Consider the following 121,896-nt stretch of genomic DNA (forward strand, 5'->3'; position numbering starts at 1 on the left):
ACCTCTGGCTCCTATTTCCTCCTGACCACAAAGTCACTTAGGTCCAGCTCCCTCTATCAACAGCCTTTGCCCATACTTGGTCTCTCAGGAAAGCATTCTGCTGCTTCTCCAGCCCTCCTGGGTTTGGGGGACCATGGGAGCTGACTCAGGCTCCTCTGTGCAGAGACCCCTCCCCCATACCTACTCTGTTGCTTCCCCACCACGATGCTGACAGGGGACCCATAAGGCTTGCTGACTTTCCTGGCTCCGCGAGAAGTAGCCCAGCAGTGGGGACCAAGGCACAGGCTATCTCTCCAGAAAACAACAGGGTCTAAGTGTGCTCTGGTTCTTCTTTCTTATGGATACGGTAGTTGAAAGGATGGGAAAAATTGTCTTGAACTGAGAACGTTTTCTTTATTATTCTGTTCTGAAGTCTTCAGAATCCAAGCTCTTGCAACTGGAAACACCTTTCATTTCAAGACAGTTATTTTTGCTATCATTCCAAAGGTCTATTTTAATACTCAAGCGCAGAGAATCGCCTACTTGTGCTCCTTTCTCTTGTATCATCTTGTCCAAGAAGCCGTCCCAGCGTCGGGGAGGAGAGTCACAAGAGGCAAAGGAGGATGGTGGGGGCGTGGTGGTGGTGGTGGTGGGGAGACATACGCTTCAGTTAATAGCTCAGTGTCCTCTCTTTCTACACACGCATAAAGGGGAAATGTTGATCAGGTTTTGTCAATTTCTCGACCTCCCTTCAACGCTCATCACTGTTTCATCGTTTTCCCCTGGCTACGTGTATTCTCTAGTGTCTAGCAATAGGAATTCATAATATAGATTACAAGAAGTTCCATCTGATAGACAACTATGCAGTCATTTATAATCATATTAAATTGATATTAGAGGACATGAATAATGATTCTGGAGATTGGAAATGTTAGCCTGCCCGCCTGACCACCCTGGGTTGTAAGGGAAACAGCCCCAGCAGCTCCTCTCGCTGCAGGGGGGCGGGGGCGGAGGCTTGTTTGACCACGTGGTCCTCCCTCCACGGTCGCTGATTGGCTAAGGAGTGAGTAACAGATGGAAGAGTAACCCAACAGTAGACTTACCAACAACCCATTATCTGTATGGGCTTGATGGAAAAATGAGCAGGGCAAAATTTGAAATTTGTACGAAAAATTCAGAAATCATGAGACAGTAAGGTTGACAGCTCAGTTAAAAGGTCATAAGGTAAAACTGACATTGGAGCAGGTGCTGTGAGAAGTAGGAAGCTGAAAGTGTGGGGGCACCAAAGTTAAGAACAACTAGGAGAGCGGTTGAAGGCAGAGTGAGAAGACAGATGGAGGGCAGCCCCTGGAGGTTCTTGGCAGCTGCCTCGGATGCAGGCCCACACTGCAGTCATTTTCACAGGGGGCTTGCCCTAAGCCGACCCCGGCTTTTAGTTTTCCAAGACAATTTCCTTGCCATTCTTTGTAAATCCTGTCATTAAGCCCTTTGCACTGTAGGGCCTCAGTGGCTCCCCAGATTGCAACTGTTACAAGAGTATATAGACTTGAGCCCAATTTTATATTTTTAATGTGTGCTTACATATATGTATGCATATGAAGTAGAGTCACAAACTTACTAACAATATTCTTAGGTGTACCAAGATTATATGGCTTCTTTATTTCTTCATTAACTGATTTGATCACCCAAAAGTTACTAATCACTGAGTGCCTGGGACCATTAAACTTGGCAATGTTCCAGCATGCTGTGGCATAATCCCGTTTATATATTCATTTAAAGTTCAACCCCTTAGGTTTTTGTTAAAGATATATCTCATGTAGACAAAAATAACACATTTATAAAGTCATTCATTGTACCACTGTTTGTAATGGCAAAACGTTATCTATGTCCATCAATAAGGAAAGAGTTGAATAAATCAGGAAGCATCCTTACAATGAAATAGTCTCCCAAAAAACAATGAATACATTATATACTATACAGATATGGAAATCCCAATAACGTATTTTAAATGAAAAAAAAGTGATGCCACCTTTGATTTAAGAAAATGAAAAATCAGATTAAGAATATGTATTTGCATTTGCTAGTAATAGCATAAACTCTGGAGAGATACATCAGAAGCCAACTAAAATAATGTCCTTTGGGGGGAGTGCTCTTGGGGGAGTAGGAATGGGATGGAGGGAGACAGGATTCTTTCCTGTAAATCTCTGTACATTTTTCAGTTTATGGATTATGTGACTATATTGTTATAAAAATGAAGCCTATTTTAAAAAGCAATTAACATTCAACCTATGAAAGCAATTTAAATAGTATCTTTTGTGTGACTCTGGGTAAAAAGACTGGTCCCTTCAGACTTACCCTAATTCTCTGGTTAGGGATAGATGGAGTCATCCCATGGTGGTGGAGTGAGGGGAACTGGGATCTTAGCTGGTGATCTCTCTTTTCTGCCTGGTCATGCTTACCTTCCTGGCATCTGCAGCTGAAGTTGGCAACTGCTGTCCTCTACTCTCGGGTCTTTCTGAATGGGTCTGGTTGAGTGGTGCGACCAGGCTGAATTGGTCTTAGCGCTTGCTGGTACTCAAGACCTCCTGGGTCTCTCCCATATCTCCTATCTGGCTCTACTTTGAGTCTGATCCCACAGCCTCTGCTATAAGACCATCCTGCTCAGGCCTGCTGATTTCTACAGAGCAATCTTCATATTGGACCCTTATCCCCTACCTCATTTCCCACCTCCTCTTTCAGGAGACCCTGGGACCAATTGGTGACACCCAGGAATTAGAAGAGTTCCTGGAAAGCTATACTTCTATCTTCCCTGTATCTATCATGGAGAGAACTTCCCAATTCACACTGGTGTGGTCAACTCCCAGGTTGGTATGTGGAAAACTCGCAAGGCTATCTCCCCCAGAGACCCAAATGTGAATCTGAGCAAAAACTCCTGCCCTTAGCATTCCCTTCCACTTTTCTTACATAATTGGCTTTGGCCCGGAGAGAGGAAAAATTATAATTTTTACTTTTAAAAGAAACAATTTTTTTTAAGATCTTATTTACTTGTTTGACAGAGAGAGAGAGAGAACACAAGCAGGGGGAGTGCAGAGGCAGAGGTAGAAGCTGGCTTCCTGCTGAGCAGGGAGCCCTATGCGGGGCTCGATCCCAGGACCCTGGGATCATCACCTGAGCAGAAGGCAGATGCTTAACCAACTGAGCCACCCAGGCCTCCGAGTAAATTTTTTTAAATGTTAATTTTGTTTTGACTGGAGAGGACACGGGAGTTTGATGTATTATCCTTTGTACTCTCCTGAATTTGTTTCCTTCTTGTTTTTTTGTTTTTTTCTTTTAATTTGAAGAAAAAAAATCATTTGGGCCCAGATTTAATGATGTTTTGGGGCCATTTTTAGAGCTATTTTTGGGGGGACAAACTGGAATTTGATTCAGCATTCATGATTAGTTTGTGAACTGCACAGGTGAGATGGGAGGGATTTATAAAATTAAAAATGGAAGATAAACCCCAATACGTACACACACACACACACACACACACACACACACACACACACTTCGTCCGTCATTGGTTGTTGTTTCCTTCCACTATCCAGATAATTGTTTCAAATCCCTAGTTTATTTGGCTAGTTCAAATCCAGCCTAGGAAACAGACATGGTAAGATGGTTTACATGGCTCTTCCATAACTATTTTTGCTCAGGTGTCAAAATTTGGATTTTGAACTTCATTCATTTGGTCAAGAGAATGCTGACCTTCTTCCTTAGTAATGGCTTTTTTTTTAAGGTAAAAATGTACTCACAAAAATAGTACCTCCTTGGAAATCTTGGCAAGTCTGCCTTCAGATTTCTTTTATGTAGAAAATAACTCTTGTGTTTTCAAACCACTGTAGTTGGGTTTCTTTTAATACCAAACTGATTTAATTCCTACCTGACACAATCATGGGTAGGAATTTGTTCATTCATTTATTCATTTAATCAACAAACTATTACTGGGCTTCCAGATTCCAGATGCTGCACTAAATATTGAGTATTCTGGGACCAGATATTGGAATAATGGAAATTTTAAAAGAATAATAATAATGAAGAATATTATGCTGAGTCCCTTTTCCACTTGCCCCTCTAAATCCACTCTTCATGCATCCTGCTTTGTGCCCCCGGGAGGCTGACCCAGTTGGCTGTTATCAGTGAACTCCTCAACTCTTTGGCTCTAGTTGGATTATTTTTTCCCCCAGCTCCTTCCCTGTAGGATTTTCATAAACTGGCTTTATCCCTCTACTGAAAGTCACAGCTCCTGTCAGGCAGCCCTCTCCAGCTATTCTCTCCGTCTTCAGGTTCTCACAACTGCCCCCTTTTCTTACTAGTTCAGGCCTCCAGGGGTCATACTGCCCAGTTGTACTAAGCTTGGGGTCTCATTGCCGTCTTCCCAGGCCTTTATAAAGAGTTCCTTTCCAAAACTCTTCTCAAATTAATCCAACTGGAATGTACTATCTGTTTCTTTTTGGGAACCTGATGGTACAGCTCTCATTTATCAAGAACTTCTTTTGTGCTACACACTGCTAGGTATGCCATTTCATTGAATCTTGTCCACATTTTACCAAGTTAGGCTGATGAATAGAAGTTAACTATAACGAAGTTGTTAACTAGATTCTTTTATTTTCCTAGCCAGGAATCTTACACAGAGAGGCTTGACCTTATACAAAACAGCATTTAGCAGGGGTGTACCCCTCCATCTTGCTCCCCATCCCAGCTTTTCTTTCTGTGCCTCTTGCTCAAAGTACCATGTGCTCCCTCTTGGGGTTCAAGGCTCCTGTCTGTGGTGCCTCTCTCTGGCCTGTCATACCAGCAGTGCTCCTTGCCCCAGCCATAGTTACCTTCCCTGTGGAAGGAGGGGAAAGGTATCAAGATAGTCATACCACATACCACATACCACTTGCTGGTAAGTATTAATTATTACCTTTCTGGGGGGTAGCAAGAACTCTAGATGACCTGTTACCTTAATTCAAACAAAGGGCTTAACCTGTACCGGTAGTTTTAGAGACTGCTGTGATGATTTAAAGACATATTCTGGTGGTTATGTTCTTATTGACCACAGACCCAATGGTACAAAGTGGTCTTATGCAAGGCACTAGAAAAACGCTAATATTTGGTTTTATGAAAAAATTCTGTGGCAATTCTCCACCAAAGTAATTTGATTCCTGAAATCATTTTCCCTTATGTGTCTTTACAAATTCTGAGTTACATATTCCACATGAGGAGAGCAATTCTCCAGGCAACATGTGGAATTAACAGAGGTAAAAAAGAAAATCATTTCTGCTGGTGGAACAATACTCCCTGTTACCTTTCATTTGAGTAAAAAAAGCCCAGCCAAGTCCATTTATCATTATCAAGGACAATAAGTAATTTTGCTTCATAAACACTTTTACATTCTCTTCCCACATTATAATACAATTTTTAAAAAGCGCTGTGTCCAAAAGTGCATTCAGTATGTTTCCCCAGACAACATATATTCTATAGTTTCAACTTATTTGTTTCTGGTATTGTTGGGAGGCAGGGGAAAAAAATCCAAATGGTTTGAATTGTATAACAAAACCTACATGCCGGGAACTCTTTGAGTCACAATTCCAAAAGCAGCCCTCCAAATATGCATGTCCTGTTTCCATTATCCAAACAATTTTGGAGTGGCTTAGTGTATCCTAAATACAGAAGGCTTGTTTATACAGAATGATAATGATGGCAAAGAATTCTGCCAAAAACATTCTGTAGCACAGGTGTGAAGCTTGACTGAACCAGAGAACTCAGGAAACCCAGTAGTCATTTGGTTTAGCTTGGTACATTTAATCCTAATATAAAATTTTCAAGACAATGTGGAATCCCTTGCAATATTCTCTCTCCATGATGGTGGAGAGAAATGTACTACTCACACCTATGAATTTTCCTTGACTATTGCAGTAATAAGACAGAAGACTAGAATAACTCTGGCAGTTTTAAAACATGGCTGCAAATTCTTTGACACTCCTCCCCTTGAGAGATAGGGGCTCAGCCCTTCTTTTTGAATTTGAAAAGCTAGTGACAATTTTGACCAAGAGAGTATGGCAGAAGGCTGTGTATGTATGGCTGTGTGATTTAGAAGTCTGGGTCATAAAAGGTCATGCCGGTAAGCCTTGTTTGCTGGAACATTCTTCTTAGAGCCTTGAGCCACCATGTAAGAGTCTTGACTGCCTTGAGTCTGCCATGCTGGGAAAGCCTAGAATAGGCATTCCAGCTGAGGGTCCCAGTTGAGTCCAGGCTCCCGGCCATCCATCCCTACTAAGGACACATGAATGAAGATGACTTGGACCCTCCAGACAAGCCCAAATTTTCCAACTGAATACCAATAAGCAAACAGAAAATCCTCTAGGCAACCTCTGCCTGAAATCCTAAACCACGAAGTTGTGAGATGTTATTTTAACTACCAAAATTTGGGGAAGTTTGTTTTATAGGAACAGATAGCCCGAATCATTACCTCCTAAGTTATCTAATCACTGATGGGCATGCCACTATTCAGCAACATAGTTCTATCTGATAGACAAGAATCTGAACCACAAAGTCACACAGTAATGCAGGGCTGGAGCTTGATTTCAGTGATTACTGAGAACTCTGTGTTCTTTCTTCACTATGACATCTTTTCATGTTGGTCACAAAATTTTCAAACTAGAATATTAAAAACAACTAAGTCCATTGGCTCTCAAATTGTGTTCTCTGGAGCCTTAGGGTTCCAAAAAAAAAAGGTGACTCAAGGATAGAATTGCCAAGCAAGGGAGGTTCTGGCTCTGTTTCAAACCACATTTGTTTTGCTTTTAGTAGCTGCATAAAACATATTAATATTCCACTTAAGAGATCTTTTAAAAAATGTTTCATTACCAAAACAAAACTGTCAAACAAAAAAGTTTTCAAAAGTAGTGATCTCATCTGAAATTTTCATTTTACAATTAAAAAGCCAAGTCCTGTGACTACACTTATCATGGTGAGCACTGAGTCATGTATGAAATTGTTGAATCAATATGTTGTACCCCTGAAACTAATATAGCATTGTATGTTAATTATACTTCAATAAAAGGAAGCCCACATCCTGAGAAACAAAGCATCAGTATTATATCTAGTTATGGGCCAGTCAAATTCTGATTCCTAGCACAGTGATTTTACCATGATTAGACAATTAGTGTGTCATGAATATTAGCAAGACCAAAGACTGAGATGAGTTAATTTATCCAATCAGTATTTACCGAACACTTGTCAGGTACCAGTTCCCATACCAGGTGGAGATGTGGTGTTGACCATGATGCGCGTGGTCATTGTTCCCATTGGTGTTACCACTTGACAGGAAATAATTATTAACCAGTAATCCACAAGCTTCCTTTCTGAAAATGGCTTTGGTGTCTGTCACCATCTTATTCATAACAAGTGCAATCAAAAGGGAAATGTTAAAAGTCATATAATTTAGTCTCTTGGTGAGGACAGATGTCACTCAAGAGAAAGAAAAGGAAGGATGCAGGAACTATAATAATCCAGAAACAGTAATAATTAGGTCCCAATTAAGCAGAGAGGGCCATGGACATAAGAGTACAAGGCAATCTGGAATTTTTAAGTTGTTATAAAATTACCAAAATGAATTTTCAAGAAGTTTTATCCACTTCTTTGAGTTGTTTGTTCAATTTTGTTTGAGAACATCTCCTTAACTGTTCCAAGAATTTTTTTAAGTACTACATGACTCAGGTAGCATTTATATAATATGCTTTATAAAGATTAAACTAAACTTAAGTAGGAATGTGAGACAGTTTTGAAAAAGAAATAGGCCACTTGAGAGGGTAAATGGACGTGGGTAATTTCTAAGCATCTACAGGCATAAAGATAACATATCAAAACACCTCATCAGTTGAGTCATAAAAGTTCAGTCTCTTCAGGCAAACCAGTTGTAGAACTTGTGAACCAAATGAGTCTTTATGACTGAGTTAACACCTGGACTCTTCACTTTTAAAGGTGCAAAGAGATATTTTAAACTTTTTATTTTAATTTAAATTTAAATAAGCAAAGGCTCTGCTTGAACTCTTGATAAAGTCTGGCTGTAGAACAATCTTTCCAACACATTTCCTTCTTTAAAAGACTCCAGTTTTGGCAAAATCACCTGCAATTCATCCACAAATCTTTTACTTTGCATAGTCCACAATTTAAACTGAAGGTATTTATCTGGCATTGTCATCATGAGATATTATGCTACTGCAAACTAAAATTCCAGAAAGTGATCATATTTAGTTTGTATAAATTATTGGTTTTCACATCCATAAAATATAAACAAAAATATCTCACACAAATTTATTTTTTCTTTTTAAAAATTGGTATTTTATTTAACTTATTTTTATTGAGGTGTAATTGACATATAACATGACATTAGTTTCAGGTATACAACATAATGATTTGATATTTATAAACATTATGAAATGATCACTACAAGAACTTTAGTTAACATCTATCTGTCACCATACCTTGTTACAAAAATTTTGTCTTTTTCTTCTTATGACAAGGACTTTTAAGATCTACTCTCTTAGCAGCTTTCAAATATACAATACAGTATTATTAACTATAGTCATATGTAGAACATTACATCATCATGAACTAAATTATTTTATAGCTGGAAGTTGTACCTTTTGACCACCTTCACCCATTTTGCCCCTCCCCTCCCTCACCCTGGCAATCACCAAACTGTTCTTTGTATCTATAAGCTTGATTTTTTTATTTGTTTGTTTTGTTTTTTAGATTCTAGATATAAGTGAGCTAATACAGTATCTGTTTTTCTTTGTCTGACTTATTTCACTTAGCATAATGCCCTCAAGTTCTATCCATGTTGTTGAAAATGGCAACATTGCGTTATTTTTTATGGCTGAATAGTATTGCGTTATGTAGGAAAAATAGTATTCCTTTATATATAAATATCACTTTATCCATTTATCCATTTATGGACACTTAGGTTGTTTTCATATCTTAGCTATTGAAGATAATGTTGTAATGAACACAGGTGTCCATATATCTTTTTGAATTATTATTTTCTTTTTCTTTGAATAAATATCCAAGAGTGAAATTGCTGGATATGGTAGTTCTATTTTTAATTTTTCAAGGAACTTCCATACTGTTTTCCATAGTGGCTACACCAATTTATAATCCTAACCAACAGTGCACAAGGGTTCCCTTTCCTCCATATCCTTGTCAACACTTGCTATTTCTTGTCTTTTTTGATAACAGCCATCATAATAAGTGTGAAGTGATAACCCACTGTGGTTTTGATTTGCATTTCCCTGAATAGGGATGTTGAGCATCTCTTCCTCTGTCTGTTGGCCACCTGTATGTCCTCTTTGGAAAAATGTCTATTCAGATCCTCTGCCCATTTTTAAATTGAATTGCTTGGGTTTTTTGCTATTGAGTTGTGTAAGTTCTTTATATGCTTTGAATATTAACCTTTTATTAGATATATGATTTGCAAATATTTTCTTTTGTTCAGTGGATTGTCTTTTTATTTTGTTGATGGTTTCCTTTGTTGTGAAGAAGCCTTTTAGTTTGATATAGTCCCATTTGTTTATTTTTGCTTTTTGAGTCAGATCAAAAAAATCGTCAGCAAGACTCACGTCAAGGACCTTGTGCCTGTGTTTTCTTCTAAGAGTTTTATGGCTTCAGGTCTTACATTCAAGCCTTTGATCCAGTTTGAGTTAATTTTTGTGTACGGTGTAAAATAATAGTCTAGTTAGATTCTTTTGCATGTGCTGTTCAGTTTTCCCAACACCATTTATTGAAGAAGCTGTCCTTTCCCCTTTGCACATTTTTGACTTCTTCATCGTAAATTAATTGGCTATATATGCATGGGTTTCTCACGCAAATTTATGCTGATGATTATTTAATCTTTGGTGATTCAAATGGCCCAACAAAGATGGAGTCTCAGAATCACATTTTAAACATTTATTCTTGTTCACGACAGTACAAATGATGACAAATATAGGGTTGGGTCTCTAGTAATGCAGGAGCAAAACTTTGAAAACACTTTTAAAATCAATCATTTATGTGAGCTTTTTACCTCCATTTGTTTAAAAAGCATCCTTAAAAATAAAAAAAATAAACTTCATGCACATACACAAACACACACAGTTAGTTACATATATTTATCTATCCCCCCAAATCAGAGATTTTTGTGACTACAGCTTTTTTTCTTGAAGCTTTATATATCATGCTGTTAGTACAGAAGCCCATCCCACAGACAGTACTCAATAAATGTTTGTTGACAGAGTAGATAATAAATAGTACTTCATAGCATCTTACCTACATTGATTAATTTCTTCTTGTTTTTCACAGCAATCTTATGACAAAAGAAGGTCAACTAAAAAAAATGAGGCTTAGAATACTTGCCACGTTTTCAGTCATGGTGTTATTCTGTGGTGGAAACAGAACTGGACTTTTTTGACAGAATCCTATCTCCTTTCCATTCATGGACCTAGTTCCCCTTGTAGAAGGAGGAAATAAAGGCTTTCAGGTTTTTTATTGTTATCATTGTTATTCCAGCAAAATAAATCTGTGTTCTATTTATTCTCTAGCACTGTGCTTTTCTCATCTGTTTCACAATACTTACACAATCTGTAATTCCTTATGTATGTGTGTATTTGCTTGTTTATTGTCTGTCTCTCCTACTAAACTCTAAGTTCTACAAGAGCAGGGAGCCAGTGGCTTTCATGACGCAGACCTCAGCCCAGTGCCTTTGGCGCAGTAGGCATTCAGGAAACAGGTACGCATTCAAAAAACACGTGTTGACTGTTGCAAGTTACAGAATTGTTTCAATTCCGTCTTCAGTCCCTAACTACAATAATGTTAGGAAGCATGCTGACCGTGGGCGGCAGGGAACACTAGGAAATGCGGTGTTACAGGCAGCACCAGCACCAGGCGCCTCAGATCCTATCTTTGTGAACTGACCACACTCTGAGTCGGGTAACTGACATTTATTCTCAAATATTAGCTTTCCATCTCATTCAGATGTTGTTTCCAATAGAATCTGACATTTTTGTCTGTGATTGATTTCCTACATTGGAAAAATAAAAATTGAGACTCCTTATAACTTGGCAAGTACTTCCTTTCATGGTTGTAAGCTTTTTTTTTTTTTTAATTTTGAAAATAAAACACACACCCGATACAAAACTCAAACAAATAATATATTAAAAATAACTCCTTCACAAATCTGGTCCCATTTCCAGAGAAAATCTCTTGTTTAGTTCCTTGTAAATCCTTTCCCAAAGGTTTAATTAATTTACTCCTCTATGTGGATACATGCACATATGTGTATGTGTGATCTTATAATTTATTATCCTAATCAAGACACTTTTGAGGGTGAAAGAAGGTGCTATTAATAATTATGTAGGGAGAGCAAGCATAAACCAAGACTGTCCTTAGCAAACCTTGACACATAGTCACCCAATGTTGAAGTTTTATGCAAACCCTGGTAGTGTGCGTCAAGATCATGACCTTTAAGGGCTTGGTTTGCTGAGCTGTCCAGCTGTTCTGTCCTTTTGCCTTAGAGCTTAGTCTGTGATGAAGATTTTACTGGTCCTTAGGGAAAAAAGAATTAAAATCCAATCATGAGATTTGTTATAAAGCTAAGCTGATTCAATTTAAAAATGTATATTATATTCTGAGATTATGCTCTTCCCACTCTTTTTGGTACTTAAATGTCATTTCAAGTGCGTAATCGTTGTCATTTTCTTTTTTCGTTTTTTCATTGTCAGTTCCAGTTTGGAATTCAATTACAAGGAATGATAACCCATTAAAATAAGTCTAACAAAAGTTTGGAAGTAGGTAGTCATGAGCCACTAGGAAGGTTCAGTGGTGTCTCCGAAGACCCAGGCTCTTTCTGTACCTCTCTGCTCCACCATCCTTAGCATGATTCCTCCTCAACTCATGGTAGTAAGACAGTCACTGCGATTCTAGGCATCACATTCAAGTTCCAGGCAGAAAAAGTACAGAGAAGGGCCTTCTACTCATACTGCTTAGTCTGTTAAAAATTTGGCAGTCGAAGCCCTCTCTAGTAGATGTCCTTTTATATTTCATTAGACAGAAGTGGGCCGTGTAACAACTTTCAGACCACTCACTGACCAGGGTACATCAAGACAGCTAGAGAGCTTTAAAAAAAACAAATCCCAGATCATGTGATGCTTCTGCGCAAACCTCCAATGGATTTCCCATTGTGCTCAGGGTAAAAGCCAAGGTCTCCCTGGCTCTACACCATCTGAACTTCACCACTGTATTCCCTCTCTGATCTTTTCCTTACTTATTCTCTCCCTCACTCATTCTGGTCCAAACACCCTGGCTTCTTTGCTGTTCTTTGAACACACCCAGCATGCCTCCTCCTAAAGGCCCCCATGCTTGCAGCGTCCTCTGCCTCCAGATGCCAGTATGACTCACTCACCTTTCACTGAGGCTGTCTCTAACCACTGTATGTAAAGTAACCATCATTCTCCACCATGGCCTATCATTTCCTACCTCATCTTGCTCAGTTTTTCTCCCTAGCTCACCACCTGGCATACTGTATTTGCTTATGTAGATAGTAACTGTTTGTCTCCTCCCACTAGAATATAAGCTTCTTGAAGGCAGGAGCTTTGTCTGTTTTGTTCACTGCTGTATCCCTAATGCTTAGGACGGTGCCTGGCTCATAGGTGTTTGATGATACATCGAATCAAGGGAAGAATGACCATAGTGGTCTCTGGAGTCTCATGATTCACCCCTAGGCCTGAAGTAAAGGCCTACCTTTCCTAAGGTCAAGAGATCTCCCCTCTCTAACTGAACAGGTCTGACTCAGCAGGTAGGAAAAGGCTGACAAGTAGGTAATAGGCAGTATCTGATACAAGGCTCTTACTCAGGAAATTGAACTATTGAAAACCAAATTTCGTTCCACCCAATTTAAAAACAAACAAACAAACAAACATCAAAACTATAGTATCTAGAAACCTTCCTGGGCACTGGGATGATTGCCTCCCTAGCTCGCCTTTGCCCTGCCCCATCTATAGTGCTGGTGACCCTGAACCTCTGCCCTGCTGAGTTGGATGACCCTCCTGGGATCCTTCTTAGCTGTCTGCCTTCAACCCTGACAATCTCCACTTCCCAGGGCTGCCCTGTGGGTAGCTCCTTCTCTACCCTCTAATCCCCCCAGCTGTTGAAAATGGGACCCAAACAAATAAACCACTCTTCTTTTTCTCTTAACCATAAATTCCTAAGAAGCAAAGGAAAAATAAACCCTAATAACTACATCAGTCAAAATTGAAACAAAATCTATCGGATACTTCAAAACAAAATGTCTTAGAAGGCACATGCAAGGGCGCCTGGGTGGCTCAGATGGTTGGGCATCTGCCTTCGGCTCGGGTCACGATCCCAGGGTCCTGGGATCGAGTCCAGCATCGGGCTCCCTGCTCAGCGGGGAGCCTGCTTCTCCCTCTGCTCCTCTCTCTGTCTCTCATGAATAAATAAATAAAATCTTAAAAAAAAGGCACATGCAATAAAACATTTAGTAGCAAAATAATTTCAAAATTACTTAAGTTGCATTTCTTAAAGATAAATTCTCACTCTATTTGTTACTAATTTGAATCAAGATTTTAGTCTTTGGTCATTGATCACCATTGGAAATGTAATTAGATTCAAAATAACATGTTCCAAACTGTTGTTTTAACTCTCACAAATTGTTTTCTGCCTCTAAATCTTACCCCTCCGCCTCCACTCGCCCCCCGCCCCCACCCCGGGGCTGTTACAAACTTGTGTGAGGAGTTTGCCTCTATTATTAGTCTAAAATTGTTTTTTTTAGCAAAATGATGATCAAATGTCAGGAAATTCGTAGCATTCTGCCTAATTCTGTGTTGCACAATTTGGAGAGTGGATATATCTACCATGTGGAGAACAGCCAGTGGGGTTGCGGGTGGGAGACAAGGGAAAGGGGGACAGATTTCCCCCCATCCCTGGCATGCACGGAACATCTGTTCCTTTATATTAAATGTAAAATCAGGCTCACCACAGCACGATAAACCAACTTCTGAGGTATAATTGGGTATTTAATATTCAAAAGAAATAGAATGCTCTGTAAAAACAAATTTCTCTTGGCAAGCGGGACTTTCCTTTTGAAATTTTGTACAAGATTAAATAACCTTTTATCACCATTTTGACATTAGATTTCAAAACAAACTTAAAGTGTTTTATACTCATTTGGTCTTAAGATGATAAGCAGATTGATGGCCCCGCTGAGGAGAAATGATGTGTATATTTTCATAGAATAAATTGATGTCACCACCATTGAATGGAATGTCTCCAATCCCTTGCTCCATTCCCTGTAAGTATGTGTGAACATGTGTGGTGAACATACATTCCATTTGGTTAAATATCCATATATTTAAACAATGGTGAAAAACCGATTGGAGCAATACTATCTGGGGTTTATGGAATGACATTTTTCTTTCTTTCTTTCTTTCTTTTTTTTTTTTTTTTTAAGTAGGCTCCACTGGGTGTGGAGCCCAATGTGAGGATCAAGACCTGAGCAAGATCAAGAGCTGGACACTTAACCAACTGAGTCACCCAGGCGCCCCATGGAGTGAAAAATCTTAACAGGACTTCCCTTAATGGTATGGAATTCAGAGGAGAGGAGATCTCTTTTGTTGAGAGTAGTAAGTTAAGGGGAGTTCTTTTATCCCAAAATATATTAAATTGTAGTAATTTTTTTTCCTCTGTGCTTTTTTCCTCTTCCACTGCACTGACTGCAGCAAGTTGAATATTCAGTTAACTCAGTACAACCTAAGAACACTCTGTCTTCTAGAATAATTACTTGGGTTCATCTACAAAAGGTTGAAACTCTTCAATAAAAGCAAATACAAAGACATACTTTAAATAAGCTGCATGTGCTCTCCCAAAGTTTCCTATGTCAGACTCCCAGAGAAAGCCCATTATTCCTCCAAATGAGTTTTCTGATCACTTAAACAAATAGAGCGTTCTGTTCCTCTCCTTACTTGTCATAATGAATATTCTCAAATTAATGTACTACACAGTTAATATGTATGACATTGTTGTTTTCTTACAGATTTGCTGTCAAACTTTGAAATAAACAGGTCCACAGTTAGAGAATAGATCTATGTGGTTTCAAATATTTTCAAAGCTCATTTCTATTCCTTCCATTCTAATTTCTGAAAGAAAAACAGAAGCATAATAAGTGCTTCCTTTCTTGAATATAACTTCCTGAATCTAGTGAGAAATATAGGACACTAAAAATGCTAAGCCTCAAAACTGAAATCTTCCAATATTTATCAACAAATATTAGCTTCTCTCTGATGTTCAGAAGTTGGCCTTAACAGACATTAGAATTTTCCATTGCTATTGATGTGGTTTAGAGAAGTGAGAAGAAGATGGAAAAGAGATGAGAATCTCATTCATTTCTATAGGGCAAGGTGCTTTCTAAGATGAAATTCAAATTGTGTATAAATATAGGTCCATTCCAAGTTAATATTAACATTAGGATACACTTTAGAATTATGTAAGCTTATAAAAGGAGGATTTGAATAAATCTGTATTTATTAAACAAAAGATATTAAGAGATAAATGATGCTTTTTTTTTTTTTTTAAAGAAGTATAGGTGTCAGGTTCAGGATAATCAGTAATCTGATGCAGGTTATCCTCTCATCATAGGACCTGTCCCAGGAGAAATTTTCTCTCCTCAACTTTAACCTCCCAGGTAAGTTCTGTTCCCCTACTTTCTCCTTTTCATTTTCTGAACTTTACTGTAGTATTCATTGGGGGTATAATGGGGGCTTAGTAATTCAGATTTTCACAATAATTACAGTAAATGAGTGTGAATGGGTCCTTGAAGCCTTAAAGGAAGGCCAAGAGAACTTTAGCTTTAAAAAGAAATGAGTATTATCAAAACAAAACTACTCAGGAAAGCACCAAATGAACTTTTAACTTTAAAACAACTTTTTTGGTGAACTCACTGAGAGAAAAAAACAGTTAAATGTATCCCTAGAAAATGGGTTGTTAACTATAAGGCAGTTAATTTTAGGGGAACATTTTCCAAACATGATGACTCTGTTATCTGTTATGCAGTATTAAACTGAAGTCTTTTTTTGGCAATAATTAGAAAACTGGGTCAGTTGTCAATTTCATAATGGGTCAAAATTAAAAACTTTGTTTTTAGGCTTTTTTCACATCCATTGGAGATATTTTTAACAAGATAGAATAATCAGATTCTACTTCTGTAAAGAATCTTGGAAAAGTCCTACCTTATCCACTCTTTCCCTGCTTCCCAACCCACTCCCTGTTTATTTACTGATGAGAAAACAGACAGGCCAGAAAGCTTGTGGAAGGCCACCAGTGGAGTTGGAAGTAGCCTAGGTTTAAGCACATGCACCAAGAGTTCACCTGCTTCTGATTTTTGCTCAGGAAGTTCTCACCATCTCAACTTTCTAAAATGCAGTCATCATCTTACCAACTCTTGGAAAGTTTTGTGGAAACTTTCACCTTACTCCCCTCCTCTGCCATTCCTTTGCAAAACCATGATACACAGTGCACATGGCATGTCTGCTATGATGTAATTGCTGATTTCCCTCTATCTCCTTCATTAGACTGGGAGGACAGGTAGTATGTGTCTTTCTGTATCCTCAGCACCGACATAATACCCAGAATATATTAGGAACTTAATGATCTATGTATTTAAAAGATTCAATCAGTAGAATTATAGTCTCCTTATTTCTTTTTTCTTTTTTTAATAGTCTCCTTATCTCTAAGACTACATTTTTCTCTATGCATTCTATACTTAGGCAATGCAAACCTTTATTTTATTTTTTTTTAAGATTTTATTTTTTAAGTAATCTTTACACCCAACGTGGGGCTCAAACTTATAACCCTGAGATCAAGAGTCACATGCTCCACTGACTGAACTAGCCAGGTGTCCCATGTAAACATTTATTTATATTATTACACCAAACATTTGGATTTTTTTGTTGCATATTTATTTTGTCTGTCTATATAGTATCCATTTCCATCTTCAGTTAGCAATATTGGGAAATGGCTCTACTCTCTGTGTGGTTGGGTAGGGTGGACCCCACCTTCAGCTCCAAGGGTCTCAGGAGACCTGATCGCTATATTTCATGTCTTTGGCTAGAGAAACTGTTCCATGGAAGAAAACAGAGCTCAAACCAGATGAATCTCACTAAATCCTAGGACACTTTGGGGACTCTTCTGGAGGAAATTCTTCTTAGGTTAAAACTGGTATCAGTAAATTTATGTTAGTTTATACCTGCCTGGGGTCACTACTTGGAGCCTGATAGTGAAGCCAACAAAGAGGGAAAAACAATTGTGAGAAAAACAGATAAACATTTGATAATATTCCTCAAGCTTTTGAACTTAACCATACCTGAAATCAGTATTATCAATTACAATGCCTTTGGCTACACATAAACATTGCAATAGAAGTGATCATTGCATTTCATCTAACAAAGAGTTCAGGGATAGATTGTTCCAGATTTGCCCCACATCTCTTGTGTAACCACTGTGGCATCACATTCTCACACAACCATGACTAAAGACAGGAAGGAAAAGTCTTTCCCAAGGGTTCCATGTTGACTTCTCCTTGTGTCTCATTGGCCAGGATTAGGTCACATGCCCATACCCTAGCTGCAAGGGAAGCTGGGAAGCTGGTTAGATGCAGATCTGTCGATTTCCACTTGCACAGTGAGAGATAGGCCTTTCTGGTAAGGGAAAGAATGGTATGGGGTGGGAGGTGAGGAGGGTGTGTGTGTGTGGGGGGGGAACCACTAGTAGGGTCTACCACACTGATTTTCCATGGATTTTTCAAGTACCTGAGGAAAAATAGTTCATTTATTTAAGCTATTTTGAATCAGCTTCTGTCCTTTGCAACTAATTGTGTATCATAAAATATTCCATTTTAAAAATTTATCTTTTTATTTTAAATTTTAAAATAGTTAAGAGAAATTTCTTATAAATTAGTGTACTATTACCAAAGAAGTAAAAAATTATAAAGGTTATTTAGTTTTAGAAGATGGGTTTGCTGTCCATATTTTCATACCGGTGACCCAAACATTCCTGTGTATGAAGTAGACCACTCATGTACTTACTGAGAAGGTAACTGAGCTATTATCTCACAAATAGGGCCCTGGAACAATTGCAACATAAAATCACTTAATATTTCATAGGGTTCTTCATCTTTATCTTGATTTCAATCTTTGAAATCTATCTCAATCTTTGAAATAAAAATATTTATGGAATTTAAGATTACTGTGCTCTTTTATCTACCACACATTCTATAAATGCATGTCATTCCATTGCTCACTGTTTAAAATTATTTTTATAGAAAAAGACCAAAGAGCATAAAGACATAAAAGTTGAACTCAGATGACTGGCAGAATTGGGACTCAAAAATTTTCTTCTCTTCACACACACAAAAAAACTAGCCTACTTCCAATCGGGAAATTTTTTTTTCTTTAGTGCGTTTTTTGGTGATTAACTTTTAAAGACTTGAATCATTTGTAAATTAGATATTCTTTCCAATTTTTTCTAAATGATGTTGCTTAATTTTTTCAAAAGCCAGGACAGATGGCTTGTTCATTTTCAAATTTAATTATAGCTGTACATATGAGGAGCAAAATTGTTACTGTGTTTTGTATTAATTTTCTCAAAAATTTTCAGACAATTTAGTGAATACTAAATTTCCTAGCTTTCATAATGGGTTTAGAAAATAGATATCAGAAGAGCAGGTGGACTAATTAGGAATGAGTATTGCAAAAAAATGAGCTTTGTACTTCAACCACAAATTGTAGTGAGATATCAAATTCTTCTGAGTATAACTACAGATTAGTGAATAAAACTATAATCTGATCAGGGGACCAAGATAAAGGCTCATCCTAAGGGTATTTCAGGAGTCTCTCTAAAGTCATTCTGATATTCTTTTAATCTATGGTATATTTCAAATTATATGTTAGAAATAATTACTATTTATTTAGTGTAAACAATTTGTACCTAAGATGTGAAGATGATAAAAATGGACAAATTGGGAAAAGTTAGGGATAAAATAAAACTTGAATGTGACCATGCCTCTGGAGTTTCTCAACCTTGGGGCTATTGACAATTTAGCCAGATAATTCTTTGTTGGGGGAAAGGAGTTATCTCATGTACTGTAGGATGTTTAGCAGCGTCCCTGGCCTCTTCCCACTAGATGCCAGTAGCACTCCCCTTCGTTGTGACAACCCAAACTGTTTCCAGGTATTGACAAATGTCCCCTCGGGTCAAAACTGCCTGGATTGAGAACGAGCACTCTAGATCCTACTCCAGTTTACAAGAAATTCAGAGGACAGAGGAACAGGACATGCAGTCAACAAAACCTATACCGTGGGAAATTATACAAATCAAGTGACATGTTTTTTTTTTTCTACAACTAAATCATAAGAAAGAGTAAATCCCTTTTTGATGGGATTGAATGATAAGAAGCATATCAACCATTTTCAATGTATGGATCATATTTTGACCCTGATTCATACAAATGAAGTATAAAAATGTTATGCAATGATAAGAGAACTATGAACACACTGGCTGGATATTTTATGACAGTAAGGAATTATTTAAATTATGGGACTATGGTTATGTTCTTAAAAAGAGATCTTGTCTTTTAGAGACCCTTCTGAAATACTTTCAGAAGAAGTGACATGCTGTTTGGTACTTGCTTCCAGTTAATCAGTGTTGGAGCTGGAAGGAGGGGGCAACTTAGATAAAGCAAGACTGATTATGATTTGATAGTGTTGAACCCAGGTGATGAATTCGTGAGAACTCATTAAATCATTCTTCTTACTTAGAATTATGTTTAATATATGCCATCATGAAGAATTTAAACATATTTAAACATTTTTAACAGTTTTAGCTTCATACACCATCCTTACACTAGCAGCTTTTAATTTTTTTACTACACTCAGTAAAAACTTTATTAGTTACTAAGTTAATTGCCAAGAGAAAAACACAATTCATTTGCTTTAATCTAAATTTGGTGGCTCTATTGATTAATTTAAGTATTGCTAAGTCACTATCTTATATTAAATAGAGAAAAATCTGACACAATGCCCAGTACATTAATTTTCAGGTAGTGTGCCTCACCAATCCTGAGGTTCCACAGAAGTACTTTCAGAAATACCTGATTCAAATTTCATGGTTTAAACACTTCCAATTATTTTTTAAAATTGCCATTTAAAAGACTCAATTTGGAAATCTACCTATCTATTACCATGTGTTCATGTTAATTCGATTTTCCTAAGAGTAAGAGTGAAGTTACTTCTGCCATCACTGTTTTATTAAGTAAAGAGCACCCTGAGAGTACAGGTGAGTGGTTGAAAAGTAGTGTAATTTCCATTACTAGTTTGTGTGAATCCAAATTTTTTCAATGTTTTCTAACCCACTCCCAAGATGTGAAAGTCTAAAGTACTTTATGACTGCAACTTGCAATCATAATACCCAATATTAATATTTTGTTTACTGTTATTTTTTTAAAGATTTTATTTATTTATATTGAGAGCAGGGAGGGGGGAGGGCAGAGGGTGAGGGAAAAGCAGACTGCCCACTGAGATCATGACTTGAGTCAAAGGCACACGCTTAATCTAGACTGAGCCACCCAGGCGCCCTGTTTATTGTTATTTCGAATCAATGTAATACTATAGAAATGTTTGTAAATCTAATAAAATAATTTTATGCTAATCAAGTCCTGAGTTATTTATACATTTGAAAAAATTATGGTGCTACAACAAGAAGTTTGAATATCAATGTCCATGTGGAAAAAAAACTTTGAATAAACAGACCAGGTGCATTGGAGGCAGGACCACACCTTGAGAAATGAGGCCTTATACATTAGAAATTCCATTCCACCTAAAAGCCCTATCAGGTCAAGAATTATATATGGTTTAGTCACAACCATATGCCCAGACTATTACTAAGGTGTGGCCTGTGGAAGCTTTAGTTCCCACTTGAATCTTTATTAACTCTCTACTAGTGTCTCAAGACTCTCTAAATTCAAAAATTTAAAAATACCAGTCAGGATACGTGGAGGGAAAGGAAGTCAACTCAGGAAGATTGAAGAGATTCTAAGAAGGGCCTCCTCCCTGAGTCGTGAGCTGAGTGAAGGGAAACGACACAGCATGGTGAGGTACCTAGGGTCCAGCAACAGGGGAAGCCATTGGTGTCCCTATGCCTAGAAGGGTAAAGAGAGGAAGCAATACTACTGAAACCCAAGGCAGTTGGAGCCTCGAAGTGGAGGTAAAGCCGGGGAGGCATACAGCCACCACTCAAAGCGGGAGGGAATGAGGAAGAAGCAGGGACCCCTGTCTTCCCCCATCCTTCAAGTACTGCCAGTGTCTCCCGCCTGCATGCTGTGGTCACCACCCAGCGACCCGCATCTCCCGCATCTCCCGCATCTCCCGCATCTCCCATCCCCACCTGGGAGATGCGGGTCGCCGGGTGGTCTCCACAGCACAGCCCAGGCAACGGATGGATGATGGGCATGGATGAACAGAGAATAATCAGCAACCTTCTCCCTCCCCTGCCCCCAAAATTAGGAAAATGAATATTTAAAATCCTCAGGCTGACGATGTCATGGATTAAATAACAAATGAATGAAATCAAGTAAATCCTTCAATCTAGGGTGACACTTGGGTGACCAGTGGGAATTACAAGCAATCCTTGTTTCAGCTTCTACTTAAAGATTCCGTTTATGTGAACAGGTCTTCATATATCTAATAAGTTTAACATTTTCATTTTATGGCGATCAGTCAATTCAGCTTTGTTCTGTCCCTGGGGTGGCAGTCTTGGATAGTGTGACTTGTATAGGGTGGCCCCAGCAACTTCTACTTCCAGTGATATCTGCGGAGATGGCTACTAACTTGCCTGCTCCTTAATTACAGGTCCCCACCAGTTGCCCAGAGTGTACCTTCACTGCAAGATCCCTTCTCTGGGGTCCAGTTCTCTCTGCAAAGTCAGCGCCATTCTCAAGGTTTACAGGGATCTGCATGCTGCTCCGGAGCTATGCTGGGCTCTGGGAGAGCTGTCAAGGACCTTTCCCTCTGGGCATGGGAGGGGACATGGGAATCCTTCTCTGCTTCTACAAAGAGGCAAGGGAAACTGTGGAGCCCTTTTCTAGCACATCTACATACCTAGTCAAGTATCCCTTCCTTGGGGCCTCACTGCTTCTCCAATCTCTATCCAGGAGTGAGGCCCAGGTCCTCTGATCAATGATCTTGGATCCTCAGCCTGTCTGCAGTTTCCCTTTTCCAGGGACACACAGTCTCTAAGCTCTCTGAGCTTCTCCTCCTACTTTCACCTCCCCTGACCAGTTGAATCGTATCAAGTTTGAGAGTGGTGTCTGTGGTAGAAACCAGCGTTTTGACATTTTTTTCTTTATAGCAAAAAACATCTGGCTCTAATCCTATCAGACACAGGCTCTCCTATTGTACTCCGATTCTATTCTATTCTATTCTATTCTATTCTATTCTATTCTATTCTATTCTATTCTATTCTAACAAGTGGAAAAGTAGTATAGTAGGCTCTAGAGTCCAACAGATCTGGTTTAAGTCTCAGCCAGGGTGGCCACTAATTAGTTGTGTGAATGAGCAAGTTCCTTAATTTGTGAGTCTTCCCCCCTTCCTGCCCTGTATTCACCTGCCTCAGAGCAGTGAGGATTAAATAAGATAGAACATACAAAGCACTAAGTATCATCACTGCAGAACAAAATACCAAGTAAATATTAGCTGCTCCTGCTGTTATTACTGTATGTAAAGTCTCTAATTCATACTTTATATCATGGGGCTACTGAAAAGATTCAGTGAGTAAGCAAACAGACTTCAATTCCATTTTCAAATGGGGAGAATACTTAGAAGGCACAGAAAACAGAAAAAATGGAAGGCTTTCCTAAGCACATCATTTAGTGAGTATACTAAGGTCCATAGAAATAATTTAAGAGTAGTGTAAGCTATGAAATCAAAGCCATTAGGAAAATATATACTACTTTTCATCAATGGGGGTAAGAAAAGAATTGACCCCAATTAAGTTAAATGATAAATTTAACATTCAGAAAAATTGGTTAGTAGAATTTTCAAGAATTGTGTTTTCAGGATAATGATTTTGCTTATCTTTATTCTGCAGTTATTTTCACATTTTTTCCATTTTAATATTCATCTGTAACTTAGCAATTGCTAAATGAAGTGGTAAATTCTATAAATACATAAAGGGAATGACATTTCTCAAATATAGTAACCATAGAAGAACTTAACCCTTTGTCAGAAACCCAGCATCTCTTCAACATGCCTACGATTCAAAGATTTAATTCTTACTCAACATTTCAGATCCTTATTCTTTACTATAGCTTGAAGGTAATATGCTTCTTGCTAATATTATATCTTTTGCTAAAAGATAAAGGGTTTGATTCTTAATCTCTTGGGTTCTAGCTTAAATTATTAAGAGATTTGTGTAGTAAACATAGAGTCACAAAAACCCAAACCAGGTTCAAAATAATTACAAAATGAAAGCTGTTAATGTACCCTTTTATACTTTTAGCTAAACATCTTGAAAATAATTTCCCCCTAATCAATAGTGTAATAATGAGAGGAATGTTTACACTATGAAGTCAAATATAATTAATTGTAGAATAAACCAATTTTTACAAAATGTATTAGAAGTAGAACTAATAAAATTACTGCAGTATTAACACATTAGTATACAATAATTAAAGAGAAAATAAGCACATCAAATTTAAAGGATAAAAACATGATTTATAATATCCATAAGGATTAACAACTTACAAGAGAATCACTTATTTCTTTAAACAGTTTTGGTTTATTAAAAAATAGAAGTGTGAAATGACTAAGACTTATTGCTAACTGACCTATTTCAGAAAAAAGCAAGTTGATTATTAGGAAAGCAATTGAGAGCCAAGAGAAATAATCTATCCTAATTGATCATTAATTAATTTTGACTGGTTATTCTTGCTAGACATTTGTATGAAATTATTAATATTGAAAGTACTTCAATAATTTAGCCACGTATTTGACATAAGTTATTTTAATGATACATGAAAGACATCTTGTTAACATTCTGGAATGAATAACTTTATTCATACCATCATAAATATGATGATCATAATAACGGATTCAAATATGTAGTCTCATTTTTTAAATTAATTACTATGGCATCAGACTGACATTTTACCTAGTGTTGTATAACCTTTTGATATTAATCTTGTTAATTTGAGGTTTGAAATGTAGCCACAGAAATAAATAATGATGAGCCTGAGAAATTATTTAATGTTACAAAGTATATGAGAGCATTGAAGCTGAGGGTGGAGGTGGCAAGGCTTTTTGTTGTATTTTTCATCTGAAAAATTAGAGACAATATTCAACAGATGCAATCCTATGTTTGGTTATACCTCCAACTTTTCTCCAATAAAAACTGCAAAGAAATTCAACAGCATTGAGGCTGACTCTTGGCTTTAGACAGAGAAATGTGACGATCGTTCAAGAGCTCTATCTTAAAAGCTAGATTTTGCTTTTTATAAGAAGAGAAAAATTGCTGCTACTACAAGGAAGAAATAAAATGACTTTCTCAGTGGACAGATGACTATATTTATTCTGTGGCCAGTACAGCTGTAGCATAGTGCAATCAAGGAATCATTTTATTTAAAAGGCATTGCAACTGTCACGACCACTGAGCTCCTGGTTGATTAATGTCTTGTCTTATCTAAACTATGACAATTGGATCTGGGAGGTAGGAAAATCAGAAGCACGGCAGAATCTTCAGGGCTGGCATCTTTTCTTTAACACACTCTTGTTTCCCCATTGAACTAACTGTCTACACGTCCAACAGCATTTATAACTTTTAGGCTCACAGCTGGAAAGACAAACCGGAGCAAGAGCCTTTCACAACTGTCCTAGAAAGATGAGCATATGGAGATGGCCCTTGGGGAGATCACGTACTGCTACCTGGGTGAAACCCTGGCCAATACTGTAAGGTGTCATTTTAAAATGATGGGAAAAATACTGTGGTAGCTCATCATTAACAACCAGTTTGGGTCCTTAAGCAAATGGTGTCATGGAAAAGGCCACATCAGAAAACCACTTTGTGAAACTCTTTTTTATCATATATTGGAATTGTACCTCATGCCATATAATATATATCAATGTTTATACAAATACATAATAAATGCTGGCGATGTATCATATTATGAAAGATCTTTCAGAAGAGATTACCAATATGCCCCAGTAGTATCTTAAAGGTACTTAATATGTAGTAAATTCTTTTGTTATTTTTATAATGCTTTATAATGATTACATTGTTTCTACCTTCTCCTACAAAACTGTAGAATAGAACTGGATAGGTACTCTCTAAGGCTTGTTCTAATTTCTAAAATTTTATGATTGAATCTTCTTGGCTCTGAAAGTCTTGTAATACATTTTGCCAATAGTCATAAAAATTCTGACCTGATTAAGCCATAAAGAGTTGCCATCAACCCAGATCCCTTTTTGCTACCATTGTTACACAATAGGTTTTACTCTGTACCTTAGAAAAACACAGCATAGCATCTGCCTTGTACATGTGGTGATAATTACTAAATCATTCTCATATTCAAAATATATATAGTAAAATCTTCCATTATTTAACAAATCTAACCTGTCATTCATTAATGACAATGTCTGGGACAATCAAAAATTTTTCAGGGGAAAATATTTTGTTTGAGTAATAAAAGGTGGTTAAATGCTTAATCAATAATTTGTTTCCTCTAATAACGAATTAAGATACAGAAAAAACCAATAGGATACACAAAGGACTTTTAAATATTTTTTCCTAATTTCTACTGACGTTTTCAACTTATAAAATTCATTTTTGTTAGCACTGAATTATGTTAAAAAATAATTTATGATAATCCAGATTTCCATAGCCATTCTTTTTATTTTATTAATTTTATGAATTTGAAACACAGCTAATAGAGGCAAATTTAGTTTCAGTAAATAAGTAATGCCCCAAAGTGGAAACTAATTGCACCTTAGATAATAAAAGACATATAATTTTGTATGTAATTTCTACAATTAGCCTGAATGTAAGAAACTATTAAGCAAAGAAGCAAAGTAGAATTCGATTAAATAAAAACTATACAGAAAAACAAGATATCAGGGGCGCCTGGGTGTCTCAGTCAGTTAAGTGTCTGCCTTTGGCTCAGATCATGAGCCTGGGGTCCTGGGATTGAGTCCAGAGTTGGTCTTCTTGTTCAGCGGGGAGCCTGCTTCTCCTTCTCCCTCTGCCCCTCCCCACTGCTTGTGTGTTCTCTCTCTGCTCTCTCTCTCAAATAAATAAATAAAATCTTTAAAAAAAAGAAAAAAGAAAAACAAGATATTGGGCATTGGGAAGAAAATTCTTTTTTTTTTTTCTATTTATATGAGTATCTTTTTCTGGGCACAACATTTTAAAGGAATATTTTGGTTAGACACTTTCCAAGTATGAATCTGGTATGATTGTACATAGAATTCTTCAAAGTATTTAGTGTTACACATTAAGGAAGACACATTAAACCTGCAGGTAAAATCTCAGATTTTATTTATACCATGCTAAGGAGAAAGAGTAACATTGTTATAAAAACATGCACCAAACAAAGAAATGAAACTCCAAATGGTGAAGATACTGTTAGGACATAAAAAAATAAAGATGTATATCGGATGACTATATTCTCAAGCCTACACAAATGTCCTTTCAAGAAGTCAGAGCCTCATTTTTGAAACATAAGTGACAAGTTTCTTACTTATACTATATACTATCTTACACTATTTATTTCAACTGAAGAATTTAGTGCATGCTTGATAATGAATGATTTCTGTAAGTAATAAAGAAATGGTTTGAAGAAATTAAATTATATTCATGGTAGAATTAACAAAGGGAAAGAATTAGAGCAGTGGCCATCAAAAAGTAAGCTTTCATTTAGCATTAGCTATTATTTAACACTTAATTTGAGCATAACAAATCAGTAAAGCTTATACAGCTCAAAATGAATCCTAAATCTTTTAGATTTCCCATTGCAAAGCTAGAAAGGACAGAGATAAGTAATCCATTCCAGGTGTCTTATATATGAGAAGGAGCTCAGATTTTCGTGTATAATTATTCATCACACATCAACATCATTATTGTGACAGCACCAGTCAACACAGCACTTTACAGAATTAACATGGAGCCCGCCCTACCTGACTGGCCAGCGTAAGACAGCAAATGGCAAGCCAAAAATAACAATCCTGTAAGACCCAGAGTTCCTTGTCATGGACAACTTCAGTGTTCATGGTCTTTGTTAACCAGTGCAGAGCTGCTAAACAGGCTCACACACTCTGGAAAGTGGTCACAGGATGTTTTCCTGCCTTTAGTTTTCAGAAAATAATAGGAAGGGCATTTTTATAAGACTTTATGATTTATTATTTCTAATGTGGTTCTTTCACTGGAAGATAAGGCTCAACTCAGAAGAACTCACAATTTTGTGGTGAAGAAATGGCTGAAGAAGTTTGAAAACAAAGCAGTTTAATAAGCTTGGTTCTGGAATTCATGGTAAGCAAGCCAACTCAATGCTCACTTTGATATCACATTAACAAAAAACATAATTTTTAAGGCCAAGATAAACTTCTTTTTCTTCCAAATTAACTTTGGTTTTATTTTTCTTAGGTATAACTCTTTAACTTACAATAGAATTTCAAAAGCATTAAAGACTCTTTAAAGAAGTTTATGTTTACAAAAGAAAGTGTGTGTAGTTATTTAGATATTTTAGATGGACATGTCTGTCTGAAATCATCAAGTCATTCATTGCACCATTATCTGATTTAAGTCTCGAGTTTTCATAACTTCATTAATGTTTTCTTCTTGGAATTGGCATTATATAGATGGGAATAAACCAATTCAATGTTGTTAATGACACTACTGGAATATATTTGCACCTCCTTTACATTTTTCAGACACCTTCACAAATGCTGGATACCAAAACCAAACCAGTGCAGCAGACAGGGGAAGAATTATTAGTCCTACCTGACAGGTGAAGGAACTTGGGTTTAGAGGCCCTAAACCTAAGTGACTTGGCATGTGGATACTAGGTAGCATACTTTAAATCCTGTCCCTCAGTTTTGTACTTGGATCACTCAGTATGGCCTATATGATGCTGTAGCAACAGACAATCCCCGGATCCAGAGGTTCAAAACAGCAAAGATGGATTTCTTGCACTTAATACATGTTCATCACAAGATATCTGGGGCTCCCTTTAGTTCTCTCCCTCTTCAACCCAGGATATTGTACCATCCACTATCTGGAAAGTTGCCTGTCACTGGGACAGAGGGAGAGAAAATTGTAGCAAATCACACACTTGCTCTTAAAGTTGCTGCACAGACACTTCTATTCATGGTTCATCAGTCAAAGCATACCTCACAGTCATGTCTAACTGCAAATGGGCAAGCCTATGAGGAAGTGAACCAAACCAGAAATATTTTGTGAATGTCACTGATTACAATAGTCCTTCAAGGCACCAAATACTTGATTCATTCTCCTTCCCATAGGCAATATATACTCATCCCTCCCTGAAGGAGAAAACCCAAAAAGTGCCATTTAGTGAGTACCACAAGCACAAAGAGCAGGATCTATGGATGAGACTACAGTGTAGTCTCTACATCAGGGAGAAATGTGCTTCAGGTCTGGGTGTGGCTCCTCTTGAGCCAAAACACTTATAAACTAAAAAGTCAAGTAATCTGCTTGCCAAACATCCAGTATACACTGGTGAAACATGTTCAGGGTAACTTCAATAACGATTCCTATTAAGAAAAGAGAAGAATGGGAGACACAGCACTTTTGTCTGTAGCAGGTGTGAAATCCAAAGGGGCAGATATTTTAAGGATCCTCTAGCCCAAAGGAAGAGAAAAGTTTTTTTTTTTTTTTTTTTTTTTTTAGACCTACAAGGGGCTCTCCAATCCATTTATTCTCTATGGATCTTTGTTCTATCCTCTGAAAAATTCCATCTTTGTCCAAAGATGAACAATGGTGACCTTAGTGGGATACTGATCATTTTCAGGTGGAAGGAAAAAAACAAAAACAACATGGCAAGTTTCCCTTAAAACCAAAAGTGTGCAGTGTAAGACTGCTCTTTATCCTGCACTGGAGAATATTATATACTTCTTATATTTTTGGTGTTAAAAATACCCTTTCCTAGGGGCTTCTATATCAGCAGTGGGGTGGACTTCATGAACAGTGGTTCCTCTCATTATTGAACAAGTTTGCATGAAATATAAATTTTGCATAAAAAATAACTTTTGTAGCATTGCCGAAATCTCAGGAAAGAAGAAATAACTTTTAAGGGACTAAAAATTGAATAACAACCCAAAAGACCCCCAAACAAACAAAGCAACCAGGAGTTGAAACCTGAGCTGTGAGCTATATCTGCACACATGCTGTGGCCATACACAAATGGTTTTGCTCTGCCAGTGGCACGTAGAAGGACCTGCATCTGAGATTCTGCCATTAAACTTAGGAATCTGGGCTGAGTGGTCTTACATGTCTAGAGCCTTATGCCTCACAGCAGAATGTGCAAATCCTCTCTGGAAGAAAGTTGAGGTTAGCTACATATGAACATCCAATTAAAGACTACAAAACACAAGGAAACAAGTCACCATGAGTAAATGTCAGTGGAAACATCAAATTAATATCCTCAAAAACTACAAATATTAGAATGACTAGATACAGAATGTAAAGTATGAAAAAGATTAAAAGAAATTAAAAATAGAATCACACGAATGCATAGGCAACAACAGATTACCCAAAATGACAAGGAAGATCAAAAAAGTAAAATGGAACTCTTACAAATGAAAAACATAATTGTTGAAATAAAGAAACTCAGTAGTTGAATTTAAGAGAAAATTAGACACAGATAAAGAAATAGCAAGATGGAAAAATACTCAGAATTCAGCCACAAAAAGCAAGAAAATGGAGAATATAAAATAAAGTTTAGGAGATAAGAAATAGAATAAGATTTAACCTATGTCTAATTGTAGTCCTTAAATGATAGAACAGAGAGAAGAGAGGAGAGGCAATTCTTAGAGTTAATGCTTAAAAATGAAGGGCATAAATCCCAAGTAACAAGATATACAATGTAGTGAGATAAAGAAATGGTTAAACATTAGAAACATTTCCTTTAAAATCAGGAAGAAGACAAGCATGCCCACTTTCCCAGCTTCAATTTAACACTGTATTCGCTGCCTGTCCTTGCCACAGCGTTAAGTTGGGTAAGAAGAATAACAAGAATTAGAAAAGAAAGAAAGAAAACTGTTATAATTCACACTTCATTGTCTATATAGAAAAACACCCCCTGCCCTCGGCAAACCTACCATTTATGAGAAATAATAAGAGAATTTAAATTATCAAGGATAAATTGGTATTTGGATATAACACCAATAAATGGAAATCAGGCTTATTTTTATACACTAGTCACAAACAGGAGACATATTTTTAAAGCCATTATTTACCACAAGAAGAAGAGATATAAGGAATCCAAAAATATATGGAACAAAAGATATGCAAAGCCTATATGGAAAAAAGTACAAAACTTTTATTGAAAGACATTAAGGAAGATCTAAATTTGCAACATATGTGATGTTCATGGAGAGGAACGCTCAGTACCCTAAACATGTAAGTTTCTTCTAAAGTCAATATAATTCCGATAAAAATTTCAACAGGCTTCTTTGTTGTTGCTTCAGAACTTGAGAAGCGGATTCAGAATTTTCCATGAGAGAGCAAAGGCCCCATAATAGCCAAAACAGAGAAAGGAGGAAACAATGGTGAATAGCTATAGACAGAACATCTCCAGAACGAGAGCAGGAAGAGAAGAATTTGTCCCTAGCCTAACTGACGGTATTAATGCACCTGAAGAAAAAAAAATTCCTGGAGGAGCTGAGTCTGTTTGGGAAGCCAGAAGTGGTTAGGAGGGACAGTGAGGGGTGGTGGGAAGTGGAGGAGAGGAATCAGAGAAAAACTGGGGGAAGTGAGTCTGTAAGCATGCCTCTCTGTCAGACAGACACATCCAGGTTTTGCAGTGCAATGTTATTAGAGATCTAAATCAGCAGTTTTCCAAAATATTAGTGCAAAACTCCGAAAAGAATTTTTAAAAACTCTGTATTTTTCAACGTGGCATCTATTATGTTTTAGCATATATTTAAATAGTTACAAAGGATGTACTAGCTGGTGTATTGAAAATAATTACAATGTACAATTTAAATCATTATATTTGCTAAGTGTATCTAATGGATCCCAAATGTTAAAGATTTGATACTCAGCCACCATCTTCCCTTTAGAAAAGACTTAAGCCACTTTATCTCTAAATCAGAAATTTTACACTGTTCCTTTTCTTACTCGAACTTCTGTTTTTATTCCACTTTCTCCACAGACTTTTCTACTTACATAAAATATTTTTATGCTTGAGGTCTTCTTTGCTCATCCTATCATGTTTCTCTCCAGCAAGCATATAAGCATAAATTGGAATTTTATACATTTTTACATCTCATGTGACTATAAGATTTAATGGTCAAGAGTTTTCTTTTAGATTGCATTGTTAAAATTGTTAGTATACAATTGATAACAAAATAAGCATATGATGAATTATAACAGATCAATATTGAAGATTGAGAGTAAAATTGTCCTGGAAATGAATCTCATAATGAGATAGATGAGCCCTTTTTTCCTCCAATTGGTTTATGTATCCATGAACAAATATTAATGCTAGAATGAGACAGTTCTCAACATCAAGTCTACTTCTGCTATGTAAGCAAATGAGCCCCTGGTTCATTGATTGTAGCAACATCAACACCAATGAATTTAATTGTCCCTTTGGCCCCCAGATGGTTTTTATACCGAGGAGCAATGCTGTAGTGTGGATGGCTAACACAAGTGGGAAAAGGTGACTGTGAAAGGCGGTCAGTGGGAGGCCCAGACAACAGGCACCTTAGGTAGATCAACTTTAGGATAGGGCTGAAGATCTTAACAATGATTCCTTTAACACTGTCCAAGCCTATAAAACTTCGGAAAGTTTTGTGTGCCACTGTTTGAGGACCACGGATTCAAGTCATGTAACTAACTCCTCTGGCTGATTTTCTTGCTCAGTAAGGAGCCCTTTGATTTTAATGTCATTTGAATGTCTCTAGGCCTATGTGTAATATATAGGTCACATTAACAGTAACTACTCAAATTGCACTTCACTTCGTCCCCACCTGCTGACAAACCTCTCATCCTTTGCAAAATCTACCTACCTCACCTGCCATCCAAGCTCCCAAACAATGGCTCTGAAGTGTTCAGATAAACCCACATGGCCAGTTTTCATCTCTCGCTGGGCATAGGCACCAGCGCATTACAGCTGTGCTTTCACACTTTCACCTACTAAAATGTACCGGAAACGAATCAAACGTAAGTCAAATTTTGGAAGACAAAAAATGTATTGTTATTTTGCCAAGTAAGAATCTTTTAAAAGACTGTACATTATCACCATTGTTTAACTTGTACAAGAACATTTCAAATACCTTAGAATGATTTCTATTATGACATGTTGGAGGTATGCAAAAGAATATATGCAATATATATGTAAGTTACTAGGTAAACATTAAAATGAATACCTGGGAACCCATTACCCAGCTTAAGAACTAAAACATTACTAGTAGCTTTGTGTCTGTATGCTCTGTCTCCCTCCCATCCCCTTGCCTTTCTCCCAGAGGTAGTCACTCTTCTGAGTTTTGTTCTTAGTACTCTCTTCTTTTTAAAATATAAGCTTTTTATTACATGTATGTGTTTCTAAACATAATATTGTTTACATTCTCTTATTCAGCTTTGTAAAAAGTACATAGTCTATGTACTCCTCTGCAACTGATTCCTTCATTTAATATTTCCAAGATTCAGCCATGATGTTACATGTATCTATGGTTTACTCATTTTTACTGACATATGTCATTGGGTACACCACCACCATTTTTTTAAATCCATTGTCTTGAAATGAATATTTGGATTGTTTTGTATTTTTGCTATTACAAACATGTTGCTGGTACACGTTTGTAAGAAGTTCCCTAAGGTTATATGTACCTAAGAGTGGAATGGCTTGGTATATACATTTTTAACTTTACAAGATAGTTTTGAATTTTTTCCAAAGTAATTGCACAAATTTACATCTCCTCTATCAGTGTATAATATCCTTGTGACCTGTAAATTCGCCAGTCCTTAGTATTATCAAACTTCTTAATATTTACCAATGTAGTAACTATAAAATATTTACCTTGTTGGGGTCTTAACCTGTAAATTGCAAATTTGCAAATTTACAGATTAAACTGATAATAAAGTTGAGCAACTTTTCACATTTTATTTGCCACTTGGGTTTAATCTCCTACAATATGCCTACCATAACATTTGACTATTTTCCAGTTGGATATTTATTGATTTGTATTTCTTTATAATGTCATCGAGGTATTAATTATTTTTCAGTGGTAGGTGGTATATCTTGAATATGCCCAACCCTATTCATATAAGCTTTTCTCATTCAGATCTCAGTGTTCTGTGGGTCCTGTACATCAGCCCATAGGTGCTGATGCTTCCTTCCTACAGTAGCAGTGTCTCATGTTTTTGTGGATAACCAGTTTACAAAGCACTCTCACAAATCTTATCTCATTTGAGTCTCCCAACAACTTTTAAAAAACTAGCTAGGTATTATTATACTTGTTTTATAGATAAGGACACTGAGTGGCTTGCCCAAGGTCATAGAGCTAATAAGTCCTCAGATTCTGTATTCTATATCCTCCTTATGATTATATGATGCTTCTGCTGTTTGTAGATTATGGCCTATTCATTTAAGCAAATGCTGCACCTCTGCTTAGCATCTTTACTTGTTTCTTCCTTTTTTTCTTTTTTTTGTATATAATTCAAAATACAGCTCTAGTCTATGAAGTTCATTTTAAATGCATTGCCTATGAGATAACAGATGAATAGAGGAAGCATCGAGAGAATTTTTGAATAGGAGTTTTTTAAGAGAGTCTAGGAGGATATTAGAAACCACAATAGTTATCTGTTCTGGGGCAGATCACATTTTTAAACATAATAGGTCTATTATGTAAGAGAGCTGATTTCCAGTTCAGTATTTTCTTTTCTTTTGAACTTTTAGAGATTTAGAAAGGGGAATGCAGTGATTAAGAGAAGAAAAATTTGCTGTAACATTTATTAGTATTATCTAAATTGGCTGTCCTATGTCAAATACTGATTTTATATTATTAAATATTATCTATTTGTTATATTAGAGATAACAAATACTTATAATTAGTCTTGCATGTTGAACTTACCATGGGAAATAATATTGGTAGAACAGTAATCCCATCATTCACAATTCATCTGAAGCTTTTATACCTGGGCAATTGGGTAGGCATCCATCAGGTAGGAGCCTGAGGAGGGTGGGATATTAGCTCTGAAATGAGAGATACCCAAATACTATTTTTCAAACAGTTGAGATGGTAAAATGTCATACTTTTTACTTTCCGGGAGTTGTTAAAGTCATTCATTCATTCATCCATCCATTCATTCATTCTCAAGCTAACCAAACTACTCATGTGAAATCTTTAAACTTTTGGTAGTTTCCATCTCTTTTGATGTACATCACATACACCAGAGAAACCTACGTTTGATGAAACTACCAGAGGGACCTGGGGATAAATAAGGAAACAGCATTCCTGCTCTGAGGTATTTTAATCACCATATAATAGTTATATCTTAAATACTTCCTGGACACATCCCTTGATGAATAATAAAGAGATAGGACTACATTATATCTTCTCCAAAGAGAAAGGTCTTTAATAGCAACTGTCAATTCCACAGGTAATTACTAAATATGGCTTCTCCTCAAGTATCATAAATAAATGCATCTCCAGTCAGTATTTACTCATCAAGTATTCCTACATCCGTGTCCAATTTAAAATTGGTTGGCTTGCCTCTGTTTCCATAAAGTGATGGCTTCTATAAGTATTTTGGTTTGAGTCTGAGAGCTGTGTGTGTTATATGATAAATAATATATGTCTGTTGATGAGCTCCCTGTGTGTATTTCCTTTATGAGTCAGGTACTCTACTAGGCTCGTGCAGCTCATTTTGAGTAGGGGATAATTATACCACAAAGTGGTAAGCAGAAGAGAGGGGTGTGCATTGGGGGAAGGGTACCTAATCACTTTGGAATTCAGATCTGTGTTTGAAGGGAATGAGGTGAACTCATTGTGTTGGTAATTTTGAGCTATACACATTTTATAGTTGTGTGTAAGGATATGGGTCATTGTTAATGACCCATACATTCCTAATGTAAGGGGAGGGTCATTCCTAGCTGGGAAGCTTCTAGTATCATCTTTTCCAGAGGGCCTCAAAGAGGCAAATTACCTATTTGAGAGGACGGGCCACTCTTCATTTTTTCAGAAGTAAATCTTCAAACCAACTGCTTAAAAAAGAGCCTTGTGGATAATGTGACCGTACAATTTAATATTCACTTTGTCTAGACAAGTGCAAGATTGGTGGGACATTGGGACGACAAACCTAAAAAGGGAATGTCTCAGGCAAATAAAAAACATAGTCGTCCAATTTATGAAAGGAAAAGTGCCCAAGGCCTTTTATGAGGTGATGGTGGGAGGGTTATTTGGTTAATTTTGCACTTAGGAGAAAAAAATGTCAGAAGTCAAAGAGGAGTCCTGTTGCCTTTTCAAGGGTAAGTCAGGATAGGCCAGGACAATAGATTATAAAGATCTTACAAGGGCCTGAAATGTTTAGCACTTCAATTTTTATTTTAAGGATTCCATACTTTCCCATTATGATTAATAATAAAACCCTTTAAAGAGTATTGGGGGGGGGTGCCTGGGTGGCCCACGCCGTTAAGCGTCTGCCTCCCGCTCAGGTATGGTCTAGAGTCCACAGATCAAGCCCCACAAAGGGCTCCCTGCTCAGTGGGGAGTCTACTTCTCTCTCTCCCTCTGCTCCTGCCCCCTGCTCGGGCTCTCTCTCTCTCTCTCTAATAAATACATAAAATCTTTTTTGTTGAAGAGTCTTTGTATTGGTCTTTAGGGACAGCATAAAATGGGGCTCTGGGAAAATAATACGTCATTCGGCTATCACCTTGGTTGCTGGTGGGGAAGGAGTAATGAAATAAGTATTTTGCAAGAATAGAATGAACTACTTTCAAGAAAGAAGTCTTTGCAAGATGAACAGACTACTTGGGTGTGTGTGGTGGGGTCTCTGGAATTATAAAGAAACACTGGGGACAAAAGAAGAGACCTTGGTATCTCACCAGCGGGTTTATAGGGCCCTGGTCTCTGAGTGACCCTGTGCTGTGTGAGAGCGCTGGGGGCAGTGTCCCTTGGTTCTCTGGGAATGAGGCCATAGGCTCCTAGTGACACCGTGTGTCCCTGAGTTGTCCGTAAGAACGCAGGGACCGCAGCCAGCCCGAGGGCTGTGGAAGGAAGGCCAGCATTGGGATGCAGGCAAAATGCACTGGGATGCAGGCAAAATGCACTCGGCGCCAAGGGCGTGCCTCGAATGCCACCAGCAGAAACCCTGTGCCGGGCCAGGTGCGCTCCGTGGCCGGCGCTCTCCCCACCGCCCGGCCCACTCCCGTCCCAGGCCCGCCCACACCCCAGTCACTGCCTTAAGTCGGCCCTCCGCTCCGCATTTCTCCTCCGGCACGGAGAGCTCGGGTCTCCGCCCGCTTCCCGCTCGCGAGGCCCGGGCGCGGGGCGCTCCCACTGCGCGTGCGCCCTCCGGCTGCGAGCCCCCCGCGCCCCTCCCCCCGCGCCCGGACTTGGTACGGCCGGGACGGCGGTTGGCGTCCTCCGCGGCTCCCCCGAGCGGCGGGCTTTTCAAATCTTACCTTTGGAGGAGTGGCGGCGGCCCGGGCTGTGGCGCTGGAGATGGAGGGGCAGACCGTGAGGGGTCCCGAGCTCCGCCTGGCGGGCCTTCCCGCCCAGCAGGTGAGTGAGGAAGGGCCCGGCCTCGAGTCCTCAAGCCACCGTTGTGCCTCGTCGTGGAGAAACCCCCACCCCGCGTCTCCGATTCAGCCGTGGCCAGAAACAAAGGGAAGGACTAGGAGGCCGCACTTTTGAGGCTCCAAGGGAGCTTAGAAAATTCCTCATCCCCCACGGCCCCCGATTTCTTATGGAGGAGACAGACCCGAATCGGGAAGCGATGCCAGAGTTCCGCCGAGCGTTTCCGGGCGCACCTGCCCGCTGCTTCTCGCCACCCTCCAGGGTTTGGACCCCCCAGTGTAGGCGATGGCGGGGGAAGGGAGGCCCCGGGGTTTCCGAGAAGTCCAGTCGAGGCCAGGGGAGGACAGTTTGCTTATTACTCGATTTGACGGAAGCACAGGTACTGGAGCGCTGTCTCCGCACGACAGAAACTTGAGGGGACAGGGTGGAGGAGCAAACTGCAACCTTGGAACTTTAGAAAAAGTTGGTTTGATAGTGGATTCTTTTTGAATTGGATTAGAAAGAAGCTTGATAGTTTGCTATTTCGCCATGTAAAATGTGTGTCAGAAACCTTTTTTAATGGAGACCCAACATTTTTTCGTAGGGAAATCAGTTATTAAAATGTTATATTTTCCCCTTAACCATAATTTTAAAGTCTTAAAACTGATGTCTTTAAGCTGGAGCTTCACTTCTGTTTTAATCTCCACCTTCTTTTACCTACTTCTGAGATAGATTAAACCATATGAAAATACCAGTTTTGTAGGTCAAAATTGGTAGACTAGTAGGAATTTTATATGGTCCAACCTATTATCTTTGCTTAGAAACCTGGCAAAGACTTTCCTTAGAAACTTATTCTTTGTTAGAAGCCTCAGTAGATGCAACATTGTTAGTAAATCTTCAATAATACTGAGAAAAATAAAGTAAGACATTAAGAATCATTATGCAGAAAAGTCCAACTCCTTTATTAGTAATGCTGTTTTATGCCAGCATTTTCAAAATTTTCAAACATTTTAATGTAAAATACTTCTTTTTCTGTCCTATCCGTTAAGTACTTTGGCTGTCCCAATTGTTCTGGTTTTTTTGTTTGTTTGTTTGTTTGTTTAAGATTTTATTTATTTGACAGAGAGAGAAAGAGAGAATGAGAGAGGGAACACAAGCAGGGGGAATGGGAGAGGGAGAAGCAGGTTTTCTGCTGAAAAAGGGAGCCCGATATGGGGATTCCAGGAGCGAAAGGCAGCCGGTTAAGGACTCAGCCACCCAGGTGCCCTGGCTGTCGCAATTGTTAACAAAATCTTGATTTCTAGTGAATTGGCAATCTGCTGAGGTTCTTGTGTGTATTACACAGGTGTTTGTATAGTCGTTCAAGTATATTTATTTTGTTGTGTTCAGCAGTAATATTTAGGAATTACTCAAAAGAGAGAAGAGTATAAGGTCATGAAAGAAGTTTAGCTACATGGAATGAAAATAAATGTTTAAAAATACACCAGGCTGGATTATTTTCATGTGAAAAGGTACAGTATTTAGTGATTTCTTAGGCAGCAAGAAAAGCAAATAATTGAGTTGTGGAATTCCTTCTGTTCAGATCTTGGATAAAAACTGCAAAATAGTAATAGGTTTTAACCTATTATTGAGGGTCACTAAGAGAATTTTATACATGACTAACTGAATTTTTATTTACTGTTTTTCCTTTGATATTAATGAACCTGCCATCTAATAAGGATAGGACCAAAAATTATTGGGTGGTCGTAACACTACGAAACACCTCTCCTCAAACCTTGGAGTCATCTATGAGTACACACAGCATAGAGTATTGGCTTTAGAGTCAAATTAAGGTCAAATCCAACTCTGCTTGTTGTACAGCCTTGAATAAGTTATCTGTCTTTTCTAAGTCCTTGGTTTCCACAGCTGTAAAATGGGTAAGATGGTTATTCCAGAAAGTTGCTGGGAGTTGAGAACTTCTTTAAAATACTTAGCATAGTACCCAACACTCAGAATGTGCTTGAGAGAAAACGCTTTTTCTTACCATCTTCTGTCCCATTCATCTGAGATGTTGGGGCACCTACCTTTTCTTACAAATACTGAAGCTTTTGAAAACCCAATAAAAACGAAATTCAAGAAGTAATGCTTTGATGCCAGCAGGCCAGGTCAGAGGACCCGTCGGCGGGGGTCTCGCAGGACCAGCCCAGAGGGTCCTTAGCTTCCTGCAGGATGGAAATCTCACATGAGCCCACGGAGGTGAAAAAGTTCATTGAAGATATAGAGAGAGCAGATACAGACAAATGCCCAGGAAACTCAGAAAGACAAGGAGCATGAGTCTTGTCTTAGTGTGGGGTCCGGGGGTTTTTATTGAGGATGATGGTCTGGTGTTTGTGTCCTCTCAGGCATCCAGGAACTGGTTAGAACAAAGAGGAGGACCCAAGTGTTATTGCTTGGAGCCAGGGTGCTGGGGGGGGGGGGGTCTTGGTGTCTAGATACCTAGTGCTGGTGGTCTGGAATACACATATGGTAGATCCCTCCAGTCATTCTCATCTGGTTCTTCCTTAGATGTTATCTGTTCTAGAGAAATCATGAACTCCTTGTCCCTTACAAGGAGGAAATACTCTATTTGCATTACAAGGCATGTGTAAAGTGGGGTGTGGGTGCAAGTCCTAGCAAGAATAGAAGCAGGAAAAGGAGCAAAAAGAAGATTTTTTATGGAGTTCTTCAGTTTCTCTGTCTCATTATCTCATTTCAGCAAAGTAAACATATACAGAAACATGAATTTAAGAATTCTTTCTCTAATGCCATTCCCCAGAATGACCACTATTGACGATTTCCAGACTTTTTCTGTACATAAACAATGCTTAAAATAACACGCAATTTCTTTTAGAAGAAGGATGTATGCTATATATCTTCTTTTGCAGTCTTTTTCATCATGGTCTCTTAGCAAACATGGTTTAACTATATCCATTGTGTGGGTGATAGTTTCTGTCTGGATTACTACAGTTGTCTTTCTAGCAGCCCAACTTCATTTTTTTTTTTAAGTCCATGCTTAATTTCAAAACTAAGGCCACTGTCTTTGCACTTCCTTTGTCCCATTCTAGCTCTTCAAACCCAGTATCTTTCTGTTTTCTACATAATTTAGAATTGCACTTTTAAGTTCTTTCCCTATTTCATTTTTAGCCTTGCCCTGTCGGTTTATTTTTATTAGCCTGACTTTAGATACCTACATGATCAGGACATTGTCATAAGCTTCGTTTGACTTGATTACAAGGAAGCTCTGATTTAGAAAATTGAAGAAGAAATGGCAAGAGGGGGGTTTTCCCCCCATTCTTTGCTCTTTCTGGAGACTTGCTTTCAGACACTTCTAAGAGGGATGGGTATATCCTTTTGTCTGGGGTCTTACTCAGTCTTAACTCTGCCATTATGATTGAGGCAGCGGCAGTAGGGATTTTAACTTCCTCCTGTTCCACTTTGAGGTTGAGTAAGCATCATCCTTGAACACTCAGTCTTTGCCCTCATTACAGGATCATTGTTCTCACTGTGGCTAGCACATCAACTCTTACCCCAGGAGTACTTTGCACCCCTAACTAAAATTAACTTCTTTGACTCCATAAAGACTTTCTTGGCTGGAGTAATAGCACTTGACCAGAGAGGTTTTTCTCTGTGTGTGAAGTATAAATGTGTACTAAAGTTGCATGGGGAACACAAAACTAGCTAACACCACAGCTCTCTCTCTCTCTTTTTTTTTAACCTCAGTACATTCGAAAGCATACATACACTTAACAATTCATGCCACTCACGTCAGCTCTCCCAGATCCACATCCACTCACTATAGAAGAGGAGAGGTAAGCTAGTTTACTATGAATGTTAATTTGGCTGGGTTAGGGATCAGCGAACTCTTTCTGTAAAAGAACAGGTAGGTAAATATTTTCAGCTTTGTGGGCCATGTGGTCTTAGTTGAAATTACTCACCTCTGCCATTGTAGTTTGAAAGTAGCCTTAGATAATACAAATGGGCGTGACTGTGCCCCAGTGCAAGTTTATTTACAAAAAGACAAGCATTGACTGGGCTATAATTTGCTGATCCCTGCTCTAAAGGATAGAATTCTAATGTTAATTTGTTAGATATATCTCATTTCCTCAATGAACCTTACAAATAAGGGGATTTAAAAAAAGAAGCCCTAACTTTGCATTTCATTTCTGCACTATTTCCCAAGCCTCTATAGTTTTATAGTCTATCAATAAGTGATGAAGAGAAGACAATCTTCATTTATAAGAGGGAAACCTTGGAAGCCCAAACTGATTCTTTAATGTGTTTGTGGCCACCTGCTGGTTCCTTGAGGTTGTTGCAACTTTCCAGATTGCTATGGAATTTCAAGTACTACAGCAGTGGATCTCTACCCTGGCTGTACATTGAATCAACAGAGGAACTTAAAAAAAACAGCAGCAACAAAAACTCAGGCTCAGGGCGCCTGGGTGGCTCAGTCGATTAAGCGTCTGCCTTCGGCTCAGGTCATGATCCCAGGGTCCTGGGATCGAGCCCCACATCGGGCTCCTGGCTCAGCAAGGAGCCTGCTTCTCCCTCTCCCTCTGCCTCTCTCCCTGATCATGCTCTCTCTCTCTCTCTGTATCTCTGTGTTTCAAATGAATAAATAAAATCTTCAAAAACAAAACAAAACAAAAACAAAAACTCAGGCTCCACCTCCTGAGAGTCTAATTGTTTTGGGGTGAGTCTTAACTTAGGTACTTTTATAAGGCCCTTCTGCTACCAAAGGTGATTCTAATGTGCAGCCAGCTTTAAGAACCGCTGCGCTGGTTCAACTGGCTGCCTCACAGTAACATTTAAAAAGCAAAATTGAATTTAATGGCAGCAGATGGTATTTGTTTATATCTGAGTTGTGGGGTAAAGCTATTCATCCTGGTTTCACGTTGTTCCCTGCATGCACTCTCCAATACTAACCAGTCTGCCAGAGCTTATCTGTATAGACATATGGGTCACATAGATAATTCTTATAATTAATTATTAATTACATTAAAGAAGAATTTACTTTGGGACTGACAAAGTCATAAAAAGATAAAACAGAATTGCTGAAATTCAGCCTTGTGTAAAGAAGGAAAACCAGCAAACAACTACATTTATATAGTATACCAGTTTTGAGTTCTACTACTAAAGAAGGTTTTTATGTGGTAATTACATGATATAATTACAGAAAGTCATTAGACAGATCTGTTTTTCTGCATGTGAATAGTGCATTTGATTGATTTGGATACTCAAGTTAAATCATCTACTGCAACTTCTCTTTTAGGGTTATTTTCATAGACTTGCTCTCCTAACTTTTAGGTTTTCCTTTTGAAAAGATTGTCTTTTTAATATCTGGAACTTCTGTTATTAGATTCCGTTTACATTTTTTGATACAGATTTTGATCTAATTAAAAGGTAAATTATAACACTCATTTTTTACCACAGAAGCCAGGATGGTCACTTTACTTTTAGAAATAGATATACTGGAGCATTATTATGTTTGTAGTATAGTAAAGAGTATCATTGGAGTATCCAATGATTTTTAATTTTTTAAAAAGCCACTGTGAATTAAATCAGAATAGTACATTGTAGTTTATAGAATTTTAATGTTACATGTGTAACTTGTATATAGAACCAGGCCATTACAAGATTATTGTATGGAATAAAAGACTTTCAGAACTGAAGTGATTTAGTAGTTTCATGGTGACTCTTAAAACTAAAGTAAACATATCCAAAAATGTATTCTAAATCTCTGTTCCATCTGATAGCTAAAGCTTCTGACATTTTCTGGGCACAGTGTTTTCACTCTTGCTTCTGAGATTTTATTTACATTGCTTACCACAGCCGCTAAACCTTAGTCCCTTTTCCAGCATCTTCTCCTTTAGAAAATTTTTCCTTGGTTAATTAGTCATCAGCCACATCTTGCCATTCCACAATACAACTTATATAATATGTGCATGTGCTTTATTGTTTACATTAGTTACTATATTATTGTATTAGTTTCCCGAGGTTGTCCTATAACAAATTACCAAAACTGGGTGGCTTTAGACAGTAGAAGTTTATTCTCTCATTGTTCTGGGATCCAGAAATATGAAATCAAGGTACCTACTTGCAGGCCCATATTCCTGCTAAGGGCTGTGGGAAGAAATCTTCCCTTGCCTTTTCCAGCTTCCGGTGGTTGCTTGGTGGTCCTTGGCTTGTAGACTCATTATTCCCATCTCTGTTTTAGTCTTTGCATGTAGTTCTCTCTGTGTGTGTCTCTTTCTTCATGTGCTTTCCTATAAGGACACCAGCCATTGGGTTTGGGCCCATACTACTCCAGTATGACCTCATCTTAGCTAATTATATCTGCAAAACCCTATATTCGAATAAGATCACATTCTGCAGTTCTGGGAGGACAGGAATATTTGGGGGACATTATCCAACCTCGTGAAATTATGCTAAGAATATGTAATGTTTCTCACCCTTGTTTCTGTTCTGTTTCTCCACTAGATTGTAAAGACTTCCTAATAAAATAAGAAATGAAGGTTTGCAAAGAGCATTTTCAAATAGCTATATCTTTTGTGCTATTATACATTAAAACTTTGTTACTTTCTCAATATGTTATAACATTAAAATGATGTCTAGTACCTTTTCCATCTATTGGGGTAAAAAGAAATGTTATAATTTTGAATTTTTGCTATCTTTTAAGAATATTTTCTCTTTTTTTTAAGGATTGCAGCATTCAAGAAAAAATAGATTTAGAAATTCGAATGCGAGAAGGAATATGGAAGCTCCTTTCTCTGAGCACTCAGAAAGACCAGATCTTGCGTGCAGTTAAGAATCTCATGGTATGCAATGCTCGAATAATGGCTTACACATCGGAGCTACAAAAATTAGAAGAACAGGTTGCAAATCAAACTGGAAGATGGTTAGTAGTATAGTTTTCTTACGGCTTTTAATGCACTCAAGTATTTGAATAAGAACACAATATAATTTAATTTTAATGTCAATTATCAAGTCACAAAAGCTTTTAAAAGATAAATATACCAAAGTAGTCTCTGATATTATAAACATTTTGGCAGTAGAACTCAGAGTAAACTTAATATTATTAGCAGTTTTCACTAGGCAGTTTTGTTGTGTTCCAGATTATAAAATGGTTAAGAAGCAAGAACTGAGGGAATATTTTAAAAAGGACCAAGACTAGGGCCCCTGGGTGGCTTAGTCGGTTAAGCCTCTGACTCGATTTCAGTTCAGGTTAGGATCTCAAGGTTGTGAGCGTGAGCATCGCCTCAGGCTCCAAACTCAGTGGGAGTCTGCTTGAGATTCTCTCCCTCTTGGTCTGCTCCTCTCCCCACAAGCTCACTCTTTCTCCCTCAAATGATAAATAAATCTTCAAAAAAAAAAAAAAAGGACGAAGACATAGTTGAGTATATAGAAATGTGAATTTGAAAAATTGCTTAAAAATGCTAATAAAGAGGTGCTAGCTGAGAGTAATGGAAACTTAAGTGTAGAAATTGAAATGCACACTCCTTTCATATGGTGAACATAAGTCCTAGAGAGGCAAGCAACTTACTCAAGGACATGTCACTGGCTAGTGACAGATGCTAACGAGAGGTTGCTTAGGATTTGCTGAGTACCTTCTGGTCCTTGTTCTCTCGGTTACTCTGTGCTGCCATTTTGGATCAGGGCTAGGATTTATTTGTAAATAAAATTTACATCCTATCCCATTTACAATGCCAAGTCTTTTTTTTTTATTTCAACTTTTTATTATCAAAGTTTTCAAACATGCACAAAAGAAGAGACTGTTGAGTAATTAACACCCATATATCCATCCTTAGGTTAAATAATTTTTCAATATTTTGCTGTACTGATTCATCTATCCCCTTTTTTCTTTCTTAAAATTTTTTTGACTTTTATTATTTTTTTATTTTTTAAATTTTTTTTGATGTAGTGTTCCATGATTCATTGTTTGCATATAACACCCAGTGCTCCATAATGCCAAGTCTTCTTGAACCTAAGAATTGACTCAACTATGTTGGTCTCTTTTCTAATATAAATGGTCTTACATCACCCATTGTTGATCAGTCTTAAAGCTGTAGCACTAGTGAAGAATTTCTTTTTATATCTTAGGGGCCATTGTGCCGTTCACAGTACACCTCTACTAAATAGATACATAAGATAAAAACACAGGTTACAGAATAAGATTTTTGTAAAAATAAAATGTTGATGAGATTGTGATATAATAAAGACTTGTGTACAAAGTAATATTTATTCACTGTACTGCTTTTGGATAGCTATTTAATCTCTTTGTGCCTCAGTTCCTTCATTATGGTTGGCAAGATAATATTTACATTTTTAAAACTAAGATTATATTAAAAACCTAATCTAATACTTTTTACATAATTGTTATTCAACAAATGTCAAATAATTTTCATTATTATTTATCCCTGACATTATAAAATGAAATTACTCTTGTGTCATAATTTAGGAAAATATTTTTTCAGGTAGACATACCTTGGTTTAAGTCAGTGCCTCTCAAACTGGGTCACATATATCACTGAGAGTGTGTGATTATGTGTCAGGAGATAAAAAAGCCATGATAAATATGGCATATCTTCTTTATAACCATGAATTTTTAGGGTAAAACATGAGAAATTTGAAATTGTGGTATAATTTGAATTATTCTACGCACAGAGATATATGTTCTCCCCTCCCCATCCTTTTTAAGGACATTTTGTCAGGAAGGGGCTGTTTCAGTGGAAGAGTTTGAGAAGCACTGGTTTAAGTACAGGGTGGGACTAAACCCTTGCTATTACATCATCTCTCGCAGTTACATGAAATACTCCTCTGGGAATCCTATCTGTTCTCCACATTTATGTTCTTTACATATTTTTAGTGAATTGTGAATTGACTGTTTTCCTAATTTGGTAGTATGACTTTTCTAAAGTTACTGATTTATAAAAATGTTAAATAAACTTAATCCTTATTGGATTGATAGAAAAAAGATAGGAAAAAATATTTGGGACTCTCAACTGGAAATGTATATGATTTTCAGTTTCTTTAGGGATTATCTTCATTAGATGAAACTAGCTTTGCACTAACATGTATTTGTTCATAATTCCTATAAAAAATTGTCTCCCTTAATTATAAAATTATTTCTTTAAAGAAATCTGAATATTCCCTATGAATTCTTTTGTTTACAATTGCATTTTGTCATGTGCAGATATGATCTGCACTGATCAAATGTAACTGGAAATTGTAATTTTTTTTTTAAAGATTTTATTTATTTATTTGACAGAGAGAGACACAGCGAGAGAGGGAACACAAGCAGGGGGAGTGGCAGGCAGAGAGAGAAGCAGCATTTCAAGAAAGAAAAATAGCAAAATAAAAGCTAAGGGTGAAAGATGACCATGGGTTATTTAAGAGCAGTGACGAGCTGTGTTTTGCTGAGGCTCAAGTTGAAGCCAAAAGTTGAAAAGCAAGGGGGAAGCAAGATTCAGGGAAGTTTAGAAGGCTAGCTGGCAAGTGAACAGTTGTTAACTGACAGATTTCCAGGTGCCAGATACTATGTTAAGGTGTGCACAAATATCACGTTATAAACTGAGAGAAGTATAAACCTCTATTAAAGACTTGGCAAATGGGACTTTGCAATATTAGATAACTGTTTCAAAGGACACACAGTGACTACGTGGCTAGGATGTGAACCCAGATGACCCAAAGGCCTGAGGACTCCTCACCCTGGAGGAAGTTAATGGGGGTTAACGGACAGCCCTAGGTGCCAGATAATTGTGCTAAGGTGTTCACAAATGTCACATTATAAACTGAGAGCTATAAACCTCTTCTTAAACTTCCCAGCATTCTTTTTGTCACCTTCATGCGTATTCTTAAGTTCTAATTTTTGTTGTCCTCTACGCTTGCCGTGTTAAATGTCAAGTATTATTCCCTACTTTGTTCAGTTTTTTAGTCAACTTTTAATTATGAAATTTCATATGTAAAAAAATAGTAAGAATAGTATGATAAAAATTGTAAGAATAATATATTCTCTACCTAGATGGGCCAGTTAATAGTTTATAGGTTCATCTACTCTCCCTTCTGTCTTTGTATTGTATGTACACACATACACATGCACACACATACGTTTTTCTTTTTTTATATTGATCCATTTGAAAATAATTTGCAGACAACATGGCATGTACATCTCAATGGTTCTAAAAACAAACATTCTGCTACACAGCCAAAATATGATTATCATATGTAAAATATTAACAATAATTCCATAGTAATCATCTAATATTCAGTCTGAATTCACTTTCAGCTAGTTGTTAAAAGAAAATTCTTTATAGTTGTTTTTCCCAAACCAGAACTCAATCAAAGTTCATGTAGTACAATATCCTTTAAAAATATCCTGCATTTTCTATTTCTTTAATTAGCTCTTTATAGTATCATGAAACTTTTCTCCTATTTTCTGTTTTTGCTGTATCTGGAATTTGGGTTTAAAGGCTTATTCATAAGACTCAGGTTAAATATTTTTTTGGCTAGAATCTTTTGAAGGGATGTTGGGTAGGATTTGTGCTGTCGATGTGAATGTGATGGGATTTACCACTCTGTGTGCTGCAGTTCAATCCCTTGGTTTGGATGGCGGTTGCTTGATTTCTCCTTTGTAATATAATGGTTTTTCCTTTGCAATTCCTAAGTAATCTTTGGGACATTATATTGGGACTAGGAGAATATTCTGTTATCTAACTAGCTTTCACTTAGTGGTTATATACATTTATGATCCTCACCTACATTATTATAATGGGGTTTGCAAATAGTGATTATCTAACCCTATTATTTTTTCTACACTTTGTAGTTAATCTTCTGTAAGGAAGGGCATTGCTCTCCTTTCTCTCTCCATAGATTCATGGATTGTTATTTATTCAGTGTGTTATCATTTATAGTCATTAGTCTTTTGACAGATAAATTGTCTCAAATTTGTGTGATGGAAGTTCCTTCAGACTGGCATCTTTATTCTTTTGACTTGCCTTTATTAGTCCTTAAGAACTTTCTTACTTTCTAGCACAAAAGGATGACCCAGGCTTGCCTTGTATTTTCTGTGCCTCACACCTAGAATCAGCCATTTGTCTAATGAGTCCTGGTTCCCTTCACTGGCAAATGGTATTTTGAAATCAAGATCTGGGCACTGGGTGTGCCCATTGTTACTGGAGATCACTGATTTTAAACCTTTTTAGTAGACATAGCTATGGGAGAGATTTTTTTAAAAATTGTGAGTTTAAATTGATATTTGTAGGTTTTTGTTTTCTTGAATTATTTTATATTTATCTTTTTACTTATTCTGAAAATCTTAAGTCCTAGTAATAGTAATCTTTTTCCTTATTTGTTTAATAATATTATGTAAAGTAGTTTCATAATTTTAGTATCAGTATGATTACTGACAGTAATCATAGGCATAGACAAGTTCAGGATTTCTTTGCAGTTCTTTTCCAACATACAGAAATTATGAAATTTTCCAACATACAAAAAGGTTAAAAGAATTATACAATGAAGACTCATATACCCACCACCTGGATTCTACAATTAATATTTTAACTATATTTGCTTTATTCTAAATTCATCCTTCTGTTCATCCATCAATTCATCTTACTTTTTGTGATGTAATTCAAAGAAAGTTCAGTGTGTGTGTGTGTGTGTGTGTGTGTGTGTGTGTCTATGTACATGCAAACGTATACATTCCTGTGGATAGACAGAAGACCATGATTAAAAGTTACTTAAAAATTATCTTTTTCTTTCTGAATGGTTATGTTATCAGTTTCATAGACAGAGTCATCTATTGTTTCAATTTGAATTTGCCTTTTTTTTTTTACCCTTGGAATAAATGATACTTCTTGGATACGTCCTGTTTCTTTTTCTCCAACTCTCAATTAGTAGTACCTACCTCTGCCCCCCACTCTAAGAGGCAAGCATTGTTAACTGATTTTTTTTTCCACCATAGGTTTTGTGGGTTCTAGAGCTTAATATAAATGGAATTGTCTAGTATGTACTCTGTTTTTTCCTTCAGCATAATACTTTTAAGATTCATTATGTAACTAGTGATTTGCTCCTCTTTATTGATAAGTAGTATTCCATTGTATGACTATACCATGGTGCCACTCCTTTGTAGTGTTGACTCTTCTCTAATTTCTTCTTACTTTTGGTTGCTTGTCAGTCCTTTCAGTTCGTTGTTTTTTAAGTAGTTTTTCTGGATTTTATGTTGTTTTCTGTGGGAAACAGAAGAGGGAGAGGTAGAGTTTTTCTAATATGAGGTACTTGGACATTACCAAAGAGGAATTCATTTTATATCTTGATCAAACAGATTTTTTTAAATTCTACTTTAAGGAATATTTTGTAATTTTATTTCTGACTTAATATAGTCAATCTTCATAACTTTCATGGGCTTTTAAAGTTACATTTCTTTTTACTATGATACAAAGTTTAGTTCAAAAGATCTATGTTATTGATTGTTTTTAAAGTCTTCTCTAGGGGCACCTGGGTGGTTCAGTTGGTTAAGCGTCTGCCTTCGGCTCAGGTCATGATACCAGGATCCTGGGATCGAGTCCCACATAGGGCTCCCTGATTTCAGGGAGCCTGCTTCTCTCTCTCTCCCTCTGCCTCTCCCCCAGCTGTGTGCTCTCTCTCTCTAACTCTCTCAAATAAATAAAATCTTAAAAAAAATAAAGTCTTCTATAGTCTTATTTTTTGACCACTTGAACTGTCTTGGACTGAAAGATAGGTTGAGATTTTTGTTATTAAGGTTTTTCTGTCTTACCCCTTTTATATTTGATATTTTCTGTTTTATGAATCATTTGGTATCTTTGCACTTGTTACATACATATTGTCAATTGCAGCCTTTAGTATTATAAAGTGTCCTTTTGTTGCTGTTGTCTCACAGTGCTTTTTTAGACTTGAATTCTGGGGTTGCCTGTTAACAAGAAGATCATAACCACGGGCATTCTTAGTGTTTGCATTTGTTTGGTTTATCTTTGCCCATCTCTTTATTTTAGCCTTTATGAATCACTTTGTTGGAGGTGTGTTTCCTGTGTTCATCCCAGAGTTGGGTTTTACATTTTGAGCATATCTGAAAATCCTTTAACTAGGGGGTTTAAGCCTATTTACATTTATATTACTGATATACTTGATTTTAACTTTGTCATATTCTTTTATGTTATGTTAACTTATGTGTATTATAATTATGGTTTGTCTTTTAGTATTTGGTTTGTTCTGCTCTTTTTAATTTTTTTTTAATTTAAGAAGAGTTTTATTGGTTATAGTAGTTACTGGAACTTTATATTAAAAAAAATCTATATAATGACTTAAGCTCTTTTTTTCCCCCCTGACTTAGGCTTTTACTATTTTGTTTTTTACTTTAAAAGATGTCATTTTGTTATCACTTATCATCTGTGGGGAGATCAATGAACTTATTTTGCCATTTATTTCCTTCTCTATCTTTCTATTTTATTTTGGTTTATTATTATTATTTTCTAGGCTGTCTTCTCCTTTGGTTGAGTAGATACTATTCACATGCTAATCCTGTACTTGTCTCTTACCTTTTTTTTAGTCTTTGATCTACTATTAAATATGTATAACGTTCACTACCTGTCCTTTTGTACTTTCCAAAATCATCTCTTATTTGGAGAAAGGTTATGATCTAGTAGATTTCTCAATGTGAGTATAGCTTTCTTCACATTCTTTTGTGTTTAAAGTGCTTTTCTTTAGTGTTTGAACTTAAAAGCACAGCTTGGCTGTATACAAAATACTTGGCCAATGCTTCTTTCCTGGAGTTTCTTAAAAACTACGCTCCTCTGTTTTATCAGGAAATCTAATGTCTAATTTTCTTTCCTTTGTAAATGACTTGGTCTTTTTGTCTAAAGACTGAAAATACTTTTCACTATCTTAAAGTCTGATAATTTTATTGGGGTATGTTTAAAGGCTGAGCATTTTGGCTCGCTTAGGACTCTTTCAGTATGTAGCTTCAGTTCTTTTATTTTCAGACAGTTTTTCTGGAGTTAAAGCCTCTAGAATAAAGCATTAATTGTCTCATTATTTTGTTTTTATTATTTAAAGACTCCAATTACACATAAGTTAGATCTTCTTTGCCTGTCTTCTATGTCTATCACTTTCTCTTTGATGTTTTTAAAAATCTTTATCTCATTTTTGTCTTTTGGCTCTTTTCATTCTCATCCACTATGTCCCTTAATGTACTTTCAGTTTTATGGCTTCATCCTTGGGCACTTGGTATTTTACTCTTCATTTCAGAAATGATTTTATTTCCCTTTTTCCAATTTCTTTCCTATTCTTATTCTCATTTTTTTTTTGCATATTTACCTATTGTTTATTCTTTATTAGTCTGAGATATAAAGATTTCAAATTCCTCACTTCCTCATATTTGTAATAGCTTATTTAATTGCACTTAATTCATTTTGGAATATCATGTTTTTGTTACTTTATACGTTTTGAGGAGTGGTTGATGGAGTATTTTTATCAGCTGAAGCATTTTAACTCTTCCTACTTTCGTTTCATAGTAGCTTTCTATGGATGTTTGGGTCCTTTTTTTTTTTTTTTTTTTTTGGTCCCTAGTTAAATATGCAGGATGTAGAGTTTTCCTGGGCCAAGTGATGATTTATGGGTAGAGGGACTTACTTGTTTTTTGTTTGCTTGTTTGTTTATTTTTTTGGTCCAAGTGTGTTTTCGATTATTGGAACTGTGAAGAGCAGTTTCTTTAATAAATGATGCCTTTGGGATGTTGGTTAGTTGGTTTCCTGATTTTTTTTTTATGGTATTTTGTTTTTTAAGGCTTTTAACTTCAATTGCTTTCTTCTTCTTCTTTTTTTTTTTTTTCATGGCCCAACCTTTAAAGGATACCTGTTTCACTGTGTGTCTTTCTTCTCCATAAGACTAACTTCTGAACCAGAATTCTTTTAGAGTCCCTTTCAACTCTCTAGGAACCAGTGCTATGGTATCCATCAGGTCTTATATCCATTGTCTTTTCTTCTAGGAGAGATCATAAGTTGATATTGTGTTTTGCAATGGGTACCTGACCTCCAGGAGCTGGCTTTGACGGTTGCAGTTGTCAATTTTCCCACTTACATGTAAATTGTCGTTTATTTAGTCTCTGTTTTCTAGTTATGCTGTAAAGTATGGGCTATAGGTGATTTTATTTGCTTTCCTTGTTGATCTGAAAGCTTTTGTAAGATACCTGAAGAAATTCAGGTTTAGCTACCATTATCTTACAGGAACTGGGAAGTCTTCTCTGATCACTTTTTTTTTTTAAGATTTTATTTGTCAGAGAGAGAGCACAAGCAGAGGGGGCAGCAGGCAGAGCAGGCAGAGGGAGAATCAGGCTCCCCACTGAGCAAGGAGCCCGATGTGGGACTTGATCCCAGGACCCCAGGATCATGACCGGAGCCAAAGGCAGACAATTAACCGATTGAGCCACCCAGGTGTCCCCATACTCTGCTCACTTTAACAAATGTTTTAGTGCCTTTTCCACATAAGCTCCAAGTTAAATACTGAGGCCCAAAATATAAATAAAGAGTCATCCTTTTATTTGTGTAACATATCTAAAATGACATAGAATACATTTAAAATATTATTTCATTCAGTACCTATGAGGTAAGTAGATATTTCTCCTATTTTACAGATGATGATGCTGAGGCTAAGAGGTTAACAGCAACTCTTTAGCATAACTAGTTATTGATGGTAAGAATCAGACCTAAGATTCAGACTGAATCTACTAAATACTCCCTCTTCCATCAAAATGGCCACATATATCTCACTTCATTCAGTATTCACTAAACATTTATTGTCTTAGAAGGTACTAAGCTGTATACCAGGTACTGGTGATTCAGCAGTGAACAAAATAGATGAAAGAAATCCTTACAGACCTTACATTCTAGCAATAATATTCTCTTCTATCCCAACCTGCAAATATATCTCTTGTCTTAACTTCTGAAATACTTTATTTGGTTTTGTAAAAATACCGTTAGCCAAACTCATTTGTAGTGCCTAATTATGTATATCATTCAATGTAATTGTGATTTTAATAATGCCACACTAACCAGTTTCTTATAATCCAGTTGCCTAATATATTGCTTAAATACTAATAAACTGAAAAAAGAAAAAGTATAGATGGCAAGTGAAAATTGTGTACTCCTGGTAATTCTACAATAAAACATGGTATATTAAAAACATCACTGACTTTATTTTTTAAACTTTATATTATTTGGTGTCGATTGAGTTTGTTAGGTCAAGGTTTGAAATATAAACCTCATCTTCCCAATTTAAGATATAGAAAGTTATTAATTTTATACCACATAACTTAAGATGTTTTAAATTCCACATTAAGCACTTCTGAATGTCATAGTTTTCACATATTTGCATAAGAGGTGAAGGATTTTATAACCTGCTTCCAAAAAATAGAATCCCAGTTAGGATTCTCTTAGTACTTCATTAAGAAAATATAAAATACTTTCATAGTTGTTTAATTTATAATTATACCTTGTTAATTTTGGCAAATAAATGCTTTTTTAAATTCCCATATTGAATAATATAAAATAGGATAATCTGTACTTAGTCAATTTTAATACAGACTTTTGAGCAACAAAGTGGTTGATTGGCACCCTCTGTTGGTCATTTTATTTACCTACAGGCAGAAATTAAGTAAAAAAGCAAAATTAAAAGTTTGTCTTTAATATTTTTATCATTATCTTTTAAATTAGCATTTACAAGTCTCACCAAAATAATACTCTAAACTGGCTTTATAAGAATAAGGTACACTACTATTTAGCTGTGCCTCTGTTTGGATAATTTTGTGGTTATTTGCTTTTTCCTCAGGCTGGCTCTCTAATTGTAGCGTTTAGAATTGGCATTAACATTGCAGATTTTCAAACAAGTATTTATTTAACTGTAGCAAACTATTAGCTACAGTAGCACATTATTAAACAGAGAATGTTTAACAATTTTATTGTCAATTTGGATTAATTAGAAAAACATCACATTTTAGCACCCTAAATAACAGTTTGAGGAGTTATTTGAATTGAAAATAATTCAGGCTTCAGCAAAATGAGGCTGAATTAGTTCAGTGTGTCTCTCATTTAAAAAAAAACAGATTTAATTATTCTGTAAGATTATATGATTAAATGGATTTATATTATAGATTGATAATATTTATGTATAATAAGTTTGTTGGCTGGCCTGGAAATGCCTATGCAAGTATATTATAATACAGAGAAGAAAGCTGTATGTACTCTGCCATGTGGTTAAATCATTTGGGGGGAATTTTTTGTGTGTGTGTGCTAAATTTTCAGCAAGTTTGCTTTTGGTGGTTCTTATATTTCAGAATTTCACTTACCTGCAAAAGCGTCACATTTAATCCAATTTAGTAATACCTAATGGATCTCAACTTTAGCATAATCTATGACCTATTCCATAATACTCAAGTTACCCACCATATTAGAGCTTTCTTGCATTTCTTCACTGAAATAAGTATTTTAGGAATTTATATTATGCATTGCTCATATAGAAGGTGTTTTTAGAAATATTACTTACAAGTGCCAGCCAACTGTATATATATTGTATTTCTTATACCAATTTGAGGAAATTGAGATTTGTGTTTGATTTCTAGAGTGCCTTAGAGTAGGCTAGTCAATTGAAGTTTTCACTCTGAGATGAACTAATAAGCAAGCTAATGTTCTCCAACATGACAAACTAAACTTGAGTATAAAATTTTGAACTTGACTCTTAAAATTTATGATTCAATGAAACATTATTTTTAAGTAATCAGTGAATACTTTTATTTTTACTTAGTGAATTCCCTGTTTTAACTTAAATACTAATGTGACCACAAAGAAATTAGATAGGATCTTGAGAAATTTATGGTTTTAAGTCTACTACATTACTTTAGTTATACCTCACATGTAGTTCTATAAATACTATATACATGTCTTATGTAAGTTTATCAACTTAAGTATATCAGTATATTATTTCAGCTCATATGGACTATATTTCCCTAAAGTGCTTATGTGCTTAATCCGGTAAGAGTAAGAGAAGTAGACTGATATATTGTCTTCAAATCTTGATGTATAATAAAGAATATCTATGCAATCTTTTTAACATGCCTACTGAAACGCAATGAGATGGTGTCATACTCTTCTGAAAATTAGTTACACTTCAGAATCCCACCCAGTCTTTCTCCAAAAGCTCTCTTAGAATCAAACATTGCTAAAATGTCTATGCTGCCCAGAGCAGTCTATACTTTCAATGCCATCCCGATCAAAATACCAACAGCATTTTTCAAAGTGCTGGAACAAACAATCCTAAAATTTGTATGGAATCAGAAAAGACCCCGAATTGCCAAGGAAATGTTGAAAAAGAAAAACAAAGCTGGGGGCATCATGTTGCCAGATTTCAAGCTATATTACAAAACAGTGATCACCTGGACAACGTGGTACTAGCACAAAAACAGACATATAGACCAATGGAACAGAATAGAGAGCCCAGAAATGGACCCTCAACTCTATGGTCAAATAATCTTCAACAAAGCAGGAAAAAATATGCAATGGAAAAAAGACAGTCTCTTCAATAAATGGTGCTGGGAAAATTGGACAGCTATTTACAGAAGAATGAAACTTGACCATTCTCTTACACCATAACGAAGATAAACTCAAAATGGATGAAAGACCTCAATGTGAGACAAGAATCCATCAAAATCCTGGAGGAGAACAGAGGCAGTAACCTTTTCGACATCAGTCACAGCAACTTCTTTCAAAACACGTCTCCAAAGGCAAGGGAAACAAAAGCAAAAATGAACTTTGGGACTTCATCAAGATAAAAAGCTTCCGCACAGCAAAGGAAACAGTCAACAAAACAAAGAGGCAACCCACAGAATGGGAGAAGATATTTGCAAATGACATCACAGACAAAGCGCTGATTTCCAAAATCTATAAAGGACTTCTCAAACTCAACACCCAAAAAACAAGTCAAAAAATGGGCAGAAGACGTGAACAGATACTTCTCTGAAGAAGACATACAAATGGCTAACAGACACATGAAAAAATGTTCATCATCATTAGCCATCAGGGAAATTCAAATCAAAACCACATTGAGATACCACCTTACACCAGTTAGAATGGCAAAAATTGACAAGGCAAGAAGCAACAAATGTTGGAGAGGTTGTGGGGAATGAGGAACCCTCTTACACTGTTGGTGAGAATGCAAGTTGGTACAGCCACTTTGGAAAACGGTATGGAGGTTCCTCAAAAAATTAAAAATAGAGCTACCCTATGACCCAGCAATTGCACTCCTGGGTATTTACCCCAAAGATACAGATGTAGTGAAAAGAAGGGCCATATGCACCCCAAAGTTCATAGCAGCTCAATGTCCCCAATAGCCAGACTGTGGAAAGAGCCGAGATGTCCTTCAACAGATGAATGGATAAAGAAGATGTGGTCCATATATACAATGGAATATTACTCAGCCATCAGAAAGGATGAATACCCACCATTTGCATCGACATGGATGGAACTGGAGGGGATTATGCTAAGTGAAATAAGTCAAGCAGAGAAAGTCAATTATCATATGGTTTCACTTATTTGTGGAACATAAAGAATAGCATGGAGGACATTAGGAGAAGGAAGGGGAAAATGAAGGGGGGGAATCGGAGGGAGAGATGAACCATGAGAGACTATGGACTCTGAGAAACAAACAGGATTTTAGAGGGGAGGGGGGTGGGGGGATGGGTTAGCCCAGTGTTGGGTATTAAGGAGGGCACGTTCTGCATGGAGCACTGGGTGTTACACGCAAACAATGAATCATGGAACACTACATCAAAAACTTATATCAAAAACTAATGATGTACTGTATGGTGACTAACATAATAAAAAAAAGAATCAAACAGTGTTTTCAGATGAAAAGTTTTAATCTTATAACCGTATTTGAAGTACCTAATTAAATTAGCCAGTAGTTAATTAGCTAGCCAAATTAAGTCGAGACCCACCCTCACCCCCAAAAAAGTGCAAAGCAGAATACTCTGGGAAATATTGCTCCAGAAATGCAATGCTAATTTCTAAATGTGGGATATTAGGAAATAAGATATTGGAAAAGTATTCAAGGGTGGGATTGATTTGATTTACCAGGAGATAACTATTTTGAATTTTTTTTATGGTAATAGTATATTCTAAAGTCAGATCTGGGAGTGTCTTATATACCAAGAATTTTACTTGAGACTTTTTCTATTGTCATGACAATGTTTTACTCCATATTTTATTCTCTGCAGAGCCACTCCCTTCCTTTAGTGCCTGAGTTAATTTATTGTTTTAGTATATAGTTTTTTTGAATGTCAAAGAAATGATATATATTGCTGCATATAAATATATAGCAGAGAATAAATTTTTTGATATTTGTAAGATTTTTATAAGGATAAAGTACTACTGAGCAGCAAATTCATGGTTGGGAAGCTCTTTAGCTTTTTCAGGCAACTATAATCTGGTAAGCTAGAAATGTAATTTACGAAAGGTGATCCAAGGTATTACACTTCCTAGGACCTGGACAAATATTGCACATCTTGCTTATAAATAAGTGTTCACAGAAGGCTTTCATTGTAGGGTAAGCCAGTATATAATCTTCAGGGAATGTAAAGCTTATATGAAAAATGAAAGAGAATGTCTCTATATATTTCTCTTAAAAGGCAGCTAGCTGTTGACTAAACATGGTGAAGTTTGAGTGAAGCAGTTTATGTTAACTGGAAGTCATTATTATGCGTGGATATGTGTCTGTTTTTAATATTTAGGCATTTGTGAAAGATTGTTAAAATATTCCTTATTAGAAAAGATCTTTTTTTTATTAGGTTTTTTCCTTTTGACAGTGATGTGAATTTTGACAGTAAAGAACGGACAGCATGTAAAGGAAAGATTGCCATATCAGGTATGATTGTTTTTATATTGCTGAATAAATTCTATTAAGTACCTTCTTAGAATTCGTGGGCTTTTAACTCCCCGCATCCATTCTTTTTCTTCATTTTATTTTGCATACCTCTATCTATAGTTGTTCCAAAACACTGTTTTCATCACTCTGCTGTACATTTATGTAAGATTTTACAGTTTGAGAAAGCTGTTTCATATGTATTATATATATTATGCAGTTTTCTCTTCAGTGCAGTTTTGTGAAGTAGGTAGGATAATTCTCTTTTTCTAGACTCAGACTTCCTGTAAGTGGTTGGGCTGGGCTACAAACTCAAATATTTGACTCCATTCCTTTTCTGCTCAGAAGTTTCAGTAGCATTTCTAATGTTTGTCCAGGCTAGAAGTTCCATGAGGGTTGGAAGTATGTTTTGTTCATCACTGTATACCCTGAAGCCAAAACAGTGCTTACACATAGTAATTGCTCATTGGATATTGATTGGATGGATGACTGCTTCTTGTTTTCCATAGGATAAAAACCAAACTTTCCCCCTCAAGAGTTTTCCATTCTGACACAACTATTTTTCTAGCCATATCTTCTACTCCTGTACATAAACTGTCTGCTTAGCCAGACATTTCTCTCCCTTTTCTGTCAATACACTGCCTACTTCTGACACCAAATTAGCTCTTGAAATAACTATATTATCTTCAGGACCTGTTTGCTCATCTATAAAGCCTTCCCTCTTATCATTCCAGCTGGAAATGATGTTTTCTTTCTTTAAATTCCTAATCCAGATGGGAGACCCTTTACCACTAGATGGCACTTATGCTGTGCTGTCTCAGTTTCTCCAAAGTGTTAAGGAAACCAGACAGTGGCTTGGAGATGCCACAGATTGAAGTGAACACAGGCTGACTCGTGTACACTAGCCAGATAATGTACCTTTTACAAATATTATCTCATCGGTACATTTTGGGAACAACCGACCTCCATCAGCCCTTAAATCATAACTAGCTTGTTTCATTGGCCGGAGGCCTTGTTCTCTTAGCTCCAGGGTACATGCAGCTGCATTTCAGCTCTCTTACCCAAGAAACTGTTTTTAGAAATGTCTTTATGGATAAAATTCTCATGCAGGAAGGATAGATCTGAATTTTATAGGATGTAATTGTCCTAAATCATAAGAATTGCCCTCAGCAAAAAATTCTTCAGAAAAGTAACTGAACTATATAAAATCTGTTGCTTGTTTTATAGTTATTTATATTCATGTCTTCATATTTCCAATTATAAGACTGGAATAAAACTTGTTTTATTCCTCCTTATATGCTTCTGATGCCAAACACAGTACTTTTACGTAGTAGTTGTGCACTATGTTAGATACATTTCAATGTGAATAAATAAAATATTTGAGATCTTTAAGGGAGATTTTCTAAAAATACTTAAACATAATCCTCATTTCTTGCTTCTGATTTAGTGCCACTAAGTACATGAGTAAGATATGTTAAATTGCTGTTGAAGACTAAAATGACATGATAGAGTTAACATCTATCGACATAATAGTTTATTTGCTACAGCAATTCATGATATTAACATTTACTGCACATTTAGAAGAGTACTTAAGTAAAAGCATTTAAAGTAAGAGAAAAAAACTATTTTCCTGACCACAAATACTCAAGTGTAGAAATTAAACTTATTTCTGCATGTGCTCCTTCTTTCCAAGAGATAATTTTAAGTTAAGGAACTGGAAGCCTCAGAAAATGGAATACATATGTAATTTCTCTTCATCTTTGCTTCACCTTAATTATATCTTGTCTGTTTATTTGTAAGAAATAAAAACAAAGAAAATTAAAAACTAATTCACCTTTATAAATACATTTTCTTTTGACATTGGGATGACTTTTGATCAAAATGAGTATTTGCAACAAAGGTTCCTAATGTTCTGAGATTACATTGATTACCAGGCAATACCTGGGTTTTCCATTTCCAGCTTCACCACTCATGGCCAGATCCTTATAAAAATAAAAAGATAAGTCAGATATATCCTGATCGTTCTTACTAAATATCAAATAATTGCATTGTGGCAATTGTCTCTGCTTATTCATTGACTACTAATTCAATATCTAAAGCCAAATCAATTCATAAAGTGCCTCAGTTTTTACTTCTGAAAATGATAGACTTTTAGGAGTTGACAGCATCAAGTTAGCCATTGTATTATGTATGTCTCTTTCAGTTTATCATAAAAGTGTCAATGAAGACATAAAAAGAGACAAAGGTAAGAGCACTGTCAGCTAAAACTGAGCCAACCATTTGCAAGAATCTGGAAGGAATTTCTATTTGAAGCTGAATTAAAAATCATAGTTGGTAGGTTACACATCTTTTGTCATCTGAACAGTACCTGACCACCTGGGAAATAGATAAGAAATGTGTGCCTTCTCTTGAGAATTTGACGTAGCTAGGCATGGGAAAAGGCAAGACTGACCCATAGGCTAATGGTATATAGCAGAGGAACTCAGGGTTCATGTTCCTCCCAAGATAGTGTAAATAGTTAATACCACCCTAATAGGACAAGAACAGCTGTGAACAAGAACAGTTGTGAAATGAAATGAGTCAGCAACTGTGGCCAAGCAAGAAGCAGGCTCTTTGACAGGGTATCAGCCAAGTCATAATTATAAAACAATAAAGGCAATCCCATTAAAATCAAGGACAAAGTAAAAATGTCTATTATTATCAATATAATTTTGACACAATTTAAGAAATTGTAGCTAAAATAGCAAGAATGAAAGATGAAACTGCTGAAAAGAAATAGAGAAACTGAATACTATTTTAAAATAATAGATTGCAGACCTAGAAAATCTAAGGAAATTTACTGAAACACTATTTGAACTAATAAAGAAATCAGTAGAAGTGGCTAGATTCAAGGTAAATATACAAAAAGTGGTAAGCTGTTCTCAGAACCAATAATATCTACTTAGAAAATATGGCAAAAAGATCTTTTACAATAAAAACAACAAAAAACAAAAATATTAAATAGCCCAAGAATAACCTTAATAAAAACGTAAGGGTAACTGTATAGTGCTACTGAATATATATGGACAGAGTATTATAAAGTTACCAGTTCTCAAATTAATTTGGATAATAGAATTCTAATAAAATGTTTTATTTATTTATTTATTTTTATTTGATTATGTTATGTTAATCACCATACATTAGAGGGGGAATTTGGACAATATATTTCTAAAATTCACATAAAGAAATTTGCAATTGAGAATAAGATGTTTTGGAAGGATATATTTCTAGCAAATGGTAAAGTATCCTATAAAGATTCAGTAGTTATAAATGGTATTGCTATTAGGATAGACAGTAACTGTTAAATGGTTCGGTTAGGTCTGTAAAGCATATCGCCAAAGGACAGATACTCAGAATGGCATATATGAGAAAGATCCATTGAATCATTAAATCAATGAGGAAGGGAATGCCTATTAGATATATAAATGGAGCTGGAACAATTATTTTTATAAGAAGAATATTTTACCTCATATACCCCAAAATTCTCACATAGATTAAATAATTAACTTTTAAAAGTACAAAGCATAAACAGTATGTTAAAAAAAAGAACAGTGGGTCATGGATACAAACATTCACTGAGGTGGCTGATAAATGTATTAACATTTTTCTTGTTAATTAAAAAAATGCAAATCTAAATTTGTCAATTGTCTGTTAAATTAGCAAATATATTTTCCTAAAAATTATGGTTAGATGAGATGTATATAAAGTGTTTAGCTGGGCACATGGAGAGAGCCCAGTAAGTAATATTTTTTTTATCAAAACTGCTTAGGTAGCAGTGGCAGGGACACTCATACATTACATACCTGGTTGGACGGGTAAGGATGAAGGAGTATTATAAAGCTTTTCTAGAAAGGAAATTAGAAATAGGCGTTAAGAACCTTAAAAAGGATTCTAAACAAATGAATATGTAGACAAAGAATCATAGGACTTAAAGTGAAGCACAACATAAATGTAGCCAAGCAGCTTATGTTCATAAAGATTTGTAATTATTTGAAAGTGGCATAATTAATAGGTATGAAAATATGCATATCGACATCCTAAGTGTAATAGGGAAGTGTCTTGAACAGAGCAATTTTCCACAAAGGTTTGAGGTATTTATACTCTGAGTAATTAAAACTGATTTCACTTTATCATTGAGCTTTCTACTGTGCTGTGTTATGCTGTAATTCATATATCTTAATTTACTTGGTAGAACTTTGATTCTCTTTGAAAATATATAGATACCGTTAGAATGTCAGAGGAAAATTGTTGATCTAGTATTAAAAGTAAAGGGAAGAATGGAGGTAACTAGGAAGGAAAAATTTTGACTGTGTCAAAGGTCTAGATTAACATCTGGAATAAGGATCATTAACATAATACTTTAAGGTTTGAAGAATGTGTGAATGAGAGAAAATACATTTTGATCACTTTTAGAACATATGCCCTTTCCTTGGTCTTGAAGAAGGAATGCATTACTTTTTTTAGTTTTATTTCTTAAGGGAAATGCCATAGTTTGTAACATGAATATACAAAGATCTGCAAATTCTTTCATAGACAAGTTAAATCTTCTTAATGAAAAAGTTTGGATCTGTTTGTCACGAACAATGATCTTAGACAAGTCACTTAATTTTCATCTTTAAAGTTTGCATAGTGGAAGTCCTGACATCCTTTCTACCTACTATTTTATGATTTTGAAATGTATTTAACTACATTTTTTGCTACTGCTTACCCAAAATAGAAATTCAACTATTTCATCTATTGCAAAAACACAAATCACAAAATGAAAATGTTATGGCATAAGCTTATTACAGACCTTACTTAATAATTTCTTGAGTAATAGTTGGTAGGGATTTTTAGTAAATTATTTAAATAACTGTAAGAGATTTTATGTTCCTAGTCTAAGCTATTTTTGAGAAAATATTGCCTGTGTTAGAATATTTAAATAATAAATTTTATATTGGCTTTAATGGTCAGAATCCGTTATGGAATTCAGAGGTTCATTTCACGCTAAGAAATGAAATTTATCAAGATTATTACTTGTCATTTCTTTTTCCCTTCCTTCATAGATATTCGTATACCACTAATGTGGAAAGACTCTGATCACTTCAGCAATAAGGAACGTATGTACGATTTTAATTTATATTTTAAGTGTTTTCTTTAGGGTATAGTAAATTTGTGATTATTGGGAGAAAAAGCTGCTACCACACTGAAATCAATTGATGTCAGATGGCAGAATAAGCTGTATCTTGCTGAACTGTGTTTTTTCCTATTTTTAGTACAACTATGTTGTAATTGCTTGATACTAATTAAGATAATACCTACCTAATGTACTTTTAGTTGTTGATTGGAACCCATGCAAGAACTGTAACAGGTTGTGTGGAAGGGAAGGGTACAACAAAAGAAAATGTTTAAGGAGTAAAGGTAAAGGCAGCATTTCTTTTTGACCAGAATCTGGGAGATCTTTTCTGCCTTGTTTTGTTACTTCAGATTATTTAACAGGTTTAAGAGGGAAAGATTTTTAGCTTGATCTGATTTTACCCCTTCAGCATTTACAAATCCATGTATTTTCACAAATCCATGTATTGCTTAGGTCATAGAAATTAACCTCAAATGATTTCTAGCTGTTAGAGGCAAAGTGGAAAAGATATGATAATCCTTTATCTTTCTTGTCTATTGTGATAGCTTTGTTCCTCATAGTTTAAAAACTGAATCATATTAAGCATAATTAGTTTTGTATGAAGAATCCAAAGTCAGGTTAGTATATTTGTTATTCAATTAGAAAATATAATTTACTTTACAAAGGAATACATGTGGGGATTAAGTGTATCTTTCTGATTACTATAGAGAATAAGTTTTTCTGAAGAGCTACACTTTCTCAGTAATGAGGTTTTAGCCCTTTAATCACCCAATACTTTTAAAAAACATCACCAAATTAAAAGGCTCAGCAGCTATGTTTTTTGTGTTCACATGTCTACATTTTATTGTTTTTGTGGTTTCCTCCTTTGCTCTCAGTTTTGTGGAAAATGTTTTGCTGTTGTTAACGTGCCTGCCCCTAACCTCTTATAATAGAAAACTTCTTCTTAAATAGACTTGGAAACCAAAATGACAGCAGTAATAGTATATATACAATAATAAATTGGCTATTAATGAAAGTCTAAAGAGTTTCTAGGAATAAAATTTATGAATGTGATGCTTGCTTTAGGCTGCTGAGAGGCCTGTATTTTCAGCTGTATTTTTTGATATTCCTTGGTTTAATTGCTTTGTTCTGGTTGGGAAAGGCGTTAACATAGACTGACAGAGCAGTCCCTATAAAAAGTTGATTACAGTGTAATATATATGAAAATAAGAATCTTTTAACAAGGGCGCCCTGGGTGGCTCAGTTGGTTAAGCGACTGCCTTCGGCTCAGGTCATGATCCTGGAGTCCCAGGATCGAGTCCCGCATCGGGCTCCCTGCTCAGTGGGGAGTCTGCTTCTCCCTCTGACTCTCCCCCCTCTCATGTTCTCTCTCTCATTCTCTCTCTCTCTCTCAAATAAATAAAATCATAAAAAAAAACTTTTAACAGATATTAGAGATAATTTGTCATTTTCAAGTAGATTTCAACATGATATAGGCATGATTCATCTCATGGAGCACTCTTTTTTCCCTAGGATCACAGCAGTATGCCATTTTCTGTTTATTCAAAATGGGAGCTGAAGTTTTTGATACTGACATGGTGATTGTGGATAAAACAATCACAGATCTATGTTTTGAAAATGTAACTATATTGTAAGTATGTTTAAATCTTCAGAGAATGAGAACAATTTAAAATTCTACCTTTAAAGGAAGGCAAAATTATTGGGTTTGGATTATTTTTGAAGCATTAAGATCTTTAAATGTTTAAATTGATTTTGAAAATTACTTTATTCAGAAGAAGCCCATTTTTGCATTTGAAATTTTTCAATGTAAAATAAAGTAGAAATCATATAATATGAGTAGTAAATATTTTACTCATTGGATATGATAAATTTTTATTAGTTTCTTTATACATGTATAGTTTCATTATTAACCAAGCTGTGAATACAATGGAATCTCATTATAACATTATTTTATATAAAGTGAATTTGAGCATAAAACAGGTTCTTACATCTCATATGGGATATTTAGTTACAGAAATGCTAAAATAGTTATAACAACTTTATTTATAAGATTGTCCTGAAATATGTACCATAGAGAAAGCACTTTGGTAAAATTTCGAGATGTTCTTTTTCTTACAGTGTACTTCTTTCGTGTACTCCAAAACAGTAAAAAATTGGGTGATCCTTAGGGCTGTTTTTATTGCCCCTGCTCTTTTACAGGCTCATTTTATTGTGGTCATAATACAGAACCAGAAGGAACTCCTCAGGTAGCCATAGAAATCATTTTTAACCAACATAAGTTTTTCCTGGCCTCTTTCAGAGGTTCTATTGGTCTAACTCAGTGTGTGATTTGTATTTCTTTCAGGGTTTCAAAAACACGTCTTTGTATCTAAATATTAATAGCTACTTAACTATTAAAATAAAACTGAATGTACATGGTTTTTGCCATTTTCAGTTATGGAGCTAAACAGTAGAGATTGGAGAGTAGTTTTGCCACTCACATAACATTAGGAAAACTATTGCAAACCATGTTTTGTGGCTTCTGTCCAGTATGCCATAAATAATTGTGTAGCACAGAAAAATAAAACACATTGTTCTGAGTTATTAGCAGTTGTGCAGGCCTTCTTACAAACTATTGAACAAAGGAATTTATTTAGGATCCTCAAAATATCACCAAATGCTTATGTAACTGAGACTAAAAGAATAATTTTCCTTGGTTATCTAACTACTTTTATTTCCATAATCAACTTTTGCTAGTGCATTTTTTCTACCAAAACTGTCCTCTTAATGGGCTCTTTTCTTCACATCACTTTGCTATTCTTTGCTTTTACCACAAAGACAAAATCACAATTTTTTTTTTCATTGAGAGAACAATGCAAGTTACTTCGGAAGACACCACATGATTTATAATTTTTAAAAAATTCTGTAAATATTTTAAATTGTTCCAAAAATAACTGCTGACAAATGTTCTAAATGTTTAAAAATGTGCTTTTGTTATGATTGTTTTTAATAAGTATTCAATATTTATGAATCTCTGGTTTTTCTCTAAATATTGACATTTGTTAGTCATTACCAGTAATACTGTATGTTTAAAGGTTGCCAAGTAAATTATAAAAATATCTGGGAGTTACTCCTTGGATGTATCCAAAGTATAGATTGGCCATTTAAAATCTCTGAGACTGATGGATCTTCCATGTAAGGCAACATCTACTGCTGATGGATCTCTTGTGGTTTTAAATAAATTTTGTTAGTAATACCACCACAATCTTTTATGGTAAAGGTAGTTCATTGTGTCTGAAAAAGTGCAAAGCCAGACTTACATTTGCTAAAAGTGCAAAATTTTTGCATATGAGTATAATAGTGTATTGAGTACCTTTTATGCAAGATTAAGAATGTAGAGATTACCAAGGCAGCACTCTCCCTCAAGGAGTTCCTGCCTTGTAGTATATAGCTCTTTGTATTGCTTCTTGCTTGTGTGTTTGTTTTCCCCTAGATAACCAAACAGTGCAGCATTATTTTAGAGTTATTGGGTACAAAGGTGGGGTGGGGAGGGCATGGTAGTGATTGGACTGTGACTCTTTATGAAAAAGAAATGAACACTGAAGTTTTCAGCAGAAAAATCCTTTTCTTTGGTTTTATAAGTTTTTCCTTTTGGAGGAATAGTTATTTCAGAAAATCACACATATTATGTAAATACCTTACAAAAAGGTATAACTGAAGACATGACATCAGGAAAACAGCATTGGCAACAAGATGACCAGGGCATATCATTGTTTTTCTTTGGGACTGTGCTACATATATTGATCGCATTGTGTTAATTTGGCCCTACTTTAGAAGCTGGTAGCTCTGGAAGTTACCCTGACTCTCTGAGGTCATTTAGATACTAAATAATTAACACAGGGAGATTCTGTCTCATTAACATATATTAACATAAACCTGTTTCAAATTGTGATTTTAAATGTTATGAAAACACCAAAGGATGTTCCAGTTTTATTTTCTACTGAATTAAGTTTCTAATGTTATGAATGCTCTTGATTTTAGTAATGAAGGAGGGCCAGACTTTCAGATAAAGGTGGAGGTATATAGCTGCTGTACAGAAGAATCTTCTATAACCAACACACCAAAAAAACTAGCTAAGAAACTGAAGACTTCTATAAGTAAAGCTACAGGGAAGAAAATAAATTTGGTGATTCAAGATCATGAAACATGCTCGTCTTACAGTTCTGCTATTTTGTAAGTTTTTTAATACAGCATTTATAGTGACATAGTATTACTATGTATTTGTGACATTTTAAAGTACTGTATGTAGAGTATAAGTTTACATTTTAAATGGAAAAAACATCCTGAAGCAGACACAAAACTGACATTTACCCAGTTGAGGTATCCTTAATACCTTCCATTGAAAGTAGGAAGTTGGGGGACAGTGTGTTTTAGTGATTTGGAATTCCAGGACCTACCACAAAACTGAAATGTTTTTCTTGAAAAGAAACTATCTATTTGTCAAAGTGTTTGCTGACTGTCAGCCTACTAACTGGATTTCTATATAGGTCATGCGTTATTCTTACAGATTTTTAAAAAAATATTTTATCTCTGTATAACAAAACTTCAGTACTGTTACCATGTCTAACAAAATAAAAAATAAGTCCTTAATATCATCTGGTATCCAGTCTGTATTCAAATTGCCCCAATTATGAAAATGTCATCTTGTAATTTGTTTATGCAAATCAGGATCCAAACAAGGTCTACAGTGTTGCATTTAAGTGAATCTTTTAAGTTTCTTTTAATCTTTAATGATTTCCTGTCTACTTTTTTCTTGCCATTGTTTATTGAAGAAATCAGATATTGTAGAATTTCCCATATTTTTAATTTAGCTAATTGCATCTTTGTCTTTCTAAACATCTTTTTCTATTCCCTGTTTCCTACAATTGGTAGATCTAGAGGCCTGATTTGATTCAGGTTCTTTTTTAGGCAGTAATACTTCACATTGATTATGGATACTTCCTACTGTCTCCCATTAAGAGGCCTTGTCCCATTTACAGTTATGTTAAAATTGATCAGTGGGTTCAGGTGTTGCCAGCCTAATTCATCCATTATAACATTCCCTATCAGTGTTTTATCTAATGGTCTTAACAGCTATCACTGATAAGTATTTCATTAGGGATTATAATTTGGTGACTTTCTAAATTTGTCATGCATTTTTTTAAAAGATTTTGTTTATTTATTTGACAGAGAGAGAGGGACAGAGTGAGAGCGAACACAAGCAGGGGGAGTGGGAGAGGGAGAAGCAGGCTTCCCGAGGAGCAGGGAGCCTGACACAGGGCTCGATGCCAGGACCCTGGGATCATGACCTGACCTGAACGCAGATGCTTAATGACTGAGCCACCCAGGCGCCCCTGTCATGCATTTTTTTTAAACTTTGAATTTTCTCAAAGAGGAACTTTCCTTCATGAACTGTGGATATAAATGAAAAAAAATTGATGGAGGAAAGGGAGAAAAAAATGCTAGATTCTTTTATTTACCCAATTTTAGAATAATGAGTTGATATCCTAGCAACCATGGAGGTAATCAGTGTTCTCTTTTATTTGAACTCTTGAATTTTTGTATATGTTTGTGTTTCAATCTGTTACACTTATTCTCTTTGAAGCCAAGTTGTCCCATCTTTGATCAGGGGGAAACTTTTCAGCTGACTCCTGCAGCTTTTGACATAAGCTAATCTCTGATAGCTTCTTTGCTTTCTGAGATAAGATGTTCCACATTCATCTTGTATTTTTCTGCCCAGACTTAGAGTAACCATTTCTTCAAGGAGCCATAGTTTCTTTCAGATACTTTCTTTAAACATTGTGTTGTTACTTCACAAATAGTTTTATGTTTATGTTTCTTGGGAAAACTGTTGATCAGTCTATATTCTTAGAATTTCTTTGCATGTTCTGATAGATATGGCTCTTCAGCATGTCAATAACTTTACTATGATTACAAAAAGCGAAATATTTCAGGTATATAGACCCTGGAAATGTTAATCATCACAACATAATTATATAACTCTTTTCATGTCAGATACATTACATATGGAAAATGTCTTGGGATTCTAGAATTGTAGCTTTCACTCTCTTTTGATTGAGGCCTATGCTAGAAATACATTTTACATCATTACTGAGTGTACAGCAGCATAAGCAACATAGATTTCATGAAGCAATACTTGGCCCTAGCTATTTATAATACATTTATCAGACTTTTTTATTCTATTTTTAGTTTTTTAAAATGCAGTTTATGAGTCATAGGTTGATGTCACGATCCATTGGATGGGTTCCCCCCCATTTTCCACTGAAAAATAGTCATAGAAGATGTTAAGTCTTTTCTCATATAAATATCATTAAAAAGTAGGTAAAGGACCCTTTAATTTTCTTCCTTTAGAATTAAGGCCTTCTTAAAACTTTTCTAGATTAAGATATATCGAGAATTTTCCATTGAGTTGAGTAGTTTTTAAAACTTTTTTAAGCAGCAAAATTTATTTTGCTTTATTCAAAACAACGAAAGGACCAGTAATGTCCTGGAGAAGTGACATTATTCCCTGGGTCTCAGTTTTCTCATATGAAAGGTAAGGATGCTTAGACACAATCATTTATTAGGAGCCTCCTTAGAGACGTTTCTAGGGTTTCATATGCCTTAAAGCTTGTATAAAAAAAGGGGGGGGAGGGCCTCAAGCCTCATTTTAAAACCTTATTGTTTGGCAGTGAATATTTAATTTTTTATCCTGTCGTGTATTATTTGTGTGACCCAGGGCAGGTTAATTTGCATGTAACATATTAGCTTCAGGTGTACAAAATAATGATTCAATTTTGTATACACTGAGAAATGATCACTACAATAAGTCTAGTTACTGCCTAGTAACTAGTTCACCATTCCAAGTTAAAGATTTTTTTTCTTGTGATGAGAATTTTTAAGATTTAAACTTTCAAATATTTAATACAATATGATTGACTGTAGTCACCATGCTATAAATTACATCCTCATGACTTATTTATTTTATAACTGGAAGTTTTCACCTCTTGACTACTTTCACCTATTTTGCCAAATCCCCAAAACACCTCCCCTCTGACAGGCACCAGTCTGTTCTCTATATTTATTAGTTTCATTTTATTTGTTTTGTTTTTTTTAATTCCACATATAAGTGAAATCATATGGTATTTGTCTTTTTTGTCTGACTTATTTCACTTGGCATAATATCCTCAAGGTCCATCCATATTGTTGCAAAAGGCAAGATTTCATTCTTTTTTATGGCCGAGTAGTCATCCATTATATAAATATACCTCATCTTCTTTATCTATTCATCCATTGGTGGGCACTTAGGTTGTTTCCATATCTTGGTTATTATAAATAATGCTACAGTGAACATAGGGATGCATACACCTTTTTGAATTAGTGTTTTCATTTTCTTTGTATAAATACCAGTAGTGGAATTGTTACATCAAACTAAAAAGCTTTTGTATAGTGAAGGAAACCATCAACAAAATGAACAGGCAGCCTACTGAATGATATGAGATATTTTCAAATCATATATCTCTTAAGGGGTTAGTATCCATATACATAAAGGATTCTTAAGATTTAATAGCAAAAAAAAAAAAATAGGGGCGCCTGGGTGGCTCAGTCGTTAAGCGTCTGACTTCAGCTCGGGTCATGATTCCAGGGTCCTGGGATCGAGCCCCACATCAGGCTCTCTGCTCAGTGAGGAGCCTGCTTCTCCCTCTCCCTCTGCCTGCTGCTCTGCCTACTTGTGCTCTCTCTCTTCAAATAAATAAATATTAAATTAAATAAATAAATAAAATCCAATTAGAATAGAGGCAGATGATCTGAATAGACATTATTCCAAAACAGACATACAGATGGCCAACAGAAACATGAAAAGATGGTCAACATCAAAAATCATCAGGGAAATGCAAATCAAAACGACAGTAAGATATCACCTCATACCTGTTACAGTGACTATTATTAAAAAAATAAGAAATAAATGTTGGTGAGAATGTGGAGAAAGGGAGAACCCTTGTGCACTGTTGGTGGGAATGTAAATTGGTGCAACCACTGGAAAACAGTACGGGGGGGTTCCTCAAAAATTGATAATTGAAAAAAATAAAAATATAGTGGGAATTTAATAATTGTAGCTCTTTCCATTATTGTTACTATTTTTACTGTGCTGAGACTAGTGCTTTTCCTTAACTTTTTTTTCAAACTCATGCTAAAGCATTGCAATTTAAAAATAACATAGGATTATAAAATAGATATTTTAAAATTTAAAACCATTGTTTATAATTTCATAGAAGATAATCTAAGTGATGTTAGAACTTGCATTTAACCTATATTCTTTTTGAAGCCTGGAGGAATTTTTGAGCAAATATTGTTGGTATTAAGTTCCTTTTTTTGTTTGTTTTTTAGACATTTGAGAGTGAGAGAGAGAGAGAGCACTAGCCAAAGGGAGAAGCAGACTCCCTCCTAAGCAGGGAGCCTGATGTGGGGCTCCATCCTAGGACCCTGGGATTACGACTTGAGCCAAAGGCAGATGCTTAACCAACTGAGCCACCCAGGCACCCCAGTATTAAGTTCTTTTAAATAACAACTGACTTATTTGTTTTGCTCATTCTATTTAGATTTGTTATTCTACTTGGTTTATACCTGAATACAAACACTAATTTTCTTTATGAACATTCCCCATGCAACTTGCATGCCATTTGCTTATTTATACCAATTAAAGTTGGTCAAAGGAAGAGTCAAATCTTTTACATTTCACTGAATCATTTCTGTTAATACCTATATTCTGCTGAGCTTCAGGTATGAATCCAGCATATTCTAGGTTAAATTCATAGCCCAGGACGACTCTTAACTAGTAATTCCTTAACTGACTGCTTCAGCACCATGATAGGAGTTTGAGAATAGCACTAGTGATCAGAATGCATAAGGGGATCAGTTTTGTTTCTTTAATAGTGATCTAGTTCAATGAGAAGATTCCCAATACAGCTTTTAATTTTCAACCAAAATGGTCATAAAAGATCAAAGTTGGGCTGTATATATCTTCTCTAGTAATATGGCATGTGACCGAATGTAGCTGTTCTTTCTGACAAAAGAATGCGTTTTTTAGACTACCATTTAAAGTAGTCATTTATTTTTTCATAACATTTTTGGACCAATATCCACCCTCCCTGCAATGTTATAACAATTGGCCTATTTGATAAAAAAAATGTAGCTGATTAAACTGTTGGGAACTCAATATTAGGGTTGGCTAAAAGGAATGAGTGTAATGTTTTAGTAAGAAAATGTTATCCTGACAAGAATGTTTTAAAAGTGAGATCATTGTTGGTTTTGGAAGCATTGGCATTGTAATTAGTCATGGTTTAAAAATGAAGTAACTTGAAATATCATCATAAAGTATTGTTTGATCCAAAAGAAGACAGTGACATTTTTGGTAATTTTTAGCATACTCCTTGATGTGATTTATTTATTCATTTTATTCGTGGAATTTCACTTACTGAAATTCCTTTAGCCAGATTTTCCCAGTGTCTCTAATAGCTGAGTTCACTATTTTATGCTTCTTGAGAACTATTTATTTAGTACGTTATTCATCACTGTGTAAATATACATCATTTTAAACCATCATTTCAAGAAAACAGGTAAAATTGAGAGTGATTATTTGACAAAAAGGTATATTAATTTTTTTAAAAAAATTAAGACACTATACTGCATTTTAAATTAGATTGAAGTTATAAAACAAGTATCTTAATACTTGTCCAGCACAAATGGATTATTTATGTTTTGAGGACAATGAAGTTACTGTTTTGATTGTGTGAAAGATGATGCAGAGTTCACACGTAACTAAGGAGCTCCTCAGCCATTGGGTGTAATTTCATTATTCATTCATTTAATCATCTTAGAAAGGGTTATTCAGCAGTTATATCATATGGCACATTGGATTCCAAGGTTAATAAGTCATGCTCTCTGAACTCAAAATTCTTGCAGTGGTAAAATATGGTCCCTTGTATCTGTTTTAACAGAAAAAAAGTACCATAATTTTAAGCTATTTCCTAATGAAGTATAAAGGTAGTAAGTATAGTGGGGCTTTCTTCCCAGTATACTACTTGCCTAGCAAGAGGCAAGTCAATTATATTCTCTGAATTTCAGTTTCTTCCTCTGAAAACATGGACCAAACTATCTGCTATGTCTACCTCAAGTAGTTATTGTGAATCTTTAAAAAGATATTGCTTGTCAAAATGCCTTACACTGTACATATGTGGTATTATAATGCTTTGCCTGTCTCTGATTTTTATGGGAGAGTTCCATCATACTACTGCTTCACCACATTATTTGATTACAAAAATTATCAAATAGAATCTAGAAGAGAAAAAAAGTTATTCATACTTCATTCTAATTCAAATACTTTTTATATATGGACTGATTTTTTTTCGGGTTTTTAAGTGCCTAGCTTTAGGGGATAGTTAGATATTCATAGTTATCTACACATTCAGCTTTTTTTCTGGAGTTATTACAGAGTCATCACATAATCATTTTAATGACCACATTATCTATCATTTGGCTCTATCATAGTTTATTTAACCATCCTTAGAAGTTATCAATAACTTTCTTCCGATTGTTATTTTCAGATGTGTCATTTATTGAAAATAGAGGCAAATATGCTCCGTGTTTACCTGGAAGTAGCTGAGGAAAAGATGTGTTAGTCACAATTATTTCTTTAGTCTCTCATGGTTCATCTCCCCCTCTGATTCCCCCCCCTTCATTTTTCCCTTCCTACTATCTTCTTTTTTTTTTTAACATATAATGTATTATTTGTTTCAGAGGTACAGGTCTGTGATTCATCAGTCTTACACAATTACTTCTCAAGGTCTGAAAAAAAATTCGAACATATACCTCACTCATCACATAATTTTAGCCTGTACTGCCACGCAAGTTGCTTTCTGAACATGCCACCTCCCCAGTGCACTTGGTGCAAATGCACAGCCTATAACCAGCTGCTTCCTGTGCACACTAATAGCAGTATTTTATATTATATTATGTATTGAAATGATGCTATTCCTGAAGTGAAGAATAGTCAAATGTTTTTAGTGGTTAGTAAGAATAAATTACAGTGTCACTCCGAAAAATAAAAAGTATCTTCATTCTCTTTCTCTCCCTCTCCCGGCCTCCCACTATTTCAGATATTTTTCCTGATGGACTTAAAAAGACATGTAGTCTATCCATCTAATACCTTGACCTATCAGTTTTGTGAACCCCTGCCTCCAGTGATCTTGTCCTTCTGCCTATTTCAGTCCTCCACCCTATTATTGTGCCCTAGACTTTGTTGTTATGAATAATTGCACACCCTCTACCATCTTTATAGCAAGTATCCCACTCTATCTACCACCTCCCACATTTCCAGCTTGCGCCCTTTAGTACTCCCTTTAGTACTCAAAATTAGCCTGGACTCCATGATTTACCACTTTATTCTTTCCTAGCATTTTTCTCATGTCATACTTACCTTGGAAAAAACTCCAACCTTGGTTAAATCCTCCTTTGAGTTCCTCTGCACCTGCACTGATGAGAAATAGATGAGGAAGCTGGAGAAAAACAGTCGGAATGACTGGTCTCCCTTTAGACCCATGATCACTAACCTTAAATGAGTTCTCAGTGTGACAGCAATCCTACTAAGTTTCCATAGCCTTACACTTTACCTCTCTTCAGGGAAAGCATGTCACATCATATTACTGTCTCCTCTGAAGACTCCGATTCCCCCTCCTCTCTACTCCTTATTCAAAGCTGATGACTTTGTTTCACCTATCACTAATACTACTAAAGCAGTCAGGAGAGAACGTGCATATCTTCCATCTGCCAAATCTGTCAGCCTGTCTGCATCTGTATCTTTATTTGCTGCTTTCCCTCTTTGGGAACTCTGCCTCATCTAAGGCCACCTTCTTGTGCACTGGATCCCATTTTCTGAACTATTCAAAAGTAAACTCCTGCGCATGTCCCCCACTCCCCTACATCATCAATTTTTTTTACTGCATCATTGCTACCAACAAAGAAGCATGCTGAAATATTTCCCATTCGTACTGCCCCATTTGACAGCTACCCTTTACAGAAAAGTTTTCTATATTCCCTACCTCTACTTCCTCTCCTCTTACTCTCTCTTGGACAATTTCTGTTAATTTGCCTTCTAGGATCCACTTCCCTGTTTTTTCTTCTACCTCTGACTGTTCCTCACCTGCCTCCTTTGTTCATGTTCTTCAACTTGATCTGAAATGATGAAGTGTGTCTCATTTTTCAGTCCTTGGACTTCACTTGACTTTCTAACTTTAAATTTCATTTATTTACTGGTAACTCCCAAATTTAATTCTTCCATATTTTTTTCTTCTAACTCCAAATTGATATGTCCAGCTACCTACCCTACAACCCATCTAGATATCTAAAACAATTTTAAACTTGACTCATCCACAACTAAATTCATATTTCCCGTATCTATTCTTCTCTGTCAGCCTTACTGCAGTGTAATAACAATTCCATTTTTCTGGTTGCTCAGGCCAAAAGCTTTGGAGTTGTTTTCAGCTTTTTTTTTTTTTTCACCTCCCATGTCCACATTGGGTTGACTTGAAGAATAGATCAAGAATCTTGCCACTTCTCACCAGCTCACCAGCTAACACCCTATTCCAGTCCTGCATCAGCTTTTTTGACCTGCAGTCAGGTCAACTGCAGAAGCTTTCTAGTTGGTGTCCATTTTCACTCTTGGCCCCTGTGGCCTGTTCTGCACATGGCAGCCAGAGGGATCATTTAAAAATACAAGTCACATCATAGTGCATGCCTCTGCTCACAACCTACCATCTGTTCCCATCTCACTCAGAAGAAAATCCAGTGTCCTTAGTATGCCCCACAAAGCACTGCCATGTGCAGTGTCTGCCCCCTACTTACATTTGGGACATCTCTCCTTCTCCTTCATCGTACTCCAGCCACACCAGGCTTGTGGTTTGTCACACACATCTAGCATCTTTCTCTCGCACCACTTCCCTGCTTATTGACAATCAGCTGTTCCTGAAGATAACACGCTGCATTAAAATGCCAGTACGGAGTCTAATCCCCTTTATTCTAAGTGGGAGAAATTATAATGTAGTTCTATAAAACTTATATATCAGGGACAAATTATCATGTTGAGATAATGCTTAACATATTGGGCCCTGATCACCAGACAGTTAGTGATTATTAGTAGCCACTTTGTATGTATTCATATTTGCTCTTCCATTGTAACTGCTGTTCTCAATTGCTTTGACTTTTTTCTCCATAGTTTTCATTAATACTTTCTCAACTTTTGTGGGGGGACTCATTGTGTAATGCTAGGGAAAAGTAAGAGCTAACTATGGAAGGTACTATAGAAACCCAGGATAAGTAGTAGCAGAGAATGGCCCACACCGAGTACGAGGCTGGTGCCTTTTAGCTCCTGCAACAGTGGAGATTTGTTGGTGCTTAGTGAATTTTTCCAGAAGTCTGCATAGTAGTTGACATTATACCAATTTTATTTAGAATGTAGCTTGAAATTTTAGTCATGCATCACTTTGTTAAATTCTTGTTGAGTTTTAGAGACAGAAACATGAATTTCCCTATATAAACACTGACAAAAGACATTGGGTATTGAGAGATATCTCTAGTCTATGGTGGTTGTATATTAAAAACCAAGGTAAATCAGACCATCATGCTGTACTTATAAAGTATTTCCATTATTTCTCAATAAAACTGGAGAAGAAAACAAACCAACAGGTGTTCTCCAAGGGAGTAACGTTCTGTGGAGTACGCATTACACACCTACTACATGTATACATACTTTTTCTTTGTAGTAGAGATTCTATTAAGGATTTAGTATGAGACAAAGAAGGTTTATGAAACATATCACTTGGCACAATTAATAAAAATTCCTATCATACTTCTCTCTTCTCCAAAGTTTGTCTATATTACTGTCTGTCTGTCTGTCACATTTTAACATGCTTTCTGATGTTTTGAATGTTGAGGTTTTACTAACTTGGAAAATAAATAATAAAACCAAGCGCCTGGGTGGCTCAGTTGGTTAAGCCACTGCTTTCGGCTCAGGTCATGATCCTGGAGTCCCGGGATCGAGTCCCGCATCGGGCTCCCTGCTCGGCAGGGAGTCTGCTTCTCCCTCTGACCCTCTCCCCTCTCATGTGCTCTCTCTCTCATTCTTTCTCTCAAATAAATAAATAAAATCTTAAAAAAAAAAACAAGAAAAAGTCTTGAAATAAAATTAAGATTACTAGCACAGAAAATAGAATTATTATTGAATAAAAATTCACTCTTTATCACCACAAAGTACCAGGATATTAAATTTAGCATCAGAATTTTTAGATACTTTGGCAAGAGTGCTATTTTAACCCAAGTAGCATAAAGGGGACTATCATGAAAAAAAGTGGAATTAGTAATGAAGTCCTTCATTTTCCCATATGATGGATGAAAATCCCAAATCTTTGGAGTTGGTAAATCAGAAGAAGATTCATTCTTATTCCCAGGAAGTAAATATGAATCAGATCCCATCACTATCTTCTTATTAACTTTCTCCAATGACTTCCTGTTACACTTGGAATCAAATCCACTCTTCTCCAAAGCTCCCAGCAAAGTCCGAGGGATCTAATCCCTGCCATTATCTTTGACCTTGTGTCCTAAGGTGGTGTTTCCCACTTGCTCCCTATGCTCCAGCTACACTGCTCTTTCAGTCCTCTCTGCTTGGAATGTTTTCCTACATTCTTTGCTTGGTCCCATCCTCTTATGAGATCATCACCATTACCCCTTAGAGAGTCCTTTCCTGTTTCTCCTGCTTAACAGGTCCTCAGTTTTCTTATCCCCTTTGTTTTATAGAAAAGGTTGCATTATAACTTACAAATGCCATTATTTTATTTATCCCTCTGCTTACTTTTTCACCCCTCCCCCTTGCATCAGAATATAATACTGAGTCTTGTTTACCAAAATGCCCATCACCTTCCATAGGACTTGGCACATTTTAGGTGTTCAGTTAATATTTTTGAATGAATGGAGATCTTTCAGAGAAACATTTGTGAGTTAAACCAAATAACTTGCAGATTTTCTTAAGATAAAATAGCATAAAGAGGTAAACATAGTAAGTTGATAATTCATTTATGTTTATAATCTGTCATCTATAACATCTAAATGTGGCTTTTCTTCATTTTTTATTATGGTTAAATATATTATATAAAATTTACCATTTTAACCATTTTTAAGTGTATAATTCAATGGCATTAAGTACATTCACAGTGTTGTGCAACCATCGCCATCATCCATTCCCAGAACTTCTTAATCTTTCCAAACTGAAATTCTATACCCAATAAACAATAGCACCCTGTTCCCCCCTCCAACTAGACTTTTTGTTTCTATGAATTAGACCACTCCAGGGACTTTACATGTGGAATCAAGCAGTATTTGTCCTTTCGTGATTGACTTATTTCATTTAGTGTAAGGTCTTTAAGGTTAATTCATGTTGTAGCCTGTGTCAGAATTTCCTTCCCTTTTAAGGCTGAATAATATTCCATTGTATGTATGTACCACTATTTATCCTTTCATCCTTTGAATGGACAGTTGACCTTCGTCTCCTGTTTGGCTATTGTGAGTAATGCTGCTATTTATACAGGTGTACACATATCCAGTTGAGTCACTACTTTAAATTCTTCTGGTATATACCCAGAAGAATTTGGCTCAGGTCATCTTAGGGAATTGCTGAATCATATGGTAATTCTATTTCTAATTTTTTGAGGAACCACCATACGTTTTCCATAGTGGCTGTAGCATTTTACTTTTTCATCAGCAATGCACAAAGGTTCCAATTTGTCCACATCCTAGCCAACAATTATTTTCTGTTTTATTTTTTTTTAATAAAAGCCATCCTAATGGATGTGAAGTGGTGTCTTGTTGTATTTTTTTAAAATTTTTTATTGTTATGTTAATCACCATATATTATATCATTAGCTTTTGATATAGTGTTCCATGATTCATTGTTTGTGCATAACACCCAGTGCTCCATGCAGAATGTGCCCTCTTTAATACCCATCACCAGGCTAACCCAGCCCCCTACCCTCCTCCCCTCTAGAACCCTCAGTTTGTTTTTCAGAGTCCATCGTCTCTCCTGGTTCGTCTCCCCCTCTGACTTACTCCCCTTCATTCTTCCCCTCCTGCTATCTTCTTCTTTTTCTTTTTTCTTAACATATGTTGCATTATTTGTTTCAGAAGTACAGATCTGTGATTCAACAGTCTTGCGCAATTCACAGCGCTCACCATAGCACATACTCTACCCAATGTCTATCACCCAGCCACCCCATCCCTCCCACCCCCCACCACTCCAGCAACACTCAGTTTGTTTCCTGAGATTAAGAATTCCTCATATCAGTGAGGTCATATGACACATGTCTTTCCCTGATTGACTTATTTCACTCAGCATAACACCCTCCAGTTCCATCCATGTCGTTGCAAATGGCAAGATCTCATTCCTTTTGACGGCTGCATAATATTCCATTGTGTATATATACCACATCTTCTTTATCCATTCATCTGTCGATGGACATCTTGGCTCTTTCCACAGTTTGGCTATTGTGGACATTGCTGCTATAAACATCGGAGTGTACGTACCCCTTCGGATCCCTACATTTGTATCTTTGGGGTAAATACCCAGTACTGCAATTGCTGGATCGTAGGGTAGCTCTATTTTCAACTGTTTTAGGAACCTCCATACTGTTTTCCCAGAGGGGTTATACCAGCTTGCATTCCCACCAACAGTGTAGGAGGGTTCCCCTTTCTCCACATCCCCGCCAACATCTGTCGTTTCCTGACTTGTTAATTGTAGCCATTCTGACTGGTGTGAGGTGTTATCTCATTGAGGTTTTGATTTGGATTTCCCTGATGCTGAGCAATGTGGAGACTTTTTCATGTGTCTGTTGGCCATTTGGATGTCTTCTTTGGAAAAATGTCTGTTCATATCTTCTGCCCATTTCTTGATGGGATTATTTGTTCTTTGGGTGTTGAGTTTGATAAGTTCTTTATAGATTTTGGATACTAGCCCTTTATCAGATATGTCATTTGCAAATATTTTCTCCCATTCTGTCGGTTGTCTTTTGGTTTTGTGGACTGTTTCTTTTGCTGTGCAAAAGCTTTTAATCTTGATGAAATCCCAATAGTTCATTTTTGCCCTTGCTTCCCTTGCCTTTGGCGATGTTTCTAGGAAGAAGTTGCTGCGGCTGAGGTCGAAGAGGTTGCTACCTGTGTTCTCCTTTAGGATTTTGATGGACTCCTGTCTCACGTTTAGGTCTTTCAACCATTTGGAGTCTATTTTTGTGTGTGGTGTAAGGAAATGGTCCAGTTTCATTCTTCTGCATGTGGCTGTCCAATTTTCCCAACACCATTTGTTGAAGAAACTGTCTTTTTTCCATTGGACATTCTTTCCTGCTTTGTCAAAGATGAGTTGACCATAGAGTTGAGGGTCCACTTCTGGGCTCTCTATTCGGTTCCATTGATCTATGTGTCTGTTTTTGTGCCAGTACCATACTGTCTTGATGATGACAGCTTTGTAAGAGAGCTGGAAGTCCGGAATTGTGATGCCGCCAGCTTTGCTTTTCTTTTTCAATATTCCTCTGGCTATTCGGGGTCTCTTCTGGTTCCGTACAAATTTTAGGATTATTTGTTCCATTTCTTTGAAAAAACTGGATGGTATTTTGATGGGGATTGCGTTGAATGTGTAGACTGCTCTAGGTAGCATTGACATCTTCACAATGTTGGTTCTCCGAATCCATGAGCATGGAACGCTTTTCCATTTCTTTGTGTCTTCAATTTCTTTCCTGAGTATTTTATAGTTTTCTGAGTACAGATCCTTTGCCTCTTTGGTTAAATTTATTCCTGGGTATCTTATGGTTTTGGGTGCAGTTGTAAATGGGATTGACTCCTTGATTTGTCTCTCTTCTGTCTTGTTGTTGGTGTATAGGAATGCCACTGATTTCTGTGCATTGATTTTATATCCTGCTACTTGACTGAATTCCTGTATGAGTTCTAGCAGTTTTGGGGTGGAGTCTTTTGGGTTTTCCACATACAGTATCATATCATCTGCAAAGAGTGAGAGTTTGACTTCCTCTTTGCTGATTTGGATGCCTTTGATTTCTTTTTGTTGTCTGATTGCTGTGGCTAGGACTTCTAATACTATGTTGAATAGCAGTGGTGAGAGTGGACATCCCTGCCGCGTTCCTGACCTTAGGGGAAAAGCTCTCAGCTTTTCCCCATTGAGAATGATATTCGTTGTGGATTTTTCATAGATGGCTTTTATGATATTGAGGTATGTACCCTCTATCCCTATACTCTGAAGAGTTTTGATCAAGAAAGGGTGCTGGACTTTGTCAAATGCTTTTTCTGCATCTATTGAGAGGATCCTATGATTCTTGTTCTTTCTTTTTTTAATGTATTGTATCACGTTGTTTGATTTGCGGATGTTGAACCAGACCTTGCAGCCCAGGGATAAATCCCACTTGGTCGTGGTGAATAATCCTTTTAATGTACTGTTGGATCCTATTGGCTAGTATTTTGGTGAGAATTTTTGCATCCATGTTCATCAAGGATATTGGTCTGTAATTCTCCCTTTTGATGGGGTCTTTGTCTGGTTTGGGGATCAAGGTAATGGTGGCCTCATAATATGAGTTTGGAAGTTTTCCTTCCATTTCTATTTTTTGGAACAGTTTCAGGAGAATAGGTACTCATTCTTCTTTAAATGTTTGGTAGAATTCCCCTGGGAAGCCATCTGGCCCCGGGCTTTTGTTTCTTGGAGATTTTTGATGACTGCTTCAATTTCCTTAGTGGCTATAGGTCTGTTCAGGTTTTCTATTTCTTCCTGGTTCAATTTTGGTAGTTGATACATCTCTAGGAATGCACCCATTTCTTCCAGGTTATCTAATTTGCTGGCATAGAGTTGCTCATAAGATGTTCTTATAATTGTTTGTATTTCTTTGGTGTTGGTTGTGATCGCTCCTCTTTCATTCATGATCTTGTTGATTTGGGTCATTTCTCTTTTCTTTTTGAGAAGTCTGGCCAGGGGTTTATTAATCTTGTTAATTCTTTCAAAGAACCAGCTCCTAGTTTCGTTGATCTGTTCTACTGTTCTTTTGGTTTCTATTTCATTGCTTTCTGCTCTGATCTTTATTATTTCTCTTCTCCTGCTGGGTTTATGCTTTTTTTGCTGTTCTTTCTCCAGCTCCTTTAGGTGTAGGGTTGGGTTGTGTATTTGAGAACTTTCTTGTTTCTTGAGAAGGGCTTGTGTTGCTATATACTTTCTTCTCAGGACTACCTTTTTGTATCCCAAAGATTTTGAACAGTTGTGTTTTCATTTTCATTGGTTTCCATGAATTTTTTAAATTCTTCTTTAATTTCCTGGTTGACCCATTCATTCTTTAGTAGGATGCTCTTTAGCCTCCATGTATTTGAGTTCTTTCCGACTTTCCTCTTGTGATTGAGTTCTAGTTTCAAAGCATTGTAGTCTGAAAATATGCAGGGAATAATCCCAATCTTTTGGTACTGGTTGAGACCTGATTTGTGACCTAGGATGTGATCAATTCTGGAGAATGTTCCATGGCACTAGAGAAGAATGTGTATTCCGTTGCTTTGGGATGGAATGTTCTGAATATGTCTGTGAAGTCCATTTGGTCCAGTGTGTCATTCAATTTCCTTGTTGAGCTTTTGCTTAGATGCTCTGTCCATTTCAGTCAGGGGGATGTTGAAGTCCCCCACTATTATTGTATTGTTGTCAATGTGTTTCTTCGCTTTTGTTATTAATTGCCTTATATAATTGGCTGTTCCCATGTTCGGGGCATAGATATTTACAATTGTTAGATCTTCTTGTTGGATAGACCCTTTAAGTAGGATATAGTGTCCTTCCTCATCTCTTATTACCATCTTTGTTTTAAAATCTAATTTGTCTGATATAAGGATTGCCACCCCAGCTTTCTTTTGGTGTCCATTAGCATGGTAAATGGTTTTCCACCCCCTCACTTTCAATCTGGGGGTGTCTTTGGGTCTAAAATGAGTCTCTTGCAGACAGCATATTGATGGGTCTTGTGTTTTAATCCAATCTGATAGCCTGTGTCTTTTGATTGGGGCATTTAGCCCATTTACATTCAGGGTAACTATTGAAAGGTATGAATTTAGTGCCATTGTATTGCCTGTAAGGTGACTGTTACTGTATATTGTCTGTGTTCCTTTCTGATCTATGCTGCTTTTAGGCTCTCTCTTTGCTTAGAGGACCCCTTTCAATATTTCTTGGAGGGCTGGTTTCATGTTTGCAAATTCCTTTGGTTTTTGTTTGTTGTGGAAGCTTTTTATCTCTCCTTCTATTTTCAATGACAGCCTAACTGGCTATAGTATTCTTGGCTGCATATTTTTCTCGTTTAGTGCTCTGAAGATATCTTGCCAGTCCTTTCTGGCCTGCCAGGTCTCTGTGGATAGGTCTGTTGCCCATCTAATGTTTCTACCATTATAGGTTACATATCTCTTCTCCCGAGCTGCTTTCAGGATTTTCTCTTTGTCTCTGAGACTCGTAAGTTTTACTATTAGATGTTGGGGTGTTGGCCTATTATTATTGATTTTGAGAGGGGTTCTCTGTGCCTCCTGGATTTGATGCCTGTTTCCTTCCTCACATTAGGGAAGTTCTCTGCTATTATTTGCTCCAATATACCTTCTGCCCCTCTCTCTCTTTCTTCTTCTTCTGGGATCCCAATTATTCTAATGTTTTGTCTTATCGTATCAGTTCTCTCTCGAATTCTGCCCTCGTGATCCTGTAGTTGTTTATCTCTCTTTTTCTCAGCCTCTTTGTTTTCCATCATTTGGTCTTCTATATCACTCATTCTCTCTTCTGCCTCATTTATCCTAGCAGTTAGTGCCCCCATTTTTGATTGTACCTCATCAATAGCCTTTTTGATTTCGACTTGGTTAGATTTTAGTTCTTTTATTTCTCCAGAAAGGGTTTCTCTAATAACTTCCACACTTTTTTCAAGCCCAGCTAGTATCTTTAAAGTCATGATTCTGAACTCTAGGTCCGACATCGTACTAATGTCCGTATTGAGTAGGTCCCTCGCTGACGGTACTACCTCTTGTTCTTTTTGCTGAGGTGATTTTTTTCGTCTTGTCATTTTGTCCAGAGGGGAATAGATGAATGAGAGAACAAAATGCTAACCAGTTAACAACGTCCCCAGCAAATATACTGTATACAAATCAGAAAGGACCTGAAACCAGGGGAAGAAAAAGGGGAAGAAAGAAAAAAGAAAGAGGAAAAAAGAAAAAGAAAGATAAAAACAGAAACAGAACAATACAAAAAAGGCAGAATATGATCAAATATGATCAGGCTAGTGCATAGATCAGTGCCACACACTAGATTTTGGGTGTATTTTGGTCTGTTAGAAAAAAGTGCCTCCTAAAATTTAAAGGAAGAAAGACACATATATGTACAAAATAAGGGTTGATACAATGAAGGGATGGAAGATGACTGTAAAGATGAAAATTATAAAAAATTTTATAAAAAGAATTGACAAGATAAGTTGTTTGAAAAAAGAAAGAAGATTTAAAAAAAAAAAAAAAGAAAAAAGGGAGAGAATGTGATCAGGCAGGAGAGTATAAGAAAGCCATACACTAGTGATTTAGGGTATATTTTGATCTGTTAGAAGAAACTGTATCTCAAAATTTTAAAGAGAGAACAACATATATATATATATATATGCCAAAAATAAGGGTAACTACTATGAAGGGATAAAATATGACTCTAAAAATGAAAAGTAAAAAAATGTTTTTTTTTTTTTTTTAAAAGGATTGATAAGATGCTGGTCGAAAAAGGGAAAAAGAAAAATTAAAAAAAAAACAGTTAAAAAATTAACTTTGATGAACTAATGAATTATGGTAAAAAAAAAGCCATGAATTCTATGTGCAGTATTCCCCTAGCGCTGGAGTTCTCCCGTTCTCCTTGATCGGTAAACTTGGTCTTGGCTTGCTGGCTGTTCGTGCTGATCTTCTGGGGGAAGGGCCTGTTGCCGTGGTTTCCAAATGTCTTTGCCGGAGGCTGAATTGCCCCGCCCTTGTTCTCCGGGCTAAGCAAGCTGCTCGGGTTTGCTCTCAGGAGCTTTTGTTCCCTGCAAGCTCTCGGTACAGCTTTGGAGGATCAGGGTGAAAATGGTGGCCTCCCAATCTCCACCCGGAGGAGCTGAGAACTCAGGGTCCCGCTCTTCAGTGCGCCCCCAGAGAAAAGCAGTCACTCCCGTCTCCCTGGTCTCCGGCCGCACTCCGTGCTCACCCGGCCTGTGACCGAGCGTTTCTGTCTCTAGCACCCGACCCCGTGTGGAGTCTCCAAACCCAGCAGATCCCTGCGGTGTGTTCCCGCGCCGCTCCTCCCAGGGGAGAAAGGGGAGTCTCCCCAGCTCTGCCGCTTGTTGAGCCCCTGCTGCAGGAGCAGTGGCCTGACTGGGCCGTGGATTACAGTTTATGGCCACCCTGAGCTGAGAGCCCACGCCTCGGCTTCGTCTCTGCAGCTGGCTTCCCCGCTCCGATACATGGGAGCTCTGCCGCACTCAGGCACCCCCGGTCTTTCTGTGGCCCCAAGGGTCCTGAGACCACACTGTCCCGGGAGGATTCCACCCCCCGCTTAGGCACTGCAGCAACGTCCTTCAGCAGAGCCGACTTCTAAAAGTTCCGATTTTGTGCTCTGCGGCTCTATCACTTGCCAGAAGCGGCCGGCCGAGCCCCCCTCCCCCGCCGTCTATCCTCCCGAATATCGCCTTGGATTCACTTCTCCGCACATCCCACCTTCCAGAAAGTGGTCGCTTCTCTGTTAAGAGAGTTGTTGCTACTCTCCTCTTCGATCTGTTGAGTTCATAGGTGTTCAGAATGGTTTGATCCCTATTCAGCTGAATTCCTGAGACCAGACTAAATCTAGGTCTCCTACTCCTCCGCCATCTTGCTCCGCCCCCTCCTTGTATTTTTTTATTTAAATATTAAAATATTTATTTATTTGAGAGAAAGAGCACACGCGCTTGTACGTAATGTGGGGCAGGGCAGAGCGAGAGCCAGAGAATCTCAAGCAGACTTTGTGCTGAACACAGAGGTGGATGCGGGGCTCAATCTAACAACTCTGAGATAATGACCTGAGCTGAAAATGAGAGTCAGATGTTCAATTGACTGAGCCACCCAGGCGCCCTGCTCATTGTGGATTTGATTTGCATTTTCTAATGATTCGTGATCTTAAGCATTTTCATGTTTTTATTGGCCATTTGTATATCTTCTTTGGAGAAATATCTATTAAAGACCTCAGCCTGTTTTTCAATCAGGTTGTTTATTTTCTGTTATTGAACATCTAAATATTTTATGTAGTAGAAAATATACTAAAATACTCAAAGTATGTCTTATTTCTCCCTATTACTAGTGGTGCAAAGTATAATTTGCTGGCTCATACTACTCTGACCTTGGAAAGTGCTGAGGATAGTTTCAAGACCCATAATCTGTCTATTAATGGAAATGGTGAGTATAGTCTATATTTTACTTATTACATATGTTATGTTAATAGATAACGTGGTGACAGTAATAATTTCTAATTTTAATATGCTCCTCTGAAGCAGATGTTGGCTTAAATAATGTAGGCATGCGTTTATCTGTGGGTTTTTTCTAATATGTCTATTCCTTTTCCCTTAAAGAGAAAAAAAAATTGTTTTTCTTTTTCCATGCCATTTGCCAGAGATTTGTTTGTGAGGCTAGCTTAGTGAGGATAGAAAGATTTTGTGTATTCTGAATCTTTGTCTTTGACTTGAAATTGATTACTTTACCACCCCTCTAGTTGGCAGTCGAAGACCTGTCTTATTTTTGAAGTTGAAATTGAGGAAGCCAACCCTCCTGTTGGTAGAAACAGAGAATATAGGAGAAGGTAGGGCTGAATTAATCTGAACCCTTTTCTCTCTGGGTGATACTGGTAGTTGTAGTTTATCTAAAAAAATAATATAACAAGTTGAAGAAGGGAGCTAAGTGATTAGAAAGATTTGTAAAATTTAACAAGAGTATTCTCCATTCTCCCAGATTATTTTACCTATAAGGAAAAATACAGAGTGGTGATGGCAAAGTAGTTTAGAAATATAATTTGAGTTATTTATTCTTGTCCATTTTCTGAAGGAGAATATATAAAATTATGTACAACCTTACTTATACTTATTGTTGTAAAGGTGGGTGACTCCATACTGATGAAATAGATGATTTTACAAGAATATTTTTAGATTTTGCACTAAAAATTACATTAAAAATACAGAAACGTTCTTAAAACGTAAATGTACAATGTAACAAATAATTATGAGATGAATATATGCATAACTACCTTCATGTCAAGAAAGAACATTGCCAACATTACTTCTTAATTATTCTAGGTGTAAATGTATCCCAGTTTTTATGGTATTCACTTCCTTGCATTTATTTTTGGTTTTACCACCTATGTGTGCTTCTCTAAATAATACAATTTAGTTTTTTCTGGTTTGAACTTTATATGGATAAAATCACATTATGTCTTCTTGGCAACTTGGTTTTTGTTCATTCAGTATTATATTGCTTATAGTATTTCATTGTATGGTTATATCACTATAACACTATTCAATTATTTTTAATAGTTACAAGGTTCTTTAGGTTTACTCTTTCTTGAGTCAGGTTTAGTAAGTTATATTTTTATATATATGCATCTATTTTATCTAAAATTTGAGGTTCATGGGGGCACCTGGGCGGCTCAGTCGGTTAAGCATCCAGCTCTTGATTTTGGCTCAGGTCATCTTAGGGTTGTCAGATTGTACCCGTGTTGGGCTCCTTGTTGAGAGTGGAGCCTACTTAAGATTCTCTCTCTCCCTCTCCCTCTCCCCCTCCCCCCGACCACTTGCACACGTGCATGCTCTCTCTCTCAAAAAATAAAACATAAATTAAATAAACTAAAATTTGAGGTTCATAAGCATTAACTTCTTAATGGTAGTTTTATGGAATTTCCCCAGCATCTATAGTGATGTTCCTCCTTTCTATTTGATACTGGCTTTCTGTATATTCTCTTGTCTTTTTATTATCATTCTTGTAATAGGCTTGTCAGTGTTTTTATCCAGCTGTCTTTTCTATATATTCTAATTGTTTGTTAGAAGTAATTATTGTAGTCTATATACTCTATATTACTATGAGAGGTGTGATAAAATCTGCTGTGCTTGTAGATTTTTCTAGTTCTCACAGTTACATCTATTTTTGCTTTATATTATTTGAGCCTTTGCTATTTGATGCACACAATGTATTTTTAAGGGGACGCCACACTGGAGCTCAATGTGAGGCTTGAACTCAACTCTAAGATCAAGAGTTGGACATGCAACTGACTGAACCACCCAGGAGCCCCTGATGCACAATTTTTAAATTGTGCATTTTCTTCCACTCTTTTACCTTAAACTGTACTTATTTTTATATTGTAGATATGCCTCTTCAAACAGGATTATATACTGGATTTTAATTTTTATCCAATTTGACAATCTTTGTGTTTTTAATGGAGCATTTAGTCATTTTACATTTAATACCAAATAGTTTATAAGCCATATTATATGATATTAAATATTTGGGCTTAAATCTCCCTTCATATCCTGTGTTTGCTATTGATTTTACACATACCATGTGTTTTTCTGTTCTTTCTTGCCTTTTTAAGGATTGATAATTTTATCATTTCACTTTTTCCTTGTTCTAAGTAAAGTTATAATTCTTTTTCTCATCTTTCAGAAATTACTTTTAGAAATGTCATTAATCATACTTATTAAAGTCTAAAATTAAAAGATGGTTTTACTGTTTTCTTAGACAATGCAAGGACTTTCAAACAGTTAAACTCCATTTCTCAGGTGGGAGGGATTGGGTGGCTGTGTGATAGACATTGGGGAGGGTATGTGCTATGGTGAGCACTGTGAATTGTACAAGACTGTTGAATCACGGATCTGTACTTCTGAAACAAATAATGCAATATATGTTAGGGAAAAAAAAAAAAGAAGAAGAAGATAGCAGGAGGGGAAGAAGGAAGGGGAGTAAGTCAGAGGGGGAGATGAACCATGAGAGACGATGGACTCTGAGAAACAAACTGAGGGTTCTAGAGGGGAGGGGGATGGGGGATGGGTTAGCCTGGTGATGGGTATTAAAGAGGGCACATTCTGCGTGGAGCACTGGGTGTTATGCACAAACAATGAATCATGGAACACTACATCAAAAACTAATGATGTAAGGTATGGTGATTAACATAACAATAAAAATTATTAAAAAAAAGAACTCCATTTCTCTGACCTGTGTGCTATTGTTGTATATTATAATTCTATTTGATTTTTAAAGTTCACAAGATGTTTTATACATTTTGTATTTACTTAGATTTACCTATAAGTTTCTGTGTACTATTTGTACCTTATATCTCACATCTGGGATTACTTCCCTTATGCTTTAAGTATAATCCTTAGAATTTCATTTAGTGTGTTCCACCAGTACCATACTTCTTTGTTCTTGTGTTTGTCTGAAGATGACTCTATTTTGCTTCATTCTTGAAAGGTATCTTTTATAGGATATAGGATTTTGGCAGTTTCAATTTTTTCTTTTTGAATATTAAAGATATAATTGCACTCTCTTCTGGCTTCTTTTAGTAGCTATTGAAAATCATTTGTCAGTGTGTCACTTCTGGGAAGGTAACTTTATTTTCTCTTTGTCTTTGGTTTTCTGAAGTTTCGTTATAATATAGGTGTAGAATATAATTTCATTTATGCTGCTTTTGGAACTCCTTTAACTTCTTAAATTACTGATTGGTATCTTTCATTAGTTCTGAACAAAAATCTCACTTTGCTACTCAGAGAGCCTCTGTTCCATCCTCTTGCTTTTCTTCTAGCATTCCTGTTAAACCTGTGTCCATCTTTCTGGCTTTATCCTCTATGTTTCTTACCCTTTATGATGTATTTTTTATCTTTTTGTCTGTCTTTAATGCTTTTCTGGATTGCTTTATGAACTATGTTCTATTTCCTTTATTCTCTCTGCAGCTCCATCTGATATGCTGTTAAACCTATATACCAAGAGTTCTTCATTTCTTTTTTTTATTATGTTATGTTAATCACCATACATTACATCATTAGTTTTTGTTGTAGTGTTCCATGATTCATTGTTTGTGCATAACACCCAGTGTTCTATGCAGAATGTGCCCTCTTTAATACCCATCACCAGGCTAACCCATCCCCCCAACCCCCTCCCCTCTAGAACCCTCAGTTTGTTTTTCAGAGTCCATAGTCTCTTATGGTTCGTCTCCCCCTCTGATCCGATTTCCCCCCCTTCATTCTTCCCCTCCTGCTATCTTCTTCTTCTTCTTCTTCTTTTTTGTTTTTAACATATAATGTATTATTTGTTTCAGGGGTACAGATCTGTGATTCAACAGTCTTACAGAGTTCACAGCGCTCAGCATAGCACATACCCTCCCAAATGTCTATCACCCAGCTGCCCAAGAGTTCTTCATTTCTGTTCTTGTATTTCTTGGCTCTGGAAGTTCTATTTGACTTTTTCAGATTTGCTCTGGAACTTTGTATTTCCTGCATGCATTGTCAATGTTATCTTTTAGGTTTTTAGTAAAAAGGCTCTTTTATAGTCTATGACTAATAATACAGATATATAATAATGTCTTTCTGGATCTATTTCTGTTGTCTTTTTCTAGTGGTTCTCATGATGTTTCAATTCCTTGAATGTCTTCATATACTTGTTATCATAATCAAAAGTTTACATACAGGAATAAATTGATGCATAATGTTTCTGTTTGCTTCTGGCAGGCACCTAGGGGGACTATCAGTCTAGGCCCGCTTTACCCAAAGATCGTGTCTGAGTTTCTCTGGGCCCCTTCTATCCCCCGCCTCTAGGCATTGAGACTCCTGGGCTTGGATTATTTCTAGTTCACCACTACCCTGTTGGTGATTCCTTCAGGATATCAGCCTAGCATGAGGAGGATCTCCCATTAAACTGGTTACATTGTTCAGGCCCTAGACTTTGATTTCTGCTTCCTCATCTTGCAAGATCATTAAATCATAAATTCAGACTTGCTGGGATTGGCAAATGCTCTCAGGACAAACACAGCTTCTGTGCTCACTTAACTCACTGGTTCTCATCTATCAGATTTGTACTGGTAATTTCTTATAGTGTTGTTACCTCTTTGTTGCTCTGGGAAAAAAATTTAACTATATTTGATTCAGCATTTTCAGGAGTTTTCAGTGGGAAGTTTGGTCTGAACAATCTAGACTTCCATCACCCAAAACTTGAAGTCCATTATAGAATTAGCATTATCGGTTTCATCAGAAAATCTGGCAGATGGAGTTTATATTGTCATTTCATTTGTGTCAGTTCTCTAGAATTATAAAAATTACCATCATATGTTGAGTGTCTATTATGTGTCAGACACTGTTCTGTGAAATACTATTCAGCCTTAAAAAGGAAAAAAATTCTGCCGTATGTGGCAACGTGAATGCACCTTGAGGACATCATGCTAACTGAAATAGACAGTCACAGAAGGACAAATACTGCCTGATTCCACTTATATGAGGTAACTAAAATAGTCAGATTCAGAGACGCAGGCATAGAATGGCAGTTGCCAGGGGAAAGAAGGAGTTGCTAAATAACGGGCATAAAATTTCAGGTATGCAAGGTGGGTAAGTTCTAGAGATCTGCACAATGCACTGCCTATTGTTAACAGTACTGTATTGTGCACTTAAAAATCTGGTAAGAGGATAGATCTCCTGTTAGGTGTTCTTACCACAATAAAATGTAAATAAATAAATACTTTGTAGCAGTTTTCATTGCTAGTATCTGTGAGATATATCTATAAAGAAATGTTACAATGAAGTGATTAATAGCCTGGACTGTGGAGCCATCAGCCTTGGACTCCTGTTCTAGTTCTACCATTGGCTAGCTCTGTGACCTTCACAAGTTCCTCATTTTATTGTCATTTACATTTTACAGATGGGTGAATTGCAGCCTAGAGAAAATAACATGCTGGATCATGTAGCTAGGAAGTGGGTGAGCCAGACTTTAAATAATCCAGGACAGGCTGCGCTCTTTCTGCTATGCTTTCTGGTTGGGGATGATGACTGCTAAAGCACCTAAAGAATCAAAATACTATCAATGTGTGAATAATGGAATTGATGATGAAAGGGTCCATTCTTTCAACCAAATCATCTGAAAAGTTGTGGAAAGGAATACAATTCATAAAGGAAGCATTAATTTAGCAGTGATTCCTCAGTTGTCTTCAGTGTTCTGTAAGATAGTACTAGATTCTTATTTAATAAAATGCTCATGGGCAGATCAGCATGGGAACTGTGTGGTATGGCTCTGTTTTAGAGAAACACAATCCAGACTAACATATTAAAGACTGTGAGAAGACCTATGCCTAAAATAATAACACCCAAAAACTGTTGACTTTGGAACTTGTAGGCTCCACAGAAAAAAATTTAAGAAATAGTAACATATGTGCCTAACTCTTTATATAATACGTATGTATATTCCTAGGAGTGTGGGTAAATTAAAATCTTGGAAATCATATTTTGAAAAATAAGAAATATTGTAATTTAAAGGAAACAATTTTATACAGCAAAAAGCCATCCTCAAATTTATTCATTAATATAAATCTACGTTAATATAGTGGGTTTTCCTAAATATGTCTATAAAATCAAGAGGAAATACTAGAATTTTAAAAATTTATAACTCAGTTTTATTATTCTTGATAATTGAAAGGAAAAGCTAAAATGATATCTTTGTCATCAAGAAATTTTTATGCTTTTTATAAAACAATGAAACCACATTGTGAAGATTGACTCACACGGAACTGAGATGTTATCTGGATTCTTTCCCTTGCCTGTGTTTTGTTTTTGTTGTTGCTGTCATTTTTAAACACCATTTTGTTCCCCATTTGAAACTACAAATGAATTAGATAAAATCTTTAAGTAGTGAAAAGTCAAATTGCTTTTTCACTTCCTGTTTCATCTTGTCCTAATGCCGCCCTTGGTTAGAAAAGAATTAAATATTTCGATTAGTTATGTTGCACAAGGACAGAGACAGCTCTGAAAATGGAAAGGGTGTGGTTTTGAGAGTGAGACTGCCCTGGATATGAAATTATGAGAAGCAGCTACTGTGTGCCAGACACAATGATAGATGCCATTTACACTTTGTGATTTTCACAACCCTCCTACCTAAGAAGGTAGTATTTTTAAAAATGAAGACTTGATACTCAGATAGGTGAAGTAACTAGCCTAGATGCCATATTTCTTGTCAGAAGTCAAGAGAAGCAGCTGTGACTCTACACTTCATTCTACAGGGGTCCTGAGCTATAAAGAAACCTAGGTTAGAAGGGACAGGTGATTGCAGAGTATGTGGCAAGGAGTCTGTAGAAAAAGGAATTCTACATCCAATATCCCTTTTTAAGGACTGCAATCAGGAAGAAATTATTTTTCTCTGCGTGCTATGAAATCTAAACTTATTTTAACAGAGAAGCACATGGTTACATGTGGTATTTAGGTTCCAGATACATTATTGATTGGAGAAACTTTATGAACTCGTCTGAAACACTAATCATCATTTATGATTCTATTTTTTTTAGAAAGTGCATCCTAACTTAAATACAACTAGCTTACAGATATTTAGAACATAAGCCATTCATAAATCTGGGATTGCTATATAAAGAAATTTGCTTTCAAACTTTAAATTCATAACTCACAAAGTTGATTTCAGATGTATTACTTAGATGCCTGCTTTTATGCAATTTTTATTTCATTTCCTGCCTATTTTAGGAAAAGAGATTCTCATATTTATTTATTTATTTATGTCTGTGTTTTAGAGTCATTGCCTTTTTTGTATTTATGCATTTATTTCTCCTAGTTCAAACCCTTTATTTCTGAAAGATAGCAGCTTTACCAAGGTATTAATAAAAAAGATTTTAATAGTCCCAGGCAATTTGTTGTGTTCTATTCTATAGTAGAATGATGAGCAAGCTGGTTGTTAAAAACTTTGTTTTACTTTGTATACTTCATTTCGGCTGGTCTTTTTCATATTACTGATGTACCAAACCTTGGCATGGCATCTATATATAATATAATTGTATTTTTACCTAAAAATGTTTTATTTTCCAGAATTATTAAGACTTTTGCGTCAATAATAGTCAGAGCCAATAGCTAGCCATTTTATAGTCATTACCAACAGGGATGCAGTAGAAACTTTGAAAATCATTTTCGTGTGGTCGAGTGTGGGCAAAGGGCCATATATTGGGTTTTTATTTAGACCCTAATACAGAGAATTATGCAAATGTGAAAGCTCTATGCCCACCTACACACTACATTAAAGGAATATCTTAATGTTTTTTGAAAGAACTTTTTTAAACAATTGCACACTTACAGAAAAATTACAAGTTAAATGTCAAGATCTTCCCCCCCCAAAATACATGAGAGCAAGTTGTTTACATGATTCTCCATTAGCCCCAAATATGTTAGTATGTATTTCCTACTGTAGGACATGGGCTACATCACTACCACTCTCCAAGTCAGGAAATGAATATTAATACATTACCACCTTTAATCATCAGACTCTATTAAAGTGTTGCTTATTGTCCCAATAATGTCTTTCATGACAAAAGGAGCCAGTGCAGAATCCTGCATTGCTTTTAATTATCATTCTTTTTTCAGTTTCTTTCAAACTGGACCAGTTCTTCTTTTTTTTGTCATTTATAACCTTGACATTTTTAAAAATCATAGTCTCTTATTTTGTAGAAGGTCCCTATATTTGGGTTTGTCTGATGTTTTCTTGGGATAAGATTTAGGATATGCATCTCTGGCAGAAATATCACGGAAGTGATGCTAAGTTCTCATTGCATTCTGTCAAATGGCATATAATTTCGATTCATCCCATTACTAATAATTTTCACTTTGATCACTTGATTAGTGTGGTGTCTGCCCACCTTCTCGACTGTACAGTTATTCTTGTTTCCCCTTTGCAATTAATACATATTTTGTGTGGAGGAGGGGAGTGTTTTGAAACTATGTCGGTGTATTTCTTATTAGTCTTTCAGTTTACTCATTGATTTATTTATATCAATATGGACTCATGTTTTCCTATTTTATTCAGTGCATCAAAATTGGTTAATATTGCTTACTTTAAGGTTCAGGTTGTCTCCAGTTTGGCCAAGGGGAGCACATTCAAGATGGGTTCTGTTGTCTTTTTGACAGCGTTTTCATCATTCATTGAGTAGTTTCCTTGCTTTATGGCATAACAAGATATTTCAATCTCATCAGGTACTTTCTGTGCCCCAGCCTAGGAACCAGTCATTTCTCCAAGGAATGCCAGTTCTTTTTAATGGAAATAATACTTAGAAGACACGGTCTGGGATCTAGGTATACTCCCTGCCATAAGAGTACCACCATTAGGGTGCTGCTTTCCCCAGGCCCTCTCAGCGGGCACAGCAACACATATGCACATATGTGGTCTTATATTTCTTAATCTCTATATGTTGGAAACCATGAGTCCACACCAGTGTATCCAGTTCTAATCCCAACAGTGCAAGTTCATTCTACACATTTGTAACTCCTTTCTCTGACAGAGAGAAAACTGTCTTCTATTACCTTTAAAAATGCATTTTCTTTGATCAGTCTTCCTGAAGGCAGCCATTTTTCTATCTCCCCCAGATGGATGCTCTTTTCTCCTTGCGGGAGCTCTGACTCATTCTAGGCTGTCCCTTGCCCCGTGTGGCCACTCCTTACCTTGCTGAGGCTTACACAGCCCACATAGGCCTACGTCCTCAGGCTTTCAGTTCTCATGCCTGGCTGCCCTTTCCCTTATGCCATGTGGACACCCCCCTCAGCCCGCCTGTGCTCTGGCACCCCATGCCCAGTGCCTGTTCTCAGATGTCACCGGGCTCTGACACACTGTTCTGGGTCACTGAATGTATGGATTGTGTCCTCACAGCTCTTGGACTCTGACTCCCATGGCTGAGTCACATGCCAAATGTGTGCACTCACCTTACTCTTTGGCTTCTGATACCTCGCATTGGGCAGCCACACCATGTAGACACTCCTCACTCTGCTTGGGCCTTGATCCCCCACACCAGACCACTCCCTGAGGAAAGATTCCCCCACGTCATCCATCTTCCCCAGCCCATTCAGGCTCTGACACCTTGTGCCTGGCAGCTCTCCTACTCACCCTCCCCATCCTGCCTGGCTGTAGCACCTTGCTCTGGCGCACCACAGCTCCCCCCACAACCCCTGGCACAGATGCCCATGTTGGAGGGCTTCTCCTAATGTTCAGTAAGGGAAGGGGAAGAAGAAGAGCCAAAAGGCTTATTAAAGTATTATCATGAAACTGTGCTCTGAAGTGTTTTATTTAGAGGATCACTTTGCTAGCTATTATAATGAAAATCAGAGCAAAAAGTAGAATTTGACGTATGAAAATCATTTTATTAGAAGTTTTTTATATTAGGTGAGTTTCTTTATATGCCCTGAACTACTTCCTTTGATTAGATACTTTAAGCTCAAATGAGAGATCAAGAAACTAAAAGTTCTATGTCTATTCTAGGTGAAAGTGTTTTATAAACTATCAGTTTAATATCATCTTATCCTATCTATTTTCTCATATTTGATTTTGTCATTAACTATGGCACTTGTATATGAGTAGGATGAACCTTTACATATGTTCTTATATAAAGCAAAAAAAAAATTGCAAAAAGAAAAAACATAAAAATGTATAATGACCTTAAATAAACATGTTTGTAATTTGATTTTTTTTTTCTATCTTGTTTAAATAGAGGAGTCTTCATTTTGGCTTCCCTTATATGGCAACATGTGCTGCCGCCTAGTCGCCCAGCCAGCTTGTATGGCTGAGGATGCATTTGCAGGATTTCTTAATCAGCAGGTTGGAGGACTTTAAATATCCTACAATTATAGCTACAATCTAGATCTTAATATACTGGCAGTTGTTTCACCTTCTGATAATAAGTATTTTTTAAAGTCTTCTTTTAAATGACAGTTTTCTCCATGTTAGACATAGAATGATGGGTGACAGGGTTGGGGGTGAGAAGGGGGGAAGGGTGGGGTCTGATGCAGTTTAGATGGCTAAGGAGCTACCTCTCCAGGTTCCTCTGTTTCATAAGAGCAGGAACCGGATAGTCAGCAGCAGAGGACTCCTTGTGGAAGCGGATGATGACTGCTCCACACCTTTCATAGAAGGGCCTTTCTGGCAGACAGCTTTTGGCACAGTTTAGTCCTCTGGGCTTCCAAGGCTGCCTCTGTGCCACCTACTCCTGATTTATTTATAACCAGAGTTATTTATATTCAGTAAATAATTAATTATGGGCTTCAATGAATCAATAACTTTTCTTTAAAAGATTCCATTAAGAGGAGAGAAAATTTGCATTCCTATGGGGTAGTCAACATTTTCCAGTGTTCTGAGAACAGTAAGGGAAAATTATATTTTGAGTATTGAGTTATTTTTATAATTTTTTTGAGTCATTAGATGGCTTGCTGTGGAATTTAAAGCACTAAGTTTGAATAGACTAGCTTTTCTAAAACTGCATTGATTTATGATTTTATGTGTGTAAAAGTTATGTGGTAATCTTTACCTCCATTTTGCTTAATGCTTTTGAGAATTCCAAACCTTTCTTCTGTGATACTAACTTACTCTGATTTTGGACTGTTGACTTATTGCACACTAAATTAATGGGTAACTCTATCACATTTAAAAATTTTTTTAACTAATGTAACTTTGATAATTAAGTATTTTGTTGAATTTAATGATGATAAATAATGATTAAGGTTGATGGTTTCTTGAATTTTTTTTCAGCAAATGGAAGAAAGCCTGATTAGTTGGAGAAGGTTGTATTGTGTTTTAAGAGGGGGTAAACTTTATTGTTTTTACACTCCAGAAGAAATTGAAGCTAAAGTGGAACCAGCTTTGGTAGTGTCCATTAACAAGGTAAATAAAATGCTATTTTGAAAATAAAGATATAACATTTTATAAAGTTTGTTCTTTTCTATACAATTCACATTGTTACCATTTATGGACAAAAGGGAAGGACTGCTAAAAAATAGGTTAGTTCAGGGGTGCCTGGGTGGCTCAGTTGCTTAAGCTTCTACCTTCAGCTCAAGTCATGATCCCAGGGTCCTGGAATCGAGCCCTGAGTCAGGCTCCCTGCTTAGCGGTGAGTGTGCTTCTCTCTCTCCTCCCTCTTCATGCTCTCTCGCTATTTCTATCTCTCTCTTCTAACTAAATAAGTAAAATCTTAAAAAAGATAAAAACAAAAAATAAAAAGTTAAAAATTAGTTCATAAAGATAAATTACTCCTATTTTTCCTCCATTACAGAGCTTATCCGGTAAAGGAAATACTGTATATTTCCTAAAAAAACATAGTATTGGAAATCTATACCAGTAAATAGGTTTTAAAGCAGAGAATGTAACTCCACATTAACATGATATTTAAATTTTTCATGTATTTAAGAGATTATATAAACATAAATTGTTAGTTCATATTACAGTGATGCTTTTTGTAGTTAATATTCAAATGAACCCATAAAAAGACATTCCTGAGAATACTTCCTGATTTCTTATGTGATTGATGGGCAGTTGTCCAGCCTTGTGTCAGAATAGGAAAGCCTGATCCCTCCCCACCCCACCCCCTGCCATGCACACACGTGCGCACACACATGCACACACAAGCACACACACGTACGCACGCACACACATGCATGTGCACACACATGCACGCACGTGCACACACATACCTGCATGCGTGCACACACATGCATGCACACGCACATACACACATACATGCACACGCGCGCACACATACATGCATGTGCACACAAGCACACACATGCATGTGCACACACATACACACATGCATGCGCACACAAGCACACACATGCATGCACACACACATGCATGCGCACACAAGCACACATGCATGCGCACACAAGCATACAGACACACATGCATGCGCACACAAGCACACACACATGCATGCATGCACACGAGTACACACACATGCATGCGCACACACATACACACACGTGCATGTGCACGCACACACACTTACACCGTCATCTTGAATTTATCTTCATCTGTTATCCAAGCCTAGTATTCCCCAGCCCCCTTTTTGGCATTCCTACTCTGGAGTACTTTAATGTCATTTCTAGAGCAGAATATCATGTTTTCTCTCCATAGACTGTACTTAATTGTTTCTAGTTGTTTTACTTTGCTTGCTTGTGGAGTGATTGAATTGAAGGCAATGGTAAAGCATGAGCCATCACATCTGTTAACGGTGCATGTTCTACTTGACTTTAAATTATCTTTTGAAAAAAAAAGTTGTATGTCCTGAGAAACATATGGATACTAGGTTGCTAATCTATAAGGACTTGAGTCAATTTCTCTGATCTTTTCCAATAACAACATTTGGTCTGTTTCTATCCTGCTTTTGGAAATTATACTGCTTTTTCTTAAAGGAAATTCTTCAGTGAGACCTTTTAAATTAAGTCCACTTAATTTATCCGTTTTGTGTATCAGGAAGATTAGTGCTGCTCTTAAATAATAAACCTCGATGTTACAACATGGTGAATTTATTTTGACTTAGATAATTAGGTTTATGAAAGTATATTTTTATTATTGGAAAATTGATATAATTTTTTCATTACTTGCACGGTGTTTTGTTTTGTTTATGCAGTGTCCACTTTTCTCCACCTTAGCCTTTTGAAAATTTCAGATGTGCAGAAGAGTTGAAAGAATAGAATAATGAACAGCTGTCATTAATATTTTCCCATATTTGCTTTCTCTTTACGTAGTTTGAGATTTTTTTCAGAACCATTTGAAAATAAGTAGCAAACAGCATAACGTTTCTTCCCTAAAAACAAGGACATTTCCTTCATAACCATAATATTATTACCACACTCAAGAAATTTATTGTTGATAAAATAATAATACCTAATATATAGAGCAAATTATCCCAATTGTCCCTACAGTGTTCTTGCTATTGTTTGTTTATTGTTTGATCCAAGACCCCCATCAGGGATCACAAATTGCAGCTGGTCACCATGTCGTTTGATTGTTTCCTTTTTTTTCTAAATTGGACCCATCACTCACTGCCCCTTTTTCTTTTTTTGTCTTTTATTATATTGACATTTTGGAAAAGTCCATGCCAGTCCCCACATCTGTTTTTGACTAATTGTTTCACTAGGATTCAGGTAGATGTTTTTGACAAGAGTTCTGTGTAGATGATTTTGTCTAAACTGTTTTTCACTAGGTACCTAGGTAGTAAAAATGGAATTCTACCAATTTTTCTCTTACATGTTGTACAATAGAATATGGATAGTCCTAAAACAAATTAAAATGTAATCTAGACAAAGGATATTTTAAAATTCATTTGTTTTATTTGAAAATAATTTTCAAGGTATTCATTTTACCATATCAGTCCTTTATGGCAGACAGAGCAGGTAAGTCAGCCCTGTTTTATAGGTATGTTATTTCTGTTTTATAAGTGAAGAAACTGACTCACAGATCAGATAGAACTTGTCTAGCTAGTAAGTAAAATTATATGGCTCACTGTTTTTCTATTTCCTTACAGACATACTGCTAGACTAGATTTGGAAGACAAAATTAGACTTTTTCCTAGCCCCATACCCACTCTGAATACGTTTTGAAAGTAAGAAATATCTCTGAAATGAGGTTGTGAGCCTGAAGCCGCAGTTTCTACCTCTAGGCAATGGCGTAGACATGTGTTGAATCTTTAGCATTTAAATGTAAGAGGGCAGTTATAGTGGAACCCCTCTGTTACTGTAACCAGGGTATGTGTATTTTCTTGTCTGATGACAAGGGTGTAATTCCAGAAAAGCAGTTAACAGTGTTTACATGGCGCAGCTGAATTGACCTTTTTTCAATTGATTCATTTTTCCTTGTGGTTATAAAAGCTGAAGGCCTGGTGACTGATGTGATTCTGTAGTCAATCAGCTCCATTATTAAGATGCCTGAAGTCACCATACTTAGAAATCCCAGTGGTGGTTTCACAATTGACCATTACAAATTCACAGGAAAATGATTAATCTAGTAATTTGTATAGACTTGACCTTAGACTTGGGGACAACCATGGGCTATATTTGACCCTGAGGACTGATGACATAAATTGTCATTGTGCATGACTTTTGTCTCAAGTACAAAAGAGGATTTTAAGATTAAACCATGAGGTAAGGGTTAGGTTGAGAAGATTAATAGAATTTAGTTGCTGATCTCAAAGATTGAACTGATACCAAGGTGCAACATTCTCTAGCTTTGTGATGTTGCTGTCTTCATTTTCTCCAGGGCTGATTCCTGCCCTCTCTCTACAGCAGCTCTCCTGTTGGCAGTTCCTACTCCTACCTCAGGTTTCCCTTGAGCCCTTCCATTCACCTGAAAACTGCTCTTTAGCAGTAAATACCCTGGTTACCTTATTTAAATATGACTATCTGGGTCAAGAAGTCTGTTTGTTACTTCTGTAAGCCTGGCTGCCATGTAGTTATATCTTCTATTAAAGTCATTTTTACTTATTTTTTCTCAACTTAGACAATGATTCAGATTTGTGAAGAAGTTGAAGCAATACTGGAGTGACACTCATGCCACCTAGATTCAGCAGTTACTGTTGCTGTCCAGTTTGCTTTCTCTCTAGGTGTTCTTCTTGGGGGGAGTTGAAGCTCTTTGTATTTCATTTTTAATTTGTCTTATGACGGTATAGCTTACATAAAATAAAATTCACCAATTGTAAGTGTACAATTTGATAATTTTGACAGATAATATACAGTTGTGTAATCATTACTACAATCATTATTGGATTATAGGTTTTTTAAGCTTTTTTGGGAGAACATTTAAGTTCTATTCTCTTCACAGATTTCAATTATACAGTAGTGTCATCAACTATAGTCACTTTCAGACCTTATTTATCTTACAGCTGTGAGTCTATAAAGCCTCTTATCTATATTTTTTGCTGACCCGTTTGAACATAAGTCTCCAACATTGACACTTCATCCCCGAATACTTCAATGTGCAACTCTTAAAAATAGGAAACTCTAAAACAAAAGTGTACATGTGTGTGAATGAAATTACAATACCATTATCACAGCTAACCAAATGAACAGTAATTCTCTTATATCATCTAATCATCCGGTCCATATTCACCATTTCCCCATTTTCCCTAAGGCATCCTTTTAGCTTTTGCTTTCAATCTAGGAATGTTCAAGGATTATGCATTCTACTAAACTGTAAATTAGGTCTAGAGGCTTGATTAGATTCATTCTTAAACATCATTTACCACCATGTTTCCTGCATAATGACAAATACTTTATAGGGCATTCTGTTCAGAGGCACATGATGTCAGGTTGTCTCATTATTGGCAATGTCATGTTTAATGACTTGGTTAAGGTGGTGACCACTAGCTCTCTTCAGCATAAAGGTAAGTTTTCCTCTTTACTATTAGCAAGTAGTCAGTGAGGTGATAGTTTGGCACTGTGTGAATATCTTTGTCCTCCAATAGTCTTTCACGTAATAGTTTTATTACCTGATTGCCCTTGTCTGAATTGATTATTACACCGGAGATTGCATATGCTGTTCTCATAATACCCCTCATTCTACATGTATTAGCTGGCATTCTTTTGTAAAGAAGGACTTTTTCTCGTCAAGTAGGAATGAATGAATCCCAGTCCCTCCTGAAAAGGCAGGGTGAAAGCTTACTGTTTTAATTACCAGTTTTCAGAGTAAGGAGTTGGTATTACTTACTGGTCTTGTACTGATTGGCAGTGTGTATTGGAGCACTATTACTCCCTCCAGAAGAAGCAAATGGGTGTTGTGTCTGTTGTGTTCTCCCCGTACTAATGATAAACTCATAGATTTTTATTTATTCAATGTTTTAAATTACTTGGTTTTTAAATATAAGGTAGATGTTTTCATTGTTTGGCTTACTTTGGAAATATTCTAAGGGACACATGCTATTAGTATATTCTCAAATAAACAAGATCTTTGGTAAATGCCAACTTGGTATTTTCTGATCTGTAGAGCAGGTAAGCACCAAATAAAACTTTTAAATAATAGTGCTTTTGTTTCAGTTTTTAGTATATTTTCAATGCTGGGGCTCTAAGATCTTTTTATGCTTAATAATGTTAAATATTAAATACAAATCAGAGTTCTTTTCTTTTGGTTGTCTTCTCTCATGATTTAGAAAATAATAATTTTGTTTAATGCCACTTTATGTAAAAACATAAATTTTGCAGTTGCTAAGGTATATATAAATAATAGTTCTGTTATTTTGATCACAGGATCTGTTCTCTAACCATAATTTTTGTTCTTCTACATGGCATTTCCTATAAAGCTAAGTCAGTTTATTAATTTTCATAGGGAGCCATCTGTGGAAAGAGTCACATGAAGGAAAGAAAAGCCTAAGCTATTCCCCTCCTCTTTTCAATCCAAATTTGAAAGGATGGTTTACTTCAAAGTGATTGCTTCAACTTCAAAAAACTTCCCTATTAATGTTCTTGAGCAAGACATTCCCAATCAGGGGTACTTAACAGAGCCACTGAATCCTCTATACATTGTAGAAAACATTTTATTAGCCGAAGTTTTATTCATTGCCAGTGGGGTGGGGAGTGGGATGGAAAAGTGGCGTGGGTCTTTGTGATCAAAAGTCTTTTCTTGATTTAAATACTGTATATCACTTCAATTTAATGAATAATAAAAGTTGTACTAAACAAATCAGTATCACTACTTGGTGTGATAGGCCTTTGTTAAATTGTCTTGAAATTGCTTTTAACCATTATGTTTGTCATGGATCCTAGCAAGCAGATTATTATGAAGCACATGGGATTTTTTTTCTGATTATGTTAGTCCTTTAATGTCTCAATGCTACCAATGATTTAGATTGTCCTTTATTAAATATAGCAAAAATAATTATTTAAACAAACCTCTTCCTTTAGGAATTTACATCTGATTTAATTGGCATAAATTGAAAATAATTATATCACACTAATACTAATCCTTCCTAATGCTTGGTTTAATTTATGGTTATGGTTTATGTATTTCAAACATTCCTTGCCGTATATTGTGAAGGTATACTTTCTTTGTCATTAGAGTATATATAAGGTCTAAAGCTTGTTTTTGGCCAGCAACATTTTGTTTTTGTTCCTGATTAACAAGACTTTAGACCAAACACCTTTCAAAGAACTCATTTATTCTTACAACATGTTTATGAGGAAGCTGTGAGTGAAATAATGTTATCTCTGTGTTATAGGTAGGAAAGGAGGCACTTAGTTTTTTGTACTTGTATTTTATTTTCAATTTTTGAGGGGAAAAATTTAAAGATAATCTATAAAGAGAAAGGTAGAAGTAAACCTATATCTGCCTTCACACATTGTCCCCACCATAGAATTATTTTGAAGCAAATCTTGGAGACTGTATGATTTAACTTGTAAATATAACAATTATCATACTTTAGAAAAATATATAGTCATATATATAGTCAATCTATCATCAAAATTTCAGTGTTCAAATTTCCCAGTCTTGTAATTTTTAAATTCGTTTTTGAATCAGGATTTTGAAATAGGGTTATTTATTGCAGTTAATTGATTTGGTCATTTAAATCTCCAAATCTGTTGCAATGCTCTAGCACTCTCGTGTGCTTTCTCTCTCTCTCTCTCTCTCACACAGACACACATATACACACCCACACACTCTCACACACACAATTTATTGAAGAAATTCGGTCATGTATCCTACAGAGTTTTCCATAGTCTGGATTTTGTTGCTTGCATCTTTGAGTTGTCTTTTTCCTTTTCCCTTCTATTTTTGGCTGATTTAGGTTGGTTAGTAACAATATGTCTTAGGAAATATTTTGTACTTTTATTGGGAGGCATTTAAAGTTTTTTTTTTTTTTTTTTTAAGAGAGAGAGAGGGCATGAGTTGGAGGAGGGAGAGAGAGTCTGAAGCAGACTCTGCACTGAGTGTGGAGCCTGACGTGGGGCTTGATCTCACCACCACAAGATCATGACCTGAGCTGACACCACGAGTCTGAGGCTTAACCAATTGAACCACCCAGGCACCCCATATTGGGAGGCATTTAATATGTCTGAGTCTTCTATTCATATTAACATTCACAGATGAGCATTGCTTAGATCCTTTATTTCATTAGGGATTGCAAACTGATGATATTTTAATATTCTTCATTTATTAGCTGGGAAACTTCTACTTTATCAGCTATTTGCTTGAGGTACAATTCTTATAGGGAAGACAGAATAAAGACTTTAACTAGTTACCAAAATAGTGAGGTAGTTCCCTTAGAATCCTTAAAAAGTGACAAATGAGTTCATTTTTAAATATCATTATGAATTTATAGATTTAAAGATATTTCCTGCATCAATCCATTACTGTTCTTATTGACATCAGATGGTCCCATCTTTGTCTACTGGAAGCCTCTTCAACTTGGCTCCTGAGTCCTTTTGATACAACCCTAGTAATCTTTGATTTCTGGTGGGAGAACATGTTCTAGGATTATCCTGTACATTTCCTGGCCCAGGCTGAGAATCAGCCATCTCTGTAAAGAGATCTGGTTCCTTTTAGCAGGAAAGAGTATTTAGAAACCATAATCTAAGTACATAGTAGCCTTTTAAAGATCATGTAGTCAAAAAGTAAGGTAAGAAACAGTTCATAAATCTAGTCCTGACTTAGTAATTTTCCATTATCACAGAAATCAAGAGGTTGAAGTACAGTCTTAATTCAAAATAAGGAATAACCTAAAAGAAACTTTCCTTTGATTTCAGAGTTAACTGTATTTTGTTACAAAATTGACTTCTCAGATTATATTTTTATTGACTTCACTTGGCCTTCTCTGAGTACCCACTATCTCATGCAGTGGAAGATTGCAGTTCGGTATGTAATAACTGACAGAGTAGATCCAGCTGAGGATTAAAATTTCACAGTGAATAGTCTCAGATCTATCCACAAAGCAATAAAAGTTGACTGTAAAACCTCCCAAATCAGGGGCGCCTGGGTGACTCAGTCAGTTAAGCTTCTGCCTTTGGCTCAGGTCATGATCCCAGGGTCCTGGGATCGAGTCCCGCATCGGGCTCCCTGCTCCTTGGGAGTCTGTTTCTCCCTCTCCCTCTGCCCACCTCCCCACTTGTGATTTCTCTCTCTCTCTCTCAAATAAATAAATGAAATCTTAAAAAACAAAAACAAAAAACCCCTCCCAAATCATCTAAATGGTTTGGGCAGAAAACTCTGACTTTGGATAGAAAACTGATTTCGGAACATCAGTGTCCTCATCTATAAAGAGTAGGATTAGGGTCATCTCTGGGATCGGAGTCTGTCAACCTACAACTGTCATTACTGAGTTGTTCTCCTATCTCATTCACTTATTTTTCAAATATATTTCAAATACAGTGAGTGACAGATAATATTTTAGGCGGCTGAAGTAGGGGGAGCGAAAATACCCAAGCTTCTTGCTTTCATACCCTAAAACGCACCTTGTGTTTTCTAATCCATTCTTTGTTTGAGAAGTGCAGTTTTAAGCACTCTTATTGATACTTTGTCCACAATGAAAAACAACTTGCATAGACTTTCTGACATTATCAGAAACTTTATTTGTTTAATGACTTTTTCTTTGACATGGAGTTTTTTGGTTGAAAAACTTCCCATTAGTTAAATTATGCTAAAATATAGTAAGTTAATTCAAATGGTCTATTTTGTGTTTCATTTGCACCCGTTAAAAGCTTCTCACGTTTTATTTTTTTTAACTTTTTATTTATTTATTCATGAGAGACAGAGAGAGAGAGAGAGAGAGAGGGGCAGAGGGAGAAGCAGGCTCCCAAGGAGCAGGGAGCCTGATGCGGGACTCGATCCCAGGACCCTGGGATCATGACCTGAGCCGAAGGCAAACGCTTAACCATCTGAGCCACCCAGGCGCCCGCTTCTCACGTTTTAAAAATTTAGTGGTATTTATGGTTCTCAGAGTTAATGGAGTGTATAATGTATAGTATTTTTATATTATTGCATTATATCCTCTTAGAAGGATATAAATGATCCAGTTCGTCAGATTTTCTACATAGCTGTTTTCATTTGAAATGGTATCTTGGTGTTATTAAAAATGTACATATTCATCTGTAAAAATCACACTTTCCTTATTTAAAAGTTGAATCCATTTTAATCCTATATACAAAAGGTAGTCAGAAATTTGTATTAAGATAGATTTGGATGGAGGGAAGCACAATTTCAACAACAGCAATACTTCATATTTCATTGTTTGTTTTTTTAATACTAACAGCAAGGAGGGTTCTCTTGCCCTTCTCCCCCACTGAGTCAGCCTTCAATAAATCTTATTGAGAGCATATTAAAGATTCTTCCTAGAGCTTAAGTCATTCTCTGCTAGTGATAATAAGCTTTCTATTTAAAGAGATGGATTATATGCATTTTCAGCCTCCAAGGATGCCATTTAGGGCACCATTTTGTTTTTATATTGTATAAATAATTACTTAAAAGAGTTAATTCACAAAGTTCATTACCATGGCATAGGAATGTAAAAAGACCCTGTTCTTTTAGATTACAATGTTGACCATAAGTCCATTATAACCCTCTGAAGACATTCACATTCCTACATTTTAAAATTGACAGGATAGACTGTCTCTAAGATGGTTACTAAATCCTTACCTTTTGTGATGCTCAAAACTTTCAAAGTTATGTTGCTACTTCATGCAGCATACATTTTTTTCTCATGTGATTCTTGAATAAGAATTCCTTCCTTCAGGAAAGAACTTCTGTAGTATAAGTCCCTTCCTATCTGCAGGGGATATGTTCCAAGACCCCTAGTGGGGGCCTGATACTGTGGATAGTACTGAGCCTGTGCTATGCTGTTTTTTCCTATACATACACAGTTCTGATAAAGTTTAACTTATAAATTGGGCATAGTAAGATATTAACAACAGCAACTAATAGTAGAATAGAATAATTCTAACAATATATGTAATAAAGGTTATGTGAATGTGGTCTTTCTGTCTCTCAGAATACTTTGTTGTACTGTACTCACCCTTCTTGTGATGATGCGAGATGGTAAAATGCCTGAGTGATGAGACCAAGTGAGGTGAATGACGTAGGTGCTGTGACCTAACGTTAGGCTACTACTGACCTTGGGACCATATGTCAGAAGAAGGATCATCTGCTTCTGGACTGCAGCTGACTGGAGGCAGCTGAAACTGCAGAAAGTCACAAACTGAGGATGAGGGGGAGCTGGTGTATATGGTGTTCACCTGCCCGTAGTCACCCATTCTTCAGGGAATTTACAGTATTTCTTTGTAACTCTTTGCTACTTCTGTAACGTCCACATAGACATCATTATATGTGTATGTTGGTTTTGGGGTATGACTATACATACAATCTCTCTTCACTCAACACTGAAAGAAATGAGGAATTTCTTCTCATTCCCAATCAGCTTTTGTAACTGCCAGCTAACTACTCTTCTACACACACTACAGTAGGTTTACACATATGAGTCTAGAGCTGTTCAACCCGGTCAGGAGCCACTAGGCACCAGTGGCTGTTAAGCACCTAAAATATGCCTGGTCCAAATGGAGATGTGCTGTAAGTTTCAAATAGAGACTGGATTTTGGAGACTTAGTATGAAAAAGAGTGTAAAATATCTCAAAAAATGTTTTTTGCTCACATGTTAAACTAATATTTTGGATGTGTTGGTTACATAAAAACATGATTTTAAAATAATGTAACAATTAATACATAATGATTTTCACCAGTTTTATTTTACCTTCTTAATGTGGTTACTAGAGACTCTTAAATTACATATGTGGCTCACATATTTCTAATGGACAATACTGCTCTAGAATAACATCAATCATTATCCAAGCAGCCAAATCCCTATTGTTGCATCAATAGATAGTTGTATTCCAGACTTCTTTCCCCCAAACTCCTTGGAAACTGCATGTAGATGCTAGTGTGTCATGAGGTGTGGTGGTGTTTGAATGACTTGGGAACAAGACTTTTCTGCAGGTAGATACAATAAGCACCACAATGTCATACCTAGTACCATGCAGAAAAAGTTTAAACTACCAACATGAATGAAATCATTGCCTTTGTTGTAGATCGGTGCATTCAGCGTTTAAAAAGATAATTGTTACTATCACGAAGGTTATAGTACTTCATGGATCTTTAGCTATGAGCTTTGTAAATGAATGGTACATATGAAATAAATGTTAATAGAGAAAACCTAACTGCTTTGCTGCAGTAAACACTAAGTTATGGTTTTACTGCTTTAAGTGATAACACTGTATATAATGCCTAAATATTAGAATAACAAACATATTTTACAGATTCTTTTATTACTGTTGAAAATGTAGTTAACATAATTCACATTACAGTTATGACATGCTATACTTGTTTTATTGCAAATTTTAAGATGTATATAAAAGACAGCAAACTCCTATTTAAACAGATCAAAACAGGTTATGTTTTAATCTCATGTAATTTAAAGTACGTTCGCTACGTAGCATACTTTGAAACATTACTCAGTATTTTTCAAACAAAGCATTTTTTATCAATTTGAGTCTGAATATTGAAAGTTCTCAAAATTACATATTTTAAATGATCAGCAATAAGATTTATAATTGCATCTGGTGTAAGTAGGGTAGCTAAGCAGTAAAACATTTATTTGATCATACAAAAATACTCTCCTGTAAAACACCAATTTTGTCTTAATTTTTAGGAAACCAGAATTCGGGCAATGGATAAGGATGCCAAGAAAAAAATTCATAATTTCTCTGTCATCAACCCTGTTGCCGGACAGGCTGTAACTCATATTTTTGCAGTGGACAATAGAGAAGATCTTCAGAAATGGATGGAAGCCTTCTGGCAACATTTCTTTGATCTTAGTAAGTTGATGTTTGGATTTGCTAGTAATGTATTCAGGAAGCATGAAAGGATGCACAAAGCAATCTAAATATTAAAATTATAATCTTATATGGTTTGTATCAAGATATTTTATGCTCTTGAATAAAATGATAGTATATAGCATCAATGCATTGATGCCTTTTTCTCTCAACCTTTCCCCAGTGCCTGACTTACTGTAGTTTATTATACCTTTGAATTCCTCGTATCCCTACCTATTATTTTTAAGTTTCTCTGGTCCCTAAAATAATTAGACCACATTTTTTCAAAATATTGGGTTTTAACTGGTTAAGGCAGTGTGTTTAATCAAAGGGATAAGAAGCCATTTGAGTAGTAAAAAACTTCTCTAGGTTACTGATGATCCTAAAATTTGAAATGTTCAAGAGATTCATGTAACCTTCTGGTAACTCCAGATTTGTTATATCACCTTGGACATCATCCAAAGATTTCTTTTAAACCATACATATGGTTTTTCAGTTTCAATAATACAGCCCATGATTATAAAAACAATGTGACAGTAATATAATAGAGTTCTATGTAAAATATGTGAGGTCCTAATATTCTCAATTTAAGGAGGAATTTTATCAACAAGAAAATATTGAAGTCATATATTGAAAATGTAGACTATTGATAACAGCTATTTCTAGTCAAACTAAGCCTACCATTAGATTCAACCAGTATTTTATGTCTTTAGAATGGCTTTTTTTATAGAATTACGAAAGAGAGCCATTTCCAAACGATACAGAGTTGTTTCTGCAACTCCTAGAAATAATCCTACAGAAATTTTAGGACTTCTTAAGATCTGTTTTTGAAAACTTTATAAAAGAGTTAATACCTGCTGTCCTCAAATTAATTTTTATAAGCCTACTGTGATCCATGACCTGGTCAAGTATTATAGTGATGTTTGGGGTGGGGGCAAAGAAGGGAACTAAATTTATTGATTACCTTCCACATACCACATGGCTTCATTTATTTCTCACAACAGCCCAGCAGGGCAGAAATGATTTCCCTCTGCTCTGAGGTTGAGAAAATTGAGGCCTGAAGAGATTGCTGGTTTACTGCAGGAAACCAGAGGACTCCCTCCATAGCCTGGAATTCTTTAGGACTTGTTTCCCTTAAGTACTACCCCTAGGCACTGAAGATAGATGTTTAAATATTTGTTCCATGCTTATCAGCATGCACTACATTTTTTTTTTTAATTTCAGCTGATCTTAGATGTGTAACTTAAAAGACAACAACTTCCTTTCGTTTGCTGATCACATCTGAAATTTTAACTGCTTTCCTAAATGCTCTGCTCTAGAGAGTCTGTCTTACAAAGACTATATTATTTTTAGAAGTGATTCTGCTATTTTACACTTTATGTGTATAAAAACAGGAACGAGGGGTGAAAGGAGGTAAAAATGTAGAATATTATGGTCTGGATATCAACTGCTACTAGACGGTCTTATGTTTTTATTCGCCAGAGTAGGTAAAATAATTTATCATGCTAAAATGGGGGAGTTGCAGGGATACAAATCTCATGATATTACCATCAAAATAGGGAAGGAATGACAAGTAGGTTCTTACATCTGGCTACTTCTTTAGTATTTAATGATTTGTGGATAAAATCTGCCAATCTTTAAAGTATAAATTCTATTAGATTTGCACTTTAGAATTCATGAATGAAGATATGAAGCAAAGATGGAAATGTTTATACTATCCTAAAGATTGACTTTTAAGTGATAAGTGTAAGTGTAGCCTCTTGTGACCTTAGGTAAAATATGATGTGTAGAACAAAGTAGAGGATAGATATTTAGGGCAGAATAAACTAAGGGTAACTTAATATTTAGAGCAAAATTCAATTACTTGACTCTGATTAAGAGTAGAAAATCAGGAGAATGAGAAAATTAAAAACCAAGAAAAAACATAAATGGCAGTAGGTCTGTTTAGCCTGGCGAAGAACAACCTAAAGAGTGGAGGTTGGAGGCAAGGCGGGTGTCATAGCTAATTTTTAATATTTGAGAGCTAACGAACTTGTAAAAGAGGAATGACACTTGTTTTGGTTGATCAAAAGGGGTAGAGCTAGGAATGGTGGCTCAAAGATACGTTTTTTCCAAGTATTTAATAATATAAATATTGAGTTACATAAGCAGCTTAGCATAACAGATCATTTTGACTGGGAACGTTATAGCAAATATTATTGTGGTAAACATCTTCAGTGTACAGATTTTATGTGAACACAACATAGCCGTTTAATATTTCATACGGGGCCTTTATTTTTACGTTAGCATGTTGGTATCAGGTATAACAGTGCATACTAATTTATTCACTGATAAAATAAATGTTTCCATTGTAAAATTTATCAGTGAACATACCACGTGACTCTGACTTCAGCAACGCATGGGATAATATGGCTTTATATTCCAGTCTTCAACATGATTAGTATTCTGCTACCAGTTTAACAATGCAAAGCTTTCATCTATGAATGTAGAGAGAATACTATACTTCATAATTTGCCAAGGATTTGATGGAGAAATGTTTGCTAGTTCAAAGTATTTCATTATTTTTCTATTAGATAAGACCTTATTTTTTTCTGCCCCCAAGAAGGAAAAGCTGGCTTTTATATATTTATCTAAAAAAAGGAAGTGGAGGGGAGGAATAAGTTATCAGATCTCAGATCCTACTAGATTTAAATTCTGCAGAGCAACCTTTGAAGCCTCAAACTCAAGATTTCATTCCCTTTATGAGATGCTACGTGGGCTATTTTGAAATTTTTACCATATTCTATACTTAGCATTGTAATAAAACATACTAAAAGGTTTTTTATGTTTCTTAGCTATTGAAGGTGATGGATTTAAAATTTATGCATATTACCATATAACCATGGCTGTATATTAGATTTAAAACAACAAAAATGAATAGATAACTTGACCAAACATGAAATGTCTTTTATTTTTAAGCTATGGAAAATAACTAAATTGGATATTGAGTATGGAGACTGAGAATATAATAATAAGAAGAGAAATATAGATCATAAATCATTCCAAAAAGGCACATGTGTATTACATTTACTTTTCTACAGATGTAAGATAGAGTATAAGAATGGTGAGGTTCAATAACCTACTTTTATGACATGGATATAGAGGCACATAGTCTCTGACACAGTTGTTATCCAGCACGCAGGCGCACAATAAACATGGAAAGGTTAAAGTTTTTATATCCACTCAGAAGAAAAAGTCTGAGCATTTTAAGATGAAAATAGTAAAACATAATTAAAAGAAAAATTAATGTTGTCCACACTCTTAAATTTCAACTTAAAAATCAAAACAACTTATTTAAGAGTATTTTTTTAATTCCAAATGACTAATGGCTTTAATTAAAGTGTCCTTCCTAAAATAAATTAGGTCTAGTTAGAATTTTGACTGATGTGTAATAGGCTCTTATATACCTTTTACTTGAATGAAAATGCAGCATTTTTCTAGAGTTATACAAATTTTGAAAAGCATAATCATTTGAAGAAATAATTGTTAAATAAGCAATTCTTATTTCTTAATTAGAATTTTCAAAGTTAACACCATTTTTGAGAAGCACTGTTTCCTTCTAGATAACTCTATTTCGGTTGATTTTTGCCTTTCAACTGCCTTAAGTACTGGATATTTTTATTTAATATTTAAAAGAGGAGAACTTGTACAAATTTTTGCCATGAATAGAAATTTCATTTACTAGACCATTTAGTGAAATAGTATAGTATTTAATAGCCTAGAGATCTTAGCTTCTTATATCTGTGCACAGAACTTTATTTTCCAAATAGATTACTCTTATGCTTAGACTTGGACTTTAAAATTATAGGTAGTACTAGGTTTTTGTGGCTTCCTTAAGGCAATGCTTTATAAATTCACTCTTACTTTTCACAGCAAAAAATATGTTGATACCTATTGAAAATGAAGTATACGTCTTCACATTTATGTTTTAAACTAGCCTTCCTTTTTCTGTCTTTCTTAGGCCAATGGAAGCATTGTTGTGAAGAACTTATGAAAATTGAGATTATGTCACCACGGAAACCACCTTTGTTCTTGACAAAAGAGGCGACCTCAGTCTACCATGATATGAGTAAGTGGGGTTTGTCTTTTCTAAGCTGCAGGGTAACAAAAACAACATTGTCCAACTCAAGCAGCTTATTCTATTGACATTAAAATGCTAAAATTTTCAGGGCACAGTCAAAATGAATGAAAAAAGACTATGATTATAGACTAAGGAACTCATGTTTAATAGATGAATTAATACAAAATTAATGAATACACATTTTTCATAGTTTGAATGCTTCAGATCAAACAAAATGTTAAGGCTTCAAAATGAATAAGGGTGCACTGAAAATAAATATTAGCTGAGTAGCTGATGAAAATTCTGAAAATGTAAACTTGCAGATTCTAAAATATAATCATGTTCTGTAATTTTTTCTGTATTTTATTAAATTTGTTTTAAAGAATGTTGATAAATGAATATTAATAAATGGAAGCTTTCATCTCAGGTCAAAAAACTGGTTAAGTTTAATACTTTGGAAAATTTTAAATTTCTAGATTCATGAATATTCCATTTTCCCATACTTTGAAGGGTATTTATTTCTCTGTGGGATTGCCTGAGTGAACAGTGCTGTGAACAAACACAGGTCAACACTAAATTCTATTTTATTTTGCCACAATATGTACTTTACACACACTTTAAAATGTTAGATTAAAAATGATACAACCAGTGATTCATTTAATACCAGTAATTCATTTAATAGACATTTATCCCTGTTCTTTTATTTTCTCCCAAGGAAAAATTCATCCAGCATCTTTATCACCAAACAGATATCAGGGCTTCACTCTGTTTCCTTGGGTTTCTGGTTTTGGAATTTTCCCCTATTAACGGAGACATTGCTAGTCTACAGGAAAGGATGCTAATCCAGTTACACTTGTCCAAGTTTACATATCAGGCTTTTATAAAAAGGGAATCCACTCTTACCTAGAAGTCAGAATAGATTTTAAATCCAAGAAAAGTTATTTAATAAATATTTAATCTGTAGGATTGAAAAACCTGATGTAACTCCACTCCTTTGAAAACTGGCTTTTACTCATTTATTTTGGAATATATTTGTGTGTGCAGTGCATAGTGAACGATCTTATTTTTTGGTTCTGTTGGTAGGGTTATTTTTAAACCAAAACCACTTGCTTATTCAATGTTTTTGATGACTGTTACAGATACTGGTTTAGAAAACAATAACTCAAAATGTACACAATTTTTTAATTTTCCCCCATATATTTTTTCTCAAAATTATTATAGGCATTGATTCACCTGTAAAACTTGAAAGTTTAACTGATGCAATACAAAAAAAACTTGAAGAGACAAATGGACAGTTTCTTATTGGTCAGCATGAAAAATCCTCACCACCTCTTTGGGCCAGCCTCTTTGATGGTAATCATCAAGTGGTTATCCAGAAAAAGGTATTATCTCCTGCAAGCAAGCAGTTACATGATGGGAAAGGGAAAAAAAGACGCGCTCCCCTTCCTCCTTCTGATAAAGCTCCACTCAGCTTAAAAACCCAGAGCAACACAGATCAATTGGTTAAGGACAACTGGGAGAAAATAAGTGTGTCTTGGACCTCGCCTTTGGATACCAAATTATCAACCCTAATGCATCACTTCCAGAAACCAATGGCTGCTCCTCGAAAACTTCTTCCTGCCAGGAAAAATCATTTAAATGATGGTGAACACACAGACACTAAAACCAATTTTGAAGCCAAGCCAGTGCCAGCTCCAAGGCAGAAATCTATCAAAGACATTTTGGACCCTAGATCATGGTTGCAGGCACAAGTATAGAAAACCTTAATGTATAAAGCATTTAATAAAATCTATAACTGTTAGGCTTAATTCAGAAGCACTAGAGATATGGTAATATGTAATTATGTTGGTAAATATGATAGTGATTTACGTCAATAATTAATAAGCTATTAGGTATTAAAAATGCTTTATAATGAAGAAATGGATTTCTCTTTTACTTCTGATCTTCAGAATATAAGTGATTTCCCTGGTAGAGTGTAAAAGGCAGTTTCTAGACAATATCCTAATTGTTGGAAGGGTTAATTCCTAAATTAGTGCCAGCAGTGAGCAAGCACTAGGGCAGAAGAAGGCATTAAAATTTCTTTGGGGAGAGACTGTCTAGTAATTTAAAATGTGTTAAATATGAGCCATATTCTCATTGTGAGAATTTTAATAGTAATGGAATGTTTCAAAAGTTTTATTCAAACCACAAATTATAGAATCCACCCAAGAAAATTTCTTCTTAGCATTCTGGAATTCTCATCTAATGGTTCACTGGCTCTCATCTGTTGTTTAACACACTAGTTAACTCACTGACCTTTCAAATTCCTGAGATGAATCTTGGAATATTAAATTCTTCATCTTTAAAGGGAATTTATAATGTGCTATTCAGAGTTGTTTCCTTGATGAGCCCTGAAATCCTGTTGACATTAACTCTCATAAGTGAAGCATAACATTTATTAGTTTAGAGAAAAGGTAAATGAAATGTTCTTTATTTCCATTTTTCTATGCATGGTGCTAATTTCCATTGTGACATTGGAATTTGGAGAAGTGAGTAGCTGATTAACACCTTAAAGTTCATTTAATACTTATTTAAAAAGCAGATGGCCAATTCAAAAATATCAGAAAAGTTGGCCATGATAATAATTTTCAGAATTAATCCTTTTAAAACATTTTAATTAAATTTCCTTTTTCTAGTAAGGGTTGATGTCTGCTATTGATATTATTCATTAAAAGTCATATTCTTACAACAATGACATCGGAATCATTTCCATAGGAGGTAATTTCCATAGCAACTAATCATAGTGACCCAAACAGGATTATGAAATCAAGTGAGGAATTAATAGCAAGAGGATGAATCCTTAAAGGAACAAAAATCCATTTTTTAAATAATAATGCTTCTTGTAAACAAGAGCTGAACAGTTTTAAAAACCAAATCAGAATTTCCAAATAAAACAGTTTCCATAAGGTGTCAGCAATGGCACAAAAAATCTGACTTCACACTGAACCCTAAATGTCATTGCAAGAAATAAAAATATAAGAATTAAATTACTGCCCTGTGTTTAATCTCTAGAGATCTTTTTAAAGCTCACGAGAACTCTATTTGGATCAGAACTACATTATTACAAAGTAAAATGAACACTTGACAGAAAAGTAACATTAATTTAAATGGAGGCTTTCATTATTTTTAGATAGCAGTCTTTCTTCATTTATATGGAATGATGTAACTGCCAGGTTACTTTCGTGTTTGCGGGGGACTCCTAGTAAGAATTGCAACTCCAGGGAGTAATGACACAAAAGGTCTCTTGTGACCTGCGACACCAGGATAGACATAGTATTTGGTGAGAAGGAAGCCCCATGTGCCTGCCTTAGAGAATTGTAGAGACAATCACATGCATGAAAACCTGCAAAGGTAGGATTAATTTGTTTTTCTAACAAGAAGGCTCTCATAAATTCTGTTGTGGTTGCCAATTCAGTAAATGACGTATTAAAAATCTACAGGATATTATTGTTTAAATTTTTGTTTATTTTTTGAACCTCACTGCTGTTTCTGACAGTGTTTGTGGCTGTCATTGCCACTAAATTATTGAACTAAAAGATGTTGCAGGCAAAATTGTTTCTGAAACTGGTATCTAAGCATTTTTTTTTTTTTAGTCGAAGCCTTCCTTGTAACAACCAGTGTTAAAACTTCCAAATTATATTCTTGTCATTTCCTCATGCATATTATATCAAGAAGGATTTAAGGTGTACTGGAAAGAGAATTTATTCATAGAGAAACTACCTAGCAGTTGTGCCCTCAGTGGGATACTTTGAAAACAAGGCTGAGGCCCTTCCTCCTAGAAATATTTATGTGAAGCCTGACCAAGGACCACAGTTACTCAGGCTATTTCTGGGGGCCCATCTGGCTGTATGCTACAGAGACTTTGGGATCAGGCTGAAGGCTTCAGCTTCACTTCCTTTAGCGTAGTGTTCGTTAAATGTTAGTTCACTTCCCCCAAAAGGTATAATACAAAGTCGGGGCTCCCTCCCTTCCTTCTTTCCTTCTTACTCCCTTCCTTCCTTCCTTCCTTCCACAGTTAAAAAAAATCTAAAAATACTTAAACACTTTGTCAAGGAGTTCGTCAAAAGAAGTATTTGTTTTCTCATTTCCTAAACCGGAAGTTTATGACAGATAAAAATATGTCATGTAATAAAAGACGTTTCAGCTTTTTATGAGCTGCCTTTTCACATTCCTTTTTTGTCCTTTTAATTTGTTTCTTGATATATGAAGACTATAAACTTGAAAACAAAGAGTTAGCTGTCAGATCTTGATAATAATATTATAATTAGAGAAACCAAAAGAATAGATATTTTATGATATTATGATAATTCTGATGATCTGAAGATAATGTCTTAGAAAATTACATTTACATTTCAAGCTCTGGGACATAAATTACTTACAAAAGCATTAAGATAGTATTATTTTTACTTGCTACAAAGTGGTGAGTTTTTTATTTAAACATCTCGCCAAGGACAAAGACGGCATTTTGTTATTATAAACACATACCTCCTAAGGTAAACACAGTCTTTCAGAATATCAAGCGTGCCAACTCTTGGGGAGTTTGGTTAAATCCTCCTTAACTGTCTGCAGTGCCCCCTGACTTCTTTTAAATGGATGTGCATGTATGTGGAAAACTAATTTCATTTATTATAAATGCCTTATCTTTACCGTTTGAGATCCTACTAAGTAAATTTTTCTGGTCCTGTTTATTAAAAATGGAAGCTGCCTTGTGTTAGAGATGATTCATAATAAGGTAGGTTAAGCAGTCAAGTATTTCCTTAGGCTTGTGTTCAGCACCTCAGTCACCTACTGAGAAGTTAATTAATTCAGTCCAAAATGAAATTATAGGGCAGTTTGGCTCAATTTATGGTAAATGCCATTTGAATGTAATCACCTGTGTTACCATGAATGAGGAACAACTGTATTAGATACAGACAGAACGCTGTACCAGGAACAAGAAGATAGTGCTTTGGCAGGGAAAATGTCTGTCCCTGTGGTCAGAATTTATCAAAGCCCTTGTCCTTTTAAAGAGTGAATTATTGAACAGTAATTAAACTTTAACTGATGATCATTTGTATAGTGTTCTGTTAGTCTTAAACTATAAAGTAGACAGAGTTGACTTTGTGCCCTTACATTTCAAAGGCATCACTATTTTTAAATGTTTACATGTTTAAATGTAACTGCTTCACTGCTAATAATAGTTCTATGAAAAAACAGTTTATTTTGGATCATGCATATTTTTAGTTAACACTAGAAAAGGTGTTACCTTTGAATTTTAAAAAAAGACAAGATTTCATTTGAAAATACGCTAGGGGGTGTTATTTTTTATAACATGCTTGCGTAATTGGCATTGTTTGTAATTTTTATTTTTTAATTAAATGTAGGTCAAGCATATGGATTAAAACATATTCATGGGGCACCTGGGTGGCTCAGGTGGCTAAGGGTACAACTCCTGATTTTGGCTCCAGTCATGATTGCAAAGGTCCTGAGATAGAGCCCCACGTCAGGCTCCATGCTGGGCATGGTGCCTGCTTGAGATTCTCCCTCTCCCTCTACCCCTCCCCCCGACTCTGCTGGCACTCTTAAAAAAAAAAAAAAAGTATTCTATTATGGGTATGTATTTTTTAAAGTATTTTTTAAAGATTGGTAAGGAAGCCAATGTCATGTGATTAAAATTTCTATACATTAAAGGAACTGATTCATGAAGACATTTGCTAGCTTTTTCTTTAGGTACCCCCTTCTGTGCTAGACTGATAGAAGTAAACTGTTGTGAAATCAGCTCAATCAGAGAAAGACATACCCAAAGCTGCTGCTAATTATTATGACTAATATTTGATAACCTTGCTATAACTAATAATCATTAAAATGTTTACATATAATCTTTCTTATAGTATACTCTTTTAAAAATTCACTGATATAAACTTAGTTTTAGGTTACTGATATAGAATTTGCCCAGAGCTTAAGTCACTCTGATAATAAATTAGGGACCTAGGCTACTCAGTTGCTGTTAGCCACAAGGAGACTCCTTATTCTAATGTACCTCCCTCCCTGCTTAATTTATTCCCATGGAGCTCCTCAGGGGAGGGGGGAGAGAAATGAGCTATCCTGGCTCAATTATATTATTTCAACATTTTACTTCTGAATCTGAAACATGACCAGAAATATTTAACATTTCTTTTTTTTAAAAAGCTTCCCATTCTCTGAGGAGATTATTACATAAATATTTTTGTTTATCTGAATATAGGAAAAATACCAGTCCTGGCATGTTTGATAATTAGAAAACTAGGCAAAATCATTCCAAATCTTACTGAAAATTGTGTTTTAAATCACAGCAGTTTGCTTTCAGAGATAAGGTAATCTCTTAATGTACTACTGAAGGAGAGATTGAAAAGATCTTGTATATACATAATTATGCCATGTCATAAACATGTTTCAAGATATTCAAATAAAATGTTTCAAACAGAAAACAGAATCAGACCTGTAAATACAGAAGACAAACTGATGGTTGCCAATGGAGAGAGGGCCAGGGGGGATGGACAAAATGGGTAAGCAGAGTGGGAGATACAGGTGTCCAGTTATGGAATGAATAAGGCATGGATATAAAAGGCCCAGCACAGGGAATATAGTCAGTGGTATTGCCATAGTGTATGGGGACAAACGGTGGCTACACTTGTGGTGAGCACAGCATAACCTATAGACTTGTCTGTCGAGTCACTATGTTGTACACCAGAAACTAATTAACATTGTGTGTCAACTATACTCAAAAAAATGTCTTTTAAATAGATGGTTTTGTTGAAAATGGGTACTTTTCTAAGTGTTGTATTTTTATGTTTGTTTACTCAAAAACCGTTTTCTTTCTGTTTTTGTGAGTAGATACATTTTTGTTGAATTTAGCCATCTTAATAAACATCTTAATTTACTTAGTTGTGGTAATTTTCATTTTATATTAAAGAGGAGGAAAAGTATTAAGAAGAGTTATCTATCCACTTACCTCAAACATTAAAACATGTGTTTATATATATATACACTATAAAATTGTAGACACATACATATACTCCATCAAGTCTTCAATCCAGATATTTTCAATTAGTTTTAAAGGACTCTTTTGTAAGTGCTGCCAGTGCTGGCAGGATAAAAGTCCAGGCCTCTCCACAGCTGGCGGGAAGCGTCAGTCATAGCCCCCTTCCAACCTGCCACGCCCTACTGGGCGCATTTCTCTTGCTGCTCTCAGCATTTGGACGTTGCCGCAACAAGTTTCTGCTTGCTCTTCATTTTCTTATGCTATCCTCTCTGCCTAGAACATCTCTCCTCCCTCTCTTCTTCATGCACTCTTCCCTCAGCCCACAGCCAGCAAATTTTATTTGTTCTTCAAAATGGTAGCACCTCTAAATTCCTCAAGACTTCATGCCCTCTTCAACCTCTCCACCAGGATAATTACTCCTTTCTTTGTGTTTTATTCCTACCTCTACAACCCAAGTCCTTGTTCATAGTTTTGTGTTCCCTTACATATTAGTTTTGTGAATTTGTCCCCTGTATAACAAATTACGGTAAACTTACCAACTTAAAACAACAAACATTTATTATCTCACATTTCTTTAGATCACAATTGTGCATGGGCTCCAGTGGATTCTCAGCTTGGGATCCCACAAGACCGAC

The 121,896-nt window shown here is 36.0% G+C and overlaps 1 protein-coding gene and 1 long non-coding RNA gene across 8 annotated transcripts; one reads left to right on the top strand and one right to left on the bottom strand.

Moving 5' to 3' along the window:
- Positions 1–36,782: 36,782 nt before the first annotated feature.
- RTKN2 (rhotekin 2) lies at positions 36,783–121,163 on the top strand. 5 transcript variants are annotated; one of them, XM_073886191.1, is made up of 13 exons: positions 36,783–37,061; positions 43,772–43,968; positions 57,919–57,995; positions 63,077–63,130; positions 64,660–64,777; positions 67,168–67,359; positions 86,597–86,691; positions 87,005–87,091; positions 97,001–97,107; positions 98,035–98,166; positions 109,961–110,126; positions 114,124–114,231; positions 115,444–121,163. In XM_073886191.1, exons 1-13 carry the CDS (start codon positions 37,002–37,004, stop codon positions 115,977–115,979), a joined length of 1,929 nt encoding a protein of 642 aa, XP_073742292.1. In that variant the 5' UTR covers positions 36,783–37,001; the 3' UTR covers positions 115,980–121,163. The 5 variants fall into 5 exon arrangements, with proteins under 5 accessions (XP_073742292.1, XP_073742293.1, XP_073742294.1 ...); XM_073886192.1 differs by having other exon boundaries at positions 57,937–57,995; XM_073886193.1 differs by lacking the exon at positions 87,005–87,091.
- On the bottom strand, positions 43,272–96,066 carry LOC141371349 (uncharacterized). 3 transcript variants are annotated; one of them, XR_012376246.1, is made up of 7 exons: positions 95,823–96,066; positions 76,066–76,185; positions 74,642–74,692; positions 61,835–61,876; positions 59,827–59,974; positions 49,180–49,297; positions 43,272–43,336 (listed from the first exon to the last, which is right to left on the bottom strand). It is a non-coding gene; the product is annotated as an uncharacterized lncRNA (long non-coding RNA). The 3 variants fall into 3 exon arrangements; XR_012376245.1 differs by lacking the exon at positions 43,272–43,336 and having other exon boundaries at positions 49,136–49,297; XR_012376247.1 differs by lacking the exons at positions 43,272–43,336; positions 59,827–59,974 and having other exon boundaries at positions 49,136–49,297.
- Positions 121,164–121,896: the final 733 nt, after the last annotated feature.

Source organism: Callorhinus ursinus, unplaced genomic scaffold (assembly GCF_003265705.2).
Source record: "Callorhinus ursinus isolate GAN/ISIS: 27379988/994484 unplaced genomic scaffold, GSC_fseal_2.0 scaffold69, whole genome shotgun sequence".
Taxonomy (NCBI): Eukaryota; Metazoa; Chordata; class Mammalia; order Carnivora; family Otariidae; genus Callorhinus; species Callorhinus ursinus.

Bases quoted from the DNA above. Each gene is read 5' to 3' on its own strand.
- RTKN2 (XM_073886191.1), top strand. From the start codon at position 37,002: ATGGAGGGGCAGACCGTGAGGGGTCCCGAGCTCCGCCTGGCGGGCCTT. The intron at 57,996-63,076 runs GTATGATTGTTT...CTTCCTTCATAG, and splicing joins AGGAAAGATTGCCATATCAG to ATATTCGTATACCACTAATG. The intron at 114,232-115,443 runs GTAAGTGGGGTT...AAATTATTATAG, and splicing joins CTCAGTCTACCATGATATGA to GCATTGATTCACCTGTAAAA.